Source organism: Heloderma suspectum, chromosome 2 (assembly GCF_057233095.1).
Source record: "Heloderma suspectum isolate Gila_16-S chromosome 2, 16-S_ref, whole genome shotgun sequence".
Classification (NCBI taxonomy): domain Eukaryota; kingdom Metazoa; phylum Chordata; class Lepidosauria; order Squamata; family Helodermatidae; genus Heloderma; species Heloderma suspectum.
In genome coordinates this window covers 136,162,730-136,306,908 of record NC_139459.1, presented here as the reverse complement: position 1 = coordinate 136,306,908, position 144,179 = coordinate 136,162,730, and the positions used below count along the sequence as shown (strand labels likewise).

General features: G+C 42.5%; 1 protein-coding gene across 7 annotated transcripts; it reads left to right on the top strand.

The window, feature by feature from the left end:
• The first annotated feature begins 25,298 nt into the window (after positions 1-25,298).
• Positions 25,299-142,429, top strand: RNF38 (ring finger protein 38). Of its 7 annotated transcripts, none has more exons than XR_014787854.1 (13): positions 25,299-27,813; positions 88,476-88,546; positions 123,176-123,369; positions 125,366-125,576; positions 127,067-127,234; positions 128,997-129,167; positions 129,991-130,152; positions 130,519-130,625; positions 132,781-132,865; positions 133,703-133,824; positions 134,763-134,861; positions 135,533-135,632; positions 137,811-142,429. XR_014787854.1 is itself a non-coding variant. In XM_084834888.1 (13 exons), the coding sequence occupies exons 1-13, from the start codon at positions 27,258-27,260 to the stop codon at positions 137,871-137,873; spliced, it is 2,091 nt and encodes a 696-aa protein (XP_084691014.1). In that variant the 5' UTR covers positions 25,299-27,257; the 3' UTR covers positions 137,874-142,429. The 7 variants fall into 7 exon arrangements, 6 of the variants coding, with proteins under 6 accessions (XP_084691014.1, XP_084691018.1, XP_084691015.1 ...); XM_084834888.1 differs by lacking the exon at positions 134,763-134,861 and adding an exon at positions 135,925-136,005; XM_084834892.1 differs by lacking the exons at positions 134,763-134,861; positions 135,533-135,632 and adding an exon at positions 135,925-136,005.
• Positions 142,430-144,179: the final 1,750 nt, after the last annotated feature.

Sequence of the window (144,179 nt, the reverse complement as noted above, 5' to 3'; positions counted from 1 at the left end):
AAGAGATAAAACAGTAAAAGGATAAAAAAAAAGAATAAAACAGCAAATTAAAATTATGCTATTTTTAAAAACATGCACCCTAAACAACTTGGGACCAGGATACCTGAGAGAGCGCCTTCTCCCTTACCAACCTGCCCGGCCACTGAGGTCATTGGAGGGCATGCTCCTGGTCAGGGGTGTTGCTAGGTTCTTAAAAGATCAGGGGCACAGGCCCATAACACAAATTTGCATATATGTATCTCCAAGTTTAAGCGCACCTCATATATATATGTGTGTGTGTGTATGTGGTGTGCTTGCGTGTGTGTATAGACTACATACAAGTACAAAAAAGGGCCACAGTTGTAGAAACTGTGATAATTATAATTTGTATAATAATAATAATTTGTATATACCTGTGATACAGATGCTTCTGTTATCTACCAGTATGTGTACAATTGTATTCATATGTATAATTATAATGTTCTAACAACAACCCTATTCTAAATAGATTACCAACACTCACTATGTTATTGTGTGTGTTTCTATATTGTTACAATATCATATTAGTATAACCTGACCCACTTACAGTTTTGCGTTTGTTCGCTAATTTCCTATAGATTACATACATACACACCTACATATATAAATACATACGGAGTGTGCACTGACCCCCCACCCCACTTCAACTCACACCCCCATTTAGCATTTTGGAAAACATCCCGCTTCTCCTTGGGCCAATTTATAATCGGACCATTTCAGCTCAGCGCCAAACCTGAGTCGAGGTTTGGAAAAATGAGTCTTTATATTTCCTGCTGACTACCACGGGAAGAGAAAAACTTGAACTTTTTTCTCTTGGTCAGAACTGGATGATAATTTCAGGCATAGTAGCCCCCCCAGAAGGGGATTATACCTGCCCAATGTCAGAAAAATAGGTGCAGGGTTTATATTTTGATTTTCTTTTAAAGGGAACTGCCAATTACATCTTTATTACTTGGAAGAATTGGATAAAAATTTCAGGATTCATTGCCCCATCAGAGGAGATCATGTCTGCCAAATTTCAGAACGATAGCCACAGGGATTTTTGTGCAAGGGTGGCCTTGACATTTTGAGGTCTCCAAAAGAGAACATACTTATCTCCCTATTTTCCTTGTGGACCGTTGCTCTGAAAATTACAGACAGCCTAGAGTTGTCCCTAAGTGAGAAACCAGCAAAGTTTCAGAAGGATAGGTGCAGCAGTTCATGTGGAAGGGGAGTTCTCCAATTTGGGGGAGGAAGTGATTTGCTTTCTCTTCCCTTCACCCTTCCCCAATAGTTTTTGGGTAAGTTTGTATGAAAATGCACAGATCAATAGAGGTGTCCCACAGGCTATAAACCTGCATGAAGGATATACATGCATGCAAATTTAGAAATACTACAATTTATTTACATGTCACCAATGTTAGCAGCAGGGGAACATGGTTGGGAAGGTGCTGTTGCACTCATGTCCTGCTTGTGGATTTCCTGTGGGCATCTGGTTGGCCACTGTGTGAACAGAATGCTGGACTAGATGGACCTTGGTCTGATGCAGCATGGCTGTTCTTATGTTCTTAAATAGAGAGTGCCTCTAAGCATATGCAGAATGCTTTTCTTTCACCACTGCGCACTTACATTCTCCTCCTACCAATTCTATTCCCCTCCATGCAACCATCCCTCCTCATCCTACCATCCTCCAGCATCTCTTCATAAAGGCAGATGTCTTGTTTTGTGCAACTCTCCTCTACCACCTCCTTGTTATGCACAAGCTCTCATTGTATCTTCCTCCCCATAACTTCATTTGTGCCAAGATTTCACCAGGATTCAGCCAATGAGTCTGTTTTCAAAACTAGGGTTAAGTTATGGAGAAGCTCTGAGCATGTACTAAGTGCCTTTCCCTCATCACTGAAGCTAGAGTTCATGCAAAACAAACAAAAAACAAAACCCCACGCAAATAACAAAACATGCATAAGACCGAGCTGAAAGGGCAGTCAGTTCCTTAGATGGAATTGGGTAGGCACTGCATTAAGACTGCAGTACCATGTTGACAACTCAGGACTTATTTCTGAGTAAACATGCAGAGCATCAAGGTGCAAATCCCCCTACAAAAGTAACTTGTGCTGGAATCCCATGCACACTTCTCTTGAGGCAAAGCCTCATTAAACATAATGGGGCTTCTGAGTAGGCATACATAGGCTTGTATAAATGAGCAGTATTTATCTCCCCTCTACTTAAAAAACAAACCCCAAACTCCTATTTTTATTCAAGCTTTCTGTTCATAGGAGCATAGGAAGCTGCCTTATTCTGAGTCAGACCCTGGGTCCGTCTAGCCAGTATTGTTGACACTGACTGGCAGCAGCGGTTCTCCAGGGTTGCAGGCTGGCTTCTCTCCTAGCCCTCCCTGGAGATGCTGGGGATAGAACCTGGGCCCTTCTGCATGCCAAGCATGTGCTCTGCCACGGAGCTACAGCCCTTCCTGTTGCTGGATAATGACAACTGACAAACAAAACAGCCCCAGATTTGTTCCTCTGCATCCATGTGAACCCACTTTTCTCAAAGACTTGAGTGAGGAGGAGAAAAACCAGCTCTCTTGTCTGTTTGTATAAAGTCAAATACATTTCAGAACTTCTCTTGCCCACTGAAGAGAATTCTCTTTAAGAATTCCCCAAAATATGCTCTGGGTAGAATAAAGAAGAGAAAGAAAGAAAGAACAGGATAGGGAGAGGAAGAAGAAAAGAAGAATGGTGACTGGAAATGCGTTTGGGCGGGGGATAGAGAAAAAAGAGCCAAGTGGCTCCTTTCAGAAAGGGAGTACTTCAGAGGAATTTGGGAGGCTGTGGAAGGTTTGTAAGGATTACATGTACTTAAATTAACTTTATGAGGTGAGGTGGCCAAGGGCTTTTTATAGCTTTTTTAAAACTGTAGAACCTATCTAAAAGCCTCAGTGGTTCCTCGATCATGATGCCACAGAATAGTCACCTTAAACACCTTCTGATTAGGATCTCTAACCCTCTTGTCTGTTTGTATAAAAGTCAAATACAGTTCAGAATTTCTTTTGCACACCAAAGAGAATTATCTTTAAGAATTCCCCAAGATAGGCTCTGGGTGGAATAAAGAAGAGAAAGAACAGGATAGGCGAAGGAAGAAGAAAAGAAGAATGGTGATTGGAAATGTGTGTGTGTGTGGGGGGGGAATTCCCTAAGCCAAGTGGCTCCTTTCAGAGAAGTGGTACTTCAGAGGAATTTAGGAGGCTGTAGAAGGTTTGTAAGGATTGCACGTACTTAAATGAACTTTATGAGGTCAGGTGGCCAAGGGCTTTTTCTAGCTTTTTTAAAACTGTAGAACCTATTTAAAAGCCTCAGTAGTTCCTCGATCGTGACACCACATAGTCCTAACCCTCCTTTTGAAATAATTTGAGTCCTACAGCTATTTAGGCAAAATTAAAGTGGAGGGGGAGAAAGAAGTTTGTGGAGGCTGATTGGATCCTTTGCTGTACTGACACTACTAAACTTCTGCAGAATCCAAAGTTTCCAGTCTGGGGCAGTAAAATTAGATGCTGTGTGAAATACCAGTATTTCACGTGGAGCTCTTTCTTCCATTCCTTCTCCCTCTTCAAAATTTCATTGCAAGCAAGCTCCCAACAGTGGGCATAGAAGAGCAGAAAAGTAGGGGGAGAGAGGTTTTTTCCACCTCAAAAAAAAACCCCTTCACAGAGATTAGGGATAGTGACCTCCTAATGGTCACCTTAAACACCTGATTAGGATCTCTAATCCCCTGTATGGCTTGACAGTTTTTTACTTTTTGTTTTAGTCTTTGAGAAAAGGAAAAGTTATGCATGGCTAGCACAAAAGCCATTGGACCTAACTGTCTGAACTTTGTCAGGCTCAGTCACCTCCATAGGGGCTGCCAGGTCCCCCAATTCCATACATGTATGTGGAAGCATAAAAAATATAGCTCTTTGCGTTGATAGATTTTCTTGAAAATAGCAAATTTTACCTGTGACTAGCACAAAAGCCACTGGACCGAACTGCCTGAAATTGGGCAGGTTCAATAAGCTTCATGGGGGCTACCAGTTCTCCAAATTTCATGTATTTATCATACAAACTAAAAACGTTATGGCCATTTCTGTTTTCCAATGCAAGTCAATGGGAAAATGTAAAAAAAAAATGGCAATTAGGATAGCTCAAAAGATTCGGGGCACAGCTCAAAAAGATCTGGGAACCATGCCCAGTTAGGGCCCTCATAATGACACCCCTGCTCCTGGTAGTTCCACACAGACCTATGGCCAGATTGGAGTCCACTAAGAGAAGAGCCTTCAGTTTGATGGCCCCCTTTCTTTGGCACTCCCTGCCCCTGGGGATCAGGCAGGCACCAACACTGGGTTGCTTCTGGCACCTCCTGAAGACAGTACTGTTATAGGAGGAATTTTTTAACTGACCAGACATGGTTTTATTGGCATATTTATTTAATGTGGTATTTTAATCTTTTTATCCTTTTAATCTTTTATCTTTTCTGTTCACCGCTCTGAAATCTGTTTTAGATATGGAGCAGTATGTAAATATTATAAATAAATAAATAAATAAATAAATAAATAAATAAATAAATAGATTCTCCCATCTGTCACCAGTCTGAAGTGATGCCATGTGGCAAGAGCTGCACTCTATGTGCTGATCGTGTATCTCAGTTCAGTCATGTTGAAAGCCAGCAGGAGAAGAAACTGCCTGTTGGAGGAGTCCACATCTATGCCAGCTGATTCCACATTAAGTTTGGACCTTAGAGATAGTCAATAATCAGGTGCATTGATTTTTTCTGAAAAATGGGTAATATTCTTTGGTGAGTAGGTGTAGATGAATCTTTCAGTTTCAGTTTCTCTCAGTTTCTTGTTTTTCCAGTTTGAAGTTCAGTTCGTCCTGAACTCTGAGATTTTTTTTAACAGTTCACATGAAAACATGTACACATTTTTGCTCTCATTTCTCCTAATACATACATTTGTGTATTCATTTTTGCTGAATATACACTTTTCCAGGTAATTTCCCTAATATAATGCATTTTAAACATTTTCACGAATATACACATTTTCGTACACTTTATTTTTTTACTGGAAAACTCCTTTGCAAAGTTCAGAGAAGTGTGAATTTCAAAGGATAACTGAGTTTTGGTTTACGTATTGGTTCAAAAGTGTGAAATTATCCAGGTTCACATTAGAATGCAAACTGAACAAATTTCGCCCCCATCCCTACTGGAGGCTATGGAGTAATGATCTGAATTGCCTATTGTTCTGTTGCATATTGCTGCCTGCTTTTATCCACTGTAGGCTTTCAAATAGTCTGTTTATGAGATGGCTTTGGTGTTAGAAAAGCATTGCTGCTGTTGAGGCTGGCTCCAGGTTTTTGTGGGCCCTGGGGAAGAGACTGTGCCCTTTATGCCCCTATACAAATAGGCACATAGGAAGCACATCCACACACACCTCTTATGCACACGCACACATGACACAAGAAACATACAGGCATACATATAACAGGCACAATAAACACACAGAGACACATGCTGTCTCACTCACAAGGGACAAGACAGAGAAAACACTGGTTAATGTTCTTCTGCAATCCCCTGTTTGTTGTACCACCTAGCCTGATGAAGAGTTCTGGAGAAGTTGAAAGCTTGCACAATATTTCACTATTTTGGGTGGTCCTCATAAAGGTATTGCTCAATGGTGGGTTTTCGATTGGTTGCTCCTTGAGAGGCAACTGGCTGGCTCCAACTACTGGCCAGGCACAGAAACTGCAGAAGCCAGGGGAGCGTATCTCAGCTTGGAGCCTCATGCCAGGCTGGCTACGGTGGAGGAAGGAGGAGGGGAGTTAAGGCAGCAAAGTTAGGGACTGTGATCAATGGCGGGCCCTCTGCTGGTGTGTAGCCTCCAGCAGATGCCCGGTTTTGCCACTTCTGATGCTGGGACTAGTTGCCGTTAATGCCCGTAGTACTTTGAATATGTGAAGTGCTGTGGAGCACATCTTTGGCATGCGTAGTCTGCATTCAATGGGACTTCCAAGCAAGTGTGCATAGGACTGTAGCCTTGACATCTTTACTCCATCCTTCAGCACAACACTTCTTGCGAGCTAGGTTTCCAATTTTTGGCTTGCTGGACTTTGGTGCCATGTAGGACTTGCTTTGCATATGTGAGCTGAGCTGTGGGCTGTTCCCTGAACTCAGGGAACTTTTTTGCGCTTTGGGAGCAAAAAACCCTTTTGCGCATCCCTAATTCCTCCAGGGGACGGGGCTTGGAATGTGGCACACTGCCGCTATGGGCATGCTGCATGCCAGTTAAGGCTAGGGATGCAGCTGGTGCTGGGAGGAGCAGCCGAGTCCCTCTCTCCATGCTGAGGGAGCCACGGAGCTCTGTGCCTCTCTCAGCATGGAGAGAGGCAAAATGGAGGGTGGGGTGACATAAATGGCCAGGCCAGGCCTGCTGATACCATCTGGCCTGTGAAGGACTGGAGGGGGCAATTTGACACACACACACACCCATACACACTTTAAACTAGTTCGGCACCCCTGGTTTGGAAAAAGAGAGACGGGAGAAAGAGAAACAAAGCAAATAGTAATAAGAAATGAATTGGAGCAAATAGAAATTATGTGTCCTTAGGTTTCATTTCACTTGGGGATGAGGATGGAGTTATTCTTATTCCAGTGACTAGAAAACAGGGGCATCTTATACACCAAGAGAAGGAGAGGAAGGGGACACTCTTCTAGTGTAGGATTTTGGTGGTAAAATAGGGAGAAGAATAGAAACCAGAAAAACGTATCATCAAACAAAGCAAGGTTTGTTCACACATTAGTTATAATGGGGAAAATGTCATTCTGGGGAGAAATTGCTTCAGGAACTAAGTATGCATAAAATAGTTCAAACAAAGGGCCTTGGGGAGGAGGGCATAGGAAGCTGATAATGAGATAAGGAGCCTTTCACCTCTGGGTCACTGCCTTGAGCACAATCTTGATTGGTAGAATTGTTATCGAGCAGATGCTCAGTGACCTGAACATCATTAGCTTGTGGCCTTAAGCCATGACCTTGCATGACTGAAGTCGACAGATCTGCTGTTGACCTCTGTGACCAAAAGAACAGACCCCAGCGAAGCCAACATCCACATCATGAACATGACCATCATCGTTTGCATTGGAGCAGATGGTTGCTTTAAATCAGACTTCTCGGCATGGCATGAATCATCATCATCATCATCATCATCACTGAAAAGTTGGATCTGCAGTTTGCAAAGCCATACAGTTTCCTCATGCTAGCCTGTACTGATAAATCTCAGGGTGCTTCCAGATGGAGGGCTCCTACCACTACCTATCAGAAGGCATTGTGGAGCAATTTCGGCTTTTCTTTAACAGATCATCTGGGGTGGAGGGAATGATGGAAGAAGCGGTGGGAAAACATGGGAGTGTTATGAGTGGAAGACAGACATTTCCCCCGCCCCCTGTAAATTCTGTCAGTCAGGGCTAGCATCAAGGGTAGGCATGTTTGGTCACCTGCCGAGGGCCCACACCCCAGCAGAGGCCCACTGACAAAAGCCCCCTGGAGTTGCTCCTCCTCTTCCCCACTGCAAGCTGCTTGTTCACCTGTCTCTCGCTCTAGCCCAGACCACGGGGGGGGGGGGTGAGAAGGGGAGCAGGAGATGCCACGGCCTCCTTGCTCCCTGGCTCTCTGCCTGTCAAGCAAGCAAGTGGTAGCAATGATGAGAAAGAGGAGGAGGAGCAAGTGCAGCTGGTGACAGTGGTAGTGAGAAGGGGCCCATTGCCCAAGGCCCTCAAAGACCTGAACCCAGCACTACCTTGAAACAGGCACGGCAATGGCGTGATAAAAACCTTGTCTGGAAGCACCTTCAGTCTTGGACAGTTCCAATTCAGTGTTGTCGTATCTTGCTTAAAAAGAGAACTAAAATTGTGTGTTTTGGATTTGTTCTCCCTAGTTATCTTTGGTGTAGGAACTTTAAACTATTAAAACTATTGCATTAATTAGGGGAAAGTGTACACCACCCAAGCAAAGGGATAGCAGCGTAAGTCTGTTGCAGCAAAAACAACCAAGTATTGTGGCACCTTAAAGATAAGTTGATGTATTCAGGGCTGGATTCGGGTTTGAAGGGGCCCTGGGCAAAGACCCATCTGGTAGGCCCTATTTTACATTGGGGGAACTCCTGGCAGACTTATCTGATGGTGGTGGCGTCAGCAGGAACAATGCAACTGGCCCAGTGGAGGTTGTCTTTTAAATTTCCCTCCGTGTTCTGAAGGAATGATATTTCAAGGGCACTGAGGGGGGGGAAATGGTGGATGGCTCACACGCCCAGCTAAATAGAGTGGGGACCCAGGACAGGCATCGGCGGTGGGCCTTGCCAGTGAGCTGGGGCCCTGTCAGCTCTCTGAAGACACCGGGTACTCACATCAGGCCTGGGTTTATTATGGCATAAGCAAGACTCTAACTTCATCAGATGCACAAAGAGTTATTCTTCTAACATCACCTCACGCACACCATTAACACCACAAGTGGTAATCCCTCTTTCAAGCACCTAAACAAACCTATCTTCTTTGTACAGCCTGAGCTGGTGAAGCTTCTCCTGACATAAAGATAAATGGATGGAGAAAAACAAACAAGCAGGACCAGAGTCAGTAAAATAGTTAGCAACCCTAAAGCACAAAGACAGAGATCTCTTGCAGGTGTACGTGCTCTGAACATAGAACTCCCCCACTTTTCATCCAGACACCAATGTTCCGTAAATGGAGATTGCAGAGGTCAACCTTCATGCTCCACCATAGTAAATCAATATGTATGTATACGTAATACCATCAACCTAAATATCTCAGAGGGAGAGGGCAGATGGATGTCTGAAACAGATAATTATATCACAAAATACACCGTTTTTGCAGAATGTATATCAACCCTCACTTTGATGTAGATCACTAAACTGTGTTCACTTCTTCTTGTTCACCATTACAATAAAGCCTCTTCCATAACGTTTTCTGTTTAAAAAGAGGCATTAAATATGAAAATACATTTAGCGATCTGACTGGCAATGGCGACTTTAACCTGTCTAGTGCTGAAGCTGTGTCTGCACAATTCAGAGCTCATTAACCAAGGCATTAAAATAACATTAATAAGTGCTATAACAGACTCTTGGATTTTCTCAATGACTGACCATTCCATTAAGGTATGCTTATATTACTTAACAAGAACAGAACTACTAGGGGAATGAGCATTAAAATGGTAAATGCGGTTCAGTGTAAGCAAGTGTAAAGTGATTCATATTAGGGCAAAAAATCCTAACTTCACATATATGCTGATGTGGGTCTGAGCTGGTGGAGGCTGATGAGGAAAGGGATCTTGGTGCTGTGGTGATAACTTGATGAAAACATCGACCCAGAGTGCAGTTGCTGCTGTGAAAAAGGCAAATTCCATGTTGGGGATCATTAGTAAAGGAATTGAAAATAATACTGCCAATATCATAATGCCTTTGTACAAAACTATGATGTGACCACACTTGGAATACTGGACACAATTCTGGTTACCACACCTCAAAAAGGGTATTGTAGAGCTGGAAAAGGTGCAAAAAAGGACAACCCAAACAGTAAAGAGCCTGGAGCAACTCCCCTGTGAGGAAAGGTCGCAATAGTTGGGGCTTTTTAATTTAGAAAAAAGACAAGTAAGGGGAGGGGACATGAGAGAGGTGTGTAAAAATTATGCATGGTGTGGAGAAACTGGATATAAGGACGAGTTGTGGAAGATTCAGGACAAATAAAAAGAAGTACTTCTTCACACAGCTCATAGTTAAACTATTGGTAATGATGGCTACCAACTTAGATGGCTTTAAGAAGGGAGTAGAGAGTTCATGGAGGAGAAGGCTATCAATGGCTTCTAGTCATGATGACTGTATATTACCTCCGGGATCAGAAACAGTACACCTCTCAATACTAGTAGCTGGGAAATATGCATGGGAGAGTGCTATTGTGCTTATGTCCTGGTTGTGGGCTTCCCTAGGCATCTGGCTGGCCACTGTGGGAACAGAAAGCTGAACTAGGTAGGCCTATGATCTGATCCAGTACAGATCCTCTTATGTTTTTATGTCATGTTCTCAGAATGCTCTATTACCCTGGGAATCCCCTTATTTGCTGCCTCAAAATCCATGATGGAACAAAGGCAGGATATAGCTGTACTAAATAAAATCAATCAATCAATCAATCAATCAGTCTTTCATATTGGTAGCAAAAAGACTTTGTTCTCCAATGCTGGAATGATACATCTTCTCCAGCAATAGTGCAATGGATGGAAGATCTCGATGCGCGCTCTCTCTCTCTCTCTCTCTCTCTCTGTGAGCTTGCAATATACTGTAAACAACAGCTCCCAGACATATATCTATGTATCTTGGATGTGCATGCTAGCGTTGCCTGACCTGGGACCCATCTACACGAGCCATTTACTCCAGCTTGTAATTCTTCAGTTCGAGGTCCTTTGGGACATACGACACAGTCGCCACTTTGCAGCCAAACCAGGGTTTTCACCCGGAAAATGTGGATTTCCAAAGAGGCATTTTGCTGCAATGTTTTTAGTTTGCTGCAGGTTTCCCCATGGCTGCGAGCTGTCTGTCCCTTCCCCGAACCAACTTTGCATTTTGTGGTGGGCGTGTGGTAGGCGTGCCTAGTGTCTGTGTCACTCTGTGACACCCCTTCACTCCTCTCTGTTCCTTTGTGGCTGCACAGTTACAGAGGCACAGAGAAGCGTGCTCATTTCTTCAGCCACATCTCTGCACACCTTCTCAGCTTCACACCCCTTCGCAATGGCTGCTTTGGAGTCAGTGACTAAGGGCCGTGGGGGTGGGGTGGGATGTCAGGGGGAGCAGAAGGTAAATGGCTGAGTGAGTGTATGAACCAACTCTGTATCAGGACCAACTTTGCTTCAGCCACCATTTTGGAATGATGGGTAAGCATGTACCTCTCATGGGCACATGCCTTGGTCTGTGTGAACCATTGCGAGACTCTCGGGCTGAAGAACTGCCAAACAGTTGGCATGGTAACTAAGAAGCAGACCACCCACATTTTACCTAACAAGGAATGGACAGACACAAAAGAATGCCTAAAATACAAAACAGCCACTAAAACCCGAAGTGTCACACCCCCACCCTCACAGGCCTGTGCAGCTGCCCATTTAAATATAATGGCAAAAAAAGAGAGCAGTGTAACTGCCACAGTTTACTTTGCTTCAGTGAATATGTGTCAGGGCACAGCGGATTTTCCCATTCGAGAAGTCTGCAGTAAATTTCACGTGTACCTCAGCAGAAGCTAATTCGCAGCTGCAATGCTGCGCAGTTACAACGAAGGTTGAAAGTGGTACCATGTAGATGACCCCCTGGTGTGGTCCAGATGTGTTGGACTACAGCCCCAGACAGCATGTCCCATGGCCACTCTGGGTGAGTGGGGATGAGAGCTGTTGGTTATTGTTATACTCTATTTTAACCTCCTACCTTTCCCTACACTTTGCTAACTCTGTATTGGTTATTATAGGGGGGAAACAAAAACCGAATAAAAGTATGTGTGGACACACACACACACGAATGCTTTATTACTTTTTGGTGGATCTGAAATGGACACATGTATATAGGCAATGCATGACAGCTAGATGAAAGCTAGCATGGAATTGGTGACGTTTTTGCTCCACTCATCTGTTCCACAAATTGAGTAACATTGGGCAAGCATGGACACAGAGTATTTTTCTAATATTTTGCTCAGTAGCTGTCTAGACTGTTTGGTGAGAGACTTCTATTGCACTCAACCTTCTCATTGTCCAAAGCCTGAGACATGGTTTTAATAGGTTTTGATATTTGTTATGTGTGAATCACTTTCGACAATGAATTGGAAAAGTGGGGCCACGTATTGAAATAAATAAATCCATGTGCACAACTAATTGTATTTATTCCATTTGTAAGAACATAAATATTGCCTTTGCTAGATCAAAGATACAGAGCTGGTTCATACACTCACTCAGCCATTTATCTTCTTGGTGTGGTACAGAAATGAGCATCTGTTTTTATAGTGTTTTATTGAATATTTATTGATTGATTTTCTATGGTATTAGTTTTGTTTTGGGGTTTTAATATTTATGTTATATGCTGCCTTGAGAGAGTTCTACCCTTAAAGGTGGCCTAAAAACATTTTATATAATAAATTAATTAATAAATAAAGTTGTGCCACCCATGGTACACATAAAGTAATGTGCAGCTTGAGGGCCTCTCACAAATATCTGCATGTGTTGAACTTTTATTCTTGTAAACTTTCTCCCTCAGGAAAAAAAAAAATTGTACAAACTGGGCCTCCTCATATACACAAAGCCTTTATTATGATGTCGCATGGTGGAGGGGGGTTGCACACCTGACCTGCTCCTTCACCAGGTAAAGAAAGTCCATGGCTAGGTAAGTGTATGTACCACCACCCCACAGAGGGAGAAAGAACAAGAAACGAAATGAACAGGTAGGGAAGCATGTGGCTGAGGGAGATAGTGTTTGTGTCCGTGGCAGGGAAGAACTGATATATGTATGCAAAGCCTTTGTTGGTTACCTCACATACAATCCCAGCATATTGGCTATTGACCCAGGCAGCACAACCACCCCTGCATTGGGTATAGAGCCTTGGATGTGAATAATGCCCACACATGTACATGTTAATGTGAACAGGCCCTAGTCATGTGGTCTGCCCATGATGGAAAAGCTGTGGGTAGATCCCATAAGTACAGCCAGCTACTCATTTAGGCGTTTAACCACACAGGCTCTGGTCAGCTTTAAAGGTTCTGCATACATGTGGGACCAATGTGGAAGGGTGTGCAAATTCAAGGCTGTAAACTGACCCTGGTATCTGTTCAGGTGGCCATGTGCCCTCTTTTACAGAAGACCACCCTTTAATTGAAGGGCTGCCAGAGGACTGTCTCCTAATTTGAAGGAGTCCTCTATTTGAGGGGGCTGTCCAGTCCAAGTCTGATATAAAGATTAAAAAAAAACCCAAAACATTAGGAGGAGGAGCTGGGCCTTAACATTGCCCAACAACAGCAAGCTGAGCAAGCACACAGGTCACCTGGCCACAGTCTTATCATAGAATCATATCATAGAATCATAGGGTTAGAAGGGGCCTGCAAGACCATCGAGTCCAACCCCCTGTTCAGTGCAGGAAGCCTGATTCCCAGGTAGTCTCTCCCATCCAAGTACTAAGCAGGGCTGACCCTGCTTAGCTGACGAGATCAGACGAGATCGGGAGCATCCAGCCCTTTGCTCTTCCATATTAGAGATGTGAAGACCCAGCGAAAAATCAGGAAAAGTTGGGGAAAACCCCCAGTTTTTTTCCGTTTTATTTGAAAGACTATTTTTGTTTTTGTCTGGAAAATTTAAGAAATTGACACGCTTGGGATTATGAAATATTTTCTGTTATTATTTAAGATAAGGTGTTTATATATTGTTACCCAGCCTTTACTTCCCTCAAATGATTTTTTAAAAATTATGTAATAAGAAGACTTTTATAGAAAGGCTTGAGATGTAAAATGTCTGGAAATAATGAAGCCATGGGGAAAATGTTTGTTAAGCCTGTCTGTAACATTCTCAGCATCATTATTTCTTTCATTTCTTATAAAATTATTGATCCAATGTATCTTTTACTGATATACATTTTGGGATGCTCCAAGTCATGCTCAGTTTCCTAACATGTGAATAGATTCACCACATCATAATATGGAAGAAAATATACATTCTTGACCTTTTGGGTTTTTTCTATAGAGTCCTGTGTTTCTGGACTTGTCTTCCTCTGCCTCCAGTTCTTTCTGCTTCTTCTGGCTTCTAGGATGATTCAGATGTTTCAGGGATTGCTTGCTGAAGTGCCCTCAGGTCAGACATAAACTAGGAACCTAAAATCTGTTACATATAGGGATGGCGGAGGATTCCGCCATGGACTCCAATGAGGCCGGATTCTAAGAATCTGGCCCCCGGAGTCTGCAGATGTCAGGGTGGAAACTGAGCCCATAGAGCCCCAGAGCAGTTCTGATTCTGAAGGGGAACAGCAATCCGTGGGAAAGGAGCTCACTCATCTCTCACAAGCACAGCAGCTGGCGGAGATTCCTCCTGCCAGCATTCCTGGGATAGATAGTGACCCCAGCAGTGAGAGAGCGGTGGAGGGGGGCTTACTGGATGCTCGGCGCAGACGCAGGGAGTGACGAGCGATGGCGGGCGCCAAAAGGAGGCATACCGCTCGTTTGGTGCTGAAACAACGGTTGCGTCCCGAGGACCCAAGGGAAAGAGGGAGGATCTCTCCATAGCCCATAAGTTCAGAGTCTTCCCGTGGTTCCCCTTCAAACGGAGGCCAACTGCCTTACCTGGAGCTTAGGCTACTCTGCTATCTTTCCCCAGTGCTGTTCCTTGCTTAGTCGCTAGTTATTAGTATCTGAAAGAGTCATAAAGTAATAAAGGAATAAAGCCTCAGAAAGAATCCTTGTCGTCTATGTCCTGAGTTGGCTATTGGAGGGGACTGCAAGAAGCAGCTAGGGAGCTCCTGACAGTGGCGGAACAAAAGACTCACCTCCGCCACCTGGGGGAATCCGCGCCGGCTGCTGCCGGCCGCTGCTGTCTATCTTTGGACGCAAATGGCACCTGGCGTAGTGGATGCCATTTGCGTCCCTGCCTTTTGCCGTGATAGGCTGCATAAATCTTTACGGAGCCTATCATGGCAAAGAGCAGGGACACAAATAGCGTCTGCTACTCCATTTGCATCCCTGCTCTTTGCCGTGATAGGCTACGTAAAGATTTACGTAGCCTATCAAGGCAAAAGGCAGGGACGCAAAAGGCAGGGAGACAAATGGCATCCACTACACCGGACGCCATTTGCATGGCAGTGGCCGAAAGGCCGGCTGTGGATGGGCCTGGCTGGCGGCTCCGTGGACTTGCCACGGAGCAGAGCTGGCTGGGGAGGATTCCGGGGGGAGGGACGGATCGCCTCCCCCCCCCATGGACCCCCCTTGTGGACTGGTGAGTATGTTTCGTACACCCCTAGTTACATATAACTTGGTTTGCTCATAAAATTATCATGTTTGGCATATTAATTTTTTAAAATATAGTTTATTCAGACATTAATTACAAATTTACTGAGTTCACTTTTTAAAGTTTTCAAATATAACTAATTTTATGAGCAAACCATGTTATACATAATTTAACTTTAGGAACATAAAAGCTGCTTTACATTCCTAAAGCAGGCTTTCTCGACCTGGTGCCCTTCAGATGTTTTGGACTGCAATGGCTAGCATTCCTGATCATTGGCCATCCTGCTCGAGGCTAATGGGAGCTGAATCCAAAATATCTGGAGAGTACCAGGTTGGGGAAGACTGTCCTAAAATAACAAAGTGAATTAAGATCTGTAAAGGGTGCTAAAAATTTAAGTATTGCTTATTTTTCCATTTTCCCCCAAATTTCCATTTTTTTCTAGGAAAAAAACAGTTTTTTTTCCCATGGCTTCAAAATTTCAAGAAATGTTACATCTCTATTCCATACTATGGTGTACAGTATTTCTATTGAAATTATAGCATTTATCTTTAAATGTGTATCTATACACAAAGTGTCATATGCAAATGTTATGCAAACTGCTATCCTTTTTGCCCTCTTGTTTGGTGATGCATTTCTTCTTTTTTGCCCATTCATAAGCAGCCACCCTAGTATCTGTGAAGGAGTGAAAAGAAATGGGGGAAGGGAACTACTAAGGGAGGTCTTGGCTAGGGATGTCAGAAAATTCTGCATGAATTTTAAAATGGATCGAATTCTGACAAATCTGGTCCACGGAATCCTCCTCAGAACAGAGCGGCCCAGTCGACCCGGACCGGAGCTCACATGGACCCTTTTTTTTTTGTCTGCTGAATGGCGGATTTTTGAAAATAATTATGCAGAGAAATCCGTAAATCGGAAATGGAGGAAGAAGAACGCGAGCGGCTTTACCCTTTTTATGAGGCATTTTCCCTGTGACCCGAGGCTTTCTTTCGCTGGGGCTGAGTCTTGAAGTCCATGGAAATCCTCCATCTTTTCTCTTTATTGCTGTGGTGGTGAGGTCAGGTGAGGTCAGGTGAGGTGAGGTCAGGACAGGTCTGGTGAGGTCAGGTGAGGTGAGCTCAGGGCAGGTCAGGTGAGGTCAGGTGAGGTGAGCTCAGGTCCAGTGAGGTCAGGTGAGGTGAGCTCAGGACAGGTCCAGTGAGGTCAGGTGAGGTCAGGTGACCGGAAGTTACATGGGGAATCCCTGTGAAGGGCTTTACCCTTTTTACGAAAATAAATAGGCATTCTCCCGATGACCCGAGGCTTACGGAGACCGATGGCGTGCATGCGGAAAGGATTTTTCAGCAGTACTTACGGAATTATTTACGTAAGTTTGGGGAGCCAGAAAAAACCCGGGGGAATCCAGGGCATGCAGACGGTGGAATAGGGCAGCCCTTGGCTCTGCGGAATCCTCATGGAGCAGAACCGCTCCACGCGGATTCTGGGAGGGAGGAACGGATCGCCTCCCCCCCCACGGATTCCCCACTGAAACGGACGGTGTGGAATCTGTACATCCCTAGTCTTGGCACTAGCTAGCTATAGGCCTTCTGTTTGTACATAACATGAATCCATAGTTTTTTTAACCCATGGGTTGTTGAATTCTTGGTTGTCATGATGTGTGAACCTAGCCACGCTAACAAACCATGGTTTGTTAATAATGAACAACCCATAAAGAGAACGCATGATTTGTTGACTCTGTTGTTTAAACTATGGTTTGTCGTTACGTGTGAACCCAGAAATGTGAGATGTTCATGGATTGTTTAACCAGGCTACAGAAGCAGCATGAAAAAGTGGTAAAAAAACAACAACCAGCTGCTCTACATGCCAGTACTCCAGCACCGCAAAGGCATTTGGGATACAGGAAAGGAGTGGGTGAAGGAGGAGGGAAACAAACAACCCAGTGATTGAGAAAACAAAACTCGGTTTGTTCGATCCTCTGAGTGGGGCAACAAACCATGTGTTAATTAAACTATGGGATAGTATTATGTGTGAACCAGGTCATTATGTAGTCTTATGCTTTGCTTTTGAAATAATACAGGTTAAAGTAAATTAGCCAAAGCTGAATACAAAATGGATGATTGTAGAGAACAGATGACCATCAGAGCTGGATTTGTCAGAGGTGATATACAATTGAAATAGGGTCAGTCATGGGGATGGTACCCAGGTTAAAGATAGGAGAAATAATTGTTTGATATGGGAATTCTGCCATGCTGGTTGTGGTCCAGTTGTAAAATATGTTGTATTTTGTTCCAAACAGCTCTTGTCACAAAATATATTAGTAATTTATCTGTAAGAGAGAGACTCTTTGTCAGCAGAGATTTGAGACAACCAGGGTGTGTCTCTTTCTCCCTTCATAGGAGAATCTGAATTGTCTAGAGTGAGTTTTGTATAACTCTCTTAATCTTAGCTGAAGTAAAATGATTTCATATTTTCTTTTAGCTGAAAATTATGCTTATTTGTACTGAGTTATCTTTAACTTTTCTACTTTTCTCTGTTTTTAATTTACTTATTGACAAGCTGATTCTAATAAGGGTTGCAATTTTTAATTACTTTAAGCAGTAGATCAATCAACAAATACTTTTGTTGATTAATTGGTGGAAGGGCAACCAGTGAGGGCAGATTTTAATTGGTGGAGCTGAAAGTTAAAAGCATCTCTGTTTTATTATTGTCATTATCATTAATAATAATACTTTTATATTATTTTATGTTATATTCTATAATATTATATTTAATTATTATTATTATTAATAATAATAATATAACCATCTCTGAACTGTATTCCATGAAAGCTTATGTCAGAAGGAATGTGTTAATCTTTATGGTGCCACAAGACTCTTGTGTTGTTTCTGCTGCAATAGACTAACTCAGCTCCCCTCTGGAATCTATTATAATTGTTGAGATTATTTTGGCAGTGGTATGTTATTGTGATGAGGAATTACAAAGGTGGTGTTTCCTTCAACAGCTCATAGAAGAACCTATTGTTGGTCTTTATAAAGTGCACATTTATCCAATCCTATTCCCAGTTTCTTGGGAGTAAGTCCCTTTGAACTCAGTCGCACTTTTGAGTATACATGTATGGATTGTGCTCCTTAAAAGGAAGCCTCTGATGCTGGAGGCTTCCAAGTATCCAATGCCCTGCTGGGCTGCTGCCAACAGGGTGGGAGGAGTAATGGAGGCAATCTTCACCTCTCCGTCCTCCTATTAAACATTTTCCTCTAGATGGGCCTCTGAGCCTGTCTAGAGTTGGTGTGCTGCCAGGGGCAGGGCCAGGGCTGGAGAGGCCATAGGATGTCTCATATCCTGGCCTCTCTTCTCCCCTCTCTTCCCTGCCCACAGTAAGGCCCCCTTTCCCCTTCCTCTGAGGCCACATTTGCAACCAGCAGTCAGCATGGTTCTTTCCACAACAGCTGCAAGGGGGTGGGTGGTCAGAATTTAGAGTCCCCCTCCCAAGGTCATAGCAGTGTCTAAGCCTCGGGGAGGGGGGCGGAACTCTAAACAATCCTATGTTCTCTGGGATGCTCTCCCAGGGACCATAGGATTGTTCTCTCCATTATTTATTAATCAATTGGTTAAAGGCATGATTAATGAGCTAAAAAAAAAAATCAGTCTCCAGTCCTAATTCAAACACTGTTTATATCTGTGTATTATCATTTATCAGTAAATTTATATTTGTGTTGTATCTTGACCATCTATTATCTCTGTAGGCCTGGAATGTTTGTCCTAAATATATTATATTCTCTGGATCCTTAAGAAATTCAGTAAAATTTATCAGAGTCTATTTTTGCTATCTGCCTGTTACTTGGAACAACACCAGTCAGTATCTAAAGGGGAAGAAAGGGGAAGGCTTTTGTTCATGATCCTAATTTTTCAGGTCTTAAAGATGACTGTGTATGTGTACATTATTAAGTTGGGAAGATATCTGGCAAGCACGTCTATACAGCTGACTGGTTCATAAGTCATCCTCTTTTAAAGCCCTGCCTATACTTTACAAAATGAAACAATAATGAATCCTACAATTCACTGCAAAGATGACACACATACCTCCCTTGGTAGTTCTGTGCAACAGGGAGGTGTATTTTCCCTAATGGTCATTTCTAAGGACCTACCTCATAGTAACACCCATGACTGCTTGAAATATTAGATGGTAAAAGTACAGATAACACTGATGGGGAGGAACGGTACCAGAAAAAATATTGAAACTAAGCATTCCATGTTAATATCCTATACATGTTTATTCAAAAATAAGTTCCACTGTTTTCAATGGGACTTACTCCTGGGCAGGGGCGTTTGTAGGCCTGGGCCTATAAGGCCCCTGCCCTGGATCTGTTTTCCTGGGCCCCAGATGTATTGCCCAGAGCCTCAAGTATCCATGGATGCCAATGCAAGATTTCTTTTTAAGCTTAATTGCATGGGGTGGGGGCAATTTTCCTTCTGGAGGGAGAGAGAGAGAAACTGGAGGGGTGGAGAGAGAAGTGAGGGTGGGACACAAGAGTTTGCAAATGAACTGAAGACTGAAGACAAACTACTGATTTTGGATGATCCTGGGTGGCGTGCGACTTAAAGATTTTATTATTATTATTTGAGATGATTTGGATGAGAAATTAAATGGCTTGCTTTGCCCTCTGTGAAATTTAAATAAATCCTAGTAATTATTTCTATATGTGCATATAGATATCAATTTACAAATGCAAATTTTATGCAGATTTGTGCCTATGGGCCTGGCCCTCGAATATTTTAAGTTCCTAGCAACGCCCCTGCTCCTTGGTAAGTGTGTTTAGGATTGCAGCTGGAGGGAGCAATCCTATGGGTGCTAGACAGCAGCTAGACAGCCATAGGGTATCTGGTTTTCCAGGAACCGACCTCTCCCTGCTTCCACGCTGCCTCATCTTCCGCGCTTGCAAGAGGAGCGTGGAGCGGCTGAAAAGGGGCGTTCTGGGGGGTGTTCCGCGGCGGGGAGGGCAGAAATGCCTGTACGACACATCCTATGTGTCGTACAGCAGTCTCCTCCCCCACTCAGCCTTCCCTCAGCTAGACAGCCACAGTTGGTTGTCTAGCTGAAAATGCAGGGCAGGAAAAGCGTGGAGGGAATGATCCTCTCTGTGCTTCTCCTGCCCTGCTTTGGATAGGCGGCCGCCTCCGAGTTCGGAGGCGGCCGCCTATCTGAATAGGATTGCACCCTAAGGGATTTTGTGGTGGGGGTGAAGCCTCTAGCTATACAATTGGCTAGAAAGGGCAGGCCAGGAAAAATGGCTGAGCTACTTATATTCTAGAGAGGGGCGGGGCAGGCAGAAACAGCTAAGGAAACATGGAGCCTAGAAAAGGAGATGTCTAGGATGTAAGAAGACCATGAAAACCCGTGAAGGCCTAGGAGAGGAAGGTTGGAAGAACAGGTGGCCTAAGCAAAGAATCTGAGAAAGGAAGGAAAATTGGGAAAGAAAATGGGAAAAGAGTAATATGGCCAAGAGGTGGAGGAGGCTGAAGGTCACAGACTGATTTGAAATTAGTAGCCAGATCTTTAGTGGCAGATTCCATCTTGCACACAGGAGCTAAGCGGACAACTGTAGTCAAAGTGAACACTGATTTCAGTTCCTAGTTAGTTTAAACATTGTAATCTTGCACAAAATGTCTCCTACAACTTAACACATCTTAATCCTGAGCAAGGGAACTATTTACTGGGAAGGAAACAAACACAAAAGCCATTCTTTTTGTGTAGCTTCCATTAATTTTGATCGAGCTTACACAAAAGGATGGGAGATAACTCAATATGAAACCTGAAGAACTGTAACACTAGGGAGTGGCCAAGCCTGGAGGTGATCAAGTTGCCAGCGTTGTGTAATGGTTAGAGTATTGGACTGAAACTCTGGAGATCCAGGTTCTAGACCCCCCTTGGCCATGAAGCTGACTGTCACTGACAGGCACTGACTCTCAGCCCAATCTACCTCACAGGGTTGTTGTGAGGATAAAATGGAGAGGAGGAGGGCCATGTAAGCTGCCGTGGATTCCTTGCGGCACAAAAGCAGCTAGGGATATAAATGTAATCATAACATCAAACCAATTAAGAATTGAAGAAATAAAATGAAATAGGATTTTATTTTTAATAAAATCCCTGTTTAAGGGATTTATACCTTACTCTTGCAACTGCTGACATCATGTCTCATTTGGTCATAGGCTAACTGATAGTGATAGACTTCAGTTGAAATTAATGACAGTTCATCTCTGGTAATGGTCCAGAACCTTCAGCTGGTCCAAAACATGGCAGTGGGACCGTTAATGAGGACAGGTCAATATGATCATATTATGCCAGCACTTTGTGATCTGCACTAGCTTCCAGGCCCAATCCAAAGTGTTGGTGTTAAGTTTTAAGGCCCTAACTGGCTTTAGGCCAGTTTGCCTGAGGGATCATCTCCTCCCAGATTTATCCACTTGGACTTCAGAGGCCTTCCTTCAGGTGCCCCCACCAAATGAATTGGGGCAGGTGGCCTCTTCAGGAAAAGGCCTTTTTAATGGTGGCACCCCATTTGTAGAATGCCGTTCCCACCTGGTGGTCTTTTCAGCACCTGGTGAAACCTTTTTATTTTCCCAGGCTTTTTAGTCTGCTGGTATTGGGTTTTGTTTTTTATTATGTTATCGTGTTACTGTGTTTTAGAGCTTTGCGCCGCTACCGCCATTAACCCTGGTTTTTACCTTGGTTTTCTTTTGTTTAAAACTTTTAAAAGTTTTATCATGTTGTATTTTAGTGTTTCATTTTGTTGTATTTTACGGTTTCATTTCAGAGCCCAGAGAGCTCTGGCTATTGGGCATTACAGAAATATATAAATAATAATTTTTCACAATGTGAGCCCCTTTCACATGTAAATCGAGCAAAGCGTGCATCCCAAGTACCACAGAATGGGGTTGTGTTGCTGGTCCCAACCCCAGCATAAGACGTGCTGCTGGCCCTGCCCCAAGATGTCTACACATTGGTGGATGTTGGTAGACAAGATGTCCACACATTGCAGTGGAGATCTGAACTGATGAAGCCTGTGCATGAGCAGCTGCTCACACATGAGCTTTCATGTATTCAGGGCCCACATGATAAGGAGTCCCAATAATGTGAAAGGCAGTTTATTCGTAGGAATAATCAGTTCAGATGTTGCACCAATAGGTGGATATTGAGAGGCAGGGCCAGCAATGTAGCCCCATTCTGTGATAATCATGTGTTTATCGTGATCATTCATGAGATTCATGTGCGAAGGAGGCTATTGATCATTTTTGAGCTTGTTTGCCTTTGGGGAGTTTTATTGTAACTCGAAATATTCCCTATTCTCAGATTGGATGAAAAGGAAATATGAACGGAGGCCTTTCTTTCTAATAGAGAATGATTATTCTTGCTTATTCCCTTGTGAAAACTATTACACTTACTACACTGCCTTCTTCGAAATCCTCAAACAAGCTCCTGTACTGACACTTATTAAATTGATAAACTGTTAAAAGCCAGAAAGTTAATTGATTGCCGTCTAGTTAAATCTCATTAAAAATTCACCCAGTTAATGAATTTCATAAGTTTCACTAAATATCCACCACCAAGAACAAACCAACTTTAATGTCAGGGTATGTTACTTTCCCCACTATTAAGGCAGCATATTGGCAGCAGATCAGGGTAATTTAACAGACTGTCTCACTCCAGCCAAACATTTCAATTTTATGTTCCTAAGCAAAATTAACTGTTTATTTTTCAAGACACCTTTTCTGATTGATTTTGACAGTGGAACAGGGCATTGCTGCACTAATTAAACATCTGGGATTATCAGCTGAAAATTAATCTTCATGCTCAGACTCTGTATTGGTTGAATGTCTATCCTCAGGAGACACCAAAGAAATCCCCATGGACATTCCAAGGGTTTGAAATCCCAGGCACGGAAGGCTACTAATATGCCTGACAGTCGTAACAGTGTCTGAAAACTAGAACTAACTAACCAATTAAACTAGCCTAATTTCTTTGGAAAATAAAAATAGATCAGATTTCAAGGTCTACTCTTTGGTTCCATCACTGCCCCTACCCCGAATGAGAAGCAACCTCTATATTAAAATGATCACACAAACAATCCCTCTATAAAATTGTAACTTTTAATCCTTTTGTTTTATACTAATCTCAGTTTTTCACAACAGTCCTTTGAAGTAGGGAAGACTGAGAGGAACCTCCAAGGAATTATGTTTAGAACTGGGGGTGCAACTCTTCTTGACTTCAGGGTGGTTCCCCTCCTAGTAAGTATGCTTAAGAGGGTAGCGCTCTTACAATTCCAACTCAGTACACTTCATGGCTGCAGAGGAATTCGAACCTGGCACACTGAGATACTCCTAAACACATTTATATACAACCAAATCCTACCCATGTTTATTCAAACCCAAGCAAGCCTCATTCAGTTCACTGGGACTATTATTGACACGTAAACATACACACGACTGCAGCCTGATTTAGCGAGAGGTCCCAATTATTTCAACTTCCAAATTTGTGCCTGGGTCTCCCAGATTCATATCCAGCCCATGATCTCCCTGCTTTGCCACGTTTCCAGACAACAACGTTTGTGCAATTAAGGGCACATCATTAAGGGGTGTGCGCGTGTGATCAAGGCTTAAAAACAATACTCAGGATGTATCCTCCTCTTTCTTTTTTTATAGCGCTTGCTGGTGGTGACAGTTTCCTGTGAATCAGCAACATGGTTGCCAGATGTTACTCGCTTTTTTTTTTTAAGGGTTGTCCAAACCATGACAGCCCTCGCGCAACGTATTTGATTCTTCCCCCCTACGCCCCCTCCCCACTTTTCCTTCCAGAGCAGGATGCCTCCCGAGTGTCCCTTAAGAAAAATAAAAATCGTATTTAGCAATCCTGGTCCAAAGAGACACCGCCGACTAATGATCATGCCCCAGCTGAGTCGGGAGCGCCACCCCCCCCCCCATGTCACTAACAAGCCCTGAGAGCAGAAGAGCTCTTTCTCGCATTAGACAGCAGACACCATGGCAGAGTTGCTGCTGCTGCGATTGTTCCTCCAAGTTGTTAGACCAGATCGTGCCAGCAGCACAGGCAAGCTGCGGCCACAAAGCCCGCCGTCACTGAAGCTGCTGCTGCTGCTCTCTCTCGCGCTCTGCGTTGGTAAATAATTGATTCCTCCTCGCTGCCTTTCTCTCGCGCGCCCCCCTCGCACCGCCTCCATCAGTCAGTCCCCAGCTTTGTCCGGCAGCTCTTTATTCCGCCCCCCACCCCCAGCTCGCTTCCCTCCGCCGCCCTAAGCGCACGATGGATGGAGGGAGCCAGCCCGGGAGCTCAGCGAGCAGCCTCGTGCAATCGCCCGGCCGCTCCAATCGATCGCCGCCGCAGCCCTGCCGCCGCCGCCGCCACCCAAGCCTTCCTTCCCCGGCGCGCGTCTGCGGGCCGGCATCGGCCAAGAACGGAGTCGCCACACGTGCATGCTTGGGGGTGCGTGTGTGTGTGTTTTAAAGTCAGGATATATTTTCTTGCCAGGTAGACAAAAGGAAGGAAGTTCGGGTGTTGTTGTTTAAAAAAAAAAAAAAATCTACTCCAAAGGAAGCCTTCTCTTCTGCTTGGAAAACACTTTGCTAGAATTCATCTCCAACCAAGGAGCCTTTGGCTCAGGGATTGTTAAACCGTGAAGATGGGACGCAAGGAGGCCAAAGTGGGCTAATCACGATCAAAGACCACTTGGTTGTGTCGATGGCCCTTTCCCCTCCCGCTGCTCCTGGCTCGCCGGGAACAAAGCGGGGGGAGGGTGGACGGAGGGGGGGCAGAGTGAGGATGATTCCGGGTTTGGCTCATCTGGTCTGCCTAAGGCAAAGCTTTCCAGCGTTATTGATCTCTGCACATTTCACCCCCGTGGTCGTCGTCGCCAAGAGAGGCTTCCTGTCTCTGTGGAAACTCTCTCTTCGGATTCCATGTGTCAGACCTCATCTGGGAAAGCATTTCTTCCCCCAGAAATGTATTGGCCAAGGAAAGCTGAGGCCACTCTTCTCCAGCCTCCTATGAACTAATTTCATGTGGCATTTGTCATATGCAGGGATCGGATGCGTCTACAACGCGTGTATATCCATCGCAAGAATCCCCCCGTCCCGTTGATTAAATATGGGGAGATGTATTTTAAGATTATTTTAAAGAAATACGCTGTAAGCCACCCCATCATAGTTACCATATAGAAGACACTGAGTATTATTTGACAACAGGGTCGTGATACAGATGTTTAATTTTTTTTTAAAATCCGGAACTAGTGCGTGTGGCGGGATCTCACCCACACCTCCGCAACCTAGGAGTAGGGGAAAAAAGAACCACCTCTTCCGTTTGTAGTCCTTTTAACCTAAATCCAGGGGTTTAATCCGTATTAATTAATCCGGAATAATTATCGCCGCCTTGATTCTGTTTATGCAGAGTGGGCAACCTGTGGCCCTCCAAGATGTTTTGGCCTACAACTCCCATCTTCCCTCACCATTGGCTATGTGGCTAGGTCTGATGGGAGGTGTAGGATAAAATGGAAAGGAGGACTATGTAATCCACCTTGCGTTCCTTGCAAGAGGAAAAAAGTGGGATATAAATGTAATAATAATAAAACAAATCTGGAGGGCCCCAAGTTACCCACATTCAGTTTACACAATCACTAAGGCGGATAAGAAAGTTCACTCCTCGTCCGGTACGTACGCATTGAAAGAGTGAGGAATATCCGCTCTTACAGTTACTTTGATGATGAATATACCAGGATGATTCAAAGGGCGCTAACTAAAGGCGCAACACTGATCCACGTCAGGACAGGTGATGTTGAATGTGCGCCTTTAGTGGTCATTGGCAGAGTTACAGCGCTAAATGATCGCCCTTGCCCAGCCAACAGTCATCACAGAAACACCGGGTAGGGCTGGTAGGAAGGAGACTTCTGATACAGCTTTCTGAAGCTGGCTGAATAACAAAGCCAGCCCCTTATGGAATCTAGAAAACCCTTCGTGCCCGAAGCTGCTGGATTCCTCGGAATGCAACGTTGGCTCAGCAACAATAAAAAAGAGGTGCGGAGCAAAGGAAGTTCGTAAGATTGGCGAAAAGGTCGTTCTTTCTACTGGGAAGGGCTCAGGGAACCTTTCGCCGGGAAGATCAGTGGCTGTCTCTGCATGAGTTTCTGTCCGAGAGAGTTGCACTTTCACCGCTCCCCACTTTTCTGTTCCTGGCGACTCCAAGTGGATGGTGCTAATACGGAACGGGGGGAGGAGGAAGCGAGGCTTGCGATCCCCATGTCTCTTGTGTCATTTACACTGACTGAGGCCGACGGCGTAGAGCAGCCCGAGCCAGCGGTGGAGATGGGAGGAAGGAAGCAGCAGCAGCCAGCGAAGGGAGTTTCTTATTCGGGGGCTGTGGAGAGGAAGCTGCAGTAGCAGAGACAAGAAACTTATTTTGCCCAGGAAAGGCCAGAGGCGGAACCAGCCCTTGGATCTGGCTGGTGCCACACAAAAAGGAGGAGACGACAGCACACACACACGGAGCTACGCACAAAGGCAGATTCAGATATTATTAGTTGCAACCAGCCGTACACGCTGGTGCGTGCGCGCGAGCTGGAATCGGCTTCCCCTCCGCTTCATCGCCTGGCACCGGATCCGGATCCGAATCGGAGAGTGGATTTTACAGCGACTGCCGGTTCTTCGGGGTGGGGAAGGGTGTGTGTGGTGAGAAATTCACTGCGTGGATGCCCTTCGCTTTCCCTTCCCCCCCTTTCAACACGGCGTGCTGCTGCTGCTTTTGCAGGGAGGCGGTGCGGCTAGCAGCTGCTGCTTTTCCTGAGGATACTACCGTTGTTTTGTTTTTCTACCGCACCGAATTAAACAGCCAGTCACCCCCTCATTGGCCAGGCAGGAGGGGACAAGCAAGGGGCAGCTGCCTGTAGCGGCGAGCGGCTGCCGTCTCCTGCTCTCTCCCCCTCTTCCTTTCACCCACCCCCGGTATACTTTGCGCTGCTGCTCCTCCTCTCAAGGAAGTTTCCTCCCCCTCTTCTTCTTCTGCCGCCGCCGCCGCCGCACTTCCCCATATTTCGCTGCCTGCCTGACCGCCCGCCCCAACTCCTCGCGAGGGAAGGGCTTCTGCCATCACCCCCTTCTCCACAGTGGGGCTGGCTCGGCTGGGTTCGGCGGAGCGACCCCCCGGCCCCTGAGCGAGGCCGAATGCCGGTGGCCGCCAATTCGCACCCCCGCGCGGTGCAGCAGCCTGACTCGCGCCCCTTCCCCGCCTCCGCCCGCCTCCGGGACCGGGACCGGGACCCCGCCAAGCACCACCACCACCAAGGGGCCAGCGGCGCCGAGGAGCGCCAGGAGCCCCAGCGCCACGGCCAGGCCGGCAGGGAGGCGGCGGCGAGGGCAGGCGGCGGCAGCGGCAGAGCGGCGGCTCCTTCCGGCGCCCCTTCGCCGCCCCTTCTGCTCGCTTTCTCGCCGTCTTCCCCGCCGCTGCGTCCAGGCGGGGGCCCTTCGCCGCCGCTGGAGCCCCCGCGGACTCGCTCCCGGTCTCGCTCGGGGTTCTTCAGCCTCCTCGCCATGAACGGCGGCGCCAGCGCCACAACTGCTGCCGCCGCGCACTTCCAGCCGCCGCCGCCGCCGCCGCCTGCCCCACCGCATCTCCATGGGCCGAGCCTGCCCGAGTTGGGCGCCCGCAGCCAAGGCAGAGGGAGCCCGGCTGGACACGGGCACCCGCGAGCCCCGCCTGGAGTCAGGGCGCCCGCGCCAGGTAATGGGGCCCAGACGGGGCTGGGTGAAGAGGGGAGCGGGGCGAGGGGGCGGGCTGTGCGCTCGGGGGACACACGCACGCACACACTACGCGGACGAGAAACGTGGAGTAAAAATTGAGGGGCAGGCGTAGTATGAAGAAAGAGGCTGGTGGGGCAAAGGACTGAGGCAGTCTTTGAGGGAATGGGAGGTGACAGGATGTCTGTGGGGTGACTAATAAGAGGGTGCTGAGGTGAATTTCCCGCGAGGATCTGCTCAAGTGTTAAAAAAGAAAAAGCAGCGGGGAGGGTGAGCAAAGATCGGGGCGGGCTGGGTGGAGAAAGAGACATTGGAAAGGTCTTGGCAGCCTTTAACCTAATCATGTTTACTTGGAAGTGAAGTCCCACTGAGTTCACTGGAACGTAACTTCCTAGTGGAGGTGTGTTTAGGATTTTAGCCGAGTAAACGTGTGCTTAGAATTGCACTGCTGTGTTTAAGTTGCTGTCCTGAAAGCTGTATTTATGATCGTTGAAACACCGTCAAATAATTTTCCAGTCTACACGTGAGTTGCTAGAAGCAGGACCTTCACTTTTGAAGCAAGGTGGCAATAAAGCAAGGGAATGATGGCGGGGGGGGGGGGAGGATGTGTTGGGGAAGATGGATAAATGAGACACAGGGAGAACACGCTGAGGAGTTTAGGATTGAGCCTGCATTTCCTCAGAGAGAGAGAGAGAGAGAGAGAGAGAACGAACAGGTTTAAGAAACCTGACATAAACAGTATTCTGGTTTCCCGCAATAGTTGACACACGCTGCGATAGTTCTCCAAGAGTTGTTTAGCCTCATCCCTTTCCCTTCCCAGTATTGCTTGGCTCTTTCTCTGTTGGTGTCAACAGTGTGTGTGTATGTACATGTGTATTATCTCCTAATGTGAAGAACATTAAACATGCTGACTGCTTTCCGGTGGAGGGAAGGCCTGGTGCATTGGGAGGTTCTCCCTTTAAGTACTCTGCTCCTGTCACTTTGTTTTTGTGGGTGGTGGTGCTAGATGTGCTGGGGAAGGCACTCCTAATTCTTCAGTATTGAACTTGTGCGGCTTGTAAATCGTTGTGGATGATTAAAACAGTGTTGTTACCCAGAATCGAAGCTGGGAGATTTTGTCCCTGGGATGAAATAGCAATGGTGTGCACATGGAGATGAAAAAGCTCCCATCTCTTGGGGCGGGGGGAGTGGGGAATGGCTCAGCAATAACAAGCCTGAAGGATTATAATAGAATAAATAAAGGTGGTGAAGCTCGGCTGAAAAAAAAACGCAGCTGGTAATTTTCAGAACAGCCAAAACATTTGAGGTGCACTGGAGCAGGAAATAGTGTGACCAGGCTCAGTGTGGTGTTGAACCTAACAGGATCATGAGAGAGGGAGACTTATTCAGATATCAAAATTTGTGATGCTAGAGGACTTGAAATGCCTGCCAAAGAAAACCCTGAAGCTTGTTGCTTACGCATTTACTCCAGTAGAAAAGCCATTGTCCTATAATATGTATAGTATAAAAGGGTATCTACAGCAAGTGTACAAGAAATCATTTCTTAAAAATAGTATGTTGGTTTTTGTACTGCCACAGGTAGAATTATGAATTAGGCTATTGATGGGGAAACTTATAGTTGAGATATCCCATCTGATCACAAAGTAGTTAAGAGTGTGTTTTTGTCCTCTTAAGAGTGCCATCATGTACATGTCTACTCAGAAGTAAGGTCCACTGAGTACAGGGAGGGGCTATAGCTCTGTGGTAAGGCACATGTTTTCCATACAGATGGTCCCAGGTTAAGAAGAGACATAGTGGGTCAGACCAAGGGTCCATCTAGTCCAGCATTCTGTTCATACAGTGGTCAACCAGCTGTTGATGGGAAACCCACAAGCAGGACATGAGTACAACAGCTCCCCCCACCCCCTGGGTTCCCAGGCAACTGGTGTAAATAGGTATACTGCCTCTGATACTGGAGGTAGCATGTAGCCATCAGGTTAGTTAGTAGCCAGGTTAGCTGATAGGTTCAGCCCGCAGCAGAAGTTCCCAGCTTCAATTTCCAGAATCTCCCAGTAGGGCTGGAAAAACTCTTGCCTAAATCCTGGAGAGCCGTTTCCAGGCCCTGTTTTTATGTAATGACAACTCATTGCGATTTAACTAACCATGAGCAGGTGCACTGCCTCCCGCGTGCTCGCCTCTTCCCCTTTATTGCACAACCCATGATTGGCTCCTTTGTAGGTTGTGTAGCCTGATATCCGAACCTGGACTTCTGGGTTGTTTAGGGGCTAAACAACCCAGCAGTTAACCCATGGTTTGTTGTTGGGTTAACCACTGGGTTGTTTAGCCCCTGAACAACTCAGTGGTCTGGGTTTGGATGTCACATGCAGAACCTACCGAGGAGCCGATTTTAGGTTGTGTGATAAAGGGGAAGAGGCAGGTACATGGGAGGCAGTGCATCTGCTTGTGCATGACAAACCGATAGGTTGTCATTACGTGTGAGCCAGGTCAGTGTCAGCACTCAGCAGTACTGGGCTAGATGGACCAAGGCTCTCATTCTGTATATTTGAGCTTCCTGTGTTTCTGTGTTCCTATGGGCTTAATCCCAGGAAAATGTGCACAGGACTGGAAGTCTATGGTTGTAATTGTTTTCTTAAGTTATTACAGTCTGTCTCTTCAAAAGAGCTTATGTTGGTTCTCCTTTTGACACAAGTACCAGGTTTGCACGATCATTGCTGCTCCCATGGCTTATTTAAGCCATAGTGGGGTGCGGTGCATTCCATCCGCCCTTTTAAATATTCAAAATATTGAATATTAAACAACCCTCATGTAAGCCATGCTCACTGGGTTCGCACAACATGATAAGCCATGGTGCCCACCTCCTGAGGGTTGAATATTCAAAAGGGCGGCTGGCATGCATCGCAATCCACCATGGCTTAAATAAGCCACGGTGGGCTGTGGCGATCGTGCAAACCTTTTCATTGTTTTGTAGACTTCTTTGGGGGTGTTAAAACAATCACAGGACTTTATGAACAGTAATTAACACAGTAATGCAACATTTTCAGGGTTTTTATGAGTAACATGGTTTTAAGGTAACAGTACAGATTTGTGCAAAATGGTATTAATAGTTACTTGAAACAAATGAGGTGGCATGGCTTTCAGCCTTCCTGGAAGTCAGGAAGTTCTCACTCCTAATTCCAGATGTGTGTGGGCTGGTTGTGGTTACTGAGTAGTGAGGGAAAGGCACACTGCAAATTCCCAACGAGAGACTCTTCTTTTATTGCATGGCACTTATGAGCTCTTCTTTCAAAAATCGTATTTCAGGTGCCCAAATCAGCCCTGTATCAGATCAAGGCCCTACGTTATACTATGATGGGTTCAGGTTTTACTGTCTAAAACCATGTTTTTTAGGGGTGTGTGCTAGAGGGTATTTTTCTGCACCCACTAAATAATGTTAAAATTGTCAGTGCTTTTGTTAAGTATCTGCTTGAACTAAAAATAGACAACGTTACATAATTAATTAATTGCTGTGAAAATATGGGTCTACTGCTTAATTCTAAGGAGCTCTTGCTTACCTTAAAATGCGTGCACACCACACACAACCCTGTGAATTTTCAGTTGTTGGGCTGGAATCAATGTGAAAGTTACCTAGTCCAGTTTTCTGCAGGATCCTGTAAACCCAGCATACATCATCCAGATCATTATATGTCTCGGGTTGAACAGTACTTGTGGGCTGTATATGTATTTCTTTCAGTGGCGCGAGCTATTTTTTGTATGTTGGAGCTGAATTTTAGATAAGCAGGGAAATTTAAATACAGCCTTTTTTTCTTGAATTGGTTTTGTGCTGAGCAGGTGATATCTGATTTTGAATGTTAGGCCTGTTTCCTGGTCTAAGGGATTATTTACAATATTCTATGAGAGACTGCTTTTTTGTGAAAAACTAAAATTCATGTAACTGCAAATATTACTTAAGAATCTGCATTCTAAACATTTTGGCATATGCTTTGAAATATTTCATTTTATTTATATTGAATACTTATGAAGTCATTAAATGAAGTCATGTGGAATAAATAGCAAAATATGTGACATAATCTGGAGTGCATAGAGAGCATGTTATTTGAATGGTTCAATGTACAGTATTTACATTATTTTTAATATTTAGTTAAAGTGATTGACATAGTCCTGAGGCATGGCCAGTAATTCTAGTGTAGTACTTCCAAATAAATGGCTTTATTGTTTTATATTGGGATGTAGTAGGTTTTTTCCCCCCTGTTTTTAAATAGGGTTAATTCCTCATAGTGATGCTTGCCCTCAGGCTTGAAGAATTTAGATGTGTCTGTTAACACGTGCACCATCCTGTGCATGATTACTTGGTAAATCCTACTGAGATCCCAAGAAAGTGTGCATATGATTACAACCGTAATAGAAAAAGAAAATGGAAGTTGAGCACTCCTGTAAGTCTCAGAGACAAGCACTGTACTTGATTACATTTTTATTTAATTCTCAGAAACTAATTGAATAGGCTTCCAATTATTTCTTCATTGGTGAGTAAACCAATTGGGAGTCCTAGCACACTGACTGGCCTTGGTAGCCAGCCATTATTTATGGTCACTTACGAATCTGTTCTCTTCCCTTACTCCTCTTGTGTGTGCAAACGACTCAAGAGAGTGGAGGGGTGGTCTCATTTCTCACTGGGCTTTTGAGATATGGGGAAGCATTAAGAATCTCTAGCTGCCTCTGATTGTGCCAGAGAAGTTGGGCAGAGTCCTGCCCAGCACAAAGCAAGAGACTCCTCTTTTCCCAGATTTCTGTGAGGCACAAAGAACATAGAAAGAGAAGTATCTCTCACTTTATGCTGGGCAGCCATGGTTAGGTAGTAATCAGAAAGAGACTTATGGCCACTGCTGGTGACCACATTGAAACCAATGCTGTTCCCTTCTACTTTGATGTCATGCTTAGAAGAAAACAGTGGCTATTCCGTAATTCCTTGCATTAAGTAAGGATGTGTGCATGATTTTGAAAAGCATGCTCTTATACCTGGCACAGAAGATATATAAAGGGAATTTTGATAGGTTCAGCTTCTCATGCAGCTGAAATTCCATTTTTTGTACAACTATTAACAGTGAAAGGGCCTTGTCCTCCTTTGTATCTGATAATGCTTCCCCATTTTTCTTTCTTCTTTTTGCTCTTTCTCCGTCTCTTACATAAGCAAACTGGTTGTGGGGATTGTCTACTGGTGGGTCCCCCTGACCAATACTCTACCAAACTGTTTCTGCCCATGAGGACAGACTTATTTGCACTTTCGTTCCAAATCATTCACACTATTTTAAGCAGCCCAGAGGGCATGGTAGTAAAGTACTGCTGGTCAGGTACAAATTGCACAGTAGTGTGAGCATGTAATAAACCACAAAAATAAAGCAATGCCAGATCGAGCAGGGTTTTACAAACAAAAAATCTCATTTCAGTTATGAGTGGGAAAAATATCGAAAGGGGGTAGCCATGTTAGTCTGCTGTAGCAAAAACAACGAAGCGTCTTGCGGTACCTAAAGACAGACATGTTTATTATGGTACAAGCTTTCATGGATCAGAGTCCATCATATGTACCCGATGAGAGTATAGTCTGCAAAAGCTTTTGCCATAATAAATCTGTTGGTCTCTAAAATGCCAAAATACTCTTTGTTAATTTTTTTTTAAATAATAATCTGGTTTAAAATGTAATTTAATACAGCTATGTTAAAACCTGCACTCTTTGGGTTGACTAATTTAAGAACCATCATTTCAGTGGATCTACTCTAAGTGGGACTAACTTGGGATTCAACCCTGTTAATCTTAATCTGAAACCATCATCTATTTTATCTATCATCTATCTATCTATCTATCTATCTATCTTTATTTATTATTTTATTTAATTTCACTTCTATACTGCCCTTTGGGTATAGAAGCTCTTTGGGCAGTTCCCCCCAAAATACATATCACAATACAAGATCATAGAATCATAGGGTTGGAAGGAGCCTACAAGACCATTGAGTCCAAGCCCCTGCTCAGTGCAGGAAGCCTGATTCCCAGGCAGTCTCCCATCCAAGTACTAACCAGGGCTGACCCTGCTTAGCTTCTGAGATCAGATGAGATCAGGCGCATCCAGCCCATAATGTAAAATCTCTAACATCCACAATTTAAAACAATTTAAACAGCTAAAAGATTTACAGTAAGATACTGGGCTTGATAGAAACAATGCTCCATCATATGTCACCAAATGCCTGGGAGTAGGGGACAGCCTTAACCTGGTGCCGAAAAGATTACAGTGTTGGGCAGGTGACCTCAGTGGGGAGAGCATTCCATAATCGGGGGAAGAGCAGCACTTGGAGGAAGGCCTCTGATGTTGATCGTAGTGTCCAGGCAGGTTCAGGTTGGAAGAGGCGCTCTATCAGGTATTTTGGTCCCAAGCTGTGTTTCCCAGGCTTTATAGGTTAAAACTATCACCTTGAATCGGGCTTGGAAACTTTCAGGCAGCCAATGGAAGCAGGCCAGAATTTGTGTTATATGCTTGGATCTTCTGTTCCCTGTTATTAATCTGGCTGCTGGATTTGCCTAAGCTACAGCTTCTGAAGAGAAGCTGCACCTTTCTGCACCTTTCATCAGATAAATTGAGTTGAAGCGTGGTTTTTATGTAAAAAAAAAAAAAAGAAAGAAAAAAAGAGAGAGAGAATGATGGGAAAAATATGGCATCTGAGTCAGATTATAATAATAAAAGTGACATAGAAATTGCACACTTCTATTATTGTGGGCTTTGTCCAGGACCTAGAAAGTGGCAAATAATCACAGGTGCTAGTTACCAGGAGGTGTCATCCTATATCTCCCAGGGATCACTGACTGACCCTGCTTAGTTGATCTTTTATGTCTCTGTTATACCTGAGCTCTGCAGCCTGTTCATTTTTGAATATTTATGACTTTACTAACCAAACAAAGAAGATATTTACTTTTGATTTCTTGGAGAAACACTGTTTTCCTCATTAATTACCAGCCATTTTTGGAAAGTGCTAGGCACTAAGTGACCTTGCTTTGTGTCACTGCATGTGGACAGACAACCAAGCACAAATCTATTAACCTCCCTCCCTCTCTCTCTCTCTCTCTCTCTCTCTCTCTCTCAGTCTCACATACACACACATCCCCCCCCCCCCCCAAGCTAATGTACTTCTCTAGTGATCAAGTGGGTGGCATGATCAAACTTTTGGATTATTCTCCTAGGCTACTTTACAGGCTGTAGTTTATAACGAAATAACCTGTTTTATTCGTTATAGTAAATGAGTTAGTAGGTGTGCTTGCTTAGGAGAAAAACAAATTACAAAATGGGAGGAATTTCAGAGGGGAATTGATTAGGGATGCACCCAAAAAATAACCTTGGTACCCATCTCACTGGCTCAGATAGAGGGTTGTTTTGGCTTGGAGACTTGGACTGACATTGTGCTTTGTGTCAGAACCAAGGCCTTGCCTCACTTTCCAAAGCTGCAGGTCTTATTCCCATTGACTACCCATCAACAAATGCCTATAATTTTTTCATTTTTTTTTAAATGGATGAAATTGGCAGGTTTAGTATCTCTTTTTGAGGGGGTAGGTGCAGGTTTTTTGTGCTAGGCAGTTTGAAGTTGTGTGTGTGTTTTAAAGGTATAACCTATATTCTCTGTGGTGTTGTGGGCAATTTGCATGAGTGTGGCATACAAGATAGAAATGCTTCTATGCAAGTTCCCTGTGAAATGTCAGAAAAATAAGTGCAGGGTTTTTTTTGTGTAAGGTGAGCCTTTAAAGTTTGATGCCTTAAAAGAGGGGGCACCCCCCCCCCGACTCCTGGTTTTGTGACCAATGTTTTCTATTGTGTTGCGTGACTGTGTTATACATGCACACACGTTGGGCCTGTTTGCATGATATGGCAGCCCACCATGGCTTAATTTATCTGCAGGGGCTGTCACATCATGCCTGTGCGCTCCTGGCTTGCTGTGGCTTACTGTCTCATGTGAACCTGGGTGGCAGGGGTTGTTTGAGGGTTAGACAACCCTCCAATAACCCTACAACAAGCCATGGATTATTTGAGGGTTTGCATGACACTGCAAGCCGGGTGCCCTACTTTACAGAAGTGATATGTGGATTAATAAGGTGATTACTTCTTAAAACATTTATTTATTTATTATTACAAACAAAGAAGCGTGTCTGGATGTTGTGGTCTTTTTGGCACCTGTTCAAACCCTTTTCAGTTTCCCAGGCTTAAAAAAAATTGTGCTAGTGCTTTTTAGGTCTTTGCAGTGTTGCTAGTTTTATCTTGGTTCCTACTTTGGTTTTACTCTGTTTTAAATTTAGTTTCTTTTGTGAACTGCCCAGAGAGCTTCAGCTAATGGACAGTATAGAAATGGAATGAATGAATGAATGAATGAATGACTGAATGGTGGGCTGCCATGCATGACTGAATGGTGGGCTGCCATGCATGACTGGTGGTTGGCTGCATTTGGCTTGATGAGCCCCAAGTTTTGCAGACCTGAGCTAGAGACAAGGTGCTCAGTTGCTAGGCAAGAGCGTCACTGTAATGGATTGTTTTAGCTGGCCAATTTTCAGGGGAACCCTTCTTTTCTGATAACTCTAAACTCTCAAGGTACCTTTGGGTTATTTCTGTAACTGCACTAACGTCAGTTGCCATTGCTTCGTCTTCAACATTGTTTCAGTTTCCTTACACACATGCGTGTGCGTGCACAGTACATAACCTGCTGAAAGGTTCATCAGAGCTTCACTATCAAATAGTGTGGTGAGAGGTTATGGGAAGCTATCTTCCTAAGCTACTTTGGCTTGAAAGCATTCAGTCTGAAGGATCTGTACTTGTGTTTGAATACAAAACCCAGAATATGAAGGTTATAAAGCATGTAAAATGCTGTGAATGGAAAGTTGCTGGTTCATAGCAATCTTGTCAGATGCTGCACATTTTAAACAGTGTGAATGTTGAACTGGCACAACATTTTAAAAATGATTTTAAACAGTCAATTGGATCCATACTTAGTCATACTTGGATCCATTGAAAGCAATGGAACAAGTTGGTAATCACTAACTTGTTCCATTGATTTCAGTAGGTCTACTCTAAGCATGACTCAGTCCGGATTGACCCCAGTATGTTTAGTTTTGCATTGTCATTGAAAAGAAGGTACTATGGCTTTATAGCAAGTGGCATTCTTAAATTTGATTTTTCCAGTAGTGTAGGTAACTGGAGTTCTGGCGAGCATCACAATCCCCTTAAAATACAAGGCTATTTTCTTAATTTATTATCACTAAGTACAATCAGTGGCTTGACAATTTTAAAGAATTGTGATTGGTTTTTGCTACATGAAAACTGGACTTCTATCTTCAAAAGTGTCTAGTCTTAATACATCAAGGGTGCAATCCTATGCATTTTTAGACAGAAATAAGTCCTACAACGCCCAGCATTTATTTTCTGTCTAAACATGCATTGGATTGCACCCTAAATTAGCCTAGTGAGAACTTATATAGCAGAGAGTTCACAGTGGCTTACCCTCGTGTGGCGCAGAGTGGTAGGCGGCAGTATTGCACCCGAAACTCTCCCCATGACCTGAGTTCGATCCCAGCAGAAGCTGGGTCCCAGGTAGCCGGCTCAGGTCGACTCAGCCTTCCGTCCTTCTGAGGTTGGTAAAATGAGTACCCAGCTTGCTGGGGGAAAGGTAGTCACGACTGGGGAAGGCAATGGCAAACCACCTTGCTATAGTCTGCCATGAAAATGCCAGCGCAAGCGGCGTCCCTCTAGGAGTCAGCAATAACTCGGTGCTTGCACAGGAGGAACTTTCCTTTCCTTTTCACAGTGGCTTGCTTTGTACATAAAACTAACCTGTGCAATGGGTTGCTGAATTCTGGGTTGTCATATTGTGTGCAATGATATGGGGCGGAAAAATTTCCAAAACAGGAATCTTCCTGGAAATTTTTCCAGTGCTTTATTTTTCTGCTGAAAAATTTTCATTGCATAAGTTCATTAGTAACAATGAACGGATGCCAATTGGAAATACAATGTTAGGCAAGCTTGGCAGATTCAAAATTGTAATTAATGTTTTTCAGGTGATTATTCCTAGCAAGTATGTGAAATAATACATATGTCATTGAAATACATATATGTCTGTGACTATATATGTCTATTCATGTCTATTAATTAACCCATGATTTGCCTCCATTACATGCAAATGGGCCTTAGTGTGAAATAGAACTGATAAGTAGTGAGAGTAAAATTGAAGGTGCCCCAACAACCTTAGTGGGAGAGAGCTGAACTGTGTCTGTGTTTGGATTATCATGAGGACGAAAGAAGCCATTGTGGCTTCTTCCCCCGCACGTGCTGTGCGGGACTGCAATTTGCATAATTACCCATGATGCAGGTTGCTGTTTCGTCCAAACCTGGCAAGGTGTGCAGTGCGGGCTTCTTACCAACGCCACAGCCCCTATTACAAGCTATGGGTTGTGGCATTGGTAAGAAGCCACCCCCACCCTGCACTGTGCTGGGGTCGTCGAACAACACAGCAACCTGCACTGCATTGCAAGTAATTATACAGACTGCAGGGGCGGGGAAGAAGCCACGATTGCTTCTTTCACCCGCATCATTGTCCGAACCCTGTCACTGTTGAAATAAATGAGTGGTTGGTTGCTAGCATATATGGTTCTTTGGGTTGCTAAAGCAGCCTTCCTCAATCTGGTGACTTCCAGAGGTGTTGTCCTACAACTCCCAGCATCCGTAGCCAGTCATGCTGAGAGCTGTAGTCTAACACCTCTGGAGAGCACCAGGTTGGGGAAGGCTGAATTAGGGAGCAATCCTGTTTGGATCGATGGTTGCCTCCAAGCCCAGGTGGTACAGGGCAGGAGGAGTGGTGAGGAGTGGATCTCTAGATAGCCTATGAGGTGGTGCGGGAGGGGGTGTGGGTCGGTTCTCCAGGAACCGACCTATCCTATGGCTGTCTAGCCGCTGACTAGTGGCCATAGGATTGCGCCCTTAGAGTGTCAACAGTTTTCAGTACATTTGTTTCCTTCTTACATTTAAACAATGTGAGGGAAATACATGATTTTGTCTTTACATTCCAATAAATATTTCTACATACTATAACATCTAAATCACATTAAGTATGCTTTAATTTCCCCCCTCAAATATTTCAGGTCAAATACTTGTGGCATATTGGGAGAAAAAATTAACATGGTGTACTTTTTCACTTTGTTGTTTACTAAATACAAGTAAAATAAACAGATAAATTAAATCACTCTCTAGGGCATCAGAAATTTTCTGATGCAAGTGACCCTATGTAAATTAGCCTAGCGTCATTTGCAAAAAACCCACATCACTGGTTGTGTGAACCTAGCCAAACTAACAAACCATGGTTTGTTAACCATGAACAACCCATGTTAAGAACCCTTGGCTTGTTGTTGGATTGTGAATTCTGGGTCGTTTAACCATGGGTTGTTACGAGTGAACACAGAACCGTGGGGTTGTTAAAGAGTTGTTTCACCAGAATACAGAACCAGTGGGCATGAGTGGTTAAAACACCCAGCCATTCTATATGCCCATACTACAATGATTTATTTGATCATCTGTCAAAAACAACCCTGGGTAGGGTTACTCATGGGTTAAATAAAGCATAGGTTAGGATTATGTTTGAACCAGGTCAGTATTTAATTGAGCTCAAGTGGGCAGAAATAAATTTGGTACCTCTGCTTGCTAAACAATAGTTCTCATGGTGCTTCTGAATATTTATTTATTTATTTATTACATTTATATCCCGCCTTCAAAATATATTCAAAATATTCAAAGTATTTGAATAGTTTCCAATACTTTGAAAGTGCATTTAACAAAGGAATTGTCTCACTAAATTTGTATATAAATTGCAATATTTAACATCCAGAAGCATGCCATAAATGACAGTTTTTCCCATTGCACGTAGTTAGCAAATGCTAGTATGATACAGTTAGGACTGGGAAGAGCTGAGTCCATGAAGCTCACTGGCTGACCTTGGGCCAATCAATATCTGTCAGCGGCACCTAACCTTCCTCACAGGGTTGTTGAGAATGTAGTGGGATAACTCTGTGTACCCTAAGGATTTTTTTTGAAGGGTGGGACACAGTTTTAATAAATAAATAGCTTACTGTGGATCCAGACTTAGTCATGCTTAGCGTAGACACATTGAAATAACTGGGACAAATTTGTCATAACTAATGTAAGTCCCATTGATTTCTAAGTATGACTTAATCTGGATCCAGTCCATAGTAAAATTCTTCAAGTGCCTAATATGAAACTCATTTAGAGCCATTCACACATGCATGTTCATTACTTGACTGCAGCCATTTTAAAGAGAAACTCCATGCTCAAAGGCAGTATACCGCTAAATACAAGATGCTGGTGGTGATCAACCTGGGGGTGGGGCATGGTGAAGAGTAAAGTTATGCTCATTGTCTTTGGGCTTCCCAGATGGTTGGATGCTGGACTAGACAGATTCTAGATCTGAGCCAGCAAGATTCTTACATATTTGCATGTGTGAATGAGTCATCACAGAACTTTCATATGTCCTCATGTCACCTCAAATGTAGTGCATTTCAATGGAGTCAGTTCACTCACTTTGCTACAAGTCATCTGCTCAGTAATCAAATGATCTATGTCAGGTGCAAGTCTGAACTAGTCCACTTACCTTTATTTGCAGCTTCTCTGTCACTAGAATCCCCCCCCCCCTTTGGATAAGTTATCATAACATGGAGAGGCTTGGTGAATTTAATTACATTTACCCAAGTTAGTAAAGGATTGTTAAGGTTTGGGATAATAAAAATAATAATAGTGGGCCAGAGATTTGCAACACTACCTTTTTAAATACAAGCAAAACACTGGAGAATGAAAGATGGCAAATAGTTGAAATAATTTATAAGTTCACCTCGTGTATTGCTAATTATGTTACTGGTTTAGGAAGCATAGTTCTGAAAATGAAAGCCTGCATCTGAGACTTTAGGCATTCTGCAGCTGTAACATAAATTGCATTGTTAAGGTAGCTGTGCCTATGAATAATAAAATCTGCAGACAGAAGGGTACTTCATAATTGAGGGGAAGATCTATTTCTATATGGTATATTAATATGAAATATTGGGGAGTGGAAGGGAATTGTTCACTTTGCTCTCTCTATATTGGGATTTCTCCCCTTGAAATATTGGCTGAAATAACATGAGGGGTTTATCTAGCAAGGGCTTTGTGAGTCTGTAACTCCTATTGATTTCAAATGGGAGTTTAGGATCCATTAGTTTGTTGAATCAGCCCTAGGGCAGTTGAAGTACTAACTTCCCTTCATGTAATGCTATATACTGAGGCACAGGAGTGGACATCTGCATAGCTGGAGTCCATCAGGATATGGCATGAAGTCAGCAATGCTTTACCTAGAAATTAGGCACAGATGATTTGGTGTTGCTACTCTCTGCCACGATCTCTGTATTTAAAGTGAAGCCTGATACAATTAAATCCTCTAGTCAGCTATCTTTTAAGGAACTGTTACAGTAATATACATACAAGCAAATGTTTTTCTTATTTATAATGCTTATCAGTTTATCTATATAGATAGAGAATATTCAAGTTGCAATCCATGGCACATCTGGAAATAGATTTCTCTGAAATGTATGGGACCTAATTACAAATTATCCAGGCATTTTGGCAGCCTTTCAGTTGGCTCCAGGCTTGTAACCAGCCACTTGTCTCTGGTGAGCAAGAATAGCTGACCAGGAAGGGAAGCAATTCTAAAGGGGAATGAAAATTTCTTTTAGGTTGTTTGTGCCATCCAAATGACTAAAGCAGATATACATGGGCAGGTGAGCTAGTGATGGTTTCTGTGGGTTGCTAACTTTGTTTTCATGTTCGCAAGCCTGAGTTGGCCACTGGCGGTGCCTCTTGGTGCATAGCAAAATAGCAGCAGTTGCAACTGGAAGCAGGACACGCTTTTGGTTGGATATAAGCTTTTGTGCTGCTATTGCATCTGTGAGTACTGCTGTCTTGCTTGGCCTTTTGACCAATGGGCAGCTGAGCTCTCTGTCACTACCTGTGATCCATTTGTAACTGTCCTAATACACAGGGCTACTTTGAGGTGGTTTGGTGGGTAAAAAAGTGGTGATGTAAGACAGGTCCATAATTTAAAAGCCTATTGACTTAAAATTGTATAATAGAGAAACAGTGCAAATGAGAGTTTGGTAACGGTGGTGGAAGTGGCAGCAATGTGGGTTGATTGGGTTATATGTTCAATATATAAAGTGAAATAGTGGAGTATGTATATGTGATGCAGGTAATTTCTATTAAGTTCAGGTAACAGAAATGCTATCACTTCTAAAGAGAGTAAGAGAAAAATAAAATAAAGGAAGAGGCGTGGTGGCAGGTAGGGCGGGGGAAGTAAACTTTTGGGTTTCAACTTCATCCCCAGCTTTCTCACTCTCTCCCCCTCCCCTGTTTTGATTAACATCTAGCATAAAGAATAATTCTGGAGACCCTGAAAGCTTGCTCATTACCTCATGATATTTTAGTTGGCCCTAATAAAAGGTATTGTCTTATTGTGGCTTTTGGATTTTTCTAATGAGCAAACATCAGATTTTTGTGTATTTTGGAGTATTCTGAATTTTGCTATCCTGTAGAGAGATCTTAAAACTGGAGGGAGACATTTTCTGCCACCTGAACATGGAATTTAAGATTACATGTCCTTTAAATACTAGGTAATAATCCCAAATTTGACTTCTATTTACTATTTTTACTTAGCACTCCACATAATATTAAGCTCCAGTTTTGCTAATAATAAAGACTACTATGTTTCTCTTTACTTCTCTATGTCTGTTCTCTCCCTTTCAGAGACCCATGTGCCCTGCTCAGTACTGGAGACACATTTGAGTAACTGTTGGCTCTTATATTTTTAAAAATGAAAATATGGGCTATAGCCATTAATTAATGTTTCTTTGTTCCAGCAGTGCTAGGTAGAACCGGGAAGCTGTTTTGCACCTAGCAGAGACTAGTCTAATTAAGGTTGCTTAACACCTCCAGCATTCGTTCTTAACTGCAGACGTTTGGCCTTCAATATCAAGCCCACCCTTTTCTCTTTCTTCTCTCTTTCCCTCTCCCTCACCGTGTGTGTGTGTGTGTGTGTGTGTGTGTGTATGTGTGTGTGTACTTAATATCTGGCCTAAGGAAGAGCTCTGGAGAACTTGAAATCTTGCTCAGTATTTTGTGACATTTTAGTTGGTCCTATGTATTGGCCTACTATGCTTTTTTTGGAAACAAAGGAAAAAAGAGAAGTTGTGGTGGTGTTTGGGAGTTCTGAGAACATTTCCAGGCATAAGAAGCTGCATGAGATAGTGCCTTGAGGGAGCAAGAAGCTCCAGGACACTGGAGAGGTTAATCCTGTGCAAAGAAGAGACATGTGCCTGTATGTATAGAAATTAGCTGAGCAAAATAGTAAGAAAATACCATTTTCAAAGCATAATCTCAGTGTGTAGGGTGATGGGATCCATGAAATAAAAATGCATGAATGCAAATAGAGACAATATCCTATCTAATGAAATGTCTGGTTGTATAGATAAAGTAGTAATACTTGCAGCATGATCAACATATTTAATTAGAAGTAAGTTCCGTTGAGTTCAGTGGGACTTACTCCCTAGTAAATGTGCTTAGAATCACAACTTGGGTAGTTATTTAGGAAAACGCTGTGTATTCAAGGATCTTCATGAACAACTGTAGCAATCTCACCACACCCTAGTTCAGATCTCACTTTAGCCATGATCAATTACTAGGTGACCATAGACAAGCTTCTCAGTCCTTGCTTCTACTGGCCAGTCATATGTATATACATACTAACCTGGGATTCCCAATGTGATGCCCATGGACACCAATGTGCCTGCAGGCATCTATCCCCCTTGGTGCCCGCCAGGCTCCCTGCCCCTCCAGATTTTTTTAAGAATTAAAAAAATATATTTTAAAAAATAAAACTGGAAGGCTGGCATGCTGCAAAGCAATGTGCTGGCATCCAGCACTCTCTTTACTTCCAAGAATGCCTCTGGAACCCACATGTTGCCCAGAGGCATTCTTAGAAAATAAAAACGTGGGCAGCTGCAGCCCAGCGCTTCATTTTGAAGCATGCCCGCACACTCAGAATAAAAAAAGGTAAGCTGAGAGCACCCTGGAGGGCTAGGTGTTGTTGGGGAGCTACAGGGGATAACGGGGAGTGAGGGTGGGAGGGTGTTACTTGTGCTGTCTGTGTGTTTTTCCTATTTTTCCTGTTTGATTTCTTTTGGTGTGTGTTAGCTGTCTTGTTTGTTTTGGTTCTTTGGTGTGTGTGTGCGTGCATGCGTGCATGTGTGCTTTACCTGGGATTTTTTTAGTTTGGTGTGATTTTGCCAGGGGATGTGTGTGATGTGTGTGGGTGTTTTGCCAGGGTGTGTTTCTCTGAGCACCACCAGTTTTCCATGAGTGAAATGAATATTTTGTTGTGCTTTGTGGGGGAAAATAAGTGATGTGGCATTTGGGATTCAGACCCTGCCTTTGCTTCCTACTTAGTTTCTTGGCCAAGATATTTGTCTCTGAGCCTCATCAGTTTACCTTCTGTGAGATGGGTGTTGGAATAGAAACCTGTGGCTTAAAAAAAAAGAGTGGTTTTGTGTTTTGAAGCTCAGTCCCTACCTTTGCCTTGTATTCAGGTTCTTCAGGAAGTTACATTTTTTTTAGCCTCATGAGATTTCCTTCTGGGAATTGGGTGTTTTATGATGGACCATGCCCCCCATGGCAGCCATTTGGTGAGAGCACCTACAGTACCCTCAAAGTTTGAAATGTGCCCCCTGGCCCAAAACGTTGATTAGACTAAATTTGTATATATTACTAGATATTTTGTGGTTGCAAGTGTTTAGGTCTTTTGAGAGAGTGCCTACTACAGCATGTACGTGCATCATCTAACAACAACGAATGCTTTTTCTTAACCATTTTATTTATATGTACATTTATGTAGGTTTATTTGATTGATTGATTGATCAAAACTCATGTGATGAACCAGAGACTTCCTGGCCCTTATCAGTTATGTTGCACTTGTTTCTCCAGTGGTATTGCTAAGGCTGCATTCTTCAGATTGTTATTTGTGTATAAAAAATATTTCTGAGGGACTTCACATGTTCGGTATCTTCCAAATGCTTGTACGTGTCTTAGTCTTGAATATACATAAGCAGCAGTTGATGAGCTGCTGCAATTATATATATATATATATATATATATATATATATATATATATATTGCCTTCAGTTGAATACTCTCCTTCTGAAAAGTAAATAAGCTAATCTTTTAGTGATATTATAATATAGTATATCTGCATGTAAATGTATTTATTTGAATTTTTTTTTTACCCTGTCCTTCAACCAAAAGGCATCTAAAAATCAATAATGAAACAGTTCCTGCCCTCAGGCCTACAATCGAAAAGATGGAGCGAAAGGAAAAGAGAAGAGGTTCTTGTCATGACCAGCTGGAATAGAAACGGCTCAAGGAGAGGAGGAGCCAAAAGTTGCTATTCTTTCCGCAGAGCCGGTGGATTGGCCTTGCTCCCCTTCTCTCCCTCCCTTAGCCTGATGGAATGGTTGCTGCCAGGGAGCAGTTGAATGTCAGGGCATGGTCTCAAAAGCATGGTGGGAGAAGCTTCTCATCCATGAATTTGAGGCTGGCCCTTTTCATTGGAAATGGTTCATGGATTTGTACAATAGGAGTAGTCCTAATAAGTATGTGGCTGGAATAACATATGTCCCCTAAAAAGTATGAATCTGTTTTTTGAAATCTGAATTTCCATCTTATCAGGATTACATTACAACACCTCTGTCTCCAAACGGTAATACTGGCAAACAAAGCCCCTGTGCCTGCAGGTCCTGTTCTTTGTCATCTTTTCAACTTCATTTCATTGCATGCACAACCTAAGGTACTAAAACCACTACAACATGCTATTGCCACCTCAGTACAAACTTCTCAAAGGAGCTAAAATGTGAAGAGTATGCTGTTAGAGGCAAGAGGAGACAAAATATTTAGAACTAGACTCTTCGGAAGGAAAGTGGACTTAAGACTGTGTATAAATGAAACATTATGTGAGTGATGGAGCCACTCTGGAAGAGTGCTTGCTGCATTCTGTTCAAATGAACAGTTTTCTCTCTGGAATAGAGCTCAGGGGAAAATGTTCTGCAAGTTTGCTGTGGAAATGCAGCTCTTGATTGGCTGGTGCCCTGTGATGTCAGAAACCCACCTCTCCCTTTTAGAAATTGGTTATGCCTTTAAAAAAAATGAAGAATGAAAATTTAATTGAATAAATAGACATGTGATGCTTTAAAAAATAAAAAAAGGCAGACAACCTGCCTGAAATGTGGGGAGAGGGGCAAAACTAGTAACTGAATTAGCATTTGAATTGCTGGTATGTCTGTCAGATACTTTGTGAAGGTGGGGAGGATGCCAGGCATGCCCTGCGGGAATAAAATCCTGCTGCGACCCCTTGTTTAATGTTTCATTTGTACAAAGCCTTTGAAAGCATCATTTTAATTACAAATTAACTGCTTCCATTTTCGCACCTATCCCTTGCTCTTGTGTTTACAGAAAGCTGAAATTTCATTTGCATTCTGTGCAATTTTTTCATCTTTTTATTGTCCTCTGTAGACATATTTGGCTGAGGCTGCTCTTGCTTATTATAAAAAATGTAGCTTTTGTTTTAGAATGAACTTCCGTTTTGATGGATGGAAAAATAATTTCATAGCTGTGGTTCATCCTGTTAGATGGTCAGGTCTGAGTGTTGTCAAGGTGTCCCCCCCCCAGTGGCTGGAGAGGCAGCAAATACCTGGAGTGAAGGGGGAGGTAGGTAACAAGAGAAGGGGCAAAGAAAACATTTAGTGTTGCACAGGGATAACTGTGTGGCTTCCCCAAACAAGACGTTACTCAAACTGTGGGTCAAACTAGATGATAAATCTATTAATGCTTTTAACATGTCTATTTTTTGTTGTTTAAATAACTGGGGGTGGAATACAGATCAGGAGCACAGCATACATGGAGAGGGGTGTAACACATCCTCCCCAAGACACACTGTGGTTTCAACAAAAATTGCTTTCCTCACCGCCACCCACCCACCCAGCCAAATGTGCTATTTGCCTGAGAGGAACTTGGGCCTTATATAGCAGGCCGCACTGCAAAATTGTCTCTTTGGGATTAACTTGTCCCCAGGACTTGAAGGATTCTGGTCTGTGGTATTTGTTTCCCAGCTTGAGCTGACTACAGCTTCCCCTTGCCAATAAGTAGCAATGGAGGTTCAGGGCGTAGGGAATTGGGATGTGATTTTGTTGTTTATTCGGTCAGTCACTTCCAACTCTTCGTGACTTCATGGACCAGCCCACGCCAGAGCTTCCTGTCGGCCATCGCCACCCCCACCTCCCCAAGGTCAAGTCCGTCACCTCCAGAATATCATCCATCCACCTTGCCCTTGGTCGGCCCCTCTTCCTTTTGCCTTCCACTTTCCCTAGCATCAGCATCTTCTCCAGGGTATCCTGTCTTCTCATTATGTGGCCAAAGTACTTCAGTTTTGCCTTTAATATCATTCCCTCAAGTGAGCAGTCTGGCTTTATTTCCTGGAGTATGGACTGGGTTTGATCTTCTTGCAGTCCAAGGCACTCTCAGAATTTTTCTCCAACACCACAGTTCAAAAGCATCTATCTTCCTTTGCTCAGCCTTCCTTATGGTCCAGCTCTCACAGCCATAGGTTACTACAGGGAATACCATTGCTTTAACTATGCGGACCTTTGTTGTCAGTGTGATGTCTCTGCTTTTCACTATTTTATCAAGATTTGTCATTGCTGTCCTCCCAAGAAGTAAACGCCTTCTGATTTCCTGGCTGCAGTCAGCGTCTGCAGTAATCTTTGCACCTAGAAAGACGAAGTCTGTCACTGCCTCCACATTTTCTCCCTCTATTTGCCAGTTATCAATCAAGCTGGTTGCCATAATCTTGGTTTTTTTGAGGTTTAACTGCAACCCAGCTTTTGCACTTTCTTCTTTCACCTTCGTCATAAGGTTCCTCAGCTCTTCCTCGCTTTCAGCCATCAAAGTGGTATCATCTGCATATCGGAGATCGTTAGTGTTTCTTCCAGAGATTTTAACTCCAGCCTTGGCTTCCTCAAGCCCAGCATGTTGCATGATGTGTTCTGCGTACAGGTTGAATAGGTAGGGTGAGAGTATACAACCCTGCCGTACTTCTTTCCCAATCTTAAACCAGTCCGTTGTTCCGTGGTCTGTTCTTACCGTTGCTACTTGGTCGTTATACAGATTCCTCAGGAGGCGTACAAGATGACTTGGTATCCCCATACCACCAAGAACTTGCCACAATTTGTTATGATCCACACAGTCAAAGGCTTTAGAATAGTCAATAGAACAGAAATAGATGTTTTTCTGAAACTCCCTGGCTTTCTCCATTATCCAGCGGATATTGGCAATTTGGTCTCTAGTTCCTCTGCCTTTTCTAAACCCAGCTTGTACATCTGGCAATTCTCGTTCCATGAATGGCTGGAGTCTACCTTGCAAGATCTTGAGCATTACCTTCCTGGCATGTGAAATAAGTGCCACTGTTCGATAGTTTGAACATTCTTTGGTGCTTCCCTTTTATGGTATGGGAATATAAGTTGATTTTTTCCAATCTGTTGGCCATTCTTGTGTTTTCCAAATTTGCTGGCATATGGCATGCATCACCTTGACAGCATCATCTTGCAAGATTTTAAACAGTTCAGCTGGGATACCGTCATCTCCTGCTGCCTTTTTATTAGCAACACTTCTTAAGGCCCATTCAGCCTCACTCTTCAGGATGTCTGGCTCTAGCTCACTGACCACACCGTCAAATCTATCCCCGATATTATTATCCTTCCTATACAGATCTTCTGTATATTCTTGCCTCCTTTACTTGATCTCTTCGGCTTTTGTTAGTCCTTGCCATCTTTGTTTTTGATCATATCCATTTTTGCCTGGAATTTACCTCCGATGTTTCTAATTTTCTAGAAGAGGTCTCTTGTCCTTCCTCTTCTATTATCTTCTTCCGCTTCCGCGCATTGCTTGTTTAAAAATAATTCCTTCTCTCTTCTGGCTAACCTCTGGAATTTTACATTTAATTGGGCATATCTCCCCCTATCACTGTTGCCTTTTGCTTTCCTTCTTTCTTGGGCTGCTTCCAGTGTCTCAGCAGACAGCCATCTTGCTTTCTTGGATTTCTTTTTCTTTGGGACGTTTTTTGTTGCCGCCTCCTGAACAATGTCGCGAACTTCTGTCCATAGTTCTTCTGGGACCCTATCTACTAAATCTAGTCCCTTAAGTCTATTCTTCACCTCCACTGCATATTCATAAGGAATATTAGTGAGCTCATATCTAACTGATCTGTGGGTCTTCCCTGTTCTCTTTAGTCTGATTCTAAATTGTGCAATAAGAAGTTCGTGATCTGAACTACAATCAGCTCCAGGTCTTGTTTTTACCAACTGCATAGAGGTCCGCCACCTTTGGCTACAAAGGATGTAGTCAATCTGATTTCGGTGTCGACTGTCTGGTGAAGTCCATGTATAAAGTCGTCTCTTAGGTTGTTGGAAGAGAGTGTTTGTTACAGGTGCCCTATTTGTGGCTTTCTAATCAGGGTGTCAAAGTAGTAGCCACACCTCTTCATCCCTGAATCCCCCCTTCCATATGTCAGCCTGGAGTTGTCTTTTGATATCAAAGATCTAACCTCCTTATTTATGCTTCTTGTCCTGTCTCTACCCTCCCCCTGCCCCCTTCTGGACTGTTCATCATTAGGCTATGTAGCCTTCACCTCTCTGCTGGAAGTCTTTTGTGAGTACAGGCAAGTACTTAAGTGGTAAGCTTAGACAGAAAACATCTTTACCAATTGTGCTATACTGCTTCCTGTTTAATTATAGATTTGTAATTTCAATCTAAACCAAGTTTTAGGCCTCAGGTCTGCAGTTGATTGGGAAACTTCAGAGGGGAAAACACGTAGAAGATACTGAATTTGATCCTAATAATGTGTCAGTTCTCTGAGGCAAGGTTTGTTACTTTACATCTATTCTGCCTGCCTGCATACAGACAAGGAGGAAGGTCTACTGTTGTCTTCCTCTGGGCTGCTGTTCATAACATTCCTATAATAACTAACGCCTGTAGTGTGGGAGGGTTTATACAAGGGTCTGCTCGTGGGTCAGACATTAGGATCTTAACCTAACTCATTTCCAGAATCTCTGCATATCCTTGCCTGATTAATAAATTTAGAACAGTTTTACCCTGCTTTGAGACACACATTTCTGTAAATGAATTTCTTAATTGGCCCTCAGTGTTGTGAGATAACATAGATATTTGTAAATTCTGGCTGCTAACAGCTTGACAGAAAGGCACTTACTGTATTAAAACACACACCATAACATGCAGCATACTGACATAAGTTAAGATATTATGTTGTGAAGTACCCTGTCTTAATCACATGTATATTGCTATAATGCACTACAAATGTATACTCTAAACATGAAAGCTTAAGTGGTAGATGGATATTACCTGCTAAATCATTCAGATACATGGGGGAGGTGGGATGTTACATATGTTTATGTGGCCTTAACTAGAATTTCGTGCTGAAAATATTAAGGCTGCAGTCCTATATGCACTTACCTGGGAGCAATTGCCATGGAATTTGGGCTTACTTGAGTTGACATGTATAGCATTGCACTGTAAATTGTAAGGGGAGGGATGAAAGGATTGGCACTGCTTTATGATGAGTATGACTAAAGAGCAGAAGTGAAGAGGAAGTTCTCATACATTCTGGAAGTAAATGGAAGATGTGCAGGTGAATGAAATGAACAAAAGAGAAGAAGAGGTCCTATTTAATGGGAGTTGAGCAGAAAACGTCATCAACATTATGCTCAAAATCTGCAGGATGAGAGCATTATGCTGCAGAAAAATTCTCTAAATCATTGGCAGTTTGAATGACATTTGGGTGCTATTTAAAAAAGTACAATTGTTTTTGCTTACAGATACCAGTTAAAAAAAACTTCTTTAACTTAACGTTAAAACTATTTTCTTCTTACTTTTTTACATGTATAAACCAGAGATAGCTTGACTTGTGCATTCATAAACAATACTGCCTCTCTCTGGCTTTGTGGTCTGACATAGCTCCACTGCTGCAAAATGTACTAAAGTGCTAATTTGTTTAAATTCAGAATCAGAAGGTCTTCTGAAAACATTTATTGGTGCTTAGGCCCCTCTGGAAGTTCAGCATATTTTCTAGAAAGTACAAGGGAAGTACTGGAAAGAATTTAAATTTGTAGATGCCAGTATTACATTTGTAAGCTGGAATGGCCAGTGGATTGTTGACTTAAAAAAAAAAAAAAGTGGTATTTTGAAACTTTCAATGGCTGTGGCCTTTGGGATGGGATAGGTAAAAATCCAAATAATGAATAGGAATAGCAGACAGACTGAATAATATATGAAATCAATGGATTTACCCATAGTTTTCTTGATTTTATCAGTCCTGGTACACTCGTTCAGGAATGTTTATTAACACAAATCTAAAATTGCTGTCCCTTAGGACTGGAGTATTTGATTCCTGTCAAGCCTCCCCTCTTCACCTCATTTGGTGAAGCTTTATTTAGTTTCTTAAATATTCTTTTGGCTTTCACCTCCTCTTGAACTTAAGAGTTTATCTAGCCAGATTGTATTTCTTTTCCTTTTTAATCTTTTGTAAACTGCCCAGAGAGCTTTGGCTAGTGGGAACTATAATAATAATAATAATAATAATAATAATAATAATAATATGATGATGATGATGATGATGATAACAGTGGTGAGTGGATGGAACAGCATGGCTGTCTGACCAGCCTATTTTCTCTTCTCTTCTCTCCCCGACCCGGATATTTGTTTTATGGATGATATACTGGGCTATTGTTGCTGAAAAGGGATGCACAAAGGCATTTGGGAGCTCATGGGCCATACTCATATGTATGAGTATACATATAGACTGTGAACACTGTGAACATCTGTGAACACTGTTGATTTCATGGAAGGTTGTATATGCTGCTGCAACTTGTATGGATCACAACAGTCTGAAAAAGGGCTTCTGTAATGAATTAAGTTGTAGTGACCATTTGTACAACGTGGAGGAATAAGTTCCCACATATGGTACCTCTCCATGAATGCTGCACAGCTGCAGCCCCCATGTATTTGAGCACTGTGCAGCTGCAGTCCTCGTATGTTTACACATGAGCCATCACAAGTGTGAATTGAGCCAGAGGGAAAGATTCCAATCTAGCTTTCTTCCCGATGTGCTAGTTTTCTATTTACAGGTAGTTTTTTTTATGTGGGGAAGCATTTGAACATGCAACCTGAAATATGTAGTTCCAACAGGAAGCTTAGAGGAATGGGGTTCAGTGTGGGCAGTTCATCCTGGAGGAAAAATATGGTCTAGGAGGCCAGGCCTTAGATGTTACTGCTGAACAGGCCTGTCGGCCTGGCTAAACTAAGCTGGCTTTGAAGGCAGTTCTTCAGCTATATCAACATGTTCCTACAGTACCTGAGCCATAACCTCCAGTGAGGGGCTAGAAACCCTTGATCTCAAAGTGAAGGCCCTTGGATCAAGCACACTTTTCATGGCCAACTGCCTGTTTTCTGCATGTGGAGCAATTCAGCCATAACACCCAGGCCTGGAAGAGGCCCCCAGTGAAAGTATCTGCTGTGTGAGCTTTGGCACTATGACAAGATCCTCTTTGCTGTCTAAACTTTGGAGGGGAACCCAGCTACTGCATCACATTTTAATTGTGTAAACTTCTCTGGAACCAGTTTTGGTGAAGGGCATTATATAGAAGCCTTTTAAATAAATAAATAATCACTTGTCTATTCTGAATGTGCATATCGGCTGTAACAGAAGTATAGATTATACGCTTCTCCTTTTGTGAAGATGAAAGTGACCTAAATGTGTGTGTCTTGTTGAGTCTTATATAACTATGGGTAGGAACCAAAAGACAGGTTGGCACATAAGTGATTAACATACCATCTTCTAGTCAAGAAAGAATATAGCTGCTGGATTGTTGGTGATGTTGAGGGAGGATCCCAGAATGATTAGCGGTGACATGCTTAATGTTTAGTGTGCTGAAACTTGTTTTTGCCATGTTGGTTCAGCAACTAATAATAAGAATATAAGCATCATAAACCCCTATGATTTGTCCAGTTCAAATTAGTACATTTACCAAATTATGCTGGTTTGTTTAGAAGTCCTATATAAATTGTTTTGAACCCCATATGATTCAGTTACAGTGGCATATTTGAAGGAGGAGGCAACACAAGGAGACTGAATTAGGAATGTTGATCCAATATGCACCAGACTATTGATTCTGTACTGTAACTTCACAAAAACTACTTTCTACATTTTTAATGTTCTAGTGTTTGTCTCAGATGACAGCTATGGCAGTCAAGAGTTTTGGGGTGGAAGAATTATTGAGCTCTGTCTGCATGTGTTGTTCTCCTTTCACCCCCCCCCCCCACATATACACATACATGCTTTTATAAATTAGTAAGCATCTTATTTTGCCATTGCTAGTGGCTGTGTCTTCCCACCTGTACTGACCTTGGAGTGTACTGAACCCAGTGTAAGTGGAGGAGTGAGGTGAGTGGGATACAGATAGCTGAAATTAATGATATAGAAGTTCTGAACTATCCCCCTTACCCTGACTGTCAAATTAGTGGGCTGCTACCTAGTGAGTAATTTAAAATCTGGGCACAGACACTGTGCTGTACAGGTATTTGCTGTAAGATTAGTTGTAATATTAAAACTATCACAAAACATACATGAGGACACATTGGGTAGTATCCCAGTCCTACAGAGAGTACATTCTTTGAAATGAATAAGAGTTAGTCACAACTAACTTAAGTCCAATTCACTTCAATGGGTTTATTCTATGTAGGACTAACATTAGATACTACCCCCGGAGTGGAACTCTAAACACATTTATATTTCTGTAGAAATGTATGCTGTTAGTATAGCTGACTGTTTAGTTGGGTTTACGTGTGTTCAGAGAAGCAAGAAGGAAGACAACTGAACAGTCAAGGTGAGAACGTGAAATAATTTTACAGAGTTCCGAATCCCAAACTAAAGGTTTGGGTGTTTTAAAAAAACATTTTATTTAAAGCATATAACCCTCAAAAGTGCAGAACAGAATGCATTTAACACTCATTTATTTAATTCCCCCTTGCTTTAGGTCAAATTAGGTTCCAGCTTTATTGGTCGTCTATTGGTTGTAGCATGTTCCGCCTGGAAATAAAAAAAAATCCTTAGAGCATAGATTTTCTTCATGCATCTGCATTTCCTGATATGTTGCCTTCTGCTTCTGTACTGTTTCTGTTTTCCTAACAATGTAAACTGCTTTGGAGAATTTAGATTTAGAAGCAAGATGAAGGAGATGGGTGTAAACAAAGCTTCAGTTGGATCAAAGAAGGTTAATAGAATTCTAGAATGCATCAAAAGCAGTATTGTCAGAAAGACATTAGAAAATCATTACACTATTGTACAGAACTCTGGGGAGGCATCTGCTTCTAACTTGGGGATGTTCAGCTCCCATAAGGATAGACAAAATTAGAAGTGTATGACTTACTAAATTGGTGGGTTGCTCAGAGTATCTCGACTATAACCTTCAGAAAACCTGGTATCTGTACTGTTGGGAGTCTCTTTTAATCCCATCACCAAAGAGGTTGAATTATTGGTGTGAGCATTTAATTTTGTTTTGCAAGAACATCAGTGGAGGTTGCATACAAACAGTAGGAAGATAAATTACTGAAGTGTAGTGGGGTTAGCTTTAAAATCTATATTTTGAAAAACAAATATTAATGTTCTTGCAGTGAATGTATTATAATTAGTGACACATCTTAACATTATCGATGTGCTGTGGTATAAGTTACACGTTCAAATTCTTTGTCACTTTTCTTAAGCTAACTTTTCCACCTACCTCTAATTATTTGGCCTTACAATCGAGAGTGAATCCTAATGATAGATTTCCTGCAACCGTAGCATGTTTGTTCCCTCTTGGTCTCTCTTCATTTGTGCACCATCCGTTGTTTGTCTTCTCTTGTGAATTACCGATTACCTGTCGTGGAGGGGGATGTGCTAATGGACTGTGCTGGCGCAGTTCAGCTTTATGTGCATCATTTGCATTGAAGAGGAATATTGCCAAGACCTGTCAGTAACCGAGTCCTGAATATTGTCAGCAACATGCTGAGATTCCAACACATTGATTCCAGCATTGATGCTGCTGCTAAAACAGCTAGTGGTGGATGCCTGGAAAGGCAACACCGGTAGTTTTATTTTATAAAAAATATGTCTCTACTGCTTTGCCATTGCAATTTACAGAATAATAAAAATAAAACTAATATGTCATCAACAGTATCAAACAATCTAATCTTCAAAAGCCCCAGAAAAAGGACTTGAATCAAAGGTTTGAGTAAGACTTAATTTTTTTTAATAGTCTTTTCAAAAAGAGAACTATGAGGTTGGCCTCTACTGGAAGGAAGTTCCACAGCTTAGAAGCAGCCATTGTAAAAGCCCTACCTCAAATTGTTACTGTTTGTACTTGTCCTGAAGCAGGAGTGGGGAACTAATGGCCCTCCAGATATTTTGGGCTGCAACTCCCATCAGCTCTCCCCATTGGCTATGCTAGCTAGGGCTGATGGAAGTTGTAGGCCAAAACATCTGGAGGGCCACAAGTTGCCCATCCCTTCTCTAAGGACAGCATAGACAATAAAGCCTGCTGACAGGACCTCAACAGGCAAGTGGGCTCATAACTTCTTTTGCACAGCCAGAAGAGGGAGTAGTGTACTTTAACTAATGGCTTACAACCTTTCCACTAAAATAGTATGATTCACAGCTATATTTAGCTGCCTCCTTCTCCCCCTTCATTTCAAATGAAAAGGGAGTCTTTAAAGGGGAGGAATGTAGGCCGCCCATATACAGAGAGAGGCTTTTAGTTGAGTAAAATTGTATGAAATGGACAATAACAAAATTTGACTTTCTCCCACTAATAAAGTAGCTGAAATATTTAATGCATGTATGTGAGACAACTCTGCTTTTTAATTCAACAAATCTCAGTTCTGTGCCCAAGAACAGTTCTGCCCTTTATTGAGAAGGGTCATCTAAGCCTATAGACTATTAAATTATCAAGTACAATACCCCTTGAGGTTCTTCGTGTTCAAATAGGATGGCTGGGCCAGACTAATCAGAAATAATCATGACCTGATTATAGCATTTTTTGTTCTTCTTTTCTCCCACTGAAATCTCTAAAGGGTTTTCAGAACTAAGAGTCTAAAGCATAATAGCTAGTAGCTTAGACTAGGAACCTGTACATGTGAACAAAATGATGGCTATATGGATTGGTGAGCTCTTACTGCCATGTTAAATGTATAACTTTTCTATCATACAGAAGCTAGTCTTTAATGTTTGATAGTGTAGGTGAAATTTTAAAAAACAATCTTATTTTCTGTATTTTGGAATTTAGGCTGCCCTTTGAGTCCTGTAAAACTGATGAGAGACTGAAATAGGCTGGAGACTGAAAATGGTTTGAGATGAGCATCTTTTTTATGTTACGTATGCAATTTATCTATTTGTCACTTCTGGTCAAACAAGTGTTTGAAACTATAAAAACTTTCAGAACTTATTTTATCAGAGGTCAAAGTTGGATGACTATGTACACATCATGAGCAAACTGCCTTAGATTATCTGAAAAAGTATCTGTTTTTAGTTGTAGGAGAGAAACTGATAGCTAGACCAAATACGCATGTGGTGTTCAGACAGGGAGATCCCTACCTCAGCTTTGCAGCATTAATAAAATATTATGGTGGCATAATAATTAATCTGTTTTGTTTTGTTTTGTGATTTTTAAATTTATGCAAACAGTGCACACAGTCTGCGTTTTTTATGGAAGAAAAGAGGCAGAATGACTATTCTTTATATAGCTCTCCTACAGTCTAACTGCAGAATTCACTTAGCATAGATCTCCTTTGGTCTTGGGACATGACCCTTCGGCTTAGCAAATAGAAGCTACCACAGGGGAAGAAAAGCAAAGGGTAGTGTGCTGAATGAAAGATTGATATCAATAGGTCATAGGGCCATTGTTTTGCTCAAAGGCTTCTTTAAGTATGCATTTACATTTCTGTTGAATATTCAGTAAGCATTTTCCCCTGCTATTATGCGTGTGCTGCTAGCATCCTGGTGCTCTGAAAGAAGGGTTAAGAGTTCAGAACTTGAGCAATTGATGATAAATTCCAGCTTCTTACAGGTCTGGGGTCTCCTTTCCTCACATCTGTTTCCATTGAGGCATTTGCTTCTAGGAACAAATGTCTTCTATCACATAGAAGCATCTGCATGTATTTGGTTCCCCCAAATTGCAGCCACCTCTAAATCTTCTGAGGATATAGTTTAGCAGTAGTCATGTTCCTTGACTCCTAATCTCCTAGGTGCATTACTTAGGGCCAAACCAGACGTGACCCAGAAAATCTGTGAACCGTAACTTCTCAAGTGCTACAGTCCCAATCCAAAGTAATTTGTAAACTTTACAGGGACCTGGAAATTCTTTGTGGCCCGTAGGTATTCTTGCTGCTGATTATTATTAGCAAAGCAATTTAAGAGAACTTGCTTGTTCTTTGCCTCCTTTGAAATGGATCTTCATGTCGAACTGGGGTTTGTACTTGAAACACGGAATATTCTTATAAACATGTACATCAACTTTCAGTCTTACATTTCAGTATTCAAGCGATATTCTGCATTGTACTATGTTCTATATTGCATTTCCTTCCCCTGCTTAAAAGGGACCAAGGTGGTAGCTGGACTTCAAACACAGAATTGTGCTTCAGATGTTTGCATCAGATCTCATTCCAATATTTCAATGTTGTAATGTTAATGTTGTAATGTTACAAACATGGTATCACAATAAAATGGCAAGTTAATGCAAAGTCCTGATGTCACTAGGCAAATAGTGACATCGGGTCTTTGTTATAGTTTGAAGTCTTAACAAGTTTATGGGGGCTTCTAAAGTGATTGTTGGGGGGGAGTAGTAACTGTTGGTGGACAGGACCGTAAAGGTGGACCCCAGCCTGAGTAGTACATTGTGGGGTGGGGATAAACCTTCCCTCCATATGCTGTATTTACAGTCCTGCACCTGAGCACTACAGTATTGTAGGGGGAGGGTTTGTTGCTGTCTGCACAGCAAGCTGCTAAGTCAGCTCCCAACCTGAGTGGTACCATGTGGAGGTTGTGTGTGTTCAACTTCCTTCCCCCCATTTTGTTTGTTGTTTTCTGCACTTTTGCCAATATCCCTTTTGAGATAAGGTGACCAAAACTGTACACGTTAGTCCAGGTATGTCCATACCATAGATACTTATGAAATCATTATGATACTTGTGTTATTTTCTGCACCTTTTCTAATAGTCTCTAGCATTGAATTTTGTCTTTTTCGCTGTGATCACACACTGTCTGGGTTCGGATGATCATGGGGGGAAAAGAAGTTGTCATACTTTCTCCCCCTGTGTGTGCTGCATACACACTCATCATTGACATAATTACCCATGCTGCAGCGCAGATTGGCGTGTTGTCCGAACACAGTGTGACCGGGGTGGATTTGTACCTATCCTACAATTCATAACTTGCAGTATGGGTTGTAGGGTGGGTACGAAGCCACTCCCACCGTGCTACGCGCCAGATTCGGATGATATGCCAACCCGCGCTGCAGTGTGGGTAATTATGTAAACGATGGGTCCGCATGCAGCACACACAGGGGCGGCGGGAGAAGCCATGAAGGTTTCTTTCCTCCCTCCGATCATTTGAACACCCGGTGATCTTCCTTCTGTGAGTGAGTGAACACCCCAACTGAGTTGACATTGAGAGACCCACCTTGACCTGAAGATCTCTTTCATGGTTAGTCACCATCAATTCCAATCCCATCACTGTATATGTGAAATTCTTATTTTTGCCCCAGAGAGCACTTGTTTACATTAACTTATATTGAACTTCATTTGCCATTTCCCCCCAGTTCTGAGAGATACTTTTGGAGCTCTGCACAGTGTGCTTTGGTTTTCACCATCTTGAATAATTTGACATAACCTGCAAACTTTGTTATCTTGCCCCTGACTCCAGTTCAATTATAAACATTAAATAGCTCCAGTCTTGATACAGAGTCTTGGGAGACTTCACTGCTTGTTTCCTTCCAATGTGAGAACTATTGGTTTATTCCTATCCATTGTTACTTGTTTTTTCAGTCTGTTTTCAGTCCATAGAGAGCCTGTTCTCTTATCCCACAGTGGCAAAGTTTACTTGGGAGCCTTTGATGAGGGTCTTTATCAAAGGCCTTTCAGAAGCCCAGGCATGTAATATCTGCCAGATCACCCCTATCCATATACTTGTTAACTCTCACAAAAGAACTCCAAAAGTTTGAAGCAATACTTCCCTATTCAAAAGCTGTGGTGAGTCTTTCTCAGCAAGGCTTAGTCATCTATACATTTTAACAATTCTAACTGTAATAATACTTTGCACCAATTTTCCTAGGGCAGTTGTTAGGCTAACAGGCCTGTAATTTCCCAGTTCTCCCCAATTCTTCCCCACAACTGGTGTTGTGTTCCCTATTTTCTACTCTTGCAGTAAGAAGGCTGATTTTAGTGACAGCTTGCATATATTTGTTAGAAGATCAGCATTTTCACATTTGAGCTCTTTAAGATCTCTTGGATGTATGTCATCCTGAACTGGTGACTTGGAAAAATTTAATTTGTCCATTAGCCTTATGTCCATTAGCTCTGTTCAACCCTATGATGTAGGGTGGGCTGAGAGATGGTGACTGGCCCAAGGCCCATCCAGTAAGCTTCATAATGAGGAGAAGAAATATTTGACTTGGTTCTTCCACAGCCTTCAGTGAAAAGCATGAGTATCTGCCCAACATCTTCCACAGTGAAGTCAGGTGCAAAGAATTCATTCATCCTCTGCGATTTTCCTGTCCTCCTTCAGCAATCATCTCACACCTCTGTCTGATCAGCTCCTTGGCTGGTTTTCTGCTTCAGAAGTATTTGCCCTTGTAAGCTGCATGAGGTATGGAAGAGAGAGTGGCACTTAGGCTAACTATATGAATAGCATTGTTGTTTAGCCACAAATGCTAATGAACCAAACTGTGATGTTACTCAAATTATTGTAGTCCCATGCTGTTTGCTACCAGATCCACCTCCCTCTATTGTCTGCCTTGTTGTCTTGTAACACTACATTTATGAAGGATGTAGGGGCCCGTATTTCTGTTCATGCTCCTCCCCATGGCAAAGATTTTATCACCGTTACCAGAGAGACGGCCCAACTTTGCTTTCTAGCTTGGGGCTGGGGAGAGTGCAGAGATAGTTTTCACAGTTGCACTGATCTTTGGAAGGCTGTCACTTCTCCAACTCTTGAGTTGGAGCAGGCTGTCTGGTTGGTTAAGGCATGTGAAGTGCTTTGTCTATCCTATCCACTCCTCAAACAAGCCCTGCTCCCCTCCCTCAGCTTCAACATTTGAAGCTGGAGGGGGAAGGAGGAGAGCATTTCTGGCCTACAGATGTACAGTGTGAGGTCAAGGACTAAAACTGCAATTCTGTGCACACTTATGTAACATTAAGCTCTGTATGTAATGTCAGAAATTTTAATGCCATGGGGGAAAAATGGCAATTGTGTGTGTGTGGGGGGGGGGGGGAGGGGATTGAAATATTAGCAGTACTTTGTTTCTTGTCAAACCTAAAACTTATTTTACTGCTTTAACAACATAAAGTGCCTCATTTATAACTTAGCATATCAATTGTACTATTTGACATATTTGTGAAGTTTACATAGCAATCCTATGCGTGTTCACTCAGAAGCCCCACTCTATTTAACAGAGTTAACTCCCAGTTAAACACACACAGGATTATACCCTCAAAAGTATAAATGCTCGAGTTTGTATAAGCAAAATTTTGAATATATCCAATAAGGGTGGGGGGGAGAGAGATGTAAACTGCAGCACCCTATGCTACTTAAGCATATTAGGGTTGGTCAGTTTTTTCCATCTGAGACAGAGGAAAAAATAAACGTTCAAAAACAGGAAACACACGTTTTTGAAGACATTTGAGAGAAATGGTCTCATACAATCATAATATTAAAGACTAGCAGTATATTTAGATATAAACTATAGAAACTCTGAGAATATTTGAGTGTTGTATATCATTCTCTAGTGCTGTACATTGTCTTGCATAAAAATCTTCATGGTGCGCAGTTTCAGTAAGTAAAACATTGTCTTGAAAGCATGTCACTTATTCCAAAAGAGAAAATATTTCATAGAATGGGTTTTTTGAGTGTTTTCCAAAATTTCCAGCTTTTTCCTTGGAAATCTTCAGGAAAAAATAAGAGAAAAATGTTTTCCCCTAATTTTTCTATTCCCCCACCCCCAGTCTTCACATCTCTAATTGGGAGTGGGGAGGAGAAACTCCCTATTTATTTACTTACTTGCTTGCTTGTTTACTTACTTACTTACTTGCTTGATTGGTGCCCTGCCTTTCTACCAAGAAATGGCACTCAAGGCAGCTTACAAGCACAATTAAAATTGATTAAAACAATACCTTCAAATGCAATAAAAACATAACAATGACGAGATATGTGTATGTTAAAAACAGCACCCAACCCATCAGACCAACTTACAGGCCAAAGGCCTTCTTGAATAAAGTGGTCTTTGCCTGCCGGCAGAAGGACAGTAAAGAGGGAGCAAAGCTAGCCTCTTTTGGGAGGGAGTTCCACAGTCTGGGAATGGCCACCAAAAAGGCCCTCTCTCAGATTGCCACCAAACATGCCTGTGAAGACGGTGGTCTCCAGAAGATCTTAAGAACCAGGCAGGGTCCTATGGGAGAAGATGATCTTTCACATATTCTGGTCCCAAGCCATATAAGTCTTCATAGCTAATAACCAGCACTGTGAATTCTGCCGGGAAACAGACCAGGAGCCAGTGAAGCGGATATAACAAGGGAGTCATATGCTGTCTGTAACTGGCCGTGGTCAACAGTCTGGCCGCAGCATTCTGGACCACCTGAAATTTCTGAACAGTTTTTGAAGGCAGCCCCATGTAGAGTATGTTATAGTAGTCCAAACAGGACGTAACTAAGGCATGCGTGACTGTGGCCAGATCAGACATCTCTGGGAACAGGCACAGTTGGTGCACTAGTGTCAGCTGTGCAAACACATTCCTGGCCACCCTGAGACCTGGGCATCCAGGTTCAGGGCCTAGTCCAAGAATACACCCAAACTGTGAACCTGAGTCTTCAGGGGGAGTGTAACCCCATCTAACACAGGTTGAATCCTTATTCTCTGGTCTACCTTTCACTGATCGAAAGCATTTCTGTCTTGTCTGGATTAAGCTTCGATTTGTTTGCACTAATCCAGTCCATTACTAACATCAGGCATCAGTTTAAAACCCGAACAGCTTCCTTGGATTCAGATGGAAAGGGGAGAGAGATAATTGGGTGTCATCAGCATACTGGTGGCACTGAACCCTGGAACTCCAGACAGTCTCTCCCAGCGGTTTCATGTATATGTTAAATAACATGGAGGATAAGATGGAACCCTGAGGGACACCCCAGACCAACGGCCATGGCATCGAACAGGAATCCCCCAGCGCTACCTTCTAAGATCGCCTCTCCAAAAAGAACTGGAGCCACCATACAAGAGTGCCTCCCAGTCCCACCTCAGACAAACGCCTCAGAAGGATAACATGGTTGATTGTATTGAAAGCCATCAAAAGGTCCAGCAGAACTAACAGGGACACACTCTCCCTGTCCACTTTCAGGCGTAGATCATCTACCAAGGCAACCAAAGCAGTCTGTGTCCCATAACCAGGCCTGAAGCCAGATTCAAATGGATCTAGATAATCTGTCTAATCCAGAAATCTCTGGAGCTGAGAAATCACTACACATTCCAGCACCTTGCCCAAGAATGGAGTATTGGAAACTGGCTGGAAATTATCCAGTACAGTGGGGTTCAGGGAGAGGTGTTTTTGTTTTGTTTTTGTTTTTACACAAAGGTCTTACTACCACCTCCTTTAGGCAAGACGGAATCACAGCTTGCCTTAAAAATGTGTTCACTGCTACTCTTACCCACACAGCCAGTCTTTTTCCTTGCTGCTTTTATAAGCTAGGAAGAGCAAGGATCCAGCACACAAGCCTCACCTCTCCAAGGATCCTGTCTACATCTTTGGGCTGTACAAATTGAAAAGTATCCATTATAACTGGACAAGCAGGAGTTACATCCACTGGACGAATATCAACTATGGCATCCAAGTTGGCATGGATATGGGCCAATATCTACATGAGCCATTTGCCCTGGTACCTCTTGGAAGGGAAGATCTTTGCGACAGATGATGCAGTCACCACTTTGCTACCCAATTGTGGTTTTCACGGAGAAATCTGGATTTTCTCAGAGTCCATTTGCTGTGAAGTTTTCATTTGCTTTGGGTTCACTGTGGAGGGTTGAGTTGTCTATCCCTTCCTCGGATTGAAATCGCAGTGTCATTAGTGATGCCCCTCCCCATTCCTCCTTCACAGCTCCGCAGTTACAGAGGCATGAAGAAGCAGGCTGGTGGAAGCCATGCTGATTGGTGGAAGGGAAAATAGCCTGGGGCGGGGATGGGGGGAGAGCAGAGGGGCAAACATGTCTACCGGGAAGTAACTCATTGCCTTCAGTTCCATGCTGCTGCCTCTCTCACTTTAAGTATTGAGCTTGAGAGTGGAGATGTTCAGCTTCAAAGGAACACAGCTGAAATGCTGGATGCCTGTGGATTCGAAGTTGTGCAGTTGAGAAAGGGTGGGAGCCAGGGGCGGATGATTTTCATAAACATGCACTCAGAAGCACTTCATTGAGCCTGTGTTTGTGTGGGGTGGGGAACCTGTTGACTGGGCAGTTAATAGGCTATGTGGTACTTGCTCTCTCCTCTCCCCAGCTCAACGCTCTCTGCTCTCAGCGCCGGCTCAATCTGGAGGCAGCGGCTGCCTGCTTGCCTGCCCGCCTCAGAAATGTGTATGTGGGGTTTGTTATCAATGTCTACTCACAAGCAAGCCCAACATGCTAGTCGCGCACCCTCCTTCCCAGCTCTGTGCTCTCAGCTCTTCCCGCCTTGGGAAGTCCGCATTAATCCTCCCATCTACTGCCCCAGTTGTTAATTTGCAGCGCCAATACTGCGCAGCTCCTGCTGAGCAAACAGTGAAATTGGTGCCATGTAGATGCGGCCATGATTGATTTTATCTGCGAAGTGTTGTGCAATTTAGTCACAGTGGGCTATCGAATGGTCCAGTGCTTCTTCTTGTGGGGCAGAATGTAACAGGCATCTGACCACCCAAAAAAGTTCCGCTGGGCAATTCTGAGCAAACACAGTGGTGGTGGTGGTGAAGTGCAATTTCTTTACAGCCCTCATTACCACAGAGTAGGCTTTCAAATGAGCTCTAGCTCATGTTCCATTGGAATCATTCTGAGTTTTCCTCCACTCTAGTTGATGTCCCACTCGTTTCCTTGCCCACAGCACCCTGGAAAACTTTCTATGGCTGTTCTCATGGTATAAAATGGAAAAACGTTTGTTTTTATTCCACTCTAATTTCAGGATGCTCAGGGTTTCTCATCGCCCCATTTTATCCTCTGAACAAGCCTAGGCTGGGAGATGTTGACTTGCCCAAGGCCCACCCAGCTTCAGAACTGGGAGAGTGGAGTTCAGATCCTCGTTCTTCCATTTCTGAAACTTGATTCACTATACAATACCAACTTTCCAGTGTTATGACATATTAATGGTCATGGGTTGAAGATGTGGTTGCAAAAATTAGGTATGACATCAGCCAACTCTTTTTGTGTTACTATAACTGCCATGCTAGTCCATATTTAAATAACTTTACATGTCACAAAATTGGCTTTGAAAGTATGCTGAGGTAACATTGTTTAGATGGGAATCATTTGTGGTGGAAAAAATTACATAGCAGATAACTTTATGCCTGAACTACTGAAAAGCACATTTCCAATGGAGATCCATGGAATTAATGGGGATGGGGAGAGAATTAGAAGTTTCCACTTGAGCTAGCTAGACTCATTTTTAATTGTTGCTGTAATTTATGTTGTATGTAAACTTGGAGAGCACCTAGACTGAGTGGCTGTGTTAGGTTTTTTATACATATATACTTGGAGTTCAGGTTCCAGTAATCTTGTACAGCCCAACCATTACAGCTGTTAAAATCTGGCCTGAGTCACAGTGAGCCTCTTTGCCAAAATTCCTAACCTACAGAATCAAATTTCTAGTGGTAGTACTTTTTTTGGTAAAACGTATTGGTAGTATAATTTTACAGTCACAGTAGTTTACAGTTTCATTCCTACTGTGATATGTCTTATATCTCAATTGCCAGCATTGGGAACTAACAATTTCCTGTTAATATTGGACATCAGAATTTCTAAGACAAAAATAAAATGGGGGAAAACATTGTAGCTAATCTATTTGCCAATCTTTATCTGTAGAAATATAAATATTCAGTCTTGCTACTTCGTAAGCAACAATATAACTTTGAAGTTCTTGATAAAATTCCTTTGTGATCCACTGCCCTTTCCTCTTATAATTCCCCGGAATAAATGTATAGGGGCAAAGCCAAGTGAATAGGGCTGGTAACTGTTGACGGAATCTCATGCTTTATATGCAGAGGATTCCTGGTTCAGTCCCCAGTTTCTGAAATTTAAGGGCTAAAACAGACATATAAAGACCTAGCTAGCATCTACATCTCTCCCCACAACCACCCCCATTTTAACTAGAGCAGGAGCCAGATCCAGATCAGGACCCTAGCATGGAGGTTAGGGGTCTTTTAACCCATTCATCACACTGTGGGCTTGATCTGGATTGGGGGGGGGGCGTGCTTGTAATTTCTGTTGCAAGATAGTGATCCATAAAGCAACTCTGTCACTATTTTGCAATATAAATTGCATGCATGGGGGCCCTGATCCAGATCAGGCCCAAAGCAGAGTGGGGTTAAAGCCCCCCTACCTTCCATTCTAGAGTCTTGATCTGGATCAAGTCTGCTGTTCCTACTCTAGAGCAAAAATGAAAAAAGACATAGCTGCTAGCTTCTTCTTTAAAGTAATGTCTGTTTTGGCCCTAAGAGGTTCTCATGAAGCAGGGATGGGAAAGGTTTCTGCATGAGACCTGAGAGAGCCTTTGCCAGTCAATTCCATGTGCTCAGCCACTCCTAATTTTTTAACTACAGTTCAGATATTGACCAACATTACTATTTGCGTGAGCCATATATGTAGCCTAGGTTTTGGAATGCCTGGTTATAAAGAATGGTTGCATTGGTAGAAGCAGCACTTGTAACAGGGCTTGTTAAATATAAGGCTTGGGAGGCCTTAACAGGCCCTTTCGGATGTCCAGTACACCCATGGGACCCCAGCTGCACTGCACACAAATTATTGATCCATCTCCAGGGTTAGGAAGTGATTCCCTAGTTGATAGTACTAATGCCTAGTACAGGGATGCAGAACATGTTTCAGCCCAAAGGCCAAATTTCATTTCAGAGCTCTCAGGGGCCATGTTCCAGTGGTTGGCAGGGCCAAAGGCAAAAGGGGTAGGCCTAAGTACCAAAAGTACTGGGATATTTTAGCTTAAATCTCTTACTCCCAGTAACTAAGCTTTAGGAGAGGCATGTTGACCTTTAAGAATGGGATAAAGCTGGGAAACCACCAAAATATGGGAAAGGGGGTGGGACCAGGGCAAGAAGGCATGGCCTTCTGGGGAACCCCAGGTGGGCTGGATTTGGCCTCCAGGCCTTAGTTCTGCACTCTTGGCGTATTAGACAAAGAGACTGACCTAGCAGAGACTGCTACTGCATGCCCCTTAGGTTACTGATTTTCCTCTACCCTGTAAAATGGAAGAATGAGATGTAACTATATAAAGTATGCAAAAATTATTTAATGTCAAACTGAAGCATGCTAGGTGTCAAACATATAGTTCTTCTGTGGAAATTACTCAGCAGTTGAATGGATATGAGAAGAGCATTCTACTCAGATCTACTGTTCAGCTTGGTATTAGCCTGGCATTAAATTATTTTTACATCTGGTGGCTCTTGCCTTGTGTCTTCAAGTTGTAAACTGGACAGTTTATTTTAAGTATCTTCTTTATTGCTCTTTACTAAAGAGCAATATTAGTTAAAGCAGTGTCATGGCAAATAATTGAATTTATTTTAAATCAAGTGTGGGGTAATCTGTGTATGTAAATGGGTGTGTGGGGATCCCTGGGGTTGCCTGCACACTACCCAGATGACCACAGGAGAAGACTGGGTTTGCACAACATGCCATGGTTCTTCGTCACTTATTTAAGCCACAACGAGCTGCGATGCCTGCAGGCAGCAGATAGCATATTCAGTTCCTGGCTGGGGGTTGTCATGTCATGCAAACCCCAACCACTGTGGGTTATGGGAGGGTTAAACAACCCTCCCATAACCCTACAACAGACCATAGGTTATGCGAGGGTTGTTTAACCCTCGCAAAACCCACAGTGGCCAGGTTCGCATGACACAACAACCCCCAGTTGGGGTTGAATATTCAAATGGCGGCTGGCATTTGCCGCAGTGCCTTGAGGGATAATTCATCCACAGTAGGCTGTCATGTCCCCATCTTTTCCAACCCTCCCTGGTCTTCAACAGGTGACATAGCTTTTAGAGCTGGGAAAGCTAATATTTGGGGAAAGTGGAGGCTTCCATGAGCCCTGGTTCTTCCAGACTTGCATGGGTAGGTCATCTTGCTGGAAAACATTCCATATTTGCTGCTGAAATAAACTTTTGAATAAATGGTTTATCTATACGAACATTTGTACGTGAATTAGGAGTTTCCTAATTCCTATTAAAATGCAAAATAAGCATTGTAAAACTGTTGGGGTTCTGATACTCTTTTTTTTTTTTTTTTGCCCTTACATTCTCTGAATGTTTTTGTTCATATATTTAAGTTTGCCTTGCATTTTTCAGCAGTAATGGGGTTCATGTATAAAGTTAAAACTATTGATCTATGCATTTCTGAGAGCTGGAATTGTTAATGGATGCTTGGATCCTCTGGATTTTAAGAGTATCTAGATTGCAGAAGCAAGTTTATTGGGGGGCTGCTACAATCCAGACTCTTTCCTCTCTCTCCTTCCACACTCCATCTTAATTGAATGATTTTTCAGTATAGTGGTATGTGACTACTTTTGTTTTAAGTACCTTTCAGTACCCTCCTCTTTGGAAAAGAGTTTTGTCTTTGCCCCTAGCATTACCTTAGTGCATAATTATTGGGGGTCTCTTGTGGATAATATCTTCCTAGTTGGCCACTCAGGCTTTCTGGACTTGATAATGAGCTCTTTAATGAGCTTCCGCTGTGCATTAAAAATGTGGTTGTTCAGGCAGGCATTTGGGGTGGTTTAAAGTATTTTAGAAAATGTTTTTATTGCAGAATTTTATTGTTTTAAACTGTTTTATTATATGCTTGTACATCGCCCAAAGTGGCTGGGTGACCAGCCAGATGGGCGATTCATAAATAAAATAAATAAATAAATAATGCCAATGGACATTTGTTCTTACATACCTTCATTCTTTTGGGGTATATAGGCTTTATATCAGTTTCTGTCATGAATCCTTCCCGCAAAGGAGACTGGGAATTGTAATTTGAGGACACTGGGAATTCTGTTAGAACCCCCTAGCCCCCCCTTCTCACAGAACTATAGTTCCCAGGTTTTCTTGGTGAAGGACAATGACCATTAAACCAGTATGTCTGTAGTGTAGATATGTTAGGGTAGATACTTTCCAATTTGTTTCCCCAAACCTTTAATTTCCCTATCAGCTGCTATTTCCTAGGCCTCCTGTGACATCTTAAGGTGGCTTTCCTAAAATGTCACGTGCCACTGTTATTCAGCTTTATTGGTGCTCACCCTTGTGATAATAATTACAAGCCCTAATGAGTGTGGTATGGTTGGCTGTTAAAGAGGAAACAGGATACTCAGTGTTGGATATTAGAAGAAACAGATACCCCCATCTTAAATGGAAAATAAAAACTCTACTGCTTGCTAGTACATGACATTATAGAAACATTTATGTTTTAGGCCTGTGCTTTAAGTTGATGATCTTGTGCTTTTTTGCCACTGTTCTTGTGCTGTGTAGAGGTACAAAATGCACGTTTACACATTACTTTGAATTACATTTCTGTATATAGGTTGTTTGTTTTGTTTGACAAACCAAACAATACTAAAACTTATGGGCCTACTTAGTATTTGAGCTACTGGATATTCTCCTCCGCCCATTTGCATAGGAGGTTTTTCATTATAATTTGAAGCCGAAGAACATAAATTTACAAAGAATTCTAGAATGCACTAACTTTGCTTAGGTGACTGATGAAATGAATTTTATGTTTAAAATTTTAGAGGCCACAGAATTCAGAACTGTATAATTGATTATAAGCTATCTGGCTCTTGTGAGCAAATGGAGGTATGATTGATTTGATGCCTTGTTCTACGAACACACAGAGAGAGCAGCCAGATGGCACAAGTTTAAGCCTTGGCTAGATTTGACCCTTAGGGGCTGCTTGTGTATCACTTCCAGTGTCTTGGGTTGCACTTCATTAGTGCATTTTGAAACAGAGCTAGACTAGAGAGTCATTTTGTGAACACTTGTCAGCAGAATACTGGGATGGGAGTCCTAAAGTCAGAGCACTGCATTTTGAAAACAGAACTAAAACATTCAGATGTAGGGGAACTTGTAGAAGGGGCATAATCCCACAGATTTGAGAGAAGAACTGAAGGCATACAGTGTGCCATCAAACAAGCAAGTGATTTGCTTATTTAATACATACAATGAAATTAAGCTTTTTCTGTAGAAGGATATGTTCAGAAAGAATCTGTAATACTAAATTATCCAGTTATTTCAGGGTGGGGATAATAGAAAGTCAGACGTTCTATTTCCAAGGTAACCTACACAGGTACACGCAGGCAAGCAGGCTGGCAAAAGTTTCTCGTAGCACCCCTAATACTTTGAAAATATGTGAATGTATATAATAGCTTTATAATATAGACAAAAGTAAGTGCTGAGCTTGAATATTGTCCTTCATGAAAACAAGACTGGGACAGATGCTCACTAATTGGAGCGAGACCAAGACAGAGAGAGAGCGCGAAAGTTAATTTATGTTTGACGGGCCATGAAATAACTTTTTCATTTTGGCCCTAGCATGTCATTCTGACTGACTGTTAATATGAATTGCTGCACTAAGCACTTCCAGCACACCACCCTTAAGATGGGGCAACAAAATTCCACTTGATTTTGTTCTGTATTGGGTCATGCTTACTTCTATTTTAGGGTATAAACTTTGCAAGTTTAATAGATTTCTATTGTGAAGAAGTCTGTTATCTGCCTTTAAATGTTTTGCAGGTGAAGAAGCAGTTCTAAAATGGATAGGTATTTCACAATGATCTTACATCTTGGAATTTTCAGGCTAGCCACAAGCCCTTGAAGATAGTAAATTAACTTGTGTTGCAGGTTATTGTATTTCTGTAGGTTATTGTATTTCTCTACCAGAAGTAAGAATTGAAGCAAACATCCATAAAGTGTGTGCTCCCAAAAATGTGTGTGTGGGGGGGGCATTTTTGTGCTGAATGTATACATTTACACAACTAATACTCAATAATATGATAGGCAAAATGAAACCTTGATTTGCAGGAATAGTTGTTAGAATTCAAGATCTTAAACAAAATATTGTAGATGCACATTTGTTATGGGAAATCAGAAGTGCTTAATTGAGGCAGAAAATATATCTAACTTATCTATAATGAAATTGTGAGAAGGAAAGAAACATGTGTGCCCCCACTGAATGAAGTGAAGTGGGTAACTACCAGGGAGGGGGCCTTTCCGGTAGTGCCACTCCAGCAGCCTGGTGCAATCTCCGTGGCCTTTTCAATGACAGGTGAAGATTTTTCTGTTCACCTGAGCCTTTAAACAACTCATGGAGTCTGGGCCTCTCGGTTTTAAAATCTGTGGGTAAAATCCAACTTAAGTCCTATTTAGAGTAGACCCATTGCAATGAATATGACTTAAAGTCTTATTCATTTTAGTGGATCTACTCTAAGTTTGACTTATGATGGATTTTACTCTGCTTGTTCGATTTTGAGGTGTTGTGAGTCTTGTTTTGTGGTCGTAATTTATGTTGCTTTTGATTTTATGGTTTTATGTTTTGTTTTGTATTAAAATAGTTTTTATGTTGGTTAAGCTGCCCAGAGAACTTCGTTATGGGCCAGCATACAAATGTCGTAAATAAATGATTGTTCATTAGCATGGGCTGAGCTGATATGAGCTGGTCTGTTGCGACTAATGGGCTTATTAGACTCATACATAATTAACATAGCTGCAATGTTTGGCAAATGGGGTTTAATGTATATCATGTGTTGTAACTGGCATGTAAAGATTCCTGATATACTCTGTAGCTGTACCGGATATTGAAAATGATGGTACTGAAAAGTGCGTTCACAGATCTTAGAACCTATTGAGAAAAAAATGATGCATGCAACTGAAAATGCATCTCTTGTATTCAGAATTAACGACGTCCTTGATTATAAGCTCAGAAAGTGTGGGACTTCAAGTATGGCATGCAATGGCCTTAACCTTGTGGAACATCTGGAGTATTGTATTAACTTTGAAGGTGGAACTTAACATTTTTTAAGATCTGAAGTGAACCCCCAGAAAAACAATATTATTGGCAACAACAAGAACAGCTGGTTGCCTGGTGTTTTTATTCTCTGGGGCCAATATGGCAATAACGATGCCAACTGTCTTTTAATGAAAACAACATTCAAATAGTTGGCAGTTTCCAATTAGTTGCTCCATTTATTGGAAAGAACTTTCAACCGTCTTCTAGCTTTTATTTCACTTGGCAGTAATTGGAGTAGATGGACAGCAACATGCTGGAGTTACCAAAGCGGGGCTGGCAAGGCAGCAACTGGTATTGTGTGAGGGGGAGAAATAGCAAAAAAGAGTGTGATGAACTTTGAAGAAGATGGCAACAGCACAGGAAATGTTACATATTCTAGCTTGGGAAGTAGCATCCATCCATGTTCTGATTCTCCACTCTTTACTAGATTGTGAGTACTGCATGTTGCAGTATCTAACTCTGACTTGACTGTTCCTCCCCTCTGCCACCCCTAACAAGCTGCTTTAGGGGGTAGAGAGTGCAAACCCTTGTGGAAGTTTGCACAGTGATAAGCTTTAGTAAACACAAGGCTTTCAGAGCAAAGTATCTTGAATATTAAATTTCCACGCGAAATAATTTCAAAGTGACAATTTACATCACTCCATATTAAAAGTAACTTCAGAATATAATCTTCAGATCCCCTCTACATCCCTTTTAGAATAAAATGTTTTATGAGGGAGATAGTTTTTAATGAAAGCATTAATAAAGATGTTTTTCCATGAGATAAATGTATCAATTTCTCTTGCTCTCTTAAAAAATTATATCCACTTGGAAGCCTTCACAGAGGCTTTCAAAAGCAATTAAAATAATATAAAATCATCCACAATAGTTAAAATAAAACTAATAAGTAAACAAACAATAAGAGTAGTACTGTTATAGACTACAAAGCAAAGATAGCTATAAAATCCACTTGTTATTACAAATGTTGGACAGACTTTGCTTGGTGTCTAAAAGCTAGTAAAAAGGGAGCTGGGTGAATTTGGAGAGGGAATTCTACAGTTGGGGGCACAGAGAAGGCCCCCTATCTGGTAGCCACCAACCTAATCTCCAAAGGCAAGGGCATCTGGAGAAGGGCCTTAAATGATGAGCAGGTTCACATGGGTGAAGGCAGTCCTTCAGTATTCTGGTCCTAGACAGTTTAAGGCTTTGTAAGTTAAAACAAGCACTCTGAACTGTGCCCAGAAGTGAAATGGAACGCAATGAAACAACTAGGAGCCAATGAAACTACTTTTTAGTACTGGGGAAATATTTATCCACAGCAAGTCCCTGTAAACCTGTTGCTGGATTTTGTACCAGCTGATATTTCCGAATGCTTTTCAGTGTGTTCAGGGAAGGATCATAGCTCAATGGTAGAGCAGCTGCTTTGCATGCAAAATGTCCCAGGTTCAATCCCTGGCATCTCCAGATAAGGCTGGGAAAGACTCCTGACTGAAACCCTGGAGAGATGCTGCTGGGCAGTGTAGAGGCTGATGGGAATAGACAATACTGAGTTAGATGGACCAGTGGTCCAACTTGTATAAGGCAGCTCTCCATATTCCAGAGGGGGATGCAGAACCTCTTTCAGCCTGAGGGCTGAATTTCATTTCAGAGAAGCTCTTGGGGGCTGCTTTCCAATGGTGGGTGGGGCCAAAGGACCAGGGCCAGATTCAGACGTCATGACAAACCACCCTGAGAACAAGCTGTCCTCAACAGCACGACTACAAGCCATGGGTACTCAGGGTGGCTTGTTGGTGCCAGGTTCGGACATCACAGTAAGCCACACTGACAGTAACATGACTCTGTGGCTTATCGTGACGTGCAAACCCAGTCAGTGATTGGCCCGAGGTCATCAGCTGTCAGATTGATCTACTTCATGGGGAAGCAGAAGCCCTGGTAAAATTGTGGGATAAAAAGCCTCTATGTGGAGAAGCCCTGTGTGTTAGATGTGTAGTAAAACGTATACCCGAAACAACTATCTTTAAAATGCTTGTCTTGCAGATCCAAAACTGAAATAGATGCTTGGCATGTACAGAGCAGATACATCACTTTGTTTTGCATATTGATTTTGTTAAATGACAAGGAAGGAAAGATTTTTATAAATGTTAAAAAGGTCCCATTTAACATAGTTTTCCAAAGGATTTTTTTTGCAGACAAGTAGGTTTTAAAGATGTAGTTTTCTATGGTGGACACATCTCCCTTTTTATAATTCTTTAAATTATTTTCATTTTTTCTTCTTCCCCCATCCTACCAATGTTGTATAAGGGACTGATGTGCACTGGGATTGCTATCTGTACAGTTCTTGCATAGAAATTGTTCGTGCAATGAATTATAATGTTGTCATAAAAAAGGGGTTGTAAAGCTGTTCAGCATGTTGAATGTCTCATTCCTAAGGCTACACTGCAAATAAGTTCTTTGGAGTTATCTTTTGGGGGCTGGAAACAAGTTGATGTCAATAATTTGAAACAAGACAGTTTTGCAAATAGAGCAATGCCCACCCCAGTTCTTGCCATCACCCAGGTCTTCTTCCCTACACCAGCACTTGCCTGAGTATCCATTCCTTTATCCTTGCACTGCCAGACTGTCCTCTGGCCATTCAGCATACCTTGTTCTTGCTCTCTCTCATACACCTGACCCTATGTCTCCATTGAAAATAAGCATTGCCTGTGAAGCGATTCTCGTTTCCTAGGTTTGGGGAGGTTTGTTGCTTGTTTTCTGTATAGGGTTGACTTGCTATGACAACATTAGAGCCCCTCTGAGCTAATGCTTTACACACATTAGAATGGAAGCCTGTGTGTCCTGATAATAATAATTGTCAGTTTCCTGTTTTGAGCTGTTCTATTGTTAGGGCATATTTTGTCTGGGCCATGACTAGGATACTGCTTTATTAGAAGAGGCTCCTCTGTGGGCTTTATGATAGTGTTTGAGGTGAAGGGAATATTCATGGGAGTACAGGAAATAGTTTTCTGGCAGTTGTTTATTTTGCCATTATTAAAAGTGCCAGTTTGTTAAAGTTTGAAATGTCAAGTGGAGAAAAGAATTACTTAAGAATGGGTGAGCCGCAAAAAGTTGATAATCCAGTTTAGAGTGGCATAATATGCTTTTATTTAGCACACAGATTGATCATATTGTACATAGATGTGACTTCCACAGATAGTGTATTACAGATTAGTTGTGCACATGGGTAGCAATACAAATCTGTTTCCTCAGCCCTATTGAGAGCTAAAACAATGTGTGTGTGTATGTGTGTGTTTGAAAGTCAGAGCAATAAAATGAATACATTTTGTATCCACAGAACCGTAGAACTTAAATATGTGTACCCAAGGGGAGTTTGGTTTCTCAGACAGGAATAACCCATGTCATATGGAAGGTAGTTCCTTGGTTAGTTTGTGGTCTGAAATGAGGGTCTGCTGTTCAAAGGTATGCAAGTGTTTGACCATGCCTAATGTAGCTCGCTGCCTTTGATTCCTCCCCCTCTCCCAATGCAAAAGACGTAAACTTTGCTTGCACTGTTCTACGAGATGCAGTTCTCTCTTGGGGAAAAAAAACATGCTGTGTATGTGCACCTTCACTGTATACACTTAGGGGCAAACTGCTCATTCTACTCAGCCATATGTAAAGGAGCCCCAACTAGGGATGGGAGCAAACAAGTGACTTTTGTGATCGCCACGTTTCTCTGAACACCACCTTGAAGTTTGCCTTGCCTCATTTCCCATGCTTGACTGTGCTCTGTTCTTATTTTGTTCAAATGGGAAAAGTACATTTTGAACAGGGAAAATACACATTTTTTAAAAAGAGCACACCCAAATGCGTACCTTCCCCCCATAAAGCATGAAAATGCACATTTTGGGGAAAATGCACATTTTTTAGAGTGCACATTTTAAAAAGTGTGCATTTTTGAACACAAATTCAGTACTGGCTACATTTCCCCCCCCCCCCAAATGTTCTTGCTCACATTTCAGTTGCAAACAGGACACATTTGCATGATTTGCGAACATAGACAAGATTCTTATACATCCTTAGTCCCAACTGTCCCTTTTCTTTACAAAGTGCACACAGGAGGGGGTGCTTTGAGCTTCAGTCAACAACGAGGGGTAAATTCTACATCAGGTGCACTTTTACTGCAGAATTTACACAGATGTAGATCTACAATGTAGTGTACCTAGAAGATTGTCACCTGCATGGTAGTAAACAATGTCCCAGATTTCAGCAACTTACCATATACACTTTTCTTTTTGTTCACAAAAAGCACCTAGAACAAAAAATATCCCCATTAATCCAGGTGAATCCTTGGTTTTGGGACATTTTTTGTCCCAGCCAATATAACATGTTGGGGGAATGTTTTCCCAACAAAATCAGGGAAGCGGATTTATGTGCCCATGCAAAGTTATCTTTCTGAAAACCAAACAGAGCCTGAGACAAAAACCAATCTATTAATTTTTGCCATTGGGTTGCTTTTTTGTCCTAGCCAATGGGAAGTATTGAGATAAAAAATGTCCTACCATACAAGTAAGCAGAATTAAGTGCACTTCTGTAACCACACACATGGCTTTGTTTGGGGGACATTTTATTACCCAAGGTGCATTTGAATGTGACTTTGGTAGTGAAAGACCTCCAAAAACATTTATGACAGTTTCTTTTTGTCCATGAAGGTGGAAGTGGAGAAGTAGCTGAGGGCTCATTGAAGTCACATTCACCTATAAAACTTAATTACCTTCCCCCCATGCCCAGCTGCTTTTATCTCTTCCAGTATTCTGGACCTGTGTTTGGGGGTGCCAATCACACAACTGGAAGGGGGGAAAGTTTGAGCCTCCTTACGTCAATTGCTTATGGCTGTTATTCCAGGAAGAGCTCTAGCACAATGCTAGTTCAATGGCATATAGTGTGCTTACACACACACACACACTGCTGTAATGGCCCCAGGAGTGTAACCAAGTCACCTGTAGTTTTAGAGATCCATAATGCTTTGCTTAGGTTCATTATTGTTGTAATTTCCTTGCTAGCGGGCCTCTGAGCATGTGAGATGAGTCAAAGGTCGATAGCGCGGCCTCAGCACATTCCATGCTAACGAAGGCTAGTATCTTATCAGGGCCTAGGATGTGCCTGAGAAGTGAAGTTTGTTTGCCTTAAAGCTGCAGGTGTCTGTGCTGGGAAAGTTCTGACTGTTTTCCTTCTGAACAAGCACTGTTAGCCTGTGCTGGGAAAGTTGCAAATGAACGCTTGCTTCTGTCATGCTGCCTCACTGCTAACATTTATGGTATAAAACCCATTTTACCCCATGGCTCTGGGTTCAGAGAAGCTGTCTGATCCAACCACTGGGTACGCCTGTGTGCTGATGGTACTCAATAAAGTATTCCTTCTAAGTAAACCTGAATCTGATTTATCACTATCTTGGCACCTCTAAATTAAGAGGCTTACTGCAGGGGCAATACAACTGCATGATTTTCAAGAAGAAAATCAAAAGGATTCTGTATACCTTTTAGTTGACGGTTCAATTCCTTCATACATTTGCCTAGATTATTATGCTACATATAGTTCTCACGTTTTTGTTTTGTTTTTAACTGTTGGGTTGAGTTTGAATAGATGGTGAAAGAAATTTTGATTCTTGAAAAGAAATGCATTGATATTTATTTATTTATTTATTTATTTCATTTCTATACTGCCCAATAGCCGAAGCTCTCTGGGCGGTTCACAGAAATTAAAACCAAACAACACGCAATAAAACAATTTAAAATATATAGAACATTAAAACCACAATATAACAATACAACCACAATAAAACCTAGCAGCAGTACAGGAATTTAAAATACAGATTTAAAACAGCAAAGATAAAAATTTAGAAAGCTAAAAAGCCTGGGAAAATAAAAAGGTCTTCACCTGGCGCCGAAAGGAGTACAATGTAGGCGCCAGGCGAACCTCACTAGGGAGCTCATTCCAGAGCCGGGGTGCCACAGCAGAAAAAGCCCTCCTCCTAGTAGCCACCCGCCTCACTTCCTTTGGCAGGGGCTCACGGAGAAGGGCCGCTGATGATGATCTTAAGGTCCGGGCAGGCACATATGGGAGGAGGCGATCCTTCAGGTAACCTGGCCCCAAGCCGTTAAGGGCTTTGAATGTTAACACCAGCACTTTGAATCGGGCCCGGAAATGGACTGGCAGCCAGTGCAGCTGGAAAAGTACTGGCGTAATATGAGCTCGCAGGCCAGTCCCTGTTAACAATCTTGCTGCCCTATTTTGGACCAGCTGAAGTTTCCGGACCATTTTCAAAGGCAGCCCCACATATAACGCATTGCAGTAATCCAGACGAGAAGTTATCAGAGCATGGATAACTGTAGCTAGGCTATCTCTGTCCAGATAAGGGCGTAGTTGGTATACCAGCCTAAGCTGATAAAAAGTGCTCCGTGCCACTGAGTTCACCTGTGCCTCAAGTGACAGTTCTGGATCCAAGAGCACCCCCAAACTATGAACCTGATCCTTTAGGGGGAGTGCAACCCCCTCCAGAACAGGTTGAATATCACCTAGCCGGGCAGACGAACCACCCACTAACAGTACCTCCGTCTTGTCTGGATTGAGTTTCAGTTTATTGGCCCTCATCCAGTCCATTACTGTGCCTAGGCACTGGTTCAGAACAGCCACTGCCTCACCTGGTTTTGATGAGAAAGAGAGGTAGAGCTGGGTGTCATCCGCATATTGATGGCACCTCAGCCCACACCTCCGGATAACCTCCCCCAGCGGTTTCATGTAGATGTTAAACAGCATGGGGGATAAAATAGAGCCCTGTGGAACCCCATGGCACAATTGCCATGGCACAGAGCAATAATCTCCCAGCACCACCTTCTGGAATCGGCCATCCAAGTAGGAGCGGAACCACTGTAGTGCAGTGCCTCCAACTCCCAACCCAGACAACCTATCCAGAAGGATACCATGGTCGATGGTATTGAAAGCCGCTGAGAGGTCCAGGAGAATCAACAGGGTCGCACTCCCCCTGTCCCTCTCGCGGCAGAGGTCATCCCACAGGGCGACCAAGGCAGTTTCCGTTCCAAAACCAGGCCTGAAGCCCGATTGAAATGGATCTAGATAATCCGTTTCATTCAAGAGTGCCTGGAGCTGTCCTACAACCACCCGCTCAAGCACCTTGCCCAGGAAGGGGATGTTGGCCACTGGCCTATAATTGTTAACATCCTCTGGGTCCAGGTTAGGCTTTTTCAGGAGTGGTCTAATTACTGCCTCTTTTAAAGCAGCAGGCACACTCCCTCTCTCAAGGAGGAATTTACAACCTCCTGGACCCAGCCGGACAACCCCTCCTTGTTTGATTTAATAAGCCATGAAGGGCAAGGGTCAAGCACACAAGTGGTCGATCGGACTTGGCCAAGCACCTTGTCCGCATCCTCAGGCCTCAGTAACTGAAACTCATCCAATAAAACTGGACCAGACGGTGCTCTGAACGCCTCTACCAATGGAACTGCATTAATGGTGGTGTCCAATTCATGACGAATCTGAGCGACTTTATCCTCAAAGTGCCGCTCAAACTTGTCACAGCGTGCTACCGAGGGTTCCACCGTCTCTCTCCCTGGCCCAGAATGTAACAGGCCGCGAACCACTCGGAAAAGCTCCGCTGGACGACACTGAGAAGACGCAATGCTGGTGGAAAAGAACTGCCTCTTTGCCACCCTCACCGCCACAGAGTAGGCTCGATAGTGGGCTCTTACCTGTGTTCAGTCAGACTCAGCACGAGTTTTCCTCCACCTGCATTCTAGCCGTCTCCCCTCTTGCTTCATTGCCCTCAGCTCAGGTGTATACCAAGGAGCTGGCTGGGCTCTGCTCAGAGGGAGAGGGCGCTTGGGCGCGATCGTGTCAACCGCCCGAGTCATCTCTGCATTCCACAGAGCGACCTGGGCTTCGACAGGAGCACCAGCCATACCAGCAGGAAAATCCCCCAGAGCCCTCTGGAATCCATCGGAATCCATTAATCTCCGGGGGCGGACCATTTTAATAGGTCCCCCACCCTTGCAGAGGGGAAAGGCCGCCAGAAGTCTAAACCTCAGCAGGAAGTGATCTGACCATGACAAAGGGACAGATGTTAATTCCTCTACTTTCAGATCACCATCCTCCTGCCCAGTCGAGAAAACCAGATCAAGCGTGTGTCCTTTTATATGCGTTGGGCCGATGACATGTTGGGACAGCCCCATGGTCGTCATGGCGGCCATGAAGTCCTGAGCCGCCCCGGATACAGCGGCCTCGGCATGGAAGTTGAGATCCCCCAGGACCATCATCCTGGGGGTCCTCAACACCAAGTCCGAGACCACCTCCGTCAGCTCAGGCAGGGAGTCTGATGGGCAGCGGGGTGGGCGGTACACCAACAGAATCCCTAATCTGTCCCGGGTACCCAACACAAGGTACAAACACTCAAGATCTGCACTCGAATGAGCAGGAAGCCTGGAGAGGGAGATTGAATTCCTATAGACCACGGCAACCCCCCCTCCCCGACCCTCAAGTCGGTGTTGGTGCTGCACCGAGTACCCAGGAGGGCACAGCTGGGAGAGAGTGACCCCTCCCAGTTCCCCCACCCAGGTCTCATTAATACATGCCAGGTCAGCCCCCTCATCCACAATCAAATCATGGATGAGGGAGGTCTTATTTTGGGCCGACCTGGCATTCAGCAGCAGCACCACCAGACCCGAGGGCAGACTGGTAAGGCTGCCAGGAACCATCAGGTTGGGGGAAGAACCAGAAGAGGGGACAGCTGTAAGGTGTCTAGCCCCTCTTCTCCTCAGCTGGCCTGTTAATCCCCCAATGCCATACCTGATACAAAAACAACGAAGAGCCTTGTGGCACACCTCTCAGACTAGCAGGTTTATTGTGGCGTAAGCTTTCATGGACCAGAGCCTCTTCATCAGATACATGAACTGGCAAAACGTCTGATATAGTTTGTCAAAAATGAGACAAATAGTTCTTTTCTCCCCCTCCAAAACTATCAGTTTTCTTGCAACCAGGGTTTGTAATTCAGAGGGGGCAGGAATATGTTTATTATTTCCAGTTAGAATTCTGGTTTCTAACTTAATGTGAATCATATTAATGTCAGTTTATGCCCAGTGTTATAGATGGGCTTAGGGCAGGTTATGTCTTAAAATCCTTATCCTCACTCTCAGTGTAAGGCACTATTAAGAATTTCCTGCCCAGCCACCTGCCTTACTTCCAGGCAAAGGACTGCACTTCAGCCTCAAGAGTGCAAGTCAAGGCTAGTACAGCTGTAACTTAAGCTGATCCATAGGGCTGTGCAGCTGCAAAGTGGACACTGACTTAGGTGAAAAACTATCTTACCCTGTCTGAACTCAAGGGAGATTTTGAGGATATTTAAGGAGGATAATCCTCTCTTGCCGGAACTATATGAAGTTATTGCTTAGATCAGCTCTCCCTAACCTGGTGCCCTCCAGTTGTGTTGGGCTCCAACTCCCAGCATCCCCCAGCCAGCATAGCTATTGGCCATGCTGGCTGGGGATAACGGGGTTTATAGTCTAACACATCTGGAGGGTGCCAAGTTTGGGAAGGTTGGCTTAGATGATTGTCTTAAACCCATAGTGACGTGTCTTGGCAAGGATGTCACAGGTCAGGTCCAAAGTATGAGAAGATGACACTCTAGTGTGAACTAGACTATTTATGCATTCCCCAGGTAGCTTAGAATGATTTTACCAGAGACCTCCTTCTCTTGTCAGGGCACATTGCAAACTCGTACTGCCTGTGCTCCTGAGGAGTCCATGCTGTGGGTTGGCCACCTGCTTTGCAACAGGCATAAACAGGGAGTCCATCAGATTGCTCAGGAAGTACGTACACCCGTGCTGGAGGGTCAGATGGCACAGGCATGGTTACTTCCCAAGCAGTCTGGCAGACCCGCATAGGTAGAGGATGTATACATTCTCACACCTTGACTGAATTCTATAGGTTGTCCAGAACACATTATCTTCCATTTGTCACCCTCCCATGTTTTCCCTCCTTTTCTTCCATCTTTTTTCTTACCATAAAAATATGTTAAGGAGGGAAAGATGGAACAGCTGCACAACGTCTTTGGACTGATAGTGATAGGGGCTGTCCATCTGGAAGTACCCCAAGTGTGGAAATGGATATTTACTAGCATAGGAATTCAGCACAACATTGGTTACCTTTTTCCCATGACACACCAATCTCTGCTCACCTTTGCTGATCTGGTGCACATCCATCCCACCCTACCTGTATTGCAAAACTCTCTGTTTGGAAGTGCCCAGAGAGCCAATGCAGTTGTTCAGAAAGGTTTTCATACAACCCTTGTGGCCCTGTATGTGTAGGATCACTTGTTTGAAAAGTCACTCACTTCTCCTGCCAGTGATGTGGGTTTTCCAGAAAAATTTCCAGTGCAAATTAGGCTAATTTGCATAGGATCATTTGTACAGGAAAAATTTTGGTTTGCATTGGGAAATGTTCTAATGCCTTAGAGCGGGGGTGGACAACTTGTGGCCGTCCAGAAGCTTTGGCCTACAGCCCCCACCATCTCTCACCATCGGCTATGCGAGCTAGAGCTGACTGCAGCTGTAGGCTAAAACATCTGCAGGGCCACAAGTTGTCTACAGCCCTACCCCTGCCTTAGATCTAATTTAGCATGTTTATTTTACTTGTACTTGGTAAACAAAGCTAAAGAAAAATACCCCGTGTTGATTTTTTGTCCCAATACACCACAAGTATTTGACCTGAAATATTTGAAGGGGGAAATTAATACACACTATATATGATTTAAATGTTATAATATGTAGACATTTTTATTGGAATACCTGTAAAAATTTAAAGACATGCTAGGTACATGCTAGGTACATACCTAGCATGTACTAGGTGCTTTCATCCGTAAGGCCGACCACCTGCTTACTTGATCCTTGCCCATCTTGGCTCATTATGAGCTGCAGAGAGAGGCTGGGTGAGGGGATCAAGGCGGTGGTGAACGCCTCCCTTGAGGAGGGAGTGATGCCATCAGCCCTCAAGGAGGCAGTGATAAGACCGCTCTTAAAGAAGCCCTCCTTGGATCCCCAAGTTCTGATCAACTTCCACCCAGTCTCAAATCTGCCATTTTGGGGCAAGGTGATTGAGCGGGTGGTGGCGATGCAGTTGAAGGCACACTTGGACGAAGCCGATTATCTAGACCTATTTCAGTTGGGCTTCAGGCCTGGGCATGGGACAGAAACGGCCTTGGTCACCTTGGTGGATGATATGAGGAGGGCTCTGGATAGGGGCGAATGCTCCTTCCTTGTTCTCCTTGACCTCTCAGCGGCATTTGATACCGTTGACCACGGTATCCTCCTGGACCGCCTGGAGGGGTTGGGCATTGGAGACATCTTATTACGCTGGTTCCAGTCCTTCCTCTCTGGCAGATACCAGAGGGTAGCACTGGGAGAGGATGTTTCAGATCCATGGCCGCTCACTTGTGGGGTGCTACAGGGTTCCATTCTCTCCCCGATGCTGTTTAACATCTATGTGAAGCTGCTGGGGGCTATCATCAGGAGGTTTGGGGTGTGGTGTCATCAGTATGTGGATGACACCCAGCTCTACCTCTCGTTCAGATCTTCACCAAGGTTGGCCACAGAATCCCTGTCCAAATGTCTGGAGACGGTGAGTGGCTGGATGGGGAGGAACAAGCTGAAGCTGAACCCTGACAAGACCGAGGTACTTTTGGTGGGAGACAAGAGGAGGTTGGGGGATGTTCACCTGGTGTTGAATGGGATACGGCTACCCTTCAACGACCGGGTCCGCAGCTTGGGGGTCATCTTAGACTCCCAGCTGTCCATGGAGGCTCAGGTGTCAGTTGTGAGCCAGACAGCACTGTACCAACTCTATCTGATACGGCAGCTGCGCCCCTACCTTCTCGACCATCTGCTCCCATCGGTAGTACATGCCTTGGTCTCCTCTCGTTTAGACTACTGTAATGCGCTCTGCGTGGGGTTACCCTTGAAGATGGTTCGGAAGCTGCAGCTGGTACAGAACGCGGCAGCTCACCTGATTAAAGGCAGCCGCTGGCAAGATCACATCACTCCAGTGCTGAAGGAGCTGCACTGGTTACCAGTTGTTTTCCGAGCCAAATTCAAGGTGTTGGTTTTGACCTTTAAAACCCTATACGATTCCAGCCCAGCCTATCTCAAGGAGCACCTCCAGCAACACCAGATAGGCTGCTCAACAAGATCAGCCTTGGATGGCCTTCTCTCTGTCCCATCAGCCAGGTCAGCTAGGCTGGTGAGGATGAGGGAGAGAGCCTTTTCTGTGGTGGCCCCCACTCTGTGGAACTGTCTCCCTAGGGAACTCCGCCATGCTCCCTCTTTAATGAGCTTCCACCACGCATTAAAAATGTGATTGTTCAGGCAGGCATTTGGGGTGGGTTAGGGTAATTTTAGAAATGTGATGCTTTTAATGTTGAATTTTATTGTATGAACTGTTTTTATTGTTGTACATCGCCCAGAGTGGCTGGGTGACTAGCCAGATGGGTGATTAATAAAATAAATAAATAAACTTCCCTTACATTGTTTAAATTTAAGAAAAAAACAAGCCAAGTTACAGAAAACTGTTGACATACTAATTTTAGCAACCCAAAGAAATTAGCATGATGTGCTGACAACCACTCATGTATTTCAGTAGAGTTCAGCTCTCTTCCACTGAAGTTGTTGGAGCACCTTCAGTTTCGCTGTTACTATTTCTTGGTTCCAGTTCACTCTGAGACATATATGTATTTCATTGACATACATGTACTCTCTCACATACCTGCTGAGGATAATCACCTGAAAAACATTAATTACAACTTTGAAACTGCCAAGCTTGCCTAACATTGTATTTGCAATTGGCATACTGCATGCATTTTTATTAATTAACTTATGAAATGGAAAATATACTGTGGAAAAATAAAACAGGAAAAATTTCCTCCCCTCATTACTGCCTCTTCCTACACATGGCAAATTTGCACAGTGGGGCGAAGCTGCTGAAATCTTTCACTTGAGTTTACAAATGAAACTAAGCTTGGGTTTCTTCATCCTTGTAAGACAGGGGTGGGCAACCTTTTCGGCCCCAAGGAGTAAGAACTGAATATATACACAGTGCTAGCTTGCTACCCGATAAGACCATTTAAGTTGTCAATTTGAGAGACTGGCAGATTTATATAGTGAGTGAGTGTTGCTGTTGTATTAAACACTTTTTGTTAAAGTAAGTAGTATTTTAAAATACTGTTGCTAAGCTAAGGAGCAAGCTACACATTACGTTAATTATGTAGTGTGAAGCCAAGACCGCCCGCCCGCCCGTCCCCCCTTCCTTCCTTCCTTCCTTCCTTCCTTCCTTCCTTCCTTCCTTGAGAGTAAGTGTGTGTGGCTCCAGTTTGGATGGGACCAGTGTGTACTGGGAGGAGAGGCTTAATCCTCCCTCCTCCCAACTTCTTGCTTCCTGAAATTCCATCCCACCACAGGATCTTTTTTAAAGCCTCTTTTGAGTCTGAAATGCAGTTATACTTTGATATTCGCAATTTTCTGTATTTTGTGATGCAGTTCTCCAATCAAAAAATGCATACATTAGGGGAAAGCGTTCACAAAAATGCATATATTTGTGAAAATAATGTACCAAAAAGCATTATATTGGGGACATTTCTTGAAAAAAGTGTGTATACTAGGCAGAAATATTAGACTGGAAAAATGAGAGAGAGAAACCAAAATCACCAGATGTGTCTATCCTTAAGATCAAAGTAATTTTGGCTAGCTCTAACCATAGTTAGCCCCAGTGCAGGTGTAATGGTTACAGTAAACCAGGGAAGGGGGGACTTGCACATGTATGGGAGAGGGAACACCATGGAGTGTGGTTTAGGCCCAGTGGTGTGGAGATGGGGACTGATACTTCTGAATCGGATCCGCCTTTAAAAGCCATTGTTAAAGACACAAGCATGGGAACGAAAATGATTAGCATAGTATGTGTCTGAAGTGTGCTAGCATAAATAGTCCAGTGGCTTTGTTTCATAAAATAATAACTAATTGTGTTAGGAGAACTAGTTCTGTAAGTCTTCAGGCCACGACTAAAGAAGAAAGCATTCAAAATCTGGCTAGAAAGTAGGAATCTGAGTGACAAGGAACTTGCTTAACCATAAGGGCAGACAAGCTTCCTGTAGCCTGCATGTAAAAAATGTTAAGTATTCTGAATAGGAAAGCCTCAACATTCTTTTGTATAAGACATGAAATTGTTCCCCTTATGACACAGTGGTCAGGATCTAGAGAACCTGGAAACCTAGGCAGGTTTGGACTTTGGTTGCAGCCCTCTGTTACACATCACGCTGTGTTTTGAATACTGAACGGACTTTCAAAAGCTGCTTGTGATATGGAATGGGAGTAAACTGTTGAAGAAAAACGAGGCAAAAATCCCACTGGACATGTGCAAGCTCTTGGGCTCGCCTGAAGGCAGTCCATTTTGTCCCAGCCACTATATTTTGTGCAGAGAACTATGTCCCAGTAGCTGTGGTAAAGCCAGCTAGTTCGCTAGGGAGGTGACTCAGGCTTCAAATGATGTGAACTGGCTATAGTCCATGAACAAACAGCATCCAGAGGCCAAGTACTGGGTAGGGCTCGACATGTTTTTACTGAATGCAGAGTAGTGGCTTCATAACAGAACACTGTTTGCCATACTTCATTCTGATCAGGGAGGGAAAGGAGTGGGGAGGAGAACAGTGAGAGGAAGAAGGGGAATATATGGAACTCCAAATCAAGATAATTCTTGTGGCATAACAGGACTGGAAGCAATTGCTGCTGAAGCTTCTACAAGCTGTACTTCAGCTTCATGGGCTACCATGGCATTTTAAGTGTATGGGTGGAGGAGGAATGGATGAAGAGCGCTCTCTGAGCACTTCATTGTGTTTCCTCTTTAACAGTTTGGCTGAATTTTTTTTTAAATACCTGAAATTAAATGCAGTTGAAGGAGGCAAAAATTCAGAGCAACTGAGGCAATACTTTTCCAGCCTGTCTAATGGTCAGTGAGCTGGGAGTGCAAGATTTCAAGTTACAGAGAACCCTTTTCAGATACAAGTATTCAAAGTGAAAAGAGTGACTTGATTTGGAACTTTGCACTTCCAGCATTTTGATATTAGGTAGGCCTTTCACTTGGTTTCATCTGTAGTGTTTGGGGGAACCAGAATGGATACAAACACTTGATGACAGTGTGTGCCTGTGAATATGAAAATACAAATACTTTATCTTAGATAACATTGTTATATTGAAACGTTTAGAGAACTAATTCTGTATAAAGATGTCATACCATTGATTGGCTGCCTATAAGTTGTAGACACTCCTCTAATGTTTCTACAGTTGTCTTCATGTTTATGGTTTTTTGGTTTGATGTTCTGTAGCTGAGTGAGTGGATGTGTGCCTTCAAGGTGTGAACAAAAATATGGAGTTTCAGAACTGACTGACATTCTGCACAAGCAATGCAGAGAAGAGAGTAGTATATTTAGGTATCAAAGTTTTGTGTTTAGTATTCTAACATTCTTCTGTTTACAATCTTTAATAGTCCTATTTCCGCACTTTTGATCTCTATTGTATGCCTAACCTGACATGAATAACCAAAAAGATGTAAATAACAGCCTATTCTGGCCCTCTAGCACATGATGTGTTTTCAGTGTGGCTCTTTGGTCACCTCTCTGGGCTGATTTTATGTAAAAGTGTAGTTGCATATTGCCAGCTTAGTCATGTCAGAAAGTATACTAACCCCCCCCCCCCACAAGTCTACTCCACAATAAATGTGCATAGATAGATAGATATCCACACACACACCTTATTGCATTAGGCAGTCATTAACATGCACTTCTACTAATGTGGATTATTTAATTGAATGGTAAAAACAATGCATGTCATATGCAATATATAGGGGAAACTACAATGAACATAAGAACAAGATTCCGTAACCACAAATCTTCAATTCTTACCAAAAAAACCTGGAGCAGCCTGTTGCAAGGTATTTCAACTCACCTTCACATAGTCTCTCGGATTTACAGTTGCTTCCAAGAGAACAAATGAAAGACAATGACATGCTTGACAAAAGGGAACATTTCTGGATTTATAGATTAAGAACTCTTAGTCCAAGTGGCCTTAATTTGGAGGACAATTTGTAAGCATTACACCAATCACACCTCTGTTTTTTCTCCTAAGGAACTTTCATCTCCAGGCATTCCAAACTGCCAGTTCTGGCATCCATTTAACAGCACAGCTACTGATGAGGGCGGAAGCCAAAGCGTTAAGCTTAAATATATATTTTTGAATACTCTGTTACTGTTTCTATCTTTCATATATACACACACACACACACAGAGAGAGAGAGAGAGAGAGAGAGAGAGAGAGAGAGAGAGAAGAAAAGCACACATTAAATGTTGTTCAGCTACTTTGTCTTTGGCGCTATCTATGCTAAGTAATTTTCTATTGTCCATGTTAAAACATTCAAAGCAGTTGGAGAAGCTCAGAAGAGGCATGTCTTTCTGTTTATTTGTTAACATTTGTATTACATCCTTCTTCTAAGAAACTCATACTTGTGCTTTAGCTTGGCAACCTGGGAGTGCGTGTGGATGTGTGGAGACAGACCTTTGCCTGAACTCATGCAGTAAGCTTTCACTGCTGAACAAGGTTTTGAATCTGGGTTTCCCACAACTCAGTACTGTAATTGCTGCTCTACAGTATCTCTTGATGTACGTTTCTATATCTTGCTGGAACTAACAAGTGCAAATGGTTAAATTGGAGAAAATGTTTTGGCACTTTGTGAAGAAATGTCTACTTCCTCTCCCAGAATCATACTTAGACAAGAGCTATGTTTGTAAGGTTTGGTTGTATTGTTTGTATTTTCAGACATATTAATTTGCTTCTCACTTTCTTTGCAGGGGGCGTTGGTGCTTCCTTCCAGTGCCAGTTGATCCATCAAGACCACATCTGTACTGATGACAGTGACAAGGTAACCGAAATAAATAAATGAGTTGCCTTCAGGTATTAAAGTGCCAGTTTTCTGCAACAGCAAATCCTGTTTAACTGATTGTTTAATATTGATTCTGCTGTTCAAGATGCATTTCTGTGTTTGAAACTGTTGATCTTTTTTCTAAGAAGAACATATTGGTGTAGACACACACGCACACACACGCGCGCACGCACACAGAGAGACAGGATGATGATGGATGATGGCTTGTATACAAAGGAATCATTTTCTTCCTCCCCCAAAGTACAGTGGTACCATTTGGTTACCTTTGACTTGTAAAGTATGAGGGAGTGCTGGAAAAAAAGTGCTCCACTTCTGCTTTTTCCCTGTGATTCAGGAGTGGAGCTAAATGTTCACATAGCAAGATTTTAACATCAAGTAATTTGATGGTTTAGAGCTTCAAACAGTTGAAGAAGTTTATGCCAGGGTAAAATGAAAAGGCTTAATTTGTATGCAGCAATATTCTTCTCCCAGGTTGTGTGCATGTTAAGATGTTTCAAAGCTTTTAATGATGTCCGTTTTCAGTAGTGGTGTCTAAACTGGCAAGTGACCACAAGCTTGTATATACTCTTATGTGGTAGGATGGCTGAAAATGTGCAGGATGGGCATAAAATTCAGTGTCCTGAGAATTACTCATTTTGAAGACGCTATTATGGCTATGAAAATATGCTTGGAAGTATGTATTTAAGGCCTACTGAGATCTCAGAAGCCAAAGAGGACAATGACCAAACTATCCAGTGGTTGGGAATAGGCATCAGTATCCTATACAGCTCCTTGCCCCTCCCCATAACTAGCAAAATAAATTATGCAAAACAGTATCAGAATTATTCAGAGAAATTATGGACATTATAAAGGTCACAGAATTCTTTTTTTCGTAGTGCAGATTTTGGAATTCAGTACACACGCCTATCTACTTCCCGTTGCACTTCACCAGGGACTTGGCCTGGTGGAACACTGGCCACATTTGCATGGAATGGTAACCCAGGGTCTTCTTTCCTTTTCTCCCTAAACTTACTTTTGGCCAACTTCAAACATACTAATCACATGAGTGGGTGATTGTAGTGCACCCTCATCGATGAAACTCCGTGTGATAAGCAGTTGCTTAAGTTGAATCCCGTATGGCTTGTGTGGGTTTTAACTATGTCAGTGCAACATACCAGCTATGGCCCAGATTATGTGGGAAGTGGTGAGGCTAAACTGCTAATAATGCAATGTGGAGCTTCTCTCTCACACACAAATTACAAGCAGCCACCCACATGGGTTGACTACATATATTAAGTAGGCCTTTATCCCCTCATGCATACTACTCACACAATAGGAATAATTTCCATGGCTTCCTGATCTTCACAGGAAAGAAGGGGGAAACCTTCACAGACTATTTAATAGGTCCATCCCAGGAGAAAATGCCATGCCTCTATGTTACTCATCATGGCCGGTAAGAGGAAGGAAAGATCATGTATGTGTGTGGTCTTTTGTTTTGTTTTGTTCCCTCATTAGGGCCTGGGGCAAGAGGCTTCTTGCTCCAGTTCTCACTTTGGGCTTTTCAGGCTAGAACACATGGAAAGAACTTGCTTTCAGTCCTCTCCTTGGATTATCTGTACAGCACATGATGAAGCTGAGAGCCCCCCCCCCCCCTTTCGGGCTATTAAGAAGATTCTGTGCACCTCTGCCACCCAGCCTTTCTTGGGAGAGGGAGAATGTACTTGTTCCTGCCTCCTGAGCTACAGACTTTTAAGAGGAAACATTAGCTGCATTTGTTTTTTCTCAGCTCTTCTGAAGGACAGGGAAGGTGGAAGCACATCAGGTTAGAGAGGGGAAGGGGATCCAGAAATTGTGAAATCACTGGTTAAAAAATTGGTCACTATAGTCCCAGGAATTTAGTGACTCAGCTGGACCTGGGCTTAAACCTGAATTTAGAGCTCAGCAATGGATGGGGGTGGCTGTGGAGCAAATTGCTTTCTCAGTTTCCCAGCTGTAAAATGAGGAAAATAGCTCATAAGATGGCTGGGAGGATGAAAAAGATGGCTGTAAAGCACTCCTGAATAATATAAATATAAATGCTTAATAACTATGGCTTATTACTTGAGAGCAGTGATACTTCTGAGTTTGCTCCATTTTTGTGCTTGATTATCAAATATGCTGATATGCACTATTTCACCAGCTTTTGTTTTAAGAGAGTAGACAAAGTAACATTGGTCCTCCATTAATGATAGTGGGCTTGTGTTGTTTGTGGGAAGGTAGTGCATATAGCCTTTTCACACTTAGCACACGATGTGTGGAAACGGATCAATGTTTGACCGGGGTATAGAATGAGGAATGAATAGGGTCTGCAAGCCTTGGTCATCTATTTTGAAATAGCTTCTCATATCAGTGTGGAATTGTTTTCCTCTAAACCAGGGAATTTGTTGTTGTTGTTCAGTCGTTCAGTCGTGTCCGACTCTTCGTGACCCCATGGACCATAGCACGCCAGGCCTTCCTGTCCTGTGCTCTCTCCCGGAGTGTGCTCAAGTTCATATTCATTGCATCGGTGATACTGTCTAGCCATCTCATCCTCTGCCATCCCGTTCTCCTTTTGCCTTCAGTCTTTCCCAGCATCAGGGTCTTTTCCAGAGAGTTTTCTCTTCGCATTAGGTGGCCAAAATATTTGAGCTTCAGCTTCAGTATCTGTCCTTCCAATGAGCACTCAGGGTTGATTTCCTTTAGGATGGACTGATTTGACCTCCTTGCAGTCCAGGGGACTCGTAAGAGTCTTCTCCAGCACCACAGTTCGAAAGCATCAATTCTTCGGCGCTCAGCCTTCCATATAGTCCAGCTCTCACAGCCATACATTACTACTGGGAAAACCATAGCTTTGATTAGACGGACCTTTGTCGGCAAGGTGATGTCTCTGCTTCTTACTATGCTGTCTAGGTTTGCCATAGCTTTCCTCCCAAGGAGCAAGCGTCTTTTAATTTCATGGCTACAGTCACCGTCTGCGGTGATCTTGGAGCCCAGGAAAGTAAAATCTGTCACTGCTTCCATTTCTTCCGAAAACCAGGGAATAAGAGATGCAAATAACAAGCTGTCTCATACTTCCGCTTCAGTTGCTTGATTTTTGTTAATGGGCGATGGTGGAGTGTGTGGGGTGTGTGTGTCTGTGTGTACACACACATTGCTGATTCAGTAGGAAAGATCTGCATGATTGGCCCTGTCCATCTGGCTGGGTCATTTAGACAGTGGCCATATTTGCATGGAACCATAAGCCAGAATTCTGTGTAATCCCCTTCGCTCCTGCTTGACTCCTCCCACTAGCACAAGCAGCGAAACTCACAAAAAATGGCTTACCATTCAATCCCGCTTAGCTCCTTTTGCTAGTGGGAGCAGCTAAACAAACCAGAAATGGTATGTTTAGTGTGTTATCTGAACTGGAGATCCTGGCTTTTTTCTCCCTTTAAAAGCCAAGATCATAAAGGAAGGTTTGTTCTTGGTTTACAAACCATGGCTTGTAAAAGCCCAGGATCCCTGGGATGGGTGACATGCCAAACAAACCATTTCTGGCTTGTTTAGTTGCTTGCAGTAGTGAGAGGAGCCAAGTGGAACGGACTCTGTGACCAGCATGCAGCTCATTTATGATAAGCCGAGCATGAATGAATACACATTTAAAGGACAGCTGCCTGAGATCAGCAGGAATCCAGAGTCTGGTTTTTCATGTGTGGCCTCAGGGGAGAATACCAGTCTACAACATCAATGGTGCTCCTGAGAATCTCTTAGGAGTACCAATGACTCTCCAAGACAAAAATAGCTTATGTATACTTTCAAGCTGAACTCTTAGGTACAATTTATCTTAACTTGGGTGTGTTAAGTAAAATAGGTGAAAGAAAAGCTCACTTCTGAGTATTCAGTTTCTTAATGTGATAAAGATTTTAGATGTAAAAATTAATGTATTATTTTAAGCATTTTTCAGTGTGTAGTTCCCCTCTCACTTGTTTTGACTAATGCTGTTTTACATTCAGGCATTAGTTCTTCGCTGTTTGTAGGAGCCACACACACACTTCCTCCACAGAGTGATTTCTCTGAACGTAATGTATGAGGAGCTGGTAAATTGTGCCTATCCTCATCCCATGTTCTGTCACTGATCATCTTTGATGAATGCTTCACTTCCTGGTTTTTCCACAGGAAGTTAGTTCCTTGTTAAGGAGGTGCTTACCTTATATATAATGAGAATTTCCAATATTTCAAAATCCTGTAATTCTATTAGTAGCCATGCCCGTATGAATTGGTATATAGGGGCTGCCGTTTTAACGCGACTTAGAGAGAAACCAGAGATAGTTAAATTTAAAAGATGATGCGGCACAGAGTAGCCCTGGAAAGCAGTGAAAAGATGTATATTGTGATTTTTAGAATTTTAAGTGAATGCATATGAATATATTTCCAGGCTTGAGAAGCACTGCGGCATGCTATCTGAATTATATAGCACCAGAGCTGAAGGACTAGAGCGGCACAAACTTATCTGAATTTTAAAGGCAGTACAATAACATTACAACAGTTTAATTTATACTGTTTCCTTATTGTGCTATAGAACTCCTCCGCAAAATACTCTTTCCCCCTGTGAAGTAGCTTGTTCTGTGTTGCCTAGCAGTAACTCATCTTTCCAACTTTGCTTTGTAATATTTGATTTAAGCTTTGATTCTAAGGCACCATCTTCACTCCATTTCTAAGACAATTCTGGTGCTGTGATCTGAACATCCTACATACTCCAGCTAACTTTATTTTTGTACCTTTACAGTAAGGCTGCATTTGAGCAACATGCTAAACCATAGTTTAGCGGAACAAGAATAACCTGCAATGTGCCTTGGGCTTGCATGCTACCCTTTCTTTTCTCCTGCTCTGCAGCTGTTTTTGCTTAACCACAGCTGCTTGTGTTACCCAGACTGACAAACTGTGGTTTACTTGTTGTTGTTGTTGTTGTTAATTACATTTATATCCTGCCTTTTTTCCTCCTTAAGGAACCCAAGGAGATGTACATAATCCTCCTCCATTTTATCCTCACAACAACAGCCCTGTGAGGTGGGTTGGGCTGAGAGTCTGTGACTGGCCCAAAGTCACCCAGTGAGCTTCCATGGCTGAGTGGGGACTAGAACCCGGATCTCCCGCCTCCCAGTCCAACACTATAGCCACTACACCACACTGGCTCTCTCCATATTAACTATGGTTTATTTGGAACAAGACAACTTGAAATCATGCAGCTTGTTCTTTTCAAGAACTATGATTTAGTATGATGTTTGAACCAGCCCACATTCTGGGCTTTTCAGTTGATAAGATTATAGAGCTTCTTGTAACATAGAATTTATTGAAGGTATTAGTATTTCTCAAGAAAATATGTATGGTTTTCTGAGGTCTTCTTTCTTTCAATGTGTTGAGATTTGTTGCATGTTAAATTAACCCTAGTTCCATCATAACAACTGTCTTTATTTTATTTTGGCTTAGTGATGAAGAGTATTTCAAACAAGCTATTAGAATATTGATGTATATATGGATTTCTAGTCTAAGCGTTTAGGATTTTTCTCTGATATTCCGAAGGAGTGGAGTACTGCCTAAAAGCTGAAATAACAATAGCACTGTCTAAAGATTTTTGGTACTTAAAACGTGCGGATTTGATTCACTTATTTGACATTGAACAGTGAAGAGCAGTTAGTGTGATTTAGGAGATCTTACAATTCAGCTTCTAGTAATCAGTCAGGATTGTTTGTTGCATTCTTCTGATCTTGTTTGATTCCTAAAACTACAGAATGTGATAAAGAGGAAAATTTACAAATGGATGTTTTGCTTTTGTGTGTGGAGGGATTGTTTTTAATGTACCCCCTTCAAATCTTGTAAGGGAAAGGCAGAATACTTGAGTGCCTATGAGAGAAGGCTTGGGAAATTAGCTTTTCTCTTCTAACAACAGTAGCTTTCGGCACTGTGTATCTTCACTTGACTTAAGTGTTCTGACATTTCAGTACAGTATAGAGCTGAACTATTATTGCCCCATAAAATAACTTGGGTCCTGTAAATGAAAATACTGTTGTACCTATCTTTTAAAAATTAAATGACATTTCTGTGTCAAAGAACCAGATTTCATTGCTTTCTAGAAGGCAAAGAAATTGCAAAAATACTCTTTAGTAATGTTCCCCTGCGGTGAGAAAAGATACAAAATAATTTTTATAAGGCTAGTGACATTTTTTTTGTTTTTTACATTAAGCAGAACTGCAGTTGTATGTGTGTGTATCCCACCTGAAAGAGGATGTGTCGTCACTGCTTAAACTATTCTACGATAAGATAGTTACGCTTCATTTTTATTTTTATAAACATTTTACAGAGCAATCCTATGGCCCCTGGGAGGTGCCATAGAATATTGTGGATTCTCCCCCCCCCCCCCCTGCGAAGCTGTAGACACAGCTATGACCTTGGGATGGGAAAATATGAGCAGAGATTCCCCCATCCCACCCCTTACTGCAGTGGAAAGTTCCATGGTACCTTCCCTTCTGAGGCCACAACAGCAACCTCAGAAGAGGGTCAGGGAGGAAGAAAAGGGGCTGGGACGGTGGGTGGGGAGGGGAGGGGGAATAACAATACAGAATAAGACAGCAGCTGAGAAAATATCCAACAGAATAATTGAGCAAGTCAAAAGCCAGACAAAGAATGTGCCTTACAGCATTTTCTGAAGGCCAATAAGGAAAAAGGTCCATACATCTTGGGCAGGCAGTGTGGGGCAGATCTCTCCATAGCACTGAGGCAGTTGACATAAAAGTCATACTTCTAACTGCAACAGTTCTCGCTTCACGCGAAGTAGAGCCTGACCGGATGAGTGAAGTTGGAGTGGAAGGCCATCTCGGCACTGAATCTAGGTGGGACAAAATCAGTGGTTCCCTACCCATTAGCTCTCAGATGATGTTCTAGGAAACCCTAGAAGCTTATCAGGGGCTACTCAGCAAGATCATCCATACAGAAATGGATGACAAGCTTATCTGAAAGACAGTTTATCTGCCCACCATTTTCCCCAGCAACATCTACCAGCAGGGCAGTGAGGGGCATGTTAGGTCATACTCCCAATACATGCTGGGTGTCATTAATGGCTGAAAGATTTGCCAGTGCTTCATGTCAGTTGAGTATGCCCCAGAAAATTTGCTGTGCTAAGGATTCCTTAGCAGACATGTCAGTGTATAAAGTGGTCTCTAAAAACTAAGTATAATCTGAAAGCCACAGACAAAACTTTACATCAAAAAACTTCTTTCTCCACTGTTTTACTCAACCACCTAATGCATATAATCAGATTCTATATATTTTTCCATGTATGTCAAGCTGTTTCTTGCTACATGCCTTTGGAGCAAGTTTTGGTTCTGTCAGATATCTTGCTGTAGTAGAAAATGTGCTTTAAAACGAAGAAGCAAGGCTCTCTTTCTTTCGGCACTGTTTTGTGATCAGCTACATAATTTCTTTGGGTCTGTTCTCTTGGGAGAAGGTATTATTTATCTTTCCCTCAGGATATATAGCAGATACAGAGAATTTGAGGACAATATTTATTATTAGCTTCTCTTCTTTGCCACCTAAATCCTTTTTATCACTCTTGCATTTCATAGGTAGCAAGCAAAGCTTTGGTTTTCAAATAGCTTATGACATTGTAGGGCCATTCAAAATTAAGGCCTTTATTCTGTGTGCGGGTTATTCATCACATTTTCACTAACGTTAGCCAAATTCAGCAAAATCCCCATCTTCCTGTAAAGGCAGGGGCCAGAGTTAGCCTTCGGTTGTGTATGTGTGGCAGAGGGATAGAATGTTTTTGTTTGTTTGTTTGTTTTTAATTTTATAATGGTGCAGCATTGGAAATGAGAAAAACACAAGAGTTTGATGCCCCTCACATGAATGTTACATGCATCAATCAGTAGATGCTTGTGATACTAGTGCTATGACAGTAAAATATTTTTGTCCCAGGATTTGTACTTGATGGAGCAAGAATTGGGGATTGCCAGCAATCTGGGCTAATACTTTGGAGTGCTGGTAAACAGTAGTTCCTTCACAATGAAAGTACTTGCTGGAGAGATAAGAACATAAGAGCCTTGCTGGACTAGATGAAAGGCCTGTCGGGGCCAGCACTCTGTTCCTACAGTGGCCAACCAGATGCCTATGGGAAACCCACAGTGTGTGTGTGTGGATACACATATGCCTTTGTCTGGTAAACCTCCAATATGTGGAGGAGCCCTAAATATTTCTGAATGAATTAATTACTTTTTTAAAGTCACAAGGAACAAACACACAAATGTACTAGGCTGGTATTTAACTGAGGGGAAATCTTTCCTGGATTTCTCATACTACTGTTACAGTTCTGCAATGTCTGCTCTGATCAGATCAGCTTCTGGTCTTCCCCCTTGTATGCTATCCACTACAACTTCTTTCTACCTGAACTAATATAGCTGCTTGTAGTTCCCATGGTGACTGGCAGCAGCATTAGATAATGCCATGTTCTGTTACAGCTGCCAGCAAAAGCTGGGCTGCTACCCTGGTATTTTTGGCTTGCGCTTTGCTCTAGTGCTGGCTGCTGTTATGAGGTATGCTTTGTGTTGCATGTTTCAACAGTTACATAAAATGTCCCATTTTTTCAGACCTACAATAATTACTAATGCAATCTTGGACTACTTGTGGACCAACTTCCAGCTTTCAACCTTTTAGTGGAAGTATAACTGAATATTTTGATGGTCCAGTGCATTGCATGAATCAGTGAGGCAAAAGCATATATGCGTGTGTGTGTGTGTGTGTGTCAGAATTGTTCAGCCCAGTGAAAGATACAAGATAAATGATCCTAAAGTTGTTTTTAGATTAAGTTCAGAAATATATTGAATGGGTTTAATCTTTGCAATGTTTGAGTGCTCCGTCTTTTGACCTAGACAAACTATATAAAGTTTCTTTCTGTTGAATTCAAGGGGGAAATTGACTGCTTTGAGGGAAACCTCAAGCCTGTAGGTCAAATTGGGGAATTTCCTTCTTTCCATCTGCTCCCTTGTTTGTTGCCCTTCACTGCTTTTGTTCTGTCAGCAGTCTTGCCTCCATTAATCATATATTTGCATTGCTTTCCCCTCTTGGAGGGGAAAAACTCAGCCACTACTCATTGGCATTTATTCATTTCAGTATGAAAACCGCTGATTGGTCTTGAGGCCGAGCTTAAAAAAATGCAGTCTGGAGGCAAATAAAGCAACCAAAGTATCTGGAAAAACAGACAGGTAGCCCTAAAACTGGGCATGTAAGTGATTGGTGCTGGCTTAGTGGGTGTAAGTATCAAGTAGAAACAAACGTCCTTCTCTTCTGGTCTTGGACTTGGTCTGCACACTTCCAAATCAAGCTGTTGCTGATGATGTACATGGAAATTGTTTGTGTCAGAGAGAAGGATATTTGTTCTAAGGATGTGGCCCGCTATTTAAAATTGTAGTGGTGCTCTCAGACAACAAACATATGTCATACCTTTCATTGAGCATAATTTAATGTCTTCCCAATATAAATGTATATCTGCCTCAGCGTGGATATGCCAATCCTATGGATCAAAGTAGTGCACTTAATCAGTATGTGCTGTTGCTGCTGCTGAAGCACAGTTCTGTGTCTGGGACACAGCTGCCTGTTTTTGTGCTACTTCCCAGAGAACTCCCATCTCCTCCCTTGCTATATTTGCAGTTTTGCACCAATATGGCCACTTCTAGGATTGGACAGTAAATAACCTACAAGCTGAATTTGTGACAAAAGCTGAACAGCTCATCTGAGGAAGTTTGCCCCCTTTCCCACCAAATCTTGCATGCTTCCCAGGGGCACAGGGGTAGCATCTCCCTCCACTCTTTTTTATATGTGTGACTTTTCAAACTGCAATCAGTAACAATACCTAGGTATGTGAGGTTATATTTGATTTTGTAGAGTAACAGCAGTCTGAGAGCATTTAACTCCTTTTCCCCAAAGTATTTTAACTGGTAAAGCACAGGAAAACCTCAATAGAAGAGGCAATTTAAAAAGGGAAGAAATACATCTAACTTCTCTACTCAGTCTCATGGATTGTTGATAGTTTTGCAGCCAGACTTAAAACTTTATTATTAGATTAAATGATGGCTCATGTACTTGCAACTATTAGATTTATGACCTACAGCATCTTCCCCAGATGGGTGATTTGTGATGGTCTCATCCCTCAGAGGACAATCATCTCTCCAATACCTTTTTTTTTTTTAGATGGGATTTTGCTTTGGGAGTCATAGCCATTCAAAGTATGGTACGTCCATTGCTAATTTGGGTCTAGCCCATGGGAAAGTTAGGTTTGTAGCTGGTCCTTCTAAGTGAGGATATTAATTACTAAAGGCAGATGGGTGATAGGCTCCTCTTCTGACCCATTATTACACAGGTTATCCTGTGTTAGCTATATATTTATGGGTCAGTTGCCTAAACAGGCTTGTAGGATGTTCTGGGGTATGAAGGAACAATAAGTATGAGAGAGTCTTTGTGGGCTACATTTGCATTTTCCTGGAATGTGCTTAATTCAGCATGCTGTAATTGCTGTGTTGGACCCATTTTAATTTCTAGATAGCTGGTGTATAAAAATGCATTTACTTTTTTATTACTATTATTAAAGGTTTGTCCATCACAGTTTGTTTCAGTCAGTCTTTTAATCTGAAGAAATGGCTGTATGCTGCTGTTAGCACACAATTCTGGATTTCATTATCACCCTTTTAAGGTAGCCATTTAAAATTCCTTGTTATATCAATCCAAATCTAAAATATAATCATCATAATACTTCTCCCAAAGTCTGAATATCCATATTTCAAAGTGATTCTGGAGTGGAAGATAAAACACTGTATTTTCCAGAGGTTTGCCCACCACCCACCCTGCTGTGTTGAGCAATAAAAAATGTGTAACATCAAAGGAAGATGTCAAGTCAACACAGCAGTGAGTGAGCTGTAGTGTTGACATTCCAGAGGAACAACAGCCTATTTTTGAAGTGCCATCTATGTACTGCCCATTTTATTTGCAAGTATTAATCAGCTGAAGTTGCTTCAGTGAAGAACAAGATGATGGCTTACGTACTATTCAGTGAAGAACAGGATTCTGATTTTGTAATCAGATTGTGCTGCAAATATGGCTGGGACTACATTGAAGTAAATATAGCTTGGACTACACTGAAAATGGTGATTTGGCAATGTTCCATTCAGAGGGTGCTTCCAGACGGACGGTTTCTAACATTACTAATTAGAAGGCATTGTGCAGCTATTCTGTCTGTCTTAATGGATTTTCCATGGTAAGAAAAAATACTGAAGAAGCAATGGGGAAATATGGAAAAGTTACAAGTGGAAGATGTTGTAGTCTGGACCTCCTGTAAAATTCTGTGAATGAGGCAGGGTGGTGGTGCCATAAAATCTTGGTTGAAAACATCCATAATACCTTTAGTTCTTAAAAAGAGATGCAGTTGGTAGATGAATGGGTAAAGATCTTTTAAAGAAACCATCTGTTTAAAATTATTTATTCATACAAGTTCCTCACTGGACTTAGGTGTGGCCTCAAGAACTAAAATTCCTCTTATAGTTAAATGTATGCCCCTGCACATAAGTATGTTCTTATAACTCTTTAAGAAAAACAGAATGGTCTATTGAGCTTTGACAGTGTGTGATATTTCTTCCCTTAATTCACTATATTAAACCACATTCTGATAGCCTTAGGCTGTAATTCTATGCACACTTACCCGGGAGTAAGTCCGATTGAACTCCATGTGACTTACTTCCTAGTAGAAGTTCATAGGATTACACTGTCAGTATCTTAGTCTCAAAGTTGTACTATCAGCATCTCCTCATGTATATTTAAAATTCCTATTTAATATGAAGGCTGCTGAAAATTTTACTGTTCTGTAGTCTTATTTTTAAAAATGTGGTTTTTGAGATGAACTAAGCAAGGCAGTGTTAATGTTCCCTTCGCCCAGCTTCCAAACGTCTCCTAGTATGGCATAAGTAGCAAGGACTACACTCTGGCTGTAAGTATTGCTCTGTTACAAAAGGGTATACCCTCCTTGCCAAAAAGGCCATATACTCGGATATTCGGTTTCCAATAGCGACCAATCAGCTAACACTTGTATGATTACAAGCAGGGCCTGAAGGAAACAGGCCTCCCTTGCTGTTCGTCTCCATCATCTCTTGCTCAAAGCAAGATAAACTGCTAGCATCATAGAGGTTCTGTTTGGAAGGGGCTACTGGGTGTCTGTTGCGTACAGCTGAGGAGAGGGTAAGTGTAAAAAATCATCAATATTAGGGAATGGAGGAAGCTACAGCTACAAATTGAAATTAAAACTAGTCTTGGCTCCGCCCTATTAAAGGAAAAAGGCTCTGAAGGGAGGGCCATTCTCTACACATGAAAAGGGTGTTGTTGTTTTTAACAAAAGTCAACTTTCTTGAGCATATGCGTGCTGTTACCCTGTATGTCATCTCATACATGGTGGTCTCCGTGTAACTGAGCCCACTTTGTAACTGAACAAAGGAAGAGTCCTCTGGTTGCTGGAGTGGAGGGAGGAGAGGAGTGGGGGTGCCTGGAAGGAAAAAAGGAAGCAGAGCCTGAGGGTTTGTGGGCAGTCTGGCTGGCTTGGTAACCATGATTCATAAGCCAGGAAATCCATTGAGGTGACATCACTGTTTCCCTGTGGGCTGAACAGTAGATGAAGGGCTTTCTTTGGGAGGGGGTGGGGCCAGAGCATCATAGAGAGTGGCAGAGGTGGTGGGCTTCATGGATGTTGCCGGCAGCCGAGCAAGGAAAAGGCTCTGAGGTCATAGGAGGTGGTGTAGTTGGGTGCTCATTGAGCGAGGTGGCATGGCTGGGTCCTTTCTCCTTGTTGTACATGCTGTTGTAACAGGGCAACGGCCCAGAAGGCAGTGCTTGCTGCTCACGCCATGCCAGGTGATGGGTGGATGGAATCACAGTGATTATCTCAGAAGCCATTGCAGGGATGTGTGGTGTGGAAAACATGGGCCTCCTGGTACAAGTGGTAGCCCTCACCCCCAGGCAGGAAAAATTTCCCTTCAGGTATCCCCCTCCCCCTCGGCCTCTTCTGCTTTCCTTTCCTCAGCCTCTTCCCTTCCTTTCCTACATATAATGAATTTCCTCAAGGCTGACTGGGAGTCGTGGTCCAATCTTTTGGGAGATGGTCCCATCTGGGATGGGCTGCCTGTGAATTGCCCTTAATCTCTCAGTGGTGTTTTCCCACCCAGTGTTGAGATACACAAGGAAAGGTCTGCAGCGGGGATATCTGTATAAGCAAATAAACAATAGAAAACAATAACACAAGTGGGACATGCTGCTGTATGCAGAATTCCATTTTGAGGAAGAAGGACCTATGAGAAGGAATGATGCCATATAGCCACGGGGAGGGGTATTTATGTGAATTACTTTCCGCCCTTCTGACTGGCAATAGAAATGTGTTGGGAGATCATTGTTGGTTATGTCTTTGTGGAGAATCAGAAATAGACAGACACATGCATCCCCATGCCCTTGTCTTATTTTCATGTATTTTATATTGTACGTTCCGTGTCCATGGTGCTTTACAGAGTGTATGAGCAAAAAATGGTCACTACCCTGTGGAACCTACAATCTAAATTTTGAAGGAGGGGAAAGGGAGGAATGGAAGAAGCAAGGAGATGTCTAATGGTTAAGCCAGAGGCTTCTAACTGCTTAGATGTTAACCGCTCACCATCCTTTTGTCTTCTTGAAACAGTTTTTGTTATAAATTGTCCAAACTAAGTAATATAGCTAATGATGGTACTAAAAGAAATTTCCTTAAAGGGGGCAAGAAAAATCCGCCCACAGTGGCCACTTAAAAGTAAGCTGACATGGGTTTCTTACTGAATCACACTCCAGTGATTTTCTTCAGTGACGCTGAATTATGCTTACAGTGTAGTTGCAAAACATTTTTCCTAATATTATTCCATATGGGTTCTTGCCCGTGCTGGAGGGATATCCTTCATTGGAATGTGTGTGATATCTCAGTGAATTTTCTATGTTTTCTTTTAATTACTATGATAACTCCCCATTCTCTTTGCCCCCAAAGCTATGGCTGCTATTCTTGAGGGCTTTGAGGATAAGTACATAAACAATTAATTACAATGAGACATCTTTGTGAAGAACTTGGAATTTAATAAGCCATCATATTTGTTAATTTGTACTTCTGGGTTTTTTTAGTAGCCATTTTAGTCCAAGTACAAAAAGCATTTATATGTTGTTCTTCTGAAATAGGTGGAGTGGACAGAGAGAAAACATTGGAAGGGAGAGGAAAAAAGTATTCAGTGAAGAATGGAAAGAAAGGTTGGTGTGAGAGGAGAGCAAGGAATTGTATGACAGTGTCTACATGGATTGTGGAAAAGCTATACAATTTCTTTAATTGCATACTTGCCAGTTTTCCTGACGACACCTTGCATACTTGTATAAAAATTAGATCACTTTTGAGAAATTAGTCCTGACTAGATTAGGTAGCACTTCCTGCAGGTTAGACTTGGGGGTCTTGTCTTGAACACTAGCTTGTATGTGTGTGTGTTCTCATGTTTGCCGCTCTTTTGAGAATAATAGTGATATGAGTTGTACAGTTTTAACAATCTTCACATAATTACATATTTCCATAGTACATCTATGAACCCTTCTTTATATTTTATAATATTTGTGTTCTGCCATTCCTTCAAAATATTCTGGATCATGTCATATGTTACATTTTTCCTACATAGAAAGCACTTCTCTGCAGAAGAATGTGTGTCATTGCATCTATGCTGGAACAATGTAACACATGCAGTAGCCTCAGAGCTACATATTTGGGGTTTCCAGCCAGTCTTCCATCTAGGTGAGGGCAGACTTGTTGAACTGTAGACATAGGATACCGTGCACTTCCAGAGAGGCTTTTCAGGGGGTTGCAGTGGGGATGCGAGGGGGAAGATTGATTGCATGATCAGCTTTCCACTTGCACAGCCATTGGATACAGCAGTAGTGAAGAACATGTTGAAAACTGCATCTAAAGGTGGTAGTTTGTTTTGTTAATCCATTTTTTAAAACTGCCATTTACTAGATTGTGGTCTCTTTATCTATGAAAAACATCATTCAGAACAACCTGTACATAGGCCAAATATGTGCAGTTCACGTACATCTTACTAACTGCGTGTCCTATACTCTTTATTTAGATCTGGGAACTTGCTGTTTTGGAGGGGTTTAACTCATATTTTATTTATCCAAATAATAACTTAGAATATAACATCAAAACCATCAGTTTTTGCATCTCTCTCTCCCAAATTATATAGTATAATACTCTTCAATCAGTTTAAGATATACAGATACAGCTAGGAGGGAAGCAAATTATTGGAGGAGAGGCAGGGTTTGTGCATTGTGAAAACCGTCCAAAACAAGGACTATATCTCATCAAATATTTTGGCTTTCCCACACTTACCAAATGCTTCATTTTCATGAGCAGGTAAAATACATAATTGTTGCAGCCAGTACAGTATATCTGGAGAATGGTTGAGTTTCCAGTGGAGTAATACAGAACTCTTAGGTGTGAGAGAACTCCTGTGTAGCCAACTTTGATAGAATTCAGAGAATCCTCAAGCAGTGGGAAAACCTAGAATGGCATGTATAAGTGAGAACAGCCATTGTGAAATTACACCATGGCCCACACTGGGTCTTTTCTACCATGCCTCAACCCGTCTCCTTTTTTGGTTATTTTTGTTTAACATAACATCCAACCTGAAGAAAGAATTTTGCAAAGCTTGCTGAATATTTTGTAACTTTTTGATTGGCCCTAATAAAGGTATTATTATCCTATCAGTGTTTAGATTCTTTTATTCTAATGGACCAATGTGGCTGCAAACATTTTATAAATAGACCAATTCACCATAAAGCTTTATTTTCCTGGGCTTTTTCCTTGCAAACTTGTGAATTATCTCTCCAAAGTCAATTTCTCTTGCAAGTTCACACTCGATGGACAAAATAGCTAGGTAGCTTAACTGTTCTTGCCCTGTAGTAGAATGTTTGCAGATTTTTGATGAGTGCTAGCTTTCTGAACCATCTTTTAGCTTCTGCCACCTGCAGTGTGAAAAAATAAAATAAATGTGTAGGGCTATGTGTACTTCACTGAAAACTCCCAGTTGTTTTTGGTAAACCTCATTTAATACTTATAAGTGGGGCTAGCTCATATTTCCCCCCAAAAAGACTTGAAGTTTTTTTTTCCAGATTTTTTTTCAGAAGGTTTCACCAGGAAATTTCTCAGATCTCTGTAGTTTTGTATTTATATTCAGACATGGTGTGTGTGTGTGTGTGTGTGTGTGAGAGAGAGAGAGAGAGAGAGAGAGTGGGGGGGGCAGAGAGTGATAGAGAAGACATTTACTTACATGTAGTTTGAGGCTGTAAATTTTACCAACAAGCACTAGCTCTCACTGTCCCTGGGATTATGGTGCTTTGCCCTTCTCACCTGCTATCCCTTTCTCCTGCCTGTGCACAAGAAACTTGGGGACTTGTGGTTCAACTGCACAAGCATACTCTGTCTGTTATTTATAAGGGCCTGGATCAGTAATTCGCTGTTCAGAATATTGCTTGTTCTACTATAACGCCGTTTCTGACTGGTTCCAGCAAATGTCACAAGATCTGGAGAGTGTAGGTCCATGGACACAGGAAAATAAGTTTTCATAAATACCTCAAATTATAAATCTATAATTTAGACTACATGTTTTCCTTATGGTAAAGGGGTTGCAGCCTGGATCTATGGGCTCTTGAAGGTGTAACACTTCCCGCCCCCTCCATGTGTGAGTATTGGGTTGGTAGGTACCAGGGACAGGGCCTTCTCAGTTGTGCAATTCTCTTCCCTGGGAGGGTTGTCAAACTCCCTCTGTCTCAGCCTCTAGGCACGTGTTAAGCTTTTTAATTCTGCAAGGCCTTTATGGAGTGGTTTTATGTTGACCTTACTCATTTTACTGCTGTGTTTTAATGTTATGTTCTATTTTTGACACTTTATTGTGTTTACTTTTTCGTGAGCCACCTTGGAGGAATTTTTATTCTTAAAGGTGAGGTGGGGGGAGGGGGTGCATGGCTCAGTGGCAGAGTACCTGCTTTGCATGCAGAAGATTGCAGGTTCGGTCCCCAGTATCTCCAGGTAGGGCTAGAAAAATTCCTGCCTGAAACCCTAGAGAGCCACTGCCAGTCAGCATCAACAATACTGAGCTAGATGGACCAAAGGTCCGACTCACTTTTACGGCAATTTCCTATGGTGCGACTGCACTTGGAATACTGTGTATAGTTCTGGTCACCGCATCTAAAAAAAGATACTGTAGAGTTGGAAAAAGTGCAGAAAAGGGCAAGTGAAATGATCAAGGGACTGGAGCAGCTCCTCTACGAGGGAAGGTTATAACAAACATCTGGGACTGTTTAGCTTAGAAAAGAGGCAAGTAAGGGGAGACATGATAGAGGTGTACAAAATTATGCATGAAGTGGAAAAAGTGGATAAGGAAACATTTCTCTCTCTCATAATACTAGAACCCAGGGTCATCCCATGAAGCTGATTGGTGGGAGATAAAGGAAGTACTTCTTCACACAGTGCATAGTTAAACTGTGGAATTCACTTTCACAAGATGTAGCAATGGCCACCAATTTAGATGGCTTTAAAAGGGGATTGGACAAATTCATGGAGAATAAGGCTGTCAATGGCTACTAGTCCTGATAGCGATATGTTACCTCCAGTATCAGAGGCAGTAAGCTTATGTGGGAGGGTGCTGTTGCACTCATGTCCTGCTTGTGGGTTTCCCATGGGTAGCTGGTTGGCTACTGTGTGAACAGAATGCTGGACTAGATGGACCCCTGGTCTGATCCAGCACGGCTGTTATGGTCCTGTGTGTGTGTCTATCTGTTGTGTGTGTTGTGTGTGAGAGAGGGAGAGGGGGAGAGAGAGGTTGTTTTACTCGCACTGTAGGTAAGTATATAGATAGACACAGACACATATGCATATTTCTCTCTCTCTCTCTCTCTCTCTCACACACACACACACACACACACACACACTTATGAAATACACATTCCAAATGCACCCAGGTAAGTATTTTTGAAAATAATGTAATTGTTCATCTCATTGCCTAGGAGATAAAAATGCCAACTGATATTGGAAACGTTAATCTCTATGAGTAAGCAATTAGTTTTAAAGTGTCAGCTGTAAACCAAATTCCAAAATATTTACTTTAGGCATTCATTATTCAAAAAGGCAAGCCCCAAGTCTGCAAAAGCATACCATGCTGTAGAGGCATAATTTCAGATATGGCCCAATTGATACAAATTCTAGAGGTAGGAGAATGTATAAATCATTTGTACTAAATTGGAAGTGGAGATCTGGGGTCTCAAACAGTTAACAGAGCATCAGTATAAAATTCTCACTTGTATTTCTTTATTCTTACAATGCATAATCCTTGATCAGATCTAATCTGGGCTCTCAGACACTCTGATAAAGATAGAAGACAGCCTTTCTGGGTTTTGTGATGGTGTTCTGAGTAATGTCAGCCTGCTTTCAAATTAAATATACACGATTTGTAGTTTAATACTTAACTGAAGGTTTGTCAGGGGGCATGCTGAAGAAAAGGTAATAGAAGTTGTGTTCAAGGATTTCCTTGCAACAGCAGTTAGAAAAGGGTAGCTAGCAAAGAGTGAAATATTAGAATTTGGTGGTTTTATTTCTTGGCCTCCTGCTGCTGTTTTTTCTGCTGGGTGTGCTACTTCTTAGGTTTGTTTTTAAGCTTATGCTGGTTGTTTTTTTTCTTCTTCAAACATTGGGAGAGGTGGGATAAAATGTTAGATATCATTAGCATAAATAGGGTAGCTAGGGGAAAGTTGTTGGAGGATATGTGCTATGTAGCATTTGTGCTGTCAAGCAGGAATTATTGGTCATATTTTTCTATTTACAAAGCAAGCACTGCATTGTTTTTCATTATAGATCTCTAAAATCTGTAGAATTAAAATATTTTAAGGTTATCTTTATTTGTAGCTCTGACACTTAAGTAGTGTATATACTCCTTCTAACCCATGCAGTATTTCTCCACATTAGTCTACCAGGGAAAGCCTATATACAGGGCTAGAAAAACCCAGGCACCTTGGTTCCTAGGAACTTGAAAAATATTTAAACACCTTTCCTCCACATATATTCCTTTTCCATTTCAATTTGAATTGTTGCAGTACTTGCTCAACAACAGAGCTGCTTGAATAATGCCTACTCTTCTTTTCCAAATGGAAGTTCCCATTAGTGATCAGAGTAAATTGCACATATGCAGAACTGGATGTCCTTGAGTGGTGAAAGAGGATAGCTTAAAGAACTTACTCAAATACTCCAGTTCTGTTTCTACAGAACTGAAGTGGTGGAAGTAATGGACTGTGAAGTATGCTACATCCATCCAAGGTTGAAGTACTGGGTCTTTCATATAAATGTTTATAGTTTAGTTCGGCCCAAATTAAGTACCCATTCTATAAATACTTGTTCCGAAATGTTTTCCTAATTACAAGCTACCTTTGGATCTCATCCGTTAAATACTGGTTAAACCATTTCTATTCATCTAGATGAAGCAGATGTTGCTGCTGTTATAGCACTAAGGCTGCCCATATAGCACTCTGTAGGGTAGACACTTTATCAAAACTGACATGCTAAACTGAAATAGAAGAAAAGTATAAAATGTTATCTCCACATGTGACCAGGTTAATGAACTTGAGTACAGCTGTTCCAGTCATGCAAGTACATTGATTGTATTTATTACCGCTGTTATAGCAACAATAACTACTCACCTTTTGCAACTGCTGTTAACCATACTGATGGTGTGCCATTACTTTCAAAGGAGAAATAAGCTGGATAACATCAAGGGTAAGCGTGCTGCAAAGGGGAAGTGACAGTGTATTTTTGCTCCAGTGTATATTCTGGTGATGCATTCTCTGTGTATTTTAAGCCATACAGAAACTTGTTGAGCTGGAAGACTTACAATGTCATTACAAACTCAAGATTATCTTGACTAAGTAGTGTATTCACATTTGTGTTCGGAAATGTGTTGGATGTCGGGTAGATTGGGCTGGAAAACTACTGTAGGATGTATGCAGTATTGGTTGAAAATTTGCACTCAAAGAGTAATGGTGGTTGAGTAGCAAAGAATATTGGCTTGTGGTGGTGGTGGGGATGTTGATGTTCTTGAAAATCTTCAATAGAGGCTTCAGCCATAGAAGTGAGTCATAGTTTGGGCCCTTGTATCGATGGAGGAAGCACAACCAGGGCCATTAGTGAAGCTGTTGAGTAGGGTTGAATTATTTGCTTTTTCCCATAGCTCTGCAGCCAGTTGGGTGTCCCAAGAGGGGAGCTCCAGCTTGTATTTACAAAATTGAACATGTGGCAAATCAACAGTTCACCTGCTAAATGAATTTTCTCCTTGGTGAACCTCATGTGGCATTTCCAGGTTACAGTACGCCAAATCAAAAATATGTGGATTATTAGACAGAATGTGTGCTTTATGTTGGGCTTATTAATATTTTAACTTTAATCATATGTCAAAATAGGCTTTGCTACAAAGCAAAATCTAACCTCTCAATAAAATGGTTAGCCTAGAAACACGTGAAGTCAAATTCTTCTCATTCTTACTGCATCTGAAATTTTACTAATGGACTGTTATAAAATTTATCTCTGAATTGGGGACTTTAATTGAAAATTGACTTGTTTTCAAACTTTGAGATGTGTCACACTTTTTCCTGATCCATTTTGTGGCTTTACCCATTTTTCCTCTGCCTAAAATGTTGCATGTTCAAGTAGTTTTTCTTCCTGTAACTGGACAAGATGGAGAATTTCACACTAATACTCAAAATAAATACATCTTAACTCTCCCTTCTGTGGTTTTTGTGTTGTTGTTTGTAAAAGAATGCAAAATATTTCTATATTTCAAACACTGGATTGTGTTGTATTCACGTGGCAATTTGTATTGAAAAAGAGCTTATTCAGTCTCCTTCCTTGATATGCAAATACTATTGTAATTCAGTTGGAAGAACATTGAAATGGCTATTCCCAGTTCTTAGAAGCAGCTTTAGCATGTTAGCTCATCCAGATGCAGTTACATCTTTTGTACATTAGTATCTTGAGTGTACAAAAATAGTTATTAAACAAAAGCAAGGAGATCAGAATTTTGTTTTCTTAATCATTAATGCTGTCTTGATGAGAAATTATCCTGCCTCTCAATCAGATGCAGTGTCCACGGAAGCTTATGCCAGAATAAATTTGTTAGTCTTTAAGGTGCCACAAAACTTCATCCTTTTTTTTAAAAAAAGAACTGCCACAGTCCAGCCAAATCCATTTCAGTCCATTGATTTAATGGAGAAGATTTTAAGCATATGCTTAAATCCTACGTTGATATTCATGGAACTTGAAACTGCTTAAATTCAGCTAATCTTGCCCCACATTTGTCTAAATCTGGTCACATACAATAACCTAATTGGGCAGCATCCTGTACTGCCGCTGCATCTCTGCTAGTTCTGTTGCACTAGTGGAATGGACCACTAGTGCGACAGGAAGTAGCACTTCCTGAAATAAGCAAGGAAATGAGCAGAAACACTAGTTTGCAAAACGGGGCAGGTCAGCAGCGCTCCCTTCTGTGAACTGTGCTGATCTGCCCTGTTCCAGAAATGAGTGTTGCTGCTTGTTTCCAGTTGTTTCAGGAACCACTAGTTTCTGTTGCACTAGCAGTCTGTTCTGCTAGTGCAGGAGCAGAACAGGATACTGCCCATAGTTTCTAATTGTAAAAGAATTGGGTTAAAAAACTAACCATACTATATCCAGTGTATATTTTCCTATAGTGAATGTAAACATTGCTGTTAATAATATGATACCTTGTGAGGAACTGGCTATTTAAAATATGTCAATGCCCTCTGATGTAGATAGCATATATTAAAATAATAAATGATACAGTAGTTTGGATTTCTTGAGCTTTTGTGTATATTCTGTTTACAGATTCAGGGATAGTGAGTCAGTCCCTTTTATCCTGAGTGTCTTTGCTGAATTGTTAAAAACACACACAAGCCAAATCCGGGGCAGGCAAAGGGCTGATAAATATGTTAATTTTTGAGGTGGAAAAATCCACACAGGGTGACTTGAGTACCCCACTTTCAATGGGAGCAATTTGTACTCATTTTCTGATACATGGTAACTTTTCAGATTTTCAGATGGTGATTTCTTGTCCGAACGAGTTCCTCATATGAACATGAGGTGGTACAAATCAGTGCTTGTTGAGTAAATGAGGATTGATTACCTAAGATAAATATGATAAGTCTTTTTAATGACTCAGATATAGTTTTAGGTTATTTTTTGTCTCGTGTATAAAATATAAGTTAAGCTTTAAATACAGCCTTCTGAAATTCAGAACATATGTTTTAATGGCAAACAACTTGAGAGAGATTGCTTCTTAAGTTTGATTGCTTTTTGTATTTATTTTTGCAAGTTGGAAGTAACTATTTGGAATGATGGGTGGGAAGGATTGTATTTCCTTACATATTTGCCAGTATGGCAAGAACTGCTTAACCTCCTCCAAGGGTCTTGTACTAGCCCAGTGAGGGGAGAGGGGTTGACTTGTTTTTTCTTTGACTAGCTGATCCTCATACCACATCACAACCTGCTCTTGAAACTCCTCAGTTCCAAAAGTAGTTTTGCCATGCAGGGAATGGAAGTGGGGTTGCTGCTCTTTCAAGAAAAATATGTCTGAAGCGCCCTTTGGCTCATGAACTAGTTTCACAGGTCTTTTGGGTCTTTATTTTTTGTCTTTCATAAGCTTAAATTATGAGGAATTTTGTACGCAAGTATGACATGGGTTTTGGGCATCCTTACATACTTACTGCTTTTCAACACTGCTGCCTACATCACATGTCTTCTTGATCCTTGTGACAAACCAGTGTGTCTGTACCCCAACTCTGCGAAGTAGGACAGGCTGCAAGACACCCTTTTGTCTATATTCCTCGGAGGTAGTGCTGCCACCGCTCATACATACATACATATATTTAAAATCCCTTAGTCTGACCACATGAGAAGACACTTGAGACATTTATATGTGGAGAATGATAGACCCCTGTTTCAGAGCTTCCTTTAAACTCCTTAACCTGGTTAGCATGTTTGCCAAGCACTCCAGCACATAGGTAGGCCAACTTTCAGGCTAGACAAGACAATCAAATCAATTTCAGTTTCCAATCCAATATATTTATTAAAGAACCAAGAACAGAGAAGTTGAGAAATAGTCATTGGCTTTAAAAAATAAAATGCAATATCAAAGTAGCTTACTGGCACTCAGTTATTAGGATTCTAACAGTAAGTCACCAAAGCAGCTTACTCGTGGTGTTGGGGGCAGAGGGATGAGGCCCAGCTGAACGTCAACCCTAGCTAGGCCTTGGCTTCACTCTTTTTCAACTAGTGGGATACAAAGGAAAATCCCAGAACAGTTCCCATAGAGGGAGATTCAAAACTGGCCAATCAATAGCCTGGGAGAACGTGATTATGTGCCCTCCAGGTGATTTCTGCAGTTGTTGTTGTTGTTCAGTCGTTCAGTCCTGTCCGACTCTTCGTGACCCCATGGGCCATAGCATGCCAGGCCTTCCTGTCCTCCGCTCTCTCCTGGAGCGTGCTCAAGTCCATATTCATTGCATCAGTGATGCTATCTAGCCATCTCATCCTCTGCCGTCCCCTTCTCCTTTGGCCTTCAGTCTTTCCCAGCATCAGGGTCTTTTCCAGGGAGTTTTCTCTTCGCATTAGGTGGCCAAAATATTTGAGCTTCAGCTTCAGTATCTGTCCTTCCAATGAGCACTCAGGGTTGATTTCCTTTAAGATTGACTGATTTGACCTCCTTGCAGTCCAGGGGACTCGTAAGAGTCTTCTCCAGCACCACAGTTCGAAAGCATCAATTCTTCGGCGCTCAGCCTTCCTTATAGTCCAGCTCTCACAGCCATGCATTACTACTGGGAAAACCATAGCTTTGATTAGACGGACCTTTGTCAGCAAGGTGATGTCTCTGCTTCTTACTATGCTGTCTAGGTTTGCCATAGCTTTCCTCCCAAGGAGCAAGCGTCTTTTAATTTCATGGCTACAGTCACCGTCTGCGGTGACCTTGGAGCCCAAGAAAATAAAATCTGTCACTGCTTCTATTTCTTCCCCTTCCATATGCCAGGAAGTGATGGGGCCAGATGCCATGATCTTCGTTTTTTTAATGTTGAGTTTCAAACCAGCTTTTGCACTCTCCTCTTTCACCCTCAACAATAGGCTCTTTAGATCCTCTTCGCTTTCTGCCATTAGGGTGGTATCATCTGCGTATCTGAGGTTGTTGATAATTCTCCTGGCAATCTTGATTCCGACCTGTGATTCATCCAGCCCGGCGTTTCTCATGATGTACTCTGCATATAAGTTAAATAAGCAGGGTGACAATATGCAGCCTTGTTGTACTCCTTTCCCAATTTTGAACCAATCGGTTGTTCCATGTCTGGTTCTTACTGTTGCTTCTTGACCCTCGTACAGGTTCCTGAAGAGACAGGTAAGGTGGTCTGGTACCCCCTCTCTTTCAGAATTTGCCAGAGTTTGTTGTGTTCCACACAATCAAAGGCTTTAGCATAGTCAATGAAGCAGAAATAGACGTTTTTCTGGAATTCTCTTGCTTTCTCCATAATCCATGGAGCCTGGGGAAGGAGCCTGGGGAAGGAGGACCAGCCAGCAGCTGCACCGGGTGATCTTGAGCCTGAGCCTGCTTCTGCCCCTGCCCACAGGTACTTAAGGCGGGGCTGCCAGAGGCTGCTCAGGAAGGAGCCTGGGGAAGGAGGACCAGCCAGCAGCTGCACCGGGTGATCTTGAGCCTGAGCCTGCTTCTGCCCCCGCCCACAGGTACTTAAGGCGGGGCTGCCAGAGGCTGCTCAGGAAGGAGCCTGGGGAAGGAGGACCAGCCAGCAGCTGCACCAGGTGGATCCTGAGCCTGAGCCTGCTTCTGCCCCCACCCACAGGTACTTAAGGCGGGGCTGCCAGAGGCAGCGCCTCGGCGTCGCGCCAAGTGCGACGCTAACTTAGCGTCGCACTTGGAGTTGCGTAGGATCTGAAGATCTACCCACCTGCCTCTCCAGAGACACCAGCAGCCACAACACCAGCAGCATATAGCAGCAGCAGAGGGCAGCAGCTTTAAAGACAAGGGGAAAGGGGCAAACGTGGACTATCTGCTCCTTCTTAGCTGCTGTTCTCTTTTATCTCTTTTATATTCTTTTAAACTGTTGTATATTTTATATCTTAATATTTTAATATGTGCCTGGGAGGACTATTGGACAACTCAGGGGGTGGGGGAGGTGCTACCATAACTGTGGTCACGGGCAGGGGGAGGTATGGCATTGGGGGATTAACAGGCCAGCTGAGGAGAAGAGGGGCTAGACACCTTACAGCTGTCCCCTCTTCTGGTTCTTCCCCCAACCTGATGGTTCCTGGCAGCCTTACCAGTCTGCCCTCGGGTCTGGTGCTGCTGCTGCTGAATGCCAGGTCGGCCCAAAATAAGACCTCCCTCATCCATGATTTGATTGTGGATGAGGGGGCTGACCTGGCATGTATTACTGAGACCTGGGTGGGGGAACTGGGAGGGGTCACTCTCTCCCAGCTGTGCCCTCCTGGGTACTCAGTGCAGCACCAACACCGACTTGAGGGTCGGGGAGGGGGGGTTGCCGTGGTCTATAGGAATTCAATCTCCCTCTCCAGGCTTCCTGCTCATTCGAGTGCAGATCTTGAGTGTCTGTACCTTGTGTTGGGTACCCGGGACAGATTAGGGATTCTGTTGGTGTACCGCCCACCCCGCTGCCCATCAGACTCCCTGCCTGAGCTGACGGAGGTGGTCTCGGACTTGGTGTTGAGGACCCCCAGGATGATGGTCCTGGGGGATCTCAACTTCCATGCCGAGGCCGCTGTATCCGGGGCGGCTCAGGACTTCATGGCCGCCATGACGACCATGGGGCTGTCCCAACATGTCATCGGCCCAACGCATATAAAAGGACACACGCTTGATCTGGTTTTCTCGACTGGGCAGGAGGATGGTGATCTGAAAGTAGAGGAATTAACATCTGTCCCTTTGTCATGGTCAGATCACTTCCTGCTGAGGTTTAGACTTCTGGCGGCCTTTCCCCTCTGCAAGGGTGGGGGACCTATTAAAATGGTCCGCCCCCGGAGATTAATGGATTCCGATGGATTCCAGAGGGCTCTGGGGGATTTTCCTGCTGGTATGGCTGGTGCTCCTGTCGAAGCCCAGGTCGCTCTGTGGAATGCAGAGATGACTCGGGCGGTTGACACGATCGCACCCAAGCGCCCTCTCCCTCTGAGCAGAGCCCGGCCAGCTCCTTGGTATACACCTGAGCTGAGGGCAATGAAGCAAGAGGGGAGACGGCTAGAACGCAGGTGGAGGAAAACTTGTGCTGAGTCTGACCGAACACAGGTAAGAGCCCACTATCGAGCCTACTCTGTGGCGGTGAGGGTGGCAAAGAGGCAGTTCTTTTCCACCAGCATTGCATCTTCTCAGTGTCGCCCGGCGGAGCTTTTCCGAGTGGTTCGCGGCCTGTTACATTCTGGGCCAGGGAGAGAGACGGTGGAACCCTCGGTAGCACGCTGTGACGAGTTTGCGCGGCACTTTGAGGATAAAGTCACTCAGATTCGTCATGAATTGGACACCACGATTAATGCAGTTCCATTGGTAGAGGCGTTCAGAGCACCATCTGGTCCAGTTTTATTGGATGAGTTTCAGTTACTGAGGCCTGAGGATGCGGACAAGGTGCTTGGCCAAGTCCGATCGACCACTTGTGTGCTTGACCCTTGCCCTTCATGGCTTATTAAATCAAACAAGGAGGGGTTGTCCGGCTGGGTCCAGGAGGTTGTAAATTCCTCCTTGAGAGAGGGAGTGTGCCTGCCGCTTTAAAAGAGGCAGTAATTAGACCACTCCTGAAAAAGCCTAACCTGGACCCAGAGGATGTTAACAATTATAGGCCAGTGGCCAACATCCCCTTCCTGGGCAAGGTGCTTGAGCGGGTGGTTGTAGGACAGCTCCAGGCACTCTTGAATGAAACGGATTATCTAGATCCATTTCAATCGGGCTTCAGGCCTGGTTTTGGAACGGAAACTGCCTTGGTCGCCCTGTGGGATGACCTCTGCCGGGAGAGGGACAGGGGGAGTGCGACCCTGTTGATTCTCCTGGACCTCTCAGCGGCTTTCGATACCATCAACCATGGTATCCTTCTGGATAGGTTGTCTGGGTTGGGAGTTGGAGGCACTGCACTACAGTGGTTCCGCTCCTACTTGGATGGCCGATTCCAGAAGGTGGTGCTGGGGGATTATTGCTCTGTGCCATGGCAATTGTGCCATGGGGTTCCACAGGGCTCTATTCTATCCCCCATGCTGTTTAACATCTACATGAAACCGCTGGGGGAGGTTATCCAGAGGTGTGGGCTGAGGTGCCATCAATATGCGGATGACACCCAGCTCTACCTCTCTTTCTCATCAAAACCAGGTGAGGCAGTGGCTGTTCTGAACCAGTGCCTGGGCACGGTAATGGACTGGATGAGGGCTAATAAACTGAAACTCAATCCAGACAAGACGGAGGTACTGTTAGTGGGTGGTTCGTCTGCCCGGCTAGGTGATATTCAACCTGTTCTGGAGGGGGTTGCACTCCCCCTAAAGGATCAGGTTCGTAGTTTGGGGGTGCTCTTGGATCCAGAACTGTCACTTGAGGCACAGGTGAACTCAGTGGCACGGAGCACTTTTTATCAGCTTAGGCTGGTATACCAACTACGCCCTTATCTGGACAGAGATAGCCTAGCTACAGTTATCCATGCTCTGATAACTTCTCATCTGGATTACTGCAATGCGTTATATGTGGGGCTGCCTTTGAAAATGGTCCGGAAACTTCAGCTGGTCCAAAATAGGGCAGCAAGATTGTTAACAGGGACTGGCCTGCGAGCTCATATTACGCCAGTACTTTTCCAGCTGCACTGGCTGCCAGTCCATTTCCGGGCCCGATTCAAAGTGCTGGTGTTAACATTCAAAGCCCTTAACGGCTTGGGGCCAGGTTACCTGAAGGATCGCCTCCTCTCATATGTGCCTGCCTGGACCTTAAGATCATCATCAGCGGCCCTTCTCCGTGAGCCCCTGCCAAAGGAAGTGAGGCGGGTGGCTACTAGGAGGAGGGCTTTTTCTGTTGTGGCACCCCGGCTCTGGAATGAGCTCCCTAGTGAGGTTCGCCTGGCGCCTACATTGTACTCTTTTCGGCGCCAGGTGAAGACCTTTTTATTTTCCCAGGCATTTTAGCTTTCTAAATTTTTATCTTTGCTGTTTTAAATTTGTATTTTAAACTCCTGTACTGCTGCTAGGTTTTATTGTGGTTGTATTGTTATATTGTGGTTTTAATGTTCTATATATTTTAAATTGTTTTATTGTGTGTTGTTTGGTTTTAGTTTTTGTGAACCGCCCAGAGAGCTTCGGCTATTGGGCGGTATAGAAATGAAATGAATGAATGAATAAATAAATAAATAAATCCAGCGAAAGTTGGCGATTTGATCTCTAGTTCCTCTGCCTCTTCGAAACCCCGCTTGTACTTCCGGTAGTTTTCGGTTTGCATACTGCTGAAGCCTAACTTGTAGGATTTTGAGCATAACCTTGCTGGCATGTGAAATGAGCGCAACTGTTTGGTAGTTTGAACACAAAATGTTCCCTTGAGATCTCCGATTTTCTTGAAGAGATCTCTAGTCTTTCCCATTCTGTTGTTTTCTTCGATTTCTTTGCATTGTTCATTTAAGAAGGCCTTCTTGTCTCTCCTTGCTATTCTCTGGAACTCTGCATTCAGTTGGATATATCTTCCCCTTTCTCCCTTGCTTTTCACTTCCCTTCTTTCCTCAGCTACTTGTAAAGCCTCATCAGACAGCCACTTTGCTTTCTTGCATTTCTTTTTCTTTGGGATGGATTGAGTTGCTGCCTCCTGAACAATGTTACGGACCTCTGTCCATAGTTCCTCAGGCAGTCTATCAGGCCTAATCCCTTAAATCTATTCCTCACCTCCAGTGTATAGTCATAAGGGATATGATTTAGGTCATACCTGAATGGTTTAGTGGTTTTCCTTACGTTCTTCAATTTAAGCTGAAATTTTGCAACAAGAAGCTCATGATCTGAGCCACAGTCAGCTCCAGGTCTTGTTTTTACTGACTGTATAGAGCTTCTCCATCTTTGGCTGCAAAGGACATAATCAACCTGATTTCGATATTGACCATCTGCTGATGTCCATGTGTAGAGTCGCCTCTTGTGCTATTGGAAAAGAGTGTTTGCTATGATCAGCGTGTTCTCTTGACAAAACTCTATTAGCCTTTGTCCTGCTTCATTTTGTACACCAAGGCCATGCTTGCCTGTTATCCCGGTGATTTCTTGACTTCCTACTTTAGCATTCCAATCTCCTATGATGAAGAGGACATCTTTTTTTTGGTGTTAGTTCTAGAAGGTGTTGTAGGTCTTCATAGAACCGATCAACCTCAGCTTCTTCGGCCTCAGTGGTTGGGGCATAGACTTGAATTACTGTGATGTTGAATGGTTTGCCTTGGATTCGTACTGAGATCATTCGATCGTTTTTGAGATTGTATCCCAGTACTGCTTTTCCCACCCTTTTGTTGACTATGAGTGCTACTCCATTTCTTCTAAGGGATTCTTGCCCACAGTAGTAGATATGATGGTCACCTGAATTAAATTCGCCCATGCTTGTCCATTTTAGTTTGCTGATTCCCAAGATGTCGATGTTCAATCTTGCCATCTCATGTTTGACCACCTCCAGCTTACCTTGATTCATTGATCGTACATTCCAGGTTCCTAAACAATATTGTTCTTTACAGCATCGGATTTTCTTTTCACCACCAGACACATCCACAGCTGAGTGTCCTTTCGGCTTTGGCCCAGCCGCTTCACTCTTTCTGGCGCTACTTGGAAATTGCCTCTGCTCTTCCCCAGTAGTATATTGGACACCTTCCAACCTGAGGGGCTCATCTTCCGGCGTCATATCTTTTAGCCTTGTGATACGTTCCATGGGGTTTTCTTGGCAAGAATACTGGAATGGGTTGCCATTTCCTTCTCCAGTGGACCACATTTTGTCAGAACTCTCTGCCATGACCTGTCCGTCTTGGGTGGCCCTGCACGGCATAGCTTATGGCTTCACTGAGTTACGCAAGCCCCTTCGCCACAACAAGGCAGTGATCCATGAAGGGGATTTCTGCAGTACCTCTTAGCATAATGCTGAGTCAGCCAGGAATATCTTTGTAAACTACCCAGAGAGCTTTGGCTATTGGGTGGTATAGAAATGTAATAAACAAAATTAAATGAATATCTAGAGATGTAAATTTTGGGTTTTATCACAGTCTGGCCATTTGTTCAGCCTTTGTCCAGAGGCCTTTCCAGAATGGGGTGCGGGAGGTTGGATTTGTTACAGTTCCCATTGCCATTTTTGCAACACATGAGGGTGCTCACAAGACTATCATGTGGAAGAAATGAGGGGAAAGTTGTTGACCCAATGCAGATGTAACAGGCTACTCCAACGTATCAGTTTATTGATGTGTGAATGAAGTCAAGCACTCCACGTATATGCCCGGCTGCCAAGACTTCCTGATTTTTTGAAACCACAGTTTCCCTGGGTATCTGACCTGGGAAACTATGATTTAAGCACTGCCATCAAACCAAGTTGCAAACTAGGATGATGCTCTGATTTGTAGAGAGCTCATAAACCTTAAACTAAGCAGTATGCCTACGTACATCAGTTGCTGGGGAACATGGATGGAAGGGTGCTGTTGCGTTCATGTCCTGCTTTTGGGTCCCTGGTCGACAGCTGGTTGGCCACTGTGTGAACAGAATGCTGGACTAGATGGACCCTTGGTCTGATCCAGCATGGCTCTTCTTATGTTCATATGTTCTTAAACTACATTTTCCTGATTCAGATGTCATGGGGAACTGGTCAGAAACCAGGAAGTCTCCTTCGCAACTGGGCATATAAATGAGGGAGAAGAGAAGGGTGTACATAAACCAATTTCTTATTCATGTGCCAACAAACTGTGATTTGTTGGAGCGGCCTTTTAGGTCTGAACCATGCCATTTTGTCCTGACTTTGCCATCTCAGAAATGCTCATGTAAACAACAGGTTCCCAGCTTTTTAAACATTTGATATAGATATCGGTTCAACAGGGCCTTTGAGGGGGCTCACCGAGTGTATATATGTTGTATCCTGCTGTTGAAATTCTCTTCTGGTTGTTTTGTTACATTTTCAGCTGATGTATTATGGCTTTCTGGTTACTGAAATTATTTTACTGTTTTTATATGAACTGCCTAGGTGCATGGGAAGGAAGTGAATAAATTTAACAAATATATATTGAGGCTCTTGATCTATAAATCTATGTTCAGTTGCTCTCCTCAAATGGTTAGTGCTCTATTTTAGGTTCAGTTACTGATATTTAAAATTATTTATTTATTTATTCATTTCATTTCTATACCGCCCAATAGCCGAAGCTCTCTGGGCGGTTCACAAAAATTAAAACCAAACAACACACAATAAAACAATTTAAAATATATAGAACGTTAAAACCACAATATAACAATACAACCGCAATAAAACCTAGCAGCAGTGCAGGAGTTTAAAATACAGATTTAAACAGCAAAGATAAAAATTTAGAAAGCTAAAATGCTAAAATGCCTGGGAAAATAAAAAGGTCTTCACCTGGCGCCGAAAGGAATACAATGTAGATGCCAGGCAAACCTCACTAGGGAGCTCATTCCAGAGCCGGGGTGCCACAGCAGAAAAAGCCCTCCTCCTACTAGCCACCCACTTCACTTCCTTTGGCAGGGGCTCACGGAGAAGGGCCGCTGACGATGATCTTAAGGTCCGGGCAGGCACATATGGGAGGAGGTGATCCTTCAGGTAACCTGGCCCCAAGCCGTTAAGGGCTTTGAATGTTAACACCAGCAAATTGGAATGCAGTGTCACAGGATTATTGTGTATTCTTCCGCAAAGCCTTCCTTGGGCCACCATAGGCCCACTTTCTTTGCTTCAGTTCTCCACCACCACCCTGTTCTGTTCTTCCTTTATCGGCTAAATACTGTCATCGTCCACTAGGTGACACAGTGCCGTTTGTATGTTAGTGTCCAGCACCTATCCTTCTGTCTGTTTCCAGTGGGTGCTGTTTACATTGGGCCAGCTGTGACTTAAAGATCCAGTAACAGCCCAAGTACCTGGGTGGAGTGACTGTTACCACCTTGTGTGTTTCTTTCTTCTCCCCCCCCCCCTTTTCCACTTGGAGCATCTGGGGGGAAGACACAGTGCTTAGATCTGCAGCCTGATGGAGGACAAGAACAAGCCCAGCACTCCTACAACTGTCATCTACCACATTTTCCTGGCAGCCATTTCAGGGGGAGGATATTTGGGGTGTAGGAGGTGAGAGCTGAGAGTCCGGTTTAGAGAAGCTTTTAGTGAGAGGCAAAGCTAATTCATGTTTTAATTACTGTAAGCTTCCTGGGAGACTCACATGAGTGGAAAGGCAGGATGCACATGTTTTAAACAGAGTAAGTACTAGAGTTTAATAAACATTAGGGTTGATAGTAACAAGAATAAATCAGAGAAGAAAACGTTATGTGCCTCAAAACCCTAGGGAGTAGTTGGGCTAAGAATCTGATACTACTTTGAATAAGAAAAGCCGTCCCATCAGATTCTCCGATTCCTCTTTAAATTCTTAGAGTTCAAAAACCAGTTTGGGGATTTGAGGTGAGAGTAGTTTTATGGGGAAACACAGTGAATCTCACTCAAGTATTTGTCAGTTTCTCTTTAAATTCCTCTTGAGCCAAATTGTTTGTTGAACTTTGAATTTAGAGAACTTTTGAACAAGGGGAACTGCCAAAAAAATGTTTCCCAAATCCCATTGCTATGCTTCCCTAAGTTTCTACATTTCTGTATATTTATTGGTTAAAATTTTGGTGTATTGAACTTGCTGTCCTTTTGTATAAAGTAATGTAACTGTGTAAAGGCCTTTACTTCAGCGAAAATAGCTAAAATACTATTTGAGGGGGCAGTTCTGTTTTGACATCTATGCAATACAACCACATACTTTGGCGTCCAGGAGCTCGAATGAAAGACCATGTCTAAGTGATGCGGAGCTTTATTTTTCTGCAGAAAAAAGTCAATTTTGCAGATTCATTAATAACAATTAATTGATGCCAATTGCAAAGACACTATGAGGCAAGTTTGGCAGTTTCAGAATTATAGATGAGTGGTTGTCAGAATATCATGTACAGTTCTTTGGGATGCTAACATTTATTAGTATGTCAACAGTTTTCTGAACCTTTGTCCCCCCCCCCCCTTATATTTAAACAATATAAGGGAAGTTCGTGCAATTGTCTTTATATTTTTACAAATATTCCAATTTTAAAATTGCACACTGTAACATTTAAATCACATTAAATGTGTTTTTCCCCCCTCAAATATTTCAGGTCAAATACTTGTCGTGTATTGGGACAAAAAGATTAACATTTTACATTGTTGTTTACTAAAGATTGTTTATTAAATACAAGTAAAATAAAATGTTAAGTTAGGTTACACAAGGGCATCAGAAAATTTTCCAATGCAAACTGAATTTTTTCCCGGAAAACTTACTACTATGTATGAAACTTGTGCTTTTCTTCCATGCTTAGTCACCCAGCTTCCCAGACCTGCAATATGGGACACAACTCTAGTATTTTTCTGTGTCTTCTCTCCCATCCCACCCCCCGTTTCATCCTTATCTTTTTCTCCTCTTAAAAAAAAAAAACTAAGACAGAAAAGATTGTGATGCAATGCACCACCAAGTCAGGATGTAAGGATTTGTGAGTCTCAGACCTCTTGTTAAAGATTAAATGAAATAAGGCCCGTGTTAGAGGCATGCTAGAGAGTTGTTTCCTAGGTAAATAATTTGAGATACTAAACAAAAATGTGGCTAGCAGTCAGTTTCTATAATTTTTGCACTTGTTTTTAAAGCTGCATTGACTCAATGAAAACTTATCAATGAAGACTCACTCGGCTGAATACTTTTCAAAGCATATAAATACTGCATTAACAAGGAAATAAATGTAAGGGATATATCAGAGCCCACTTTATGGATCAAAACTTGGCCGCACTATAAATCGCATGTCTAGCCAGGTAGTGAGTGCGCGTGTTGGGCTACAACTCCATCTGGCTGCAGCTTCTTTAATAATTCACAAACATAGAGCCCATTGGCATGAAATTTGTGCTTATGCAAGCATATTTCAAAAAACTGAGTAAACACTTCTAAATTTGTATACCTTTCCCTTTTGCAGAATTGGAAAAAAATACTTTGCAAGAATCCATAGGAGAAAAGGTTATAGGGGAAATGGGCAATAAACTACAATCCATTACTGAAGTAATGAAATAGCTAGACATTTAATTTCTGATTTGTTAGTAAGGAATGGGGAATGCCTGGTTCACCTATTTAAAAAAATCTGAATGGGTGTCTTAATAAATGCTATTCTGGGATAACCATTACATGTGGATTTGTTTATCTTACTTCCCTGGAACACAGAGTGAAGATAGCCCAAGTCCCAAGAGACAGCGCCTTTCACATTCGGTCTTTGACTACGCGGCAGCATCACCAGCCCCATCACCGCCAATGCGACCATGGGAGATGACATCAAATAGGCAGCCTCCTTCAGCTCGACCAAGCCAACATCACTTCTCAGGGGAACGATGCAACACACCTGCACGCAACAGGAGGAGGTGAGTTTTGGGAAATGGTTTGTTAAGCCAGTCTTCCTGACTAAGGATTGTAGCTACATAACTATCAAGCTGTTAATTTAAAAAAAAATGCTGAGATGTCAAATTTATTGCCTTTAGGGCACAATCCTATGCATGTTCAGACAGAAAAATGTCCTACAACTCCCAGTATGCCCTAGTCAGTATGGCTGGCTGGAGCATGTTGGGCGTTGTAGGACTTTTTTCTGTCTAAACATGCATAGGATTTCAGCCTTGGTTAATTAAATAGTTATTTGGGAGGTAGTGATATGTCTACTCTCCAGGTGTACATATTTGTAACTGCTAGTTTCCTGGAAGTCATGAAGACTCTGCCAGGAATGTAGCATTTTGTATCACAAATTTGAGTTTTATCTAAAATCTCTTAATTAGCTTTCTCCTTAGTACTCAGTAAATCCAGCCTTTTTATTTGCCTTTGGCTACCCAGGTTTAGTTATATTTTTACATGTATAGTTTTATTCCACCTTTCTCCAAAGAGCTCAGAATGAGGCACATGGGGTCCTGTCCCCCCAGTTTTTCTTCACAGCAACTGTGAGCTGGCTTAGGCTGAGAGGTCACCCAATGAGCCACATAGCTGAGATGTCAACAGCAAAAAACAGAACAAAAGTCTGAAGATAAATATATGTCATGGATACTCTTGGTAGTAGTAACATACTATGCTTTTGTGGGAGCCAGTAGCTGTGTGTAGCTAAAGTTGCACTGTGTATTAGGGGATCTGGCAGCATATGCAGAACCTTGATGATCTCAGCATTTTTTCTTAAAATGCAACATATTTTTGGTTTTTATGACTGGCTAAGAATGTGCCTAAGAATATCTTTGCAATGTTTTGCTATTAAAAACTGGTAAAGGTGGACATTCTCTGTAGGACTTCCAGTAATTCAAGAGTAAGGACTTTTGCACCCTGCATAAATCCCCCCCCCAATAAACACATTAATATCCCACCCTTCCTCCATGCAGTGTGACATAATACATATGTGGATTATTAATTTCATCATCACAACCCTGTGAGGCAGGTTAGGCTGAGAAATGATGATTTTGCTAAAGTCTCTCATGGCTGAGCAAGGAATTGAACTTCGGTCTCCATAAGAAAGTCTGCCATTCTCTCCACTACACCACTGTAATTCCATGAAGCTGTTCTAAGGCGCATTGAAATGATCATTTGAACCTGTGATAGATGTAGTTTTAGATTGTCCCAGGCTGACTTTTCCTTGCACTGTGATGGGCTTAAAAGGTTACATGAAATCTAACCTGGGCAGAGCTCATCTCATCTCCTGCACCATCAGTCAGGTTTCACATGGTGTTTTGCGTCTGTGGTGATGTTGAAAGGAAAGTCAGCCTGGGCTGACCAAAAACTGTGGCTAGCACAGACTTAAAAAGTCATGTGAATAAACCCAGGGGTTTGGAACCCTTCTCACCTGCCAGTAAATATGAACTCCTCCTTTCATGCCTTTCCTTCCTATCAGTCCAATAGCTCTGTAAGTTCTGTAAGAATCCACATTGTGCATTCAGAGTGCAGGGTGGAAAGAAAGTGAATTTACACAACAATCACGTAAAAGCTTGCCAGCTGTCATCAGTCATCACAGCAAGAATCAGTTATCTGGCATCTGACCCATGTGCTAAGTTCACCTTGACCTTCACTCCTACTGCTCAGTAATTGGGAGACAGGGGCTGTGTGGTAACTTTGGCATTGCCATCTAGTTGGAGATTACAGAGGGCTACCTAATCCATACTTGGTTACAGCTTCTAGGTGGTAAGTTTTTCTGAGCGGCTAACATGTGCTTTCCAGTCTTCTATTTGCATCATAAGAAAACAACAGAAGTGTATGTAGGTCATTCTGATTACAGAAATTTAGCAATACAGGAACAACAACAAAAACGTCAAAACTTCATAGTTTAAAAGGGAAAATTGCCATGTGTTTTAAAAAAACAAAAACAAGGAACTTGTCCACTTTGATTATTTGCAGCCCTCCCGTTAGACGCCAGAGAGCAAGAAGAGATCGATTGTCTCGACACAATTCCATTAGTCAAGATGAAAACTACCATCTTCCATACGGACAGCAACAAGCAATAGAAGAACCCAGAGCCTTCCACCCACCGAATGTATCTCCCCGTATGTTGCACCCGGCTGCTCATCCACCACAGCAGAATGCCGTGATGGTTGACATTCATGAACAGGTATGATAAAAGAGAGAACAGTGTTTTACAAACTTCTCGTAAAGGGCCAAGAATGTGCATTTCCCCCATAAGCTAAAGCGTAAAAATGTGCATTTGGGGGGAGTTTGAGCATTTTTGCATGTGCACATTTGCACAAATTTGGAAACAAAATCCGATTCCATTGATGGGTGGATGACGGAATGAAAGGCGAAACAATCGCTAACAATCAGCAAAACACAGACAGAATGTATTTTACACAATCTGCACATCCCTAATTGAGTGTCATTGAAATATCTAGTCATACCTGGTGCAGAGACATGGCAGAATTATCAGTGGACGCCGATTGGAAGGAGGCAAGGTCAAAGTAGTGCATCATTTGCAGATGCAGTGGCCCACCTCTTGAGCTTAAATGATTTCTCGTGGCCTACTCGTGTGCCTCAGCACAGACCTTTGGAATTACTGCACAGGTGACAAGTATCCTAAAACCATGAAATCTTCCTAAAGTTAGGACAAATTATGAAGTATTTTGCTTGTTTTTCTTTCAATACGTTAAATGCCACAAGGTTATTAAATGTATGTAAGTATATTTAGATATGCATTTCAAATACTTAAACAACAGAAAAGACCAGACACTGGTCTTCTGTGTCCAAAGTCAGCCCAGCATTTTTTGTTTTTTGCATTATTTGGTTCTTGGTCAAAGAAAATGGACGAGTCATATATTCTGATACTTAAAACTTTGGTCTATTCAAGCAGTTACACAGAACAGAGTGACTTTGAAAACCAATTCCAAAACCAAACTGTCCTCTAAAAGCCTTCAGCCCTTCCCAGAAACTCTGCATATCACCATGGAGGTTCCTCCTTCCTGCAGCAAATGCAGTGGACTTGGGACAGCCTTGTGTACTTGAGGCCTCTTCCACTAGATGGTCAGAGACCTGTGCTTGTGTGTTTAATTCCTGCTTCCTTCTGAATCCTATGGTCTTATTCTGATATGCCAACATGTGGCCAGTAGGAGAATCTAGGCCAGGTAGCTTAATTAGGAGAAGTTTTACAGAAGGCGTCGCAGGGCTAGGGGTACTGTTTGAGGAGTGAGAGTAAGTATATAACTCCCGCAAGGCTGGGGACCCTTGCTTTTGTCATTGCTATCAATTTACTTGATGCAGTATTTGACTGCAGTCCAATAGAGAGCCAGTGTGGTGGTGTGATTCGAATGGTGGGCTGGGACTCGGGAGATCCGGATTCCACTTTCCACCCAGCCCTGAAGCTCACTGGATGACAGTGGGCCAGTCATTCACTCTCAGCCTAACCTACCTCACAGTAATAATAACATATAAATGTAATAAATAATAAAAAATGGTTAGTTGACTGGTGAATTTGACCAACATCCCAGCCTTGACATAATGTATTTGTGGAAAACCAGAATTTATTCAATCCAAATGCTTTCATACCATTATTTTGAAAATCCTATCCTTTTGTCTTGACCTGCTGGAAGCTGTTTATGTTCTTATTCACAGATCCACCAGGGCACAGTCCCTGTTTCATATACAGTGACCACAGTGGCACCACATGGGATTCCACTTTGCACAGGTCAGCACATACCAGCTTGCAACACGCAGCAGGTCCCAGGGTGTTCTGTGGTTTTCAGTGGACAGCATCTTCCTGTCTGTAGTGTGCCTCCTCCAGTAAGTGGTTCCCTAATATTATTTTTGAAGTTAAAGACTTAAAATGGCTTTGGAGGCTGCATAAGGTCAAGAGTGTATTTAGGGTCATATTCTGTGTGTATTTACTTAGATGTAAATTGCACTTAGTTCAGTGGGAATTTCTCCCAAGTAAGTATCAATACGATTTTAGCCTTCATGTAAGAATACTTCATCAATAGTTGAAATGAGTGTTATATTTCACAAACATAATTATTTTAAGAATAGAATATTATGGGGTGGGGTGGGGGTTCCCATACACATTTTGGGTGTTAATTTCCTAAGGTAGTTTAAACCTAAGCGCTGAATGCGCATCCTGTTTTTAATTACACATTTTTTAAAACTTGGGAAGAAGAGGGAATTTCCACAGTACTGACAAACTGCTCTTTTAAAGCCCAAGTACAATGCTGGAGTGCACTGTTGTGCTCGTCCTGCTTGTGGGTCTCCCATCAGCAGCTGGTCGGCCACTGTGTGAACAGAATGCTGGGCTAGATGGACCCTGGTCGGATCCAGCAGGGCTCTTCTTATGTTCTTATGCTTTTTTGTATTTGACACCCTCATCAGATTTTTCAGAAGGTTAGCCTGTCTGTGGTGGTTACATCACTGTGTGCAGTATCGTAAGGTGTTATTCAGAAAGGTTAACTATCTGGTAGTATAAAAATTTGCCAGCATTCCTTTCTTGAAATTAACATGACAATTAAATTATGTGTTAATAATAGGCATAATAAAGGACATCAGAATAGAACAAAGCATAATTTATTTACATACTGACTATTGTTCTCACAGAAGAGATTTAACATCCCAGAAGTCAGAAGGGTTATGGAATAAGCTTTAGTTAGCCAGCACTGGAGGAAATTTCCCTTGCTTCAGTCTTCTAAACTTGTAATTAAAATTTATCGTACATATATTTGCAGAGGCTGGCATAAACTACCTTAGACAAATAACGCTTAACCCATGAAAAAGGCTGTACCTCTAAGATACAATCCTATGTACTCTGTGCTTTAAAAACATCATTATCATCATCAAAATTCTGAGTCCAGGTAACCCAAATTCTCCGCCAGGGAAATGTGAATTCTGCCACCCATATAAGTGAGCAATCCTATGGCCGCTAGTCAGTGGCTAGACGGCCATAGGATATGTGGGTTTCTGGAAACCGACCTCGGAGCCTGCGCTTCGAGGCTAGTTCCCGGAAGACTGACCTTCCCCCCCTTCCATGCTGCCTCACAGGCAGCTTGGAATGGCCTCGCACTCTGTGCTTGGAAAAGCAGCGCGGAGCAGCCAAAACTGGGCATTCCGAGGGGTGTTCTGGGGTGGGGAAGGCAGAAATGCTGGTACGACACATCCTATGTGTCGTCCAGCAGCCTCCTCCCCCGCTCCGCCTTCCTGTGGCTAGACAGCCGAAATTGGCTGTCTAGCCGCAAATGCAGGGCGGCTGAAGCACGGAAGGGCTGATCCCCTCCGCGTTTCTCCTGCCCTGCATTGGATAGGCGGTCGCCTCAGAGTTCAGAGGCGACCGCCTATCCCCAAAGGATTGCATCCTAAGTTGTTTAAATTTAAATCACTTTTCTCTTAGTTGGCATAATTTGTTTAGCTTCTGCTAATCATGTGGAGAGGCAATCTCTTCTGTGGCAGCAGTAGTTGCCATGTAAATATATCATGCTTTATTCTATTCTGATGCCCCTTATGAATGTTAAGAGCACCCAAATACTATACATTGCTTAAGGTTGTGAATATTTCTCTTTTGCAGATGCTTCAAGCATGTTCTGTTCAACACTTACCAGTTCCATATGCGGCTTTCCCACCCCTTATTTCTAGTGATCCATTTCTTTTGCACCCCCCACACCTCTCCCCACATCATGCTCCACATCTGCCACCTCCAGGCCAATTTGTTCCCTTTCAAACACAGCAGTCGCGGTCGGTAAGTATTTCTTTTTGTATATAAAAACAATTTTCCTAACTTCCCCTAGTAGTTGGTTCTGGAATACTGCATTTAAGATCACATGCTTTGGTTGGCAGAGTAGAAGAGGAGCTGAGTATCTTCAGCGAAAAATCTTGAGGGCTTTTGTAATGAGAGAAGACCTATCACTATAGGACTCTGACTTGCAAGATCTGATCTAAACTTAACCACTTCAATTCCCAGTCTGCCAGAAATGCAGAAGAAAAACTGAGTCTCTAAGGGTGCAGTCCCATGCATGTTTAGACAGAAAAAAGTCCTACAACTCCCAGCATTCGCCAGCCAGCTATTCTGTTGTAGGACTTCCTTCTGTCTAAACATGCATAGGATTGCACCCTAAATGTATACTCCTGTAGTGATTTTGGAGAAATAAAACTTAAGAGACTGGGAAAAAGTGGGTAGTAAACTTCTGGATATAGATACTGGAAAAAGTGAACGCTCTCAGTTGCGTGATACTGGATAAAAGTTGCATCGTATAATACAAAACAACATATTTATACTGAACACAAATATTGAATTACAATTTGATTCTGTATTCAAAATCAGAATGGAATTCTTTAAAGTATAGGAAATATTAATTTCAGCCAACTTACTATGCATTTTTTCCACACACACATCACCTCCACTTTTAATTTTAAAACTGTGTTTACAAGACACTATGAACATGTTTGTACTGTGTAATATCTATTTCATAAGCCTAACAGATAACTATATTTGGCAAATACACTACTAAATTGTATATTTAAGATGTTCAATATAGGCTGTTTTTTGTTTTGTTTTTCCTTAGCCTCTTCAAAGGATAGAAAATGAAGTAGAGTTGCTTGGAGACCATCTTCCTGTAGGTGGTTTTACCTATCCACCTTCAGCCCATCCGCCAACATTGCCTCCCTCAGCCCCTCTTCAGTTCTTAGCACACGACCCTTTGCACCAAGAGGTGTCCTTTGGAGTAGTAAGTGACGGTTTTCAGCTTTTTGCCATGATTGTACAGTACGCATTCTGAATCTCTCGTTTCATCATCATCATCATCATCATCATTTTAATCTGACGTGATTAGAATTAAGTACACTAAAATGTGCAGCTGTTGAAAATAGAAAACAAATTAGCCATATGTTTAATGGAATTAGGACAAGTTTCTCCAACTGACTTCATTCATCAATTTTTGAAAGTCAGAAATTGCATTGTAGAGTCAGGGGAAAATATACTGTGGTGAAAACTCTTTTGAAAACTGCAAGGCTGACTTTCTAGTGCCACACTGTAGTGATCTCATTTTACAGTTTATTAGACTACTAAAACATTTTCCTCTTGCTTTTTTTAGCCTTATCCACCCTTTATGCCACGAAGACTCACAGGACGCAGCCGGTATCGATCCCAACAGCCAATACCGCCACCCCCTTACCATCCCAGCCTATTGCCATATGTGCTGTAAGTCCCCTTTTGTCTTAATAGCGTACCCTTTAGGATGGATGATGCAAGTTTACCAAAAAGACAGGCATAGAGTTGTCCTTGAAAGGGCACTCACCATTTTAATACAAAGTGGAGGTGTCAGCTACTGTCATTTAAAATTCGTGTAACTGCTGTTATATATCCTGTAAGAGTTACAGATGAAGGACACAATCCTCTGGGAGGTTCTTGCACCCAAGCCCTGTTGCAGTGAATGACAGCCATGCAAGAACAGCACTGGGTTCTTGTGCTGCTTCTGTTCTTTGAACTGGGACTTGTGTAGCAAGAGAACTTCCTAGAAGAGTGTGCCTAACGTTTCTGAAAATGCAAATATGTTGGAAAATCAGTAAATTTGCAAGCGTCTTTAAAAAAGTTGCAGGAGCTTTTTTTAAAAAAAGCACAAACTGGCAATTGTCTGTAAGTGTACTGTAGCTGTTGAGTGAGTAGCTGTTACTGGAAACTGGAGATTGGGTGGAGGAAGCTGAAGAGGTGGGGACAGAAGCAGCTGGAAATATGCCTAAGGACCACCATGTTGATGTTGCAGAAAGTTCTGGGGCGGGGGGAGCTCATTCAGGATGTAGGGATGACCAAGTCACCATATTGTGATCCTTTCCAGGTGTGCATGTACTTCTCGTTCTTTTTCTTAAAACGTTCTGTGTTTGGGGCTCTTTCTAAACTTAAGCTTTTATTTCCGTAACATGTTTGAACAAAGCCATTTGACAAGTATTTACCATTTTTAGTATTCTGTCATCATGTTAATCTATTAAATAGTCCAGTAGCTCTTATGGATGCAGTAAAGATCAACCCAATCTGTATATTATCTTCTGCTATGTATCATTTGGTAAGTTCACGTTTAAAAAAAACACACAATCCAGTGAACTTGTTGATTAGTCATTATTTTTGTAGTTTTAATCCATATTAAATGGCTTGCTCCTTTCATTCAGTTCCAAGCTCTCGTCTAAAGGCCAAGCTGGATTCCAGGAATAGCCTGTGTTGAAAGTGGAAAACATAGGAACAATAAATGTTCCCTTATCCCGTCAAATGCAGAGTCCCCATTTCCTTTCTCAGGGTCCTATTGCCACTTGTCTTTACACATACATTTTTTAAATTAACACATATGAAGTTGCCCTAAACTGTGTCAGATTATTGGTCTAGGGACATCCACAGATCCATTTGTGAGGAGCACTTAGCAGGACACATCTCCTTCTTTGAGCTCTCACTTGTGCTGCAGTTTGAAGAAGGTAAGAAACAGCAGGAGTTTCTCTCCTGCTGTTCTTCTCTCCTCCGTACCCAACCACAAATGAGAAAAAATTCTGCCCTCTGCTAAGCTCTCTGTGCATGCCAGAGGATTTGGAGGAGGCTGGTGAGCACAAACAGTGGCTGGCGAGTAAACCAAGCCAATTGGGTATGGAACCACTTTCGTATGAGGTATGTGATCTGCCACTGAGTTATGGCCCCTCTCAAGTATATTCCTGTGTCATGTACAGGTGGCTTTCCCATCTCAGTATATAAGTAAGCAACATTGCATGTTTTAGAGCAGCTTCAGTGCTTCTCTGAATGAATTTGTGTTTGAGAAATGCTTTTCCCTCTGCTGCTCAAATCCTGCCCAGGCTACCTGAGGTGTGGCAGGAGGCTACAGGGGAAAGGGCCTACTTGGTGGTGGCACCCTCCCCATGGAAGCCCACCTTTACATCATTGTAAAGACCTTTTTATTTCCCCATCCTTTTTAATTCTCTACATGATTTTTATGCTGATTGATATCTGTGTTAATACCACTGACTGCTTTTATACTATTTTGTACTGTGGTGTGTTGTTTTGTTTAAATTGGTTTTATTATGTTAACTTTTTGTAAGCCACCCTTGGTACCAGTAGAAAAGCGGAACATAACTCAAAGTTAAAAATACATTAAAAAAAAACTTAAATTCATAATTCTTAAAACTGGATTTACACAGGAAGCATAAACAGGTGTAATGTAATGTGCAAAATGGCAGGAGAGCCAATTTTGTTGTAGATTTTGTACCATAATGAATTGCATGTCTTAGTATGGCATTGGAATAGAATTTAAATTCTCGATCAGTTTTAAAAGGCTGCAGGCTTCTTGGCTAGTACTAAATCACAATGCTGGCTCTCTCCAAAGATCAATGCTTCCAGTGCCACCCGCAGTTGGTCCAGCCTTCAGTTTTGAGCTGGATGTAGAAGACGGTGAAGTGGAAAACTATGAGGTTGGTTAATACTATATAAATATATGAAGAAATATTGTCCATGGGACTTATGTTTCTTAATGTTTGAAGTTAATTGTCTAAACTTGTTGGATTGAATGCAGTGCTTCGTGAGCAGAAGGCAGCTCATACAGCTGATCTTTCTCTTCCCCTCCTCCCCGAAGCCCCCTGTAACTCCTGAAAGCCCTCTCCAGGGGGTTGGGGCAGGGCACTTCTGAACAGTGGATGCTGTGTTGTATGGGGCTGCGAGTCGTGGTGGGGAATCTGAATTGGGTGGAAGGATCTAGTGATTTCAGGAGACCCTCCCTCGCCATGTGTGTGCACGCACAGACCTAACAGTACAGCCCCCACTATTCAGGAGGATCGCCTGACCCTCTGGAGAAGGTTTCTGTAGGTTCAGGGGGCTGCAGGAGAGAAGAGGGGAAGAAAAAGATTGGTTGCCTGACTTGCTTTTCACTCAACCAGCCATTGGATACAACTCATTGCCACTAGATACAAGTTGAGGATTGCTAGATGTATAGGCAGAAAAATACATTTTTTTCAGAAATAAAAAGAAATACAATTGCTATCACCAGTATAGTTATGCTGAGGGATTTCTAGGATTTTCTTTATGCCTTACCAGAAATTTATATGTTTCTGCATGCAGGGCCATGTTATCAGGTCTGTTCGAATGCTGTACCAAGAACAGCTAAATTCAGTGTCTTATATAAATTATAATTTATAGTTTGCATAATTCTGGTTTGCTACTCATCCCATAATTAATTACATTAATTATGTAATAGGAAAGGAGCATTTGAAGTTAAATCGTGTGGGTTTTAAAAGGGTGGATTTCTTTTATAGGCACTGCTGAACTTGGCAGAAAGACTGGGAGAGGCTAAACCAAGAGGACTGACGAAAGCAGATATTGAGCAACTTCCATCTTATAGGTTCAACCCAAATAACCATCAGTCAGAACAGACTTTGTAAGTACTTCTTCCCCTTGTTTAGGCTTTAGTTTGCAGTCACTTTACCCTGATTGGCTGGAGTCCAGCATAGTGAACAGTTGTTATATTCAGTCTTGTTGCCTTTTTAAAATGACTTCCCAGTACAGATGCTTGTTAACCAGGAGGGTAAGGGGTGTGTGTGTGTGTGTGTGTGCGCGCGCGCGCGTTTAAGTGTTTAACCTCAGTATTGGAGATACTTGTTAACAACTGAGCTGAAATCTTAAACCTGGATTTTCCAGTTCCTTGATATTCTGATTCAGATGAAGCCTTCTTTCAGTTCAGTGAGTTGCATAACTAAGGATCATTTTGGATGTTAGAAGTTGTATAGTTGCTGTTCCTCCATTGCCTCTGTCTAATGTTAATGGTGTTGCATTGGAGCAGCAGTGAATTGGGTGCAGGAGCCATGCCATCCCCTTAACATGAAAACCAGCCCCTTACTGCTGCATTCTCAGCAGAGCTTATTTTGCCAATAGCCCCCCTCCCCCACATGTCACATGGCTATCTGCTTTTGAAATATGGAAGTCACAAAATCAAGGTGGCATGGGACACTGATTTTTGAAGGGAGAAAATCAAAGTCCCAGTAGGTCCATAGAAAACAAAGAACTTGTTTGAATTATGACCACTGTCCGGGGAAAATTAGGATTTAAAAAAAATAGTGTGCCACATACTATATCTGTTCAGAAATCACTTTTAAAGTATTAAAGAAATCAGCATTTTAAAATAGTCACATAATTCTCACTGAGATATGAGCCTCCATAACAAGAAATTTAAAGGGATAGGTGGAAAAAGGTGTTTCTAGTATTCATTCCCATTTATGCAAGAATTCTGGTTGTGAAAAATAACCGGCAAGTGTTTGCATTGGTTTTGCCTGGTGAATTGGGGGGGGGGGGGACGGACTGATACTTGCCACATTACAGGGACCCCTTGTCTACAGTGCCTTGCTGTGATGTGAGAATACCACTTCTCACCACTTAAGTGTGTGTTCAAATAACATTCACCACATGGAACTGGTATGGGTAAGTCATCTCTCTTAACTTTACGACTTCTAAAATAATAGGAGAGTTGGGTCTTGGCTGAGAAAAATCACTCTTTCCCTTTTCTCAGTAGCCACAGGATCACCCTCCCTTCCAGTCTGAAGCCAGCCAGTTGTCAGAGATCTCTGCCACTTCCCTTTCCTTGCAAAACACATATTCATCTCAATTTCTGTAATGTCATCTCACATGGTTTGTAAACTTGACTCCTGGGAAAAACCCCAAACCCTGTCTTGCTGCTAGAACTGGTGTTGATGCAAGGAATATGAATTGTGACCTGGGAAATCAACATTCAAATTTCACCTTGGCCCTGGATTGAGGCCCTAGATGAGATGACATATGTGACATATCGCTCAGAGCACTATATAAATATGCATTATGATTAGAGAAGATTCTTTGCTCTGGATTAGTATCATTAAGGACTTATTTTACCTTATCTTGCACTGTACAATAGAGCTGTAGTCTGTTTAAAAATAACAGCAGCAAGTGTGGCACTGCTACATCCACATTTAAACCTCTCTGAAATGTACTGTGGTTATTTCATACTTCAAAGTATCTGTATAGAAAAAGGTTTACATTTTCAGATAGGTAAATTAAAACAAGAAAAAACTGCTGTTGCTTTTGTTGAATACGGTATACTGCAATTTCTCTTCTAGGTGTGTAGTGTGCATGTGTGACTTTGAGTCGAGGCAACTACTTAGAGTTTTACCATGTAACCACGAGTTCCATGCCAAGTGTGTCGATAAATGGCTTAAGGTAATATTCTGTTTTTAGGGTGAAAAATGCAGTAACCGAAATTCAAATTTGTATTGCATGCCATCACTTTTCAATATTCAGGCATGTCAGGGAAGTACTCTTCACTTTTGCAGCAATATTTCTCAGTGTAAAAAAAATAGTCTGTATGGATAAACTAGTGAATTGTCCATCCTACTACTTGCAATTATTTAATTGTTGTTGAACAGGGGGCCTTGGAGGGCTCTAACTATATGCTTCCCCCAAATCTGTGTTTTCAAGAATGTTACTGAAAAATAACCTAATTTGTTTTAAGGTTAAGAAGGAGCCAACAGGAACAAGCAGTATCATGACAGAACAGTGTATACAAGATGCAAAATGTGGAAGTATAATTGAAGTAGGAAATTAATTATGAATTTCAGAGAATGTACTGAATGCCATTGTGTCACTGCAGTGATAAATCCTAAAACATAAAAACTGCAGAATCTACTAACACCTTCTACAGTGAAGGCTGTAACCTTGGTTGCTCATAAGTCATATGCTTGTGACAATTTTGTGGATTTTCTTCATTCTTAAATATTATCACTAGATGCCACCACTTATTTCTGCATAGGACAGACAAGGGCTCTTAGGAATAGAGAATTATAATTATGACTAGTGTTTTGCAATGGTTTCTATTTCAATTTTGTACACTGACTTAGATCCCAAGTTCCCTGTGCAAGCAGAAAGGCACTTCCATTAGTGAAAGAGGAGGTCTCCATTTTTTTTGCTAATTATCTCTTTCTGCTGCAGCCCCTCACACCATGACACAAACTGTTCTGGAGGGTCTCTCAACCCCCAGGAACAAATCTACAGGTGGCTCCTGCAGGAGAAGAGAAAGCCTCATTCTGTGAGAACAACTCTTCTCATGGAAGTTAAGATCCAAGCCACCATTTCTGAGGAGCCCAAAGATGAAAATTCATATTTGAGAACTTTAGAAGATGTTGCAAGAATTTTAGCCATAATGGTAGCTAACACCACTAGAGGTCTTTACTACTATTGATAAATAATTGAAATAATTGTCCCAGTGTGATGGATTGCAGTTCCACTGTTCCATGATTTGTATCTGATTAATACTTGACAGCAGCAGCATTTAATGTTCAAAATTCAGAAACTAGAGGAGTATTGACATAAGAGGCTCATAGGTTTGTGGCCGAACTTGAAATGTGAGTCACACATTCCTTATGGATGGCACCTGAATGCGTAAATTGAGAATAATTGAATTTGAGTTTTCACTGAAGCCCTCATGTTAATCATCTGGGGGTTCTGCAAGCCATCACAGGGCTGTGCCAGTTCCCTGACCCTGGGGTAGATGTCTGCAAGAGGGAAACCTAAGTGCACAGACTATGGAGCCTTCTCCAACTTGGTGCCTTTCAGATGTGTTGGACTACAACTCCCATCATCACCAACCAACAGCCCCATTTGCCTGTGCTGGTTGTGGATGATGGGGGCTGTATTCCAACACACTGGGAGGGTGCCAGGTTCAGGAAGGCTGGACGATGGATTCAAGATCCCTACGCAATCAAGGTTACTGATCCCATGGAAGTCTGTGCGTGTAGGCTTCTCTTTTGTAGGCTCATCTATCTGTGATGGCTTTACTCACATATACAAGTCATCACTTGGAGACTACAATCAACGAATGATTAACATGTTTCCAAGGATCTTATTCTCTCACTTTATGCTGGTATAGAAAGTAATGTCTGTAGTCCACCATCAGAAAGTAGTTCAATTAATGATCACATTGCCTCATAGCATCATGAGCCGTTTTACAGTGTTAAAACAGGTTCCCTGATAAAGGGCTGCTTTCATCTTACGGATTTTACGGAAGCAGTTACAGATACTTTCTTAAACTTCATTACTTAATCACATTTACAGTAAAGACAAAAAGAAAAGCATGGATAAGACACTTTTGAAAAAAGGGTTTTGACAGCCACATGACTGACAGATTCAATTAAAGTCAAGTAGTTAAGTTGTATTAATTTATCTGAAATGCCCTTGGGGTTTCATTTGACTTCTCCCCCTGTCCTGTGGTTGGCTATATTCTACTGGTATGTGGCTCAGTGTATAGTGAAACTTAGTCCATGCTTTTTCTACATTATTTTGTGTGTAGTGCTGCATGATTGTAGTTCTGGCAATTCAATAAAACCTGTTTTTATTTTCTAGGCAAATCGTACCTGCCCTATCTGCAGAGCTGATGCTTCAGAAGTACATCGTGATTCAGAATGACCAGTCTAAGAGCACAATTCTACTTTGGGTGTTCCTAGTCACGTGTGTGTGTGTGTGTGTGTGTGTATATATATATACACACACACACACACACACACACTCACACACGCATATATGAACTCTCCACTGAACTTAACCCATGTGGCTTCCAGCCTTCCCTTTACACAAAAGGGTCAATGGACCTTTCTTTGCACTGTGTGATTTAATCAACTATAAAGCTTATAATTAGTCTTCACAATTATGGGATTGTTATACTAACTGTGTGATTGGAACTCCAAAGATTTTTTTTCTTTTAGCTTAATTTCGTGTGTGCACTAACATTCCCTGGTTTTTGTGTGATCATTCCGAGTGTTGCTGCGAGATTACAGTGGAACGTGATCTTCTAGCATGTGCTTTTATATTAAAAAAGAAAAGTGGTAGCTCCAAACAATATAGCAATCTACCTTATATAGAGCCTTCAAATACTGTGAGTGGGAATAAATGGTGTGGGTGGTTGCGTTGATCGCAGGATGTCTGTGTGTATGCAGGTGAGCAAGTGTTTGGACAGTAGCGTGCAAGAGGACTTATATACCAGCATGTACTGAGGATGTATGTGTGTAGTATTAATTATGCTGCAATGTATAATCTTGTGTGTTATTTAAACAGTACTAGTACTGTACACTGGTTTCTTTCATTGCGTTTGCAGTTGCACACTGAATGCTAAGGGTGCAGCAATTATAGACATTTGGTATTTCATCCCCCACCCTACCCCATGCGATTAATAGTATAAAAAGGCCTTTTTGCTTTTATTCAGAGAACTATTATGCTTCCCATTAATTGGACATATTATGTCTGCCATTATAGAGCATATTGATTTCTCAGTTACTATAAATAATTAGACGTTCTTAGGTTCCTGGAATTTCCACATTTTTAAAATTTGGAGCTCACCGCTAACTTCATAAGGAGTTGCAGCACTCACAGTCAGGTAGCAATATTAAACATTCTTGACTGGTGATTGACAGTTAATGTCCTCTCTTCTTTCTTAAATTCTTCCAGCCAATATTGGTTCTTTTCTGTTGAATTTTGAAATTAGATTTTTATTTCAAATAGTGAAGATGTCATTTTGTTTTGTTTTCCATTTTTGTCTGTAAAAATGAAAACTGTGAGGATGTTGGAGAGGCTTGTGCAAATGCTTCTAGTATTGTTGGCAACATACTTGCTTAAATACACAATTTAGTTTACAAACACTGGCACTAACTCACATTCCTTGCCATACACAAGCAAACATGTACAATTAAAATAACTTTAAAGAGAGAGACCCGGTTCGCATATAATGTTGGCAAGTCATGGGTTAATTAATTAACCCATGATTTGCCAAGGTGTGAGAGAGGTGTATTGCACAGCCATTTTGAATATTCAACCCCTGATCAGGCTGATTGGGGGTGGTTATGTGACATCCAAACTTGTAATCTTGGATTGAACAGCCCACAGTTAATCAATAGATAGTAGTTAGGTTAACCGTGGGTTGTTTAACTCATGATTAACCTATAGTGTCTGGATTCAGGCATCACATAGCAACTCCCAATTGGGGGTTGAATATTCAAAAAGGCTGCAGAACGTTCCTGGCACACGCTACGGCAAATCATGTGTTAATTAATTAACCCACAATTTGCTGCCATTACATGCGAACAGTCCCAGAGAGAGAGAGAACCCTCTTTTTCTTTTTAAAAGCCTTCAACCTTGTGAACAAAATTAAACCTTTAGCACTTTCTTAGAGCTAGAATATGTGGTTTTCCCCACCCCAGCCATGGTACCATGTCAATTCTTTACTGCCTGGCAAAAATGTCACAGGATACAGTTTCTAGCCTGCTGTACTTGGTACCAGGCTTTTATGTGATATCAAGGCATCCTCAGTGTTGTATGGATAGTATGAAGAATATTCATGTCCAAGAATGGGCTGGTATATGAAATCAATGGAAAACTACTAAATGCTGTGAATCTGGAGTTGACCTCCTTTCAACTGCCTTCTGAATAATGTATTGGGAAACATTGGCATCACTTAACATTTCAGGCTTGGTTTTTTAAACTTTTTTCACTACACAACTGTCTGCTCATGGCTACTGTGCATCTTTTGGAGAACTACATTTATTTGTGGATTCTTTTGCTTTTCTCCTGTGTTTTAAGTACCATAACTTTCGGCTGCAACAGCACAAGCCCTGCAGCTAGCAATATTGCTGCAACCTGCTGCCAGTTGGCTTTAAGTTCCTTCTGTGTCCTTTCTGATGCTTTTGTATGCTGCTATATGTTAAGTCTGTATATTCCTCCAGGACAGTGTTGGTTGTGAATCGTCCTTCTTTCTGAAGGCTCTGCTGACCAATCATAGCTAGTGGTTCTGCAAAATGGAAAAGCACAATTCCCATTCCACCCCCTTTGTTTCAGATACTATTTGCCTCTATAGTAGCTTAGGCGCCTTAGTCTGTCCATAGCATCAAGAACTTAATGCAAATGAAGCAGTTTAACGTACTGTGTGTGACAGATTTACAAATGTTACCATTTTTCTCTCAATGTGCTCTAAGTAATTGTCTCAACATGTCAAAAAGGTTAAATTGCACATAGTAAATTTTATTTTTTTAAGCAAACAAAATCATGGGCTGGGCGGTGGGGCGGGGGGTAGAGCCACACATGTTTTACAGTACTTTGGGTCTTTTTTATATTGCTGGACAAAGATAGAAATTTTTACCTGTACAAATCTAAACATGACACTACCCCACTCGGTATCCACTGTCAAAGGATAGAAATAAGGCACTTTCTTGTAATAGAATGATAAGGCATATAATACCCAATTCTGAGAAGTGGCTCCTCAGCCCTGAATCTGGATCCACATTGCAGGTCAGCATCTGTCCCTTAATGCCCAGTTTCAGCTGAGCAAGACTGTTGGTGCATGGAGAGGGGTGAAGTAGGCACTCCTCTAGTAGTATATTGAAGTTAATTGTTGCACTTCTGTAGCTGATCTCTTCTTTGAATGACTTTTGTTTGCATGGGACTCTTGCAAATGTGTGCGGATTTGCTTCCTGTGGTTAAGTGTGTATGAGACCACACATGCATGTGTTCTGAACCAGTCCAGGCTGGCTGCAATGGAATTCTTAACCCAGCTACTGGCAGAAGAGAAGAAGATTCCTGCTCAGCCATTAACTGCCATGTGTTATGCACATCTGTGCATCTAATTCAGGGGTGAACAATTTTGGGGGTTCATGGGGCCATTTTTGCCCCCCGCAGGCTGCACTCCATTGGGCACTGGAGAAAAAAAAGTGGTTTCTTCTGAAATTCAGCAGCAAACCACTAAGGGTGCACTAAAGGGTCAAATTTAGCTTGAGAACAAGCTAAATTTGACCTTTTAAAATCTTCATAAAGCACTAAGACCACCAGTTTCCCCCCTTGCTGCTGCCAAATTTGGCAGTGCAGGGGCTGCATGTGGCCTGTGTGTTGCCCAGCCCTGACCTAATTCCACAGCCCTCGTTGGTGCCTGACAGCACTGGATTATGTTGGGTAGCCTTTTCCCTTCTTATCCCTACCTCTCCCACTAAAAGAAGAAAGAAAAAGTTGGCTTTATCATGTTGGCACTGCTGTGGTTTTATTTGCATGAATTGTCAACTTAACTTGAGCTTCTCCTAGCCTTTAAAAAAAAATGGGTATAAAGGCCTTACAGATATCTCTAAGGTCTCACTTTGTGGCTTTCTTTACAGATTATTTTGTGCAAAGTAATTTCTTTTGTATAGAATTTTTTTGTACAGTCTCCAGAATGTGATATTTGTTGCAGCTGTTAGCATTTCCAGCTCTTGTAATATTTGGGATTTACCAGCTCCTTTATTTTGCTTTCCAAAAATTCATCACAAACGTGGTTATTGGTAGACCTGTCTAAGAGAGCTGCGGTTCTCTCTCACCCTCTGCCCCCTTTGGTACCTTCAGTTACCTCATTTTACTATTTTGTGTTACAAATTTGCTAATGATTATGAAAGCTTATGGGTTTTGTTGGAATCATATTTGTCAAGTGTTTTCTTTAAAATCATACTCCATTGTATCATTTAACACGTAGTTTTAAATGTATTATAAATATCTGTAACCAAATCATTTGAAGGCTTGATAAATTTTTAACAAAATTTGTACATTTTTTATGAGAGTTACTAGTAATGCTTTACTAAGTAGTGCAATGAATTTTTATTTTTAATCCCTGTGCCCAATTTTGGAGTTGAGAGGGTTGTTCAGTAATAAATGTATGATGTACACTTATACAAGTTTGTGTTGCTTCTTCTCACACTTGAGTACAGCATTAACTCTCTGTAACTATTGGTCATGTTCTGTTCAGCCTGGAACATTTACATTCTGTTAACTAACATGGTACATACATACCCTAGTATATCTGTATTGAAAAATATAACTATAGGGTGAATTATATCCACTGGACTATCCATTAAGGGTGCAATTCTATGCAAATATGCATAGGGTTGTGTTCTTAATATAGAACAAAATTGGCTTTTGAATAGAAGCAAGTGCTGAACTCAAATATCATTTTCCACTGACTTATGAATGATAAGGTAAAGGTGTCCCCAACCAGTCGTGTCCGACTCTAGGGTGTGGTGCTCATCTCCATTTCTAAGCCAAAGAGCCAGCGCTGTCCAAAGACGCTTCCGTGGTCATGTGGCCGGCATGACTGAACACCAAGGTGCACAGAACGCTGTTCCCTTTCCCGCCAAAGCGGTACCTATTTATCTACTTGCAATTTCTTGCTTTCAAACTGCTAGGTTGGCAGGAGCTGGGACTGAAGACGGAGCTCACTCCGTCACGCAGCACTCGGGTCTCAAACTGCTGTCCTGCCGACCTTCCAGTCTGCAGTTCAGCGTCTTAACCACTAAGCCACCGCGGCCCCAATTATGAATGATGCATCACTGTAAATGTCTGCATAGCTAAACTTTAAAAAGCCCCAATCTTTAAAAAATCAGTCACTTAATCATTTTGACTGCCCTGTTACATACCTCTTCCACCTTTGTGACATTCTTTCTAAGATGGGGCAACCCAAACTGCACGCAGTATCCCAAAACTGCACCATAGATTTGTTCGTCCATAAGTACTTACATGCTGCCTTTCAGGGCAAAACCCCTCCACCGCGAGGCAGCTTTCAAAAGATAGCTTAACATACATAGCGGGATAATTTAGCCTCATAATACTTAACAGCAACATTACACTTCTGCAATGTCCAGACCCGTAGCGATCTTCCTTTTACGAATCTGCATCTGCTCCATTCTGCCATGCCTATCCACCAAGGTTGTTCCCAGCCCTTACGCCTTCCCCCACCCTGGCTCCAGCCCCCTCCTTGGATGGTCTGATGCCTCATTCTGTGAACGCTGGTTCCGACAGTGGAAAGATTTTGGCATTTGAACAGCTCTCCCGTTCAGGTATGGCTAGATTTTCTTGACTACCTGTTCTCTGAAGCCCTGCTCATCTGCATCGTGGCCAGAAACGCAGCAGGCGGAGGAGCCACGTCTAAGCCCAGCGGAGAGATTGCTGCCCATCTTTGGCTTCATTGCTAAGAGTTGGTAGCGGGGGGAAAGGGGGCTCTCAGCTAGAGCTGTATCCAGGCATGACAGAGGGGTGCTTGGCCATAAATGCTTCCTTCAGCTTTGTTTTATAAAAACATTATGATACTGGCAGTTGCATTTTCAATTTTCCCTTTTTTTTGCTCTGAAAACGTATTAGTTACTGTGTTACAGCCGTTTTTAAACTTCAGACTGCAGATGATAGAAAGGTAATTATGGAATGCTGCCATATATATATAGTTCTCTGCATAGAATTAGAACATCAAAAAGTTAATGTGGCTCTCTTGGAGGGCCTTTAATATGACAAAACATATCCAGCTGCGCTTTCAAGTTGTACAGTTAAGAATTCCACCGCCTCAATTCTTTGGGCATGGTGGACTGGCTTTAACTTCTGCCAAGTACCGACCGTGGGCTGAAGCTGCGCTGCATGATGGAACAGATAATCTAAACTGAGCTACAGAAAAGCACTCTCTCGCTTAACTGGCTTGGGCACGAAGTGTTTCTGAAGCTGGCAAGCCACATGTTGATGTGGGAGGCCTTTCCTCCCCACCCCAGAGGTAGTGGACCCTGTTTATCCTGGAATTTTCCTTAAACCAGCGGGCTAGAACCAAATATGTCTTCTCAGTCTGTTTCCCAGTAGGGGAAGGGCGGCGGAGCGGGGGGGGGGCACTCCCTGCCCACAGACTTCTCTGGGGGTGGCATGCCGTGTTTTGTAGGGATGCTTGTGGAGGAGGGG

Bases quoted from the DNA above. Each gene is read 5' to 3' on its own strand.
- RNF38 (XM_084834888.1), top strand. From the start codon at position 27,258: ATGCCGGTGGCCGCCAATTCGCACCCCCGCGCGGTGCAGCAGCCTGAC. The intron at 27,814-88,475 runs GTAATGGGGCCC...CTTTCTTTGCAG, and splicing joins AGTCAGGGCGCCCGCGCCAG to GGGGCGTTGGTGCTTCCTTC. The intron at 130,153-130,518 runs GTAAGTGACGGT...TGCTTTTTTTAG, and splicing joins AAGAGGTGTCCTTTGGAGTA to CCTTATCCACCCTTTATGCC.